This window comes from Myripristis murdjan, chromosome 12 (assembly GCF_902150065.1).
Source record: "Myripristis murdjan chromosome 12, fMyrMur1.1, whole genome shotgun sequence".
Lineage (NCBI taxonomy): Eukaryota > Metazoa > Chordata > Actinopteri > Holocentriformes > Holocentridae > Myripristis > Myripristis murdjan.
The window spans coordinates 23463927-23586741 of record NC_043991.1 but is presented as its reverse complement, the minus strand read 5'-3'; the positions used below and the strand labels follow the sequence as shown (position 1 = coordinate 23586741).

The 122815-nt window shown below is 40.9% G+C and overlaps 3 protein-coding genes across 5 annotated transcripts in view; 2 read left to right on the top strand and 1 right to left on the bottom strand.

Moving 5' to 3' along the window:
• Positions 1–4951: 4951 nt before the first annotated feature.
• On the bottom strand, positions 4952–69776 carry LOC115368605 (probable E3 ubiquitin-protein ligase HERC1). 3 transcript variants are annotated; one of them, XM_030064795.1, is made up of 80 exons: positions 69669–69776; positions 60718–61723; positions 59389–59484; positions 59076–59258; positions 58434–58646; positions 57518–57616; positions 57196–57292; positions 56168–56311; positions 55675–55802; positions 53537–53681; positions 53158–53329; positions 52656–52790; positions 52176–52341; positions 51649–51774; positions 50144–50368; positions 49734–49886; positions 49380–49512; positions 48263–48466; positions 47858–48082; positions 46023–46199; positions 45124–45238; positions 44794–44911; positions 44420–44603; positions 43942–44236; positions 43770–43818; positions 42714–42759; positions 40567–40817; positions 40176–40373; positions 39828–39948; positions 39456–39696; positions 39134–39294; positions 38740–38892; positions 38545–38642; positions 37643–37738; positions 37149–37316; positions 36672–36911; positions 36474–36557; positions 36057–36282; positions 34856–35150; positions 33665–34482; positions 33276–33489; positions 32053–32222; positions 31090–31173; positions 29649–29835; positions 29423–29550; positions 28659–28867; positions 28153–28412; positions 27700–27752; positions 27389–27586; positions 26889–27054; positions 26523–26775; positions 25055–25280; positions 24641–24915; positions 22465–22592; positions 21383–21510; positions 21001–21228; positions 20620–20747; positions 20231–20430; positions 19866–19980; positions 19509–19640; positions 19256–19354; positions 17939–18112; positions 17213–17497; positions 17040–17105; positions 16593–16718; positions 16158–16296; positions 15768–15949; positions 14845–15000; positions 14246–14368; positions 13614–13716; positions 13113–13282; positions 12115–12253; positions 11864–12033; positions 10751–10920; positions 9299–9464; positions 9131–9207; positions 8694–8946; positions 7865–8017; positions 5913–6218; positions 4952–5503 (listed from the first exon to the last, which is right to left on the bottom strand). In XM_030064795.1, exons 2-80 carry the CDS (start codon positions 61690–61692, stop codon positions 5318–5320), a joined length of 14478 nt encoding a protein of 4825 aa, XP_029920655.1. In that variant the 5' UTR covers positions 61693–61723; positions 69669–69776; the 3' UTR covers positions 4952–5317. The 3 variants fall into 3 exon arrangements, with proteins under 3 accessions (XP_029920655.1, XP_029920656.1, XP_029920658.1); XM_030064796.1 differs by having other exon boundaries at positions 24641–24909; XM_030064798.1 differs by having other exon boundaries at positions 33665–34458.
• A 4066-nt stretch (positions 69777–73842) lies between these two features.
• esm1 (endothelial cell-specific molecule 1) lies at positions 73843–76157 on the top strand. The gene is made up of 3 exons (XM_030065515.1): positions 73843–74501; positions 75100–75243; positions 75485–76157. Exons 1-3 carry the CDS (start codon positions 74042–74044, stop codon positions 75577–75579), a joined length of 699 nt encoding a protein of 232 aa, XP_029921375.1. The 5' UTR covers positions 73843–74041; the 3' UTR covers positions 75580–76157.
• A 20823-nt stretch (positions 76158–96980) lies between these two features.
• The window catches only part of arhgap24 (Rho GTPase activating protein 24), an 80874-nt gene continuing 55039 nt past the window's right edge, over positions 96981–122815 (top strand). The window contains exons 1-2 of the mRNA XM_030064912.1: positions 96981–97472; positions 110799–111022. Of these exons, the coding sequence (XP_029920772.1) occupies positions 110825–111022 (198 nt within the window). The 5' untranslated portion in view covers positions 96981–97472; positions 110799–110824. The remainder of the gene's footprint in view (positions 97473–110798; positions 111023–122815) is intronic.

Genomic DNA, 122815 nt, shown 5'->3' with positions numbered 1-122815 from the left:
ACGATCTCATTTGTCAAGATCAAATTAGCCAACTGGGGGAAACAGGGGCAACAGAGGTTACAGTAGCTGTCAGTCATCCACACTGCAGTGGAGAGCTCAGGGACTTGATGTGATGTGCTGCTGGTGGTGATCTCCGCTCACTCTCAGTGCTCTCCTCTGTCATGGCTCTGTGCCATAACAGTGGTGTGTTAAACGCCAACAACAATGCTGCCCCCCTGTGTGTATTGGAAGCCTTACGTAACAATAACCAAGTATATTCATATTGTGATCATTTAAGTCTACGTGGCCTTTACGTGACTTTAAAATTAAAGCTGGTGTCACCTTAAGTCAACAGTATAGAATAGGTCACTCCTATTCACTCCTATTACAAATTGAGCAAAGCTTGTGCACCTTAAAGAAATGTATACCTCTTTTCACAAATATTGATTTTAAAACGTTAGAGGGTACAAAAATACTTAAACACTCCACAATCATTTTGTACAAAAATAGTTTAAATCTAAACATGATTCCATGTGTGGAGTTCTATGTCATATTTATTTATTTATTTATTTATTTAAATTCATTTTGTTTCATGTCAGTGATTCTGAGTCGGGGAAAACATCCCTGAAAGTCATGGCAGAGAACAGGCAAACTGAGATGCAGAGCAGGCTGATTTCAAAATGGTGTCATTTCAAATTAATGGGCAGCTGGAAATGACTCCCACTTTTACCTCAGTTTTCCCCATGACGTGCTCCTAATCCAGGCCACAGTATGCTGCTGCAGTCCAGACCCTGGCTTAGGTGACCATATTTGATGTTTGAACTCCCTCCCCCCCACTCTCATTCTATGAGCAGAAGAGATGCTTAGTGTTAGTAATCCTGTAATATTAATTCTGTGGTGTTATTGCACTGTTAAAAACAAAATAAGTGCAAGTGAGGGCATGGCATCCGGAGAGATCAAAGATCCTTCAAGGTCCATGTTAAAAAAAAAAAAAAATTGTCAAAGAGATCCAAACAAAATAATAATAAAATATCCCATTGTATAAATAATGTGTGTAAATTTCACCTCTTTTTTCTGTCTATGCACTTGCAGGCATGTTGTTGACTCTTATATTTATGGTTTTGCATGTGTGTGTGCAGACAAACAAAACAGTCACATGGAATAGCAACATGTAGATAACATGTATGATTACCTGTAGGTGCTTAGGCCATTGTTGTCATGGTTTTGTGTTTTCTGTGTTTTTGTACTTTTGTTAGTCTCTTGTTTTTCTGTTTTCCTGTGGTCTCTTGTCCTGTTCCCATTAGTATTTTCACCTATGTCTGGTTAGTCTTGTTTGCCCCTCCCAGTGCCACACCTGTCCTGTGTCTGTCAATTATCCCTGATCGTTCTGATCCCTCCCAGTGTTGCCCTCAGCCTATCCTCTGTGTTCCCCTGTCTTGTGCTCCAGCCCCTTCCCCAGGTGTGTCTTGTTAGCTATTTAGTTCTTGTGTATTTAAGTCCTGTTTTGAGTTCTGTTCCTTGTCCAGTTATTGTCTTAGCTGTCTTGTGTTCCCTGAGTTTCCTGAGAGTTAATTAAACATTTTTGCTGTTTGCTGAACTCCGTGCACCCTGGCTCCTGAATTTGGGTCCTCCACCAACCTCCCATTGTGACAATTGTTCTCTATTCTTTGCCTTTTTTTGTCACCTGGGCTGCACACACAACAGGATGAGCAAATATAGACAACTTAATGAAGATGAAAGCATTTGTTTGACACAGCTCACTCTATGAACCACGCTTATGAAATTACCTCATCCCACAGAATAACCGTTGGCAATAGGTATTAGATTTACACTTGATACACCTGCACCTTCACCTGCATCACAGTGGAATTGACCGGAGATTGCAGGTAATCTAATGCAGCAGTAATATTTGAAACACACAATCCCCACATTTTTATTTGTTTTTTTAAACCTTGGCCTTTCTAGATCGGTGCACCTATTTACTTGATAGATGGATGTTGCTATTTATACCTGGTGAGGGCTTTCGTGGAGAACCCTCCCTCTCTCTCAGCTGCAAGGCTGCTGACTCCACGTTGAATTCTGCCTTACTGCCCAGGCCGCATACAGGGAAACAGATGGGTAATAAGGTCACCGTAGATGTATTTCTCACTTGCACAGACAAATCGCAGACTCACCAGCTGTGCTGACTCAGGACAACATCAGACTCATGTGAATTAAGACGGATTAAGATGTCTTTTCGTAAAAAAAAAAAAAAAAAAAAAAAAAATTAAAATAGCTGATGCAACGGTTATTGGCAACTTGTGTGGAGGCTAAATATTTAATATTGATGTGGGAAAGTGTGATTAAAAAATGTGTTGGTAGGTGTTATTTTTTTGCCTAGATGACCAGGAAAAGGTAAGGCTTTGATCACCTGTGAAAATCCTTTAACCTAGAGTAGAAAACAGGCAACTAATATAGAAAGACAGTGTACACCTATTTGGAAATATATTCCTAAGAACGTCAAATCAAATGAAGAGAGATTTGGATGGTAACCAAAGGTACAGTAAAAAACTGAAACATGGGACAAAGGGATTCAAATCATCCGACTTCATACTTGATTCATAACAACAAGACTACCACTATTAAATGGTTTGTATTACCATGAATATAACTGATGAATCTGATTGTTAACTTGGACTGCTGGTATCAGTGGATTTTTTGTGATTGCCATCTGTGAGGCTGGGATGGTGGATGTGGGGGCGGGGCCTATGCCGTAGGTGTCTGTTGTGCCTGTGTGGCCTGCAGAGGCTTGTTTTTTTCTGCACACACGGGGATGCAAGATCATCAGAACTGTGATTGATCCACTTTGCCGCTTTGTTATTCTTTCACCAAAGAAAGATGAGCAGAGGAGGTTCACAAATATTCCTCTGATGACTTTTTATCCTCGTGGCCCAACGACGCTTCACGTGATGCTTCATCAAAATCAGATGACCAGCCTATGACCTTAACATTCTGCCTAGCTTTTCATCAATCACAAATAGCAGCAAAAAAATCAAACTGGTCAACTCTATTGGTCCGAGGCAAAAGTGACCATCTCAGTGTGGTGCATCCTGCATCAAGCATCCTGAGCTTTCCTTTCCAAATTCTTCATCTTCATTCCTCATCCATTTTCTAGTTTATAGACCATTGTAACTGATTGCTGCCAAATTTTGCTGCCAAATTTCCCTCAGGGCCTCAGTGAGACAAGGCAGGCGTGTGTAGCCTACCAAGTCTGGTGTCAGTCAGACTTGGGCGCTGTTGTGATACACCAGGAGTCCCTGGAAAACTGCACGCCAGACCAATTTTCTTATTTATAATTTCTAAACTGACATGTAGAACATCAGCTTCTGCATCGTATGACATCAATCTCGAGTCTCTAGGGCTACTATAGGTGATGTTAAAAGTATTTGAAAATTATGGACTATGAACACAAAATTTGCTGTGTGTGTGTGTGTGTGTCTGGAACAGGCCTCTTTCAGCATGCAAAGTTAAGAAATAAGAATAAAAATTACATATGAGAGATGGGTGAATGCTGAAAATGTGGCAGGAGGAAGAACACGTACAAAAACAAAACAAAAGCATTACAGCACCTTCAGTGCTTAGCCCACTGTTGATGACTATAACATGATAATCATAGGGATGGTGAATAAAGTCACAAGCAGCATTATTGAGGTTCAAGCCTCTGAGACAAATGAATAGACAGTCAGAAAATAAACTTGACTGATCATTATAGAAAACTTCTACATATCCCTGAAAGAATATTTCAGTGATGGTTTTGTAACATCAAGTGAAATGTTGCCTAGCATTTGAAAAATTGCCAGAGTTTGGCCTAGCAGGCCTGTCAGTGGAGCTGGGCCAGGAGGGCCAAGCGTGATCTGGTGTTCTGGATTAGGTTCAACCAGATGTTTTAGAAACTGTGCTGGATTAATTATTGTTGCTGGGCAGTATTAGAAGGGAAAAAAGATGGCATCTTTAACATCTCAAACCACATTTAAGTATTCGAATTTGGAGATTGAATACCCGAGACTGCAATGAGATAAAATTGTTAAGATCTTTTATCAGAATAGTAGGGATCTCTCATTGTTTTTCTTTCTTTCTTGCTGTATGTCTGTCTTTCTTTCCAGCAGTGTAATGTCAGTGTGCTGTTGCCCTCTGCTGGATGGAATACCATAAATCACTCCTTAAGAGGGCTGCATCAAAGTGTCAATCAGTGCAATAAATTCAACCTCATGCAAATGTAGCATGTAAGTAAATATGAGAGCATCGACGATAACTTATATTTTATTGTAAACTTACTGTTTGTATCTGTTTATAATGCATTTAATCACTGTGAGGTTCCCAGTCAGGCCTCAATATTTTTTTTATTCTTGTAATTGTTCTTTTTCACTAAGTAGCAACTACCTATCCAGTGAGACCATGTACAGTGCCTTATAGTATATATGGGCCATGATTTTCAAGAAATGTTGGGGTCACATGGTCACATCATAACATGACTCTGAATTAAAGTACCACAACTTAGCAACTTCTGTGCCACTTTAATTATCTGCTCATTACCCCTGCCTAATCCCTGCTTTTCTTCGTCTTCTGTATTCTTCCCATTATTATTCTGCATTCTTCTGTACACTCCTGGTATTCTTGCCTTAAACATAAAGCTCTCTTGTCTGTACCCACTGTAGCTCCTAAAGCCACAGCTCTGGCTTTTACAACATAATGTATAATTAGTATTTTAACTACTCATGCTAAGATTGTGATTCTGCCATTTGGGAAGCTGTTATATACACAGTGTTTCCATACCATTGCCCAAGTTTGAGAAATCATGCCTAATTTGTATTCACTTCACTTCTCAATACTCTTTGTGAATTTCATCATGCCTTCATGATTTTCTCTTTCGACAAGAAATGAAGTCTAAATGTGCTGAGATTTCAAGTACAATCCAGAGCAATCCACAGAGACGTCCTTATTTAACCAAGCTTTATTTTACAATAATACTGCCTTTCTGGGACAGCTCAATAAACCAATATCCAATTTAAATATATTTTCAAACCAACAGGCACATAAACTGCTTTATTGTGGCTTTTAGGCCGGTATGATTATAAATTAGATTCTATATCCCTGTAGTTTTGTTATGGAGCAAACATTGCACTAAGTACAACACTTTTCACAGTTGAATAAAACAAAACATAGCACAAATCTATTGATCAAGCAACACAGAAACAGTACAATACCGTACAAGTTTGGCAAATAAAAATCTGTTCAGTGCATAATGTGCATGGCATCAGAGGAGATACATTCATCATCCTTTATACCATGGCTGGCTGCTTCAGGATTCAGTGTCTGAGCTATCTGCTGGATCAGTGTTGTGGGACAGCATGTAATTGTCCATATCAATGGACGGGCAGTTGTGAATGGAGTAGCGCAGACGCTCGGCTAGGATGGCCTGACTCGTGTAGGGGGGCAGGCGCAGCAGGAAGAAGCAGGTCTGAGCAGTAGGGAGACCATTAACAGGCTGGAAAATAGTAAAGAAAAAAACAGAGTGTAGACTTTGCACTAATATGCACACTAGAATATTCAAAGATCCCCTCCAGTAATTTATTAAGCCTCTAAAAAGCCCCTAAAAATAATCTTTGTTCATCAATTTTACATATTTAGAGCTATTTTCATGAAAAAAAATCCCTTATTGCCTTAAATGTAACTCTAGACCTTAGTTCAGGCATTTTAGGGGACATAAACATTAAGAAAAACACATTTTAGGTGGAGGGGCACATTAAACAGCATGATCCCAAGAGCATAAATATCAGAAATATCTAATGTGTGAGAAAGAAAACTGTCCTGGTGCTAGGTGACTATATCCTAATTAAATATTTTTAACCTTCATCATTTGTTCAGCAAAGATGAATGAGGACCTCCATCCTTACCCTGTCAACCTTAATGATTTGGAACTTCTGTGTGATATCAGCTGGGTTGGAGGGCAACCTGGACCTGCCAGAGACAAAACGTAGGAAAAGCACCCGCTCCTCATTGGTGAACTCCTCCAAGCTCTGCCACAACCAGACAATAAGCTGGTGGCTGTCAGTGATGTCACGGTAGCGCACCACCTTCTTCAGCATCTCAACAGAAACCTCCGGCAGGCCACAGACCAGCTGCTCCAGCTGCCGGGCTGTCAACAGGGACAGGAGGGGCACAGGGATGATGGTGGACATGCCCTCTCTGACCGCTGCCACCTGGACATAACACAACATTGTAAGCATTGTAAGACAAGTAAAAAGAGGAGTGAGGCCCTCTAGCAATCAGTTATTAAAAGTGGGAGCTGTTTAGCAGAGTAGTTATTCATATGAGTTCATATAAGTTCAATGACATGAGTGACTTTCTCATCCTTAAATCTGATCTGCATAGAGCTTATCCATTATCATTCACTAGAATAGGCATGTCTATGAATAATCTATGAAACTGCATCAAGAGTAATATTGGTAGCCTTTGCTCTTTAGTGTAAGTGTGTAAAATATATTTGTATCAGACAAGGTGAATAGATCACAGACAACTGAACTGACAGGATGTGACATATGGCAAACATAAACATGATGGACCTAAGGCACCAACCACTGCTGTGCACCAAGGGCAAAACAATGAATAAGTAATCATTACAACAGCAGCAATCAGCTACTGCAATAAACAAGATGCAAGCAGAGGGAGAGCCATAATGCAAAATGTTTGAGTCTTGTGAGTACAGAGATGCTACAGACCAAATCTAACATTGTATGAACAATCCAGGTGGAGTTTGCAACATAGATTTTTCAAAAAACTCAACATGATGAACAGACAAAAACTGCGGATTGCAAAAAGTCAGCATGACCCAGTCAATTGTGGGGAAAAAAAAGATGTCTGGCATCTACACTGAAACACCTGAGAACGGTTAAAATTCCCTGTCGAGTGTGCAAAGGCCATAGCCTTGATTAGGGCTGGGCGATATGTCAAACCTTTCCTACCGCCGACCATCAGCCCAGCAGCTAGCGACTGCTGATATATTCAGGGGGCATAACTTAGGGCAGACTCAGCAGCCACACAATTCTCTGTTCTCTGCTTAGAAGCGGCTGAGACTGTCACTAAAATGGAGATAGCTGTTCAGGTTAGGCTGTTTCACTAAAAGAAAGACACACAGGAACTTGGCTTGGGTCTTGAAGAGATGTAGCATTTCTTCCCTGACAAATAGCCTAAATTGTACACACATTGCTCTGCTACTTTCACAGTTACACTGCTACACTGCTTCCTACTCTCTGTTCCAGCCGCCAGCCTCACCGCCTCTGTCTGTCTCTTGACCTTGTTATGAACCTTCCACTTACTACACACACAACCTGTGCACTGAGCTATGCCTTAAAGGAGCTATGCTACTTCTATTGCACAAAAAAAAAAAAAAAAAAAAAAAAAAATCACCAAAAAAACAATGACCAGTGATACACAGCTAATCCCTGATAGCTGATATATTCGTCCAACCACACAAGCCTAGCCTAGGCTATATGATAATCTGACCTCAGCATTTTGTTTTGAAATTTACCCAGCTTACTGAGTTGTCATTTAAGAAACAAAGCATACTGACAGGAAAAAAAAAATACTTATTGGTAACTCCTTCAAAAACCTGACTCACTAAGGATCTGGTCATGATTGGTGTAACAGTGTAGAGACCAAGCTTGTGAGGACTACAAAACAGGGATTCTGGCACATGCAAGAGACCTGCACCACAGGTTTCTTTTGCATATCTTAACAACACTATTATACTATGATGCCAAAATGTAAAGTGGTTAATGATCACAGGTTGGGAAGCCTGACAAACACATGAATTATGCCATGCTCCTTAGCAGCTTATGTTCTCAACCTGTGAGTCCATCTCATGCAGTCTGTGCTCGAGAGCCCTCTCCACGTATTCACTCCTGTTGGCAAAGGTCAGGGAGATGTTTTGACCTCCGGGAACCACAGGTACCAGCTTTCCATCAGCACTGTGGGCCATGAATGAGTCCAGTGGGATCATCTTAAGAATGTGGAAAGGGAAAGAGAAAAAATGGAGGGAAAATGAGAGGTTCGAAATAAAAAAAATACAGATATTACTAAAGAAACACTAATACTAACTAAACTAACTAAAGAAAGCAAATCCCAATTCCCTGCCTTGGCCCTACCACTTGACCCTATACCCTTTCTTTTGAAGATCGAAGGGTAGTGGTCATCTAGCCCTCCAAAAGCAGATTACAAACAGAGGGGTAGAAGAAATGTTCTGGGAAAAAGTCCATAAATACAGCATATATATGCAAAAATGATCAAATTTGTCAGGATATGTTAGTTTACTGTAGATACAGTGAAAAAGGTAATTGGTTCTTTATGACAAGCATTTTACAAAAATCACTATTCATGTCAATAGAGCGTCAGTTAAAGGATGATTCATGCACGAGTCCAGCATTTTCACTAATTTCCATGTCCTGTGAATGAGGGTTGAAAATTTAAACCCAGCAGCAAATTTTTTCGTGCACTTCCCTGCTCATCTGATGTCAGTGCAGGACAGTGTGGATTGCTATGGTTACAGGGCTGCTGTTCTATCCTGTTTTGTGCCTAATCCAAAAGTCTAAAGAAGGGCTAAAGGGCCACTACTTAGCCGAGGGAACTCCGAAACCTGTGGGTAGTGCAAAGGGAAGGGATTTGGCTCTATATCTCACCACAGGGAAATTGTCCTCCGTGATCCCGCTGTTGTCTAGATGAAGGATGCCGTGAAGGGACCGGTAGGTGAGCAAGTCTACCTCCTCGAGGTCAGGTGCTCCCAGTGGGATGGAGCAAAGCTGCTTCCACACCCAGGGTGCCAGATGTAGGTCCAGAGGCTTTTTGGTGCGAATGGCCACAGCCATAAGAATGCCCAGGAAGCGGAACTGGACCATGTGATCCTCTGACACCGCAGCTGGGTTCAGGAGGAATCTGGGAGAGTATGTAACCAATATGGCAAAAACATTATAGCCAAAAATTATCCTGGCAAATCAGATATTCTGACATATTTTAAGTACGCTGATTTGACTGATGACTAATGATGTGGCTTACACAATATTAAAACATCAAAATTTTCTGTAAGTAAACAGATGATAGCGTAGAGTGACCGGCATACCTGTCTGTGTTACTGCCAACATCAGTGAAGCTGTTGGGGGTGTGAATGAGAAGATCCACCACACCAGACTGCAACTCCTGGGGAAACACATTGTACCATGTAGGATACCAAAAAATGCTTTGTGGCTCAGGGTGCATTATACTGGTCAGTTACCTCCGTTGCTCCTACCTGGCACATTTCAGTGATGGTGTCATCAAATACTCCCCCAGCATCGTCAGCCCCTTCTCCGACAAGTTTGACCTTCCAGGCTCGTGAAGGCAGCCTTAGCTCGAGGGGATTCAGACTCACCACCTGCTTGGCGATCTGCACAAAGATGGGCTTGCTGCAGCGCCCCCTGCATGAGTTTACCAGAGAATAATACTGATATCAAGCCAAAAGTGGATGGAGACATACATACACATTGTAATTTTAAATATGGCAACAAGTGGCAATTGTAAGGCTTCAAACACACCTTGAAAAACAGAAAAAAACCCTGACAAATACATTATGACCCAAAGAACAACTGAACCTCGGGGTTTATAACTATGTATGTGTGAGTAAGCTTGATTTGTTGTGTTTTTTTCTGGTAATGACAACTAAGGGGCCCCTTTACGTCCAGAACAATGAAGAAAGTGTCCACATTATTTTTTCTTCTGAATTATATGTATGGGTCACAAAGCAAGGCTGGAAAAAATGTCAATTACTAGTTAGTTAGTACAGAACATAGGTGAATAGTTCCAAACAATTTTATCAAGGCAATTAGATAGTAATTATATTTAAATAGCTATATTAGAATAACACATCTACGTTTAAATAGCTATGTTGAACATTAGCTCACAAAGATAACAGCTGTTGTATATTTGCATTAATGTTAGTTAACTTCATTTTTCCCTCTCCTTACCTGAGCACTGCTTACATGTACTCAACTAGTGTCATCAATTAAGACGTGCTGAGGCTGTTCTACTATCTTGACCGGGCTGATGTCTTAATGCTTGGCATAAGCAGTTTAGTAACCTGCTACCTTGGATAGCATTATGTAATACTAACATTTGTAAGCCAGCCAAGTTTAGACGCTCGTGGCGAGTCAAGCAGAACATCACCTCTTGCTCGCTGTGACATCCCAACCACCTTTCAAAGATGGGAAATTTCTTTCCCCACAGCTCATTATCATGAGTAATGTAGTAATGTAACTCGCATGTGTCCAGCCAGACTGAGGAACAACAATAATATGAAACAGGGAGTTTGAGCTTGTTGTGCCATGGCATGCAACTCTGGATCAATGGTAGAAACTGGCAGCGCATTCAATAAACATTAAAACTTTTGTTTAGCTTGTATATATCAAATTGTATGATTGGGCAGGTAAATTTACTATTAAAAAAAAAAAATCAACTTGTCCCAGGAAAGCAGGCAAGTGTTAACATGAAAGTAAACATACAAAACAGATGGTCGCAGTCAAAAAGTGGTTGAAAGAAAATATCAAACCAAACATCCCTCTACTCTCTGCCAGTTTCCCAATGAACCCTGCTGGCCAGTTAGAGGAATTTGGCAAACAGTCACACTCACTGTGGCCTCAGTCACTATTGTGCACCAGCTGACCACTGAAGACCCTGCCAACTCACTGGATATCACCGTCATCCTTACCTGGAGGAAATCCGCTTTACCGTGATCTGTGGTCCATATGTTTTGCCCTGAGTCATCGTTCTGCCAATACAGCGCACTAGAGGCAGAGTGTTGACTTTAGGTGATAGTAGACCTCTGAGCGGACCCCGGATGATGGCTGTTGTCCCTGAATTATAGCGTGATGTGCACACCTGTGGGGAGAAAGGGATGAGGAGAGATGAAGCGAAACTGAGAGAGAGCAGGGAAAGGCTGACAGAGACAAGAGGAACCAGAACACAGCATGAGCATATTTACCAGCTACCAGTTGAAATCCACAAGATTACACAAAAAGGGTTCCCACTCACCTTTATATATATATATATATATATATATATTTTTTTTTTTTTTTTTTACAAAAATTTTAACACAGATCTCAGATTCAGACATCTTTTTAAAGTGAACTATTCTTCATAGGAAGTGAACATTACTCAAAAACAATGAGGGATAAAGTCACATTTAGTGAATAAATAGCTACTTATTTTTAAAACTGAGGTTGACAAAATTCCATGATATTGCCTGCCTTGTCCTGAGAATTTATTACATTCCCTGAAATGTCTGGAATTCCCTGTCTGGAATACACTTTTCAAAATGGGAATCCTGTGCAAAGAATCCACTCACTGCTTCACAATAGGCAAGACAGAAAAAAATCACTAATGGGAAGCCTCCTTCAGAGCTAAGCCTCCCCAACAAAAGGCAGATCACACGGCTGCTCCCCTGCTGCTAAAGATAGAATTGGGACCCTCACCAAAAACAGTTATTGTAAAGAATGCAAAGAATGATAGTCACTATGTCCACCAGAAAATCAGCTGGTGTAGAAAGACCTTCTTATCCCCAAAATAAAAAGTGGAGACCAGTGGCATATAATGAGACCACATCCAAAGTAAAATCCTGTAACATCCCCTCTGTAAAATATAGGAGGGCAGCCCTGCTACAACAGGCCTCAAATTTGTATATCTACCTACAAATTTAGAAAATGCATCTGTCAGACAATCTTTAGAGGCTGCTATAGTTCTATCTAGTATCCTTTTAAAATTCAACTATCTTTTCAAAAGTTCCCTCATTTTTAGATAATGAACCCTATGAGGTTGAGATTACCTGATTCTTGGGGTCCAGGTTGAGCAGTCTCCAGGACTTATACATGAGATCAGAGAAGTGGTAGAGTACCCTGAGGCGCATGCTGAGGATGTCAGGGGTGCAGTCTTTCAGGGTGTTGTACTGAGGAGGGATTGACTGAGGCAGGCCTAGTTGGAAATTCCCTGTGCCACCTGGAAAATGGAGACAAATGGAGTCTCAAGGGTGGTCTTCACAATGGATCAAATGCACGGGTTGTATGTGTGTGTGTGTACCTGAGGCTTTAGTTGAGGTAGAGGGTGCGGTCCACGCTGAGCTGTGGCAGCGACCAGCAGAGATCTGCCTGATGGTCTTCCCCTGGAGGGCCGTTATCAGTGTCGGCTCTTTCACCAGGTTGGAGTGGCCCAAGCCAAGCTGGAGCGGACACACAGTGTAACAGCATAATCTCTGGGGTTATTCCATATTTCCTTTTAATAGTCCTAGTGCAGATTACACTGAATTTCTCTCGACAAAATACAATACAATACAATAATGATTTGTAGTTCGTCAGCTGAAAAAATATGGCTCAAAGATTACTTTCTGAGTCAGAAAAAGATATTGGGGTAGCCTGGTTCCAGACTCACGAATCACATATTAGATTTAAAAAGATTCAAGTGATTCTGCAGGTCTGTTGCTGCTCAATTCTATTGTGATTTCTCAGTTGTAAAACCAACCGAGCCAAACATTATTGTAGGCTGGGACAAACATTGTTGATGCAATCAGGCTGTGCCAAGGACTGAGAGCCAGGGAGCACAGTAGCTGATACAAGAAAATGGATGATAAAATACCCTCTTGATTAACAAATTTATTTTACATAGACGGCAAGTCTTCTCAATATTGCTCAACATTGTTGTGTTTACTTCCAGTCCACTCTTAAAACCCCAACAAAATCAGTATGTTGGCATGGCTATGCATCAGTGTCAACTTGACATTAGATCCAGGCAGATAAGTCAATCTCTAGTGACTGACTGCGGAAAATTGAAATCTCCACAACAGAAATCATAGCGGAGGAAATGTCAGACCGAAGATGGAAACGGAGTGTAACAAGTTGACAGTTCAGTCTTGATGAGTAGCACAGCAAATCACCCTTGATGCCTGACTATACTGTCAGGCATCTCAACCATCTCTCTATATGCAACACAAGCTAAATGATGCACCTAGATTCCAAAGAGAACTCAAACTGTATTTTCCCCTCAGCCTTTTGTGAAATTTGGTACAGCAGCATGATAGTCACCTGTCCCTCACTGTTGCAGCCCCAGGCATAGACGTCTCCTGTAGAGGACAGGGCCAGGGCATGTTCACAGCCCACAGCAATGTCCTCAATGAACAACCCCTCCAGGGCTGGCACGACCTGGGGACGGCATTTGTTCTTCAGCATGGAGTCTGGCAGGCCAATCAGACGTTCTGAAGGATGAAGCAGAGGGAACAGGTTGGTTACTGAAGCAGGCAGTGGGAACTAAGTTTGCAGCAGCACTGAACAAGCAATAGGGAAGGGTAAAAAAGTTAAAACAAATTCTAAACAAAGAAAAGAGTGACAAAATAGATAATAGATGAATGAATTCTTTTGATTTTCTGCATTATGTCCCACAAACAGCGGACATGGCAAACTCTTCCATGGCATTTTCTTTAGTTTGTAGAGGCATTATCATAAAGCTGATTCAGATAGGATTTTCTCAAATTCTATGCTTCCTCGACCTCCACTTCCAGCATCCTCCAGTGACACATGAAAATTTACCTTGTCCAAAAGTGTAAACACGTCCATCGCTCGCCAAGACCACAGAGAACTGAGTTCCACAACAGACCTTCTTGATTCTCTTGTTGCACAGCTGCTCAACTTTCTGAAAACAGGAACACAGGTGTTTGTAAATGCCTCAGGAAAATGCACTGGATAATTTTAAAAGCAAGAACTAATGTAAAAATATTAGAGGAAAGGTTTAGTGTGCACAGCATCATTAGTAACAAAAAAGTGTGATAGATAGGCTGATAGATCAGCCTCATCTGAAAAAAATAGAAACAAACATATGTTGTGCAAGCTTTTTGTTTGCACTTTTGAATTTTTATTGTCCATGTTCAGCTGTAAGTGCAGTAATTTTATGTGTAAATGTTTAATTTGGCAGCAGAGGAGACCTGAACAGCCAACATCATCATTATCGTCGTCATCATCATAACTTAGTTTTTAATTACAAAGTGCTTCACAATCAAAAGCACTATAATTCACATGATATGTCGGTTAAACCAAAGACAAACCAACACAATTCAAATTGAAATGGAGCTAAACAGAAACAAAAATAAGATGAAAGATGAATAAAACAAATAACAGGAATAAAACTAAAAGTTTAACATGGCATTATCACCTCTCTGACTTACCTGAGGGTAGCATTTGGCTGTGCAGGAGCCTGTTCCAAGTTTGCCATAGTCTCCATCTCCAAATGCCCACACAGTCATGCCATCGGAGGACAGCACCAGGGTGTGGTTGAGACCACATGACACCTGAGATCAGGGACACAAGTTTACTTTGAGTACTTGAGTCCATTTACAGGGTTCCTGCACCTTTTCTGCAATTAAATTCATGCACTTTTCAAGCATTTTCAAGGTGCAATTTCAAGCCTGTTATTGTGCTATAAACAACTGAAATTATGTTAAATGAGAGCATTCTACAGAGGGAAGACAAATCAACCGGAAAACACAGCAGTTTCAAGTTTCAAAATGTGTCACTGACCCAGCCATGTACTATGACAGTAATGCAAGTACAATTTCAAGCAGTTTCAAGCACTATTCAAAATCTAAGCACTTTTCAAAACTTGAAAATACCACATTAAAATTGATTTCAGGCATCCGTATGAACTCTGCATTTGTTTCTCAACAGGCACCAACATCATCTGAGTTTGGTAAAAAATAAATAAATAAATAAATGAATAAATAAAGACAAGTCTGATCAGTTAATAAAAGTAACGTTGATTTCTGACCTGTCCTACATGATACCCCTCGAGTGCTGCCACTCTTTCAGGCAGCATCTTGTTTGACGTTGACCTTTGACCCAGACGGCCCGAGTCGCCGCTGCCAAAGGTGAACAGCTTTCCGTCTGCTGTTACTACAGCAGAGTGCCTGAAGCCACAAGCAAGCTGGGAAGAGAAAGACAAACACTGTGAGGGTCTAACAAAATATGGAGTTATACCCGTGTGTCTGACAGTTGAATTCTAGCTTTTTCTTGCCTCTTTCCTTTTAACACCAGCTGTCCAAGATCAGATTATGGTGTTTAAAACAGACAGGACTGTCACAGAATCTTTATATAGGACACAGATACACTGTGAGATAAAAGACCAAACAAGCCATGATGCATTTGAAGAAATGAAGCCAGTGTGTGAGCACATATGTGTATGTGGATGTGGTTTAAATTCCACAAAAAAAAAAAAACCTCAAAGCTCCAGTTCTACTCACCTACCTCAAGCATCTGTACTACACCCACCAATGATATTGACAAAGGAAAACTATCATGGAGCTATAATCAGATTAATACAATTAAATATTTTTGCTCATAAACACTTGAAAACAAATTTTGTAGTTTTACCATCATTTTTGTTTAAAATACAAATTTGCAAGATAACGTTTTTAGACAAAGGCAGCTCTGCTTAAACAGGCTGTCTTGGGTCTTTCCAATTTTTGTCATTTGTGATGTGATCTCAACTTAGCCTAGGTGCTCTGAATTATTAGAAGTTTTGAATTTAAAAAATGATGCCTAACTTTGATATTTATTTTATATTGGCCAACGTCATAGACAAAACAGGTTTTGAGCTTAAAACTAGCACTATACTATAGCTAGTTTTCCCTTGTTTCCTTAATTCTTATGGTAAAAAAATGTATTGCACCAAGAATTGAGAGTTATCTTTACCTGAATCACTTCCTCTCCTTGTAGTGCCTCGATCTGTTTGGGTCTCCGCTGCCTTTCACTGTTGCCATGGCCTAGTTTGCCAAAATCTCCATCTCCCCAGCTGAATACCTCTCCAGTCTCAGTCAGTGCTATTGAGTGGCCATCTGACCCACAAGACGTCACCAGCTGGGTCACCACATAACCTGCTCAAAGATAGAAGTGTTAATGGGGTAATTTCCAATCATTACAAACAAAATGCTGGAAAAAGTATTTTTTCCTGACAGAAAATATGTAATAAAATCAAAATCAAAACCACAAGTACTGGAGGCAACAGTAAAATTCAATCATGATATCTGAAAGCATAACAGTTCATGCTTTATCTCGGTGTAATAGCTGCCCTTGGATGACAACCTTGTAGGGTGGAGATGACAGTGGGGGTGTAGAGATCATCAGAGTTCCCTTGGCCCAGTCGGCCATATTGGCCCTCTCCTACAGCCAGTACTGTCCCGTTGGCCTGTACCAGGAATGTACAGTTTTGACCACACACAACCTGGGTTACAACAGAAAAAAAAATCACATGGAAAGAATAAATAAATAAACAAATACTGGGACACGACAGCAGTCAGAAACAAAGGAGGTTGCTTTGGACAAAAAGCAGCAAATGTGTATGGGATAGGCTAAACCTGGACACTGAATATTAGCAGTGGAGTAAAAATACTGGCATCAGTATGTTAAAATGTGATATTTTAAGTGAAATTAGTGGGATGGTTTAAGTAAAAGTTGTCACCAATTTTCTCTCAAATGGGAATCAGGAAGTCACTGTCCTTGACTGGGTAAATACTGTACCTGTTGTGTCTGGGATAGAGAGGGGGCAAGAGTGGGCATCATTTGGTTGGTTCCTGTGTCCGCCAATTGTCCATGACGTCCGTTCCCCCATAGGTACACCTCATTCTTCCCCCCCTGCTGCCAGTCCTATCAAACATAGCAAAGAAGACCTAAATGAAAATCTGCAACATCTTGTAGTATAAGATGTAAAATAAAAGTGTTCCTGGAGAGGACACCCCCCCGTAAGTGAGGTCAGTCCAATTCTCAAAAAAAAAACAAAAAAAAAACAAACAAACAAAAACAAAAACAAAACAAAACAAACAAAAAAAAAATACAATGGCGACATTATGTGGTGGAGCTGTGCTATTAGACCAATAACTTAAATTTGCAGCAAATGAGTGAATAATTATAAAATTGCAACACTGCATTCAGGCAGGGTGTAGTACATTGTGTCTACACAACTGTTACCTCAGGTGTGGTGGTGGCCCATGACATCAGCTGTTCATCCATCCTGAAGCTCCACATACTGTTGTCCTAAAAAACATGTTTCAGTAAATGCCCAAACAGGGAAGCTTCTATTTATTTTAGTTGTTTCAACTTCATGAAATGTTTTCAGTGATTACAGCAAATTCACTACTCACCAGGGCCTTACTCATCTTGATGGCACCTGCTTCTTGAAACTCTGGAACAATAAAGGACTCTGGGAAGGCAGTGCCCCTGGCGATAGCCTCAGCACTGTGGACAGCAGTGGCATAAGTAGCTAGCCAGCTCCACTCAGATGGACACATGGGGGTATCGGGGCTGGTGTGGTGTGGGGGGCATGGGTAACAGCACAGCTGTTGCTCCAGGGACAAACCTACAGCCAAGGAGGCCAGACTCTGCAAGAAGGCACTGTGGACCAGCTGGTCACCAGCAGTCACATGACTCTGTGTTATGGAAAGACATGCAGTTAGGAGACAGATGTTAACATAGGTAAATCTGTTGGTCTGTCAGTATTTCCATACAGCATATCTGCTGTGGGTGGCACGCAGAAATGAACAGGAACTTAACAGAGTGGGTGTAGAAGTCAGCACACAAACACCAGCATGAGATGGAATGAAACTGCAAACAACTATTACAGCCTCTGAGCAGTGTCATTACACTGATGTTGTACAGTGCAACATAGATATCTTTCATATGTCATGGCTTTGTCTCATCATCTTCCCATTTCAATCAAATAATGTTTCTTTTTCTCAGAGTTCACTAGTGCTTTCAGAAACATGATGTAAGGTTTCTGGAAAAGAAGACAGACAGGTCTATTTCACAGCTGATTAAAAACCAACACTATACAAACACAAACACCTTAAAAACATTATATAAGTAATAACCCGTTCATAGGTGTACTGCTCCTGCAGCATCAAGGGCAGTCTCTCGAGGAAGACAGCCATGCAAGGTGCCCGGTTCAGACCCAGAATGTTCTGGCCTCTAAGGACCATACGACAGGACGCCAACACGTGATTCTGACTGATCCAGTCTGGGGTGCAGCAGATCAACAGAACATCCTGGGAGAAAACACACACAACACAGCATGCTATGAAATAGCACAGCCAAAAAACATAAAGGGCCCTATCTTGCGCCAGACTCCCTAAACCCGCTATTTGCGGATTTAGGATTTAGGAAGAGGCGTTCCCCCGTAAAAGTTGCTATCTTGTGCACCTCCCGCTATCCGCAAAACACCTCCGCTACCCGCTATATTATGAATAGGCGTGTTTTGGGCGTTATGCCAGTTAAACCAATCAGTGTGCCAGGTGCCATTGCCTTTAAGGGCAGGATGCGCTATCCTAAATCCTAAATCCTAAACCCGCGATGGAGAGAGGGAGGTAGATTTTCTCAGGGCTTCTACTGAGGCTAAAGCAAGTTGGCTTTATATACATATTATATATTATATTATAGGCGAGTTAATTCGGGAGGTGGAGCCACATGTGTCCAAGTGGACATGTCACCAGGTTGTACTGATTGAGTAAAATCCCCGGCCACACCACACACACACAAGAGGCAGAGGTGGAACTATGTGTAAACTAATTTATTGACAAGGTAGATTGGGCAAATAAAATATTAAAAATAAAAATATAGCACAGCTGCTGGCTTATGATAAAACAATAAAACGTGCTGGCGTAAGTGTCCAATTAAAACAGTCTTTCCTCTAAACAGTCTATATGAGTAATATACTCAGTCCATTCCGGCGGCGTCCCGGTATCAGTCCGACCGTGTGCGTGGCGAGGCTCCGTCGGGGCGCACACTGAAGCCGCCTGGGCGCGCTCTCCTAACAGCCCAAACTTTAGGGATAGCGGATAGCGGGTGGTCCTGACCACCCGCTATCCGCTATCCCTAAAGTGTGTGCGCAAGATAGCAACTTTAGGGATAGCGCATGAAACACGCCCACGAACACACCTCCAGGCGCAAATGACGGAGTCGGCATAAGGATAGCGGGTAGCGGGTGGCGCAAGATACCGTTTAGGGATAGCGGAAGCTCCTAAATCCGCAATTTGCGGGTAGCGGGTAGTGGCAGCGGATAGCGGGTGGCACAAGATAGGGCCCAAAATGTGAATTTTCATATATGCATATTTGGGTCAAAACAGCAGGAAAAAAAATACTGTGATATCACAGATAATTGATTGCAGTGACAAAGTGAAGTTCAAAATTACCTTTGATCTCCCAAAGCAGGCTGCCACACCTACATTTGGAATCCAGACAGCACTGACCACTGAACCAAATCCTGTCACAGTCTGTAAAACTGAACCATCCTATAAGAAGCAAAGGGAAGTAGGACTGGTCAAAGTCTTATATGAGAAATACTTGTTTAATAGTATCCAAAAGTAATATCTATCACTAAATAAGTAATATTTGTACTGATTCCACATTGGATAAGAGAAGTGGCTATGGATGGTGGTTTCTAACCTGTAAAGACCAGATGTTCAGCAGGCCACCTATCCCTCCAGACACCAGAGCAAGTCCACTGGGACAAAATGAAATGGATTTCACTGCCGTGATATGTCCATTGAGTGTGAACAAACACTTTGCACTGTCAAACTGGGGAAGGCAACAGAAACAGATTATTTCAAAATGGGGTTAAAATGAGATACAACTGCAAAATGACATCTACTCACATCTCTAGTCAGAGGCAAAATGTGTGAGTAAAGTAAAAGCAGACTAAATTTGACCATTATACTATTAATTCAATTCAAATTTTGAGATATAAGTTGGCCTAATTTGCAAAAAGAGAACAGGGAGCTTCAACAGCAGATCCAAACTGACCTGGACACCATTGCTCTTTTCCTGGCTGGAGGAGCTGCTCAATTTGTTGGGCAAAGACACAACGGTACCTCCCTGTGGCAGCGTCCACACATACACAGCACCACTTTGACAACCACTGTGGAGACAATAACAGGATATAATAAGCTGTTGTTGGCAAATCAATACAACTGATTAGGAAAGGCTTGAAAGAAAAAAAAACACTTGAAAGGAACTTAGGTTAAGTGCCTTTTGAATTAGCAGTCATAAAAAGGGAAGGATGTAGGGAAGAGAAAAGAAACAATGTGAATGTAAGATATATGGTAGGTATGATAGAGACACAGTAGAAAGAATGCTCGACAGAGACAGAAATCATTTTTCACACTTACACAGCAATCATGAGCCTGGGATGGGGTGCTCTGCCAGGGAGTGGGCACCATTCAGCGACAGTGATGGGGCTGATGTGGAAGAGGGAGTGGAGGGTGACCCATGTGCCCCGCGAGAAACCCAGTATCTTCACAATCTCTGACTGACCCAAGGCCAGTAGCAGGTGTCCTGTGGGGTCCCACTTAAGTGAACTCACCCTTTCCTATGAGATGGAAGGAAAGAGAGTGAGTGTGGGCAGTAAAGCTTGAGAAAGAAGCAAAATCAGATCATCTGGTAGAGTGGATTATTATAGCACATGGTATTATGCAGTTTCTTAAAAAACACTGTCACAATTGTATGGATGTTTTCATCTCTGTTTGCCATGGGTGTGGAGTGCATTTTGTCGACTAACATGGAAGACTGACAGCACTAGTGGTTGCTCATTCTCATACAATCCAGCTGTGGCCAGAAGGATTTTTCCATTGGGATAGCCCACAGCAAAAGGCTTGTCCACACTGTGCCAGGCCACACACTGGGGGGCTAGGAGAAAGCATGGAAGGAGAAACAGACCAGTAAGTATAAGCAGCGTACCAAACTTGAAAAATAGCATGACTTAAGGTATTGTTGACAATCTATGACCACAGAAACACCCACAGCCATCATTTACAGTGGTAACTTTTAAGTTGTTGAATTCACTGTGACCAAATTATATATTGTAAAGGTGAATGATAAACAGCCCATTTATAAATAATTAACTGTACAATCTTTTTTTACATATCAAATGTCTCCTTACTTTCTTTCCTGTAGCAGCGGGTGAGTTCAGTGCTCTTAACGTGAAGGTCTGACTCCTGCATTGTAACCTGCAGCCAGCAGAGGGAGCCATCCAGCCTTCCTACCAACAGGCTCTCCACAGGGTTGTCTTGACAGGCCCCAGTGTGGTTAAGGACTATGGGACTGAGGGTCTGGGCCCAGCAGATTGCTGTGACGAGTGTTTCCTGGGCCTCAAAATGACAGTGAGATCCTGAGAGGAAGCAACAGAAAGATAAAAATGTTATTGTAACTGCTGACATGATGGCTGTTTGGCACCAGAGAATCTATAGTAAATTTAATGTTTCATTATTGAAATGAAATTTGAGTTGTGCCAAATCAGTGAAAAGCCAGGTGGCCAGACTAACCTCTGATAGTGAAGATGCTGATGCATTTGTTCTCAGAAGCAGCCAAAAATGTTCCCCCTGCACTCCAGCATACAGGGGACACCAGATGAGTTCTACCAGCCCTCTCGGTGTTCGCTTCATCTGCATTACTGAAAGGAGTCATACAGCAGGGGGATCTTTAGGTTACAGCCTTTGTAGTATTGATAGTATTAATCTAAAGTTATCTTGAGTGTGAAATCTCACCAAATGGATTTCAGTTTTTAGGAACTGCCGATTCATTACTATGACAATACAGCAATGGCTGGCAGTCATGCTGCCTGTATCTAAGGTACTGTATATCCTATCCCTACATACAGGGCCGACTGCTGCTTGGACACCAGAAATAGCTGTCAAAAACTGGGAATAGTGGAGTATGCTTTCTCTTTGTCCTGTAGTTCCAGAAAAATGCATCACAGAAATGATGCACATCATGAAATCGTCATGCAATCCTGCACAACATTCCCTGAGCACACACTGCTGTGTGGATGAGGTCCAGATGGATTTGTACAGAGCAGGAGAGGCCATGGGTGACTGCAAAAATGTTGAACCTGTAGCTGCTACCTACCACTGTTGAATTTCAACTGGATCAATGTTTTCCTGGCCAATGAGAAGCTCTCTCGCTCTCATCTGGTCATAGTGAGAGGGATCACTGCTGTGGGAGGACAAATAAACAGCAGAAACTGTGGTTGTCCCCCACCCAAACTAGTGCATCCTGATCTCTCAGAGAACAGGATATGGGGCACTGTGTTTTCACTTGCCACATAAACACCTATTCTGGGCTAGCTAAACCACATCAATATCTGATTGGCTGATTGGCCAGTTATTGCTGTTCAGCAAAGGGAACTGTCACAGATACAAAATTAACGATGACTGACCATCAACACTATCCCCCAAAAGGTCTAACAAACCAATATAAAGAAGCTCTACAACTATTGGTAAAGTAAGGCTAAAAAAACAAAACAAAACAATCAAACAAACAAAAAAACAGAATTATACTTAAAAAATTAAATACTTAATGAAGTCCTCTCTCGACACAACGATCTACTGAATGAAGGAGAAGTAACCTTGTGATACAGGAGAGCGTGGTCTGCAACTCAGCAGTGTTTTGGCTGATGCTCCACAACTGCACCATCCTGTCCTGAGACCATGTAGCCAGTAAACTCTGCTCGTTATTCCAGGAACAGTACGTCACCTAAACAGAACAGAGTAACACATAACTTTATTGTTGTTAGTGATGACATATTTATACCAATCATATACTTAAAACAGAATTCATGGGCAATTAAAACTCAGGGATACTGATCAGTACCAATGACTCAACAATCACTTTGCCAGGTGTTTAGACTTTTAGGCCCTTATTATCAACACTGTGCAGAAAGGTTTCAAAACGCTGTCTTACCAATAAAATTGAGAGACGTTTTTATAAACAAGACAATTTATACAGGGGCATCCCAGTGGTAGAAGATATACCATTAAGGTTATGTGATTGTTACAAAGGCCCGGATCCAGTTCTACTGTAACTATCCAAAATAAATAGAAGATTTATATTTACTAAATGTGTGCAAGTACACCAATAAATCAGCTACCTTGCCATACTTTCTAAATGAATTAACATAAAAACATTATTAAAGTTTAACAATGGACATTACTTAAACTCAGAAGCAAAAACTACTTGGTCTGTGAAAAATTAAAAATGAACAATCAACAATTACCAAACCAAAATAGAGAAATATAGCCTGAGAATAGGTGAAAATGCCCGGTATCTCTGCTAGTGATTACAGAGTGAGAGCAGCTTAACTGATCAGGACCAGTCACTTTAGACTTTCACCTGTCTGATTAAGGCATTGATGAGCTTAAGGAGCAATTACACTACATTAAAATTTAGAAAACCCTGCAGTTACCAACAGGCCACTGATAGCAGCTCCCAGGAGGCGAAAGCACAGTGAGTAGCTGTTTTGTAAAATGAATGTGTCACGTGTCTAAACAACATTCAGCAAAGCCAAACATGCATCACAAATGTCTGTTATGAGAGATGAATTTGTTGAATGATGGTAATATTTTTGCGTTATATGTGCAGTTCAATGGGCAATGATGTAAGGAAATCCAGCAGGAGGAGGAGCTGTTTCATGACAACCTGTCACACAGCAGTACAGAACTGTTTTGTGCCAGTGGCTACCATTTTAAGTTATCATGCCTGCATGGTGCATAATACAGCTGGACGAAATGAACTGTCTAAACAATTTATTGGTATAACATGATGACACGCCTGTCAACCCTCCAGCTGAGAGCCACTTCGCACCTTGCAGTTTGCCAAATGCTCAAAAAACAATCATGACAATGAGTCATATGATGCAGGCACAGTGTGCCACATGCAAACACTGTTGTCATGGAAATGGCAAGGTAAGCTGGTAAGCAGTGTTATGTATCTTGGCAGATGGTAATATTTACCAATTGTACGTGGCCGAATCAGTAGGAAGAAGAGTGAAAACATTTTCTCCAACAAAAGCCTTTAGCACAGTTATTTGTTAGTCTTTCATTCCCTAAAATTCTGAAATGGCAGAGGCTTCCAGTACGCAACCAAAGTTGCCACAATGCCATCAGTTTTGTTGAATCAATGTCTCGTTTAGAATAGGCCTACCACCTCTTGGATCAGTCACCAAAACTATGATTGGACTGTTCACTTTGTGGATGAACCTTAATGTTAGCTGTCTACTGAGGAGGCAGGTCAAACATGTCTTATGCAATGTTCAGCTTGCAAAATTCGTCTGGTTTGCAAGGTAAACAGTATGTACTTGAAATCTAAACTACTGTAGCCTAAGCACATCTATATTTATTATGAAAAAGCCTATTTGATTGTATCAGTCCCCCTGTTCCTGTCACTTTTGGTTGTTTGGTTGTCTTTCTTTGCTTAGATGCCGCTGATTCTCCTTTTCAACTACATGGTGCTGTATATACACATTGTTATAGCTGTGTTAAGTTTTCAAGCCTAAGTACAAACTGACAAATCCAACTCTGTGCTTAAACAAGATCACACACATGGTTTACACATATATTTGTATGTACAAAACATTAATAAATGAGGGCCCTGGCATCAAAAGTCACTTTCTTTTCCCAAGATTACAAGGTGATAGGACAAGCGTCAACAGAAGTAATGTATGGTGGAAGATATCTTCAACATTCTGTCCCAAATGACACTGTTCATATGAATCTCACTTCAGAATTAAACTCCAGGTCCCTCACCTTGCTGTAATGTCCTTCCAGCTTCTTGAGTGGACATTTGCGCAAGTCCCCAGCTAGGTCACTGTAGGTTTGGGGCCGATTAGGACTGTCCCTTTCTGTGGCAGCTAATGCCTGCACCAGCTGCTGGGCTGCCCACTGACGATGCTTACTGGTCAGCCTAGCAGACAGGACACATGCTGCCAATGCATTGGCCAGCTCCAGAGGGCCCACTCTAGCTCCGAGCTGGGGTACATGTGTAAGGGGCAAGGAGGAAGACACCCCTGGGTTTCCTGCATCTGGGTCAAACAGAGACATATGCAGCAGGTCACTTGGTTCTATTGTGAAATAAATGCCATAAAATTTAATTCTTAGATATCAACCCCAAACACCTGACATGACCCCTGGCATACTTGAATGCCTTCCACATAGCCTCACCTTTGGCCTCATTTTCCGCTCTATCTGGAGTGTAACGGTAGCGGATGCCCTTTTCAGTGAGCAGAGACACCAGGCTTTGAGTGACAAGGAATGTAGGTGGGGTCTGCTCCTTGTAATCCTGGTGGGCTCCGTGGAACCCAGCTATTAGACTGGAGTTCAGATGGCCTCTCTGCTGTGGGTCACTGATTGCCCCAATGTTCATCCCTGTGGCTGCTGCCATGAGGTCCTGCAGCAAGAAGAGAATTACAATTTCAGAATTACAGCTCAATATCTATTTACCTGTCAACAATCAAATAATCCTCTTAATCCAGGATAATCCTGGATCCTGGATCATGAACTATCAAGAATTATTAGTATATATTTTTCAAAACACAGGATTTGACGCAACTTTGCCTTGTGTTAAATAATTCGATCAAGTGGACATGTTCGACCTTACATGCTTTGTTGAATAAGGCACCTGACACCCCCTAAAAAGTTGTTTGATCTGACATCCCAAAATAAATCATCTTCCGCTGCTCTGATCAGACCCACACTGTGTTACACTGAACCTATGCTCTTCTGCCAGAGGAAACTATTTTTAACATTTCACTGATCAAAACATTTCCAAATTCAAGATTATTAACACCAACAAGAGGCCAGCAGGACAACTAAAATTGCTCACTCAGCATAAGAAGCCAAATTCTGACACCAAACATGAAATGCAACTATCTAAGACAATTAAAGTAAGTGCTGAGGACAATGGATTCTATATACTTCTGCTACCAAAGCTATCACACCTGAAACTGACTATCTTAGGCAAAAAATGGATTTATATGCTCTATGTTCAACCGGGCATCTGGTTGTTGCTTCTGGCTGTTTCTGAACCACAACTGTTTATGGTCTACCTTAATCTGTGACCAAAAATGTGTACACAAGGAGTGGGAGCCCTGAGTAAATGAGAGGCTATGGCTGTACACCAATTGTGTCTAATTTTTTCCGATGTACTATTCAGCCTAAGTTGCTAGTTCAGAGATTCAAGCTTCTTTTCATATGTGCCTCATTTATTGCGTCGTCCCATAGTGCAATGAACTGTTGATTGCTGGATAACAGTACCGAGTAATTTTTTCTGGTGAGGATTACTTCTAAATTGCTGACCTAGATAGTCTGCTCGGTTTCTCAATTTCTAGCTGAACACTACTCCAGGTGACATCATTAACTAGCAAACCTTTAACAAAAGAAGAACTAAATCAGGGAAATCCCCTGGAGCAGTCTTTGGTTATAATGAAAACCTGTAGAGTATCAGTCCCCTGTGGCACACATCTGACCATCCCTTGAACATACAGAGGTAACTATGAGATACCATTCTACAGTAATACACAGGTGAGGCAGCGCAGTGCTATTTGCGAAAATAAATATAATTACAACATCCCAATAAAGATAAAAAAAACCTGTATTATAGGCTCACAGTATGAGGGTGAAGAAGCCTGACCTGAGTGCAGATGTCCACCAGTTCTCTATAGGCAGTCGGGCTGTGGGACACCAGACCGCCGATGGCTGAGCAAAGGAAGCTGAGGGAAGTCGAGCTGCTGCGTTCTGTGGCCAGGCCCCGGACGCCTAACCCCTGCTTGTCCACATGGGTATGGGCCCTGCCCGCTGCTGCCAGAGACATTAACCGCACCAAGATGCGGATATCTGCCAGACCCAAGGACTCCAGGGCGCTTGACTGGCTATACACGGATGCGCTGGGAGAGAAGCATAAGTAGAAACTGGAGAAATCATTTAAAACATCAAAACAATAATACACAACAATGAATGAGTAAAAATGTAAATGAGGAGTAATTCTGGACAAATATACCTAGAGGCTGTCTGAGACAGTGCTCTCATCACCATGCTGTAAGCTAGCAAAATCTGGGCTGTGGAGGTGACTCTCCTTAAAGCTTTCAGTCTATCCTGGGAGTTCTTCAAAGACAGCGCCTGCTCCCCCAGGCTCAGAGAGGGTTTCTGGTCAGCAAGGACGATCCCTGGTGAAGAAATACATATAAGTGTCAGTTTAGAGTAGCTTTTCCTACGCTATGTTTTGCAGCTGTCTAAAGGGTGCTTATCACACATGCAAGAACATTTTGCAAATCTGACAGTTCTGATTGTATAATCGATACTACATATACACAATTGTTGGTGCCTGTACCACTAAGCGATTTGAGAAACTGCATAGTAGCTCTAGGAGTTTTTCTCGAGTTAGCCTTTTACTTTGCAGTGTTTCGGTCATTCTTGCCTTGGTCAGCTTGTAGAAAATTTACATTTGCAAATTTTGATTGGAAAATATGACAAACAACAGTTAATATAACAGTGCTGTACCTTTGGGAGCCAGTGCTCTCATATGATCTGCAGAGCTATGACCCAGGGCTCCCAGAGGATCTGCCTCACTGAAGGTGATGGGGTCTGGCACCTGCCTCTTTTCAGTCAGTCCCAGTGGTCTCAGCAAGAGCCCAAAGTCCTCGAGCCCCGTCAGTTTGTCTGTGTCACCGTCATCTTGGTGGCCTATTTCCCAGTCATCTGCATGGGACACAGAAGAACCATTTATCTTCTAAAATCCGACATAACCTACTGTGGTGTGGCACTGACATGCCAAAATGCAAAGGTACAAAGTGAATAGATCCATTCAGTACCATCAGAAGTGCTGTCCAGTTGGCCAATCAAATCATATGTTTGCCCTTTCATCCTAGGAAAAACAATGACACAGCAAATAATTACTCTAGATTTTTGCCTCACTCTCTCTTAAAACCATAAATACAAAAATACATGCATACACAGACAGTGCCTTCAAGAAAGTATTCAACTAGACTTTTAAGCATTTTGTGGTCAACACAAAATACCCCCTTTTGACAAAGTGAAACATGTTTTTAGAAGTACTTGCTGATTTATTAAAAATGAGATACAGAAGCTTTTCAATACCTTGAGTAACTTGAGTAATACGGTAGGACCTCGATTATACATATGTCTTACTATTCATGTTACTATATGTGTATATGTACCATTTACATATGAATCATTCTGTATATTGGTCTTCATGTGAAGTCACTGTCTGTCTGGCCATACTGTATGTTCCACCTCTATCGTACCTGTCATGACTTGAACCCGGGTCCCCAAGGTTTGCAGCCAAATACTTCTCCCTGCAGGAGCTGCAGAGGAGGTAAAAGGGAAAGTTGGAGCCACATTCCCCCCTGAACCAGACATCCACATAGGCTCCTGTGCTGTCGTAACCCCTGCGTGCATCACTCTGCCCACAGCCCGGGTGTTGCTGCTTTATGTGATTGTTGAACTGCAAGGTAAAGGTGTTGCACAGCTCGCACTTCACCATCTGATTGTGCTCTTCTCCAGCCTAAAGAAAGAGAGAAAATAAAGATTTGGTAGATCATAGTAAGTATAATACTAGGGGCAATGGTCCTTATTCACAAACTGTAGGTATAAAGCTATAACTGCAACTAAAAATATGAGTTATTAACTCCATTATTTGTCATATTATGATTGAAATCATCATTGGAATATCTATCAAATAACAGCAAGTAGATTTGATTTATTTATTTAGTCCACATCAAACAGCCTTTGCTATGGTACTGTGTGTCACCTCAACCATCTGAAGTGCATCTCTCTCCAAACTGCAGAATGCAGGGGTGAGCAGATCCTCATAAGTTTCTTCATGGTAGGGGTCATCCATGTAGCCAAGTTCTGACTCCTCCTCAACAGAATATGGGTGAAACTCCACCTGCTCTGGCCAATCAGAGACCCCGGGGTCTTGGCGGTACAGCTGAGACAGGGGGTTGGGTGATGGCAAGTCTTCAAGAGAATGAAGACAAAAGTTACATTTGCCACAAAGTACAGTAAGTGCACAATGAGAGGTCAATATATCCGTTTTGTTTTCAAGCTGCAACAAAACAAAACAAAACAAAACAAAACAAAACAAAACAAAACAAAACAAAACAAAACAAAACAAAACAAAACAAAACAAAACAAAACAAAACAAAACAAAACAAAACAAAACAAACTGCATGTCAGGCTGTTATCCTGTCAAAACAAAATAAAGATGAAGACCGCACACTTATCTCTCTAAAAAATACTTACTGGGATTGCATTAGCATCAAATCAACATGTTTTGGCCTTGCATCTTTTATAAAACGCAGACAAACTTGCTCCTCATTATCCAATCTATGAGACAATCTAAGTAGGCCTGAGCTATACTTGTTTTTAGAATTTAACATTATCTTTATTACTATATAGGCTAGAACTAGCCAACTTGCTTGACAAAGAACATGTTGGTAAAAACATCACTATTAAGTAATGAAAGTCTGAATGTAGTAGCACATCTATGTGACCATAGACAGGGATTCTGACCTGCCCTTCGGGACGACGTCCTCTGACCCAGGCCAGAGCGTCGTCGTCGGGCTGGAGGAGGTCTGTTCCTGGTCAAGTGGACATCCAAGAAGTTTTCCCTTTCCACCCAGTCAAGCCCAGGCAACAGGCTGCAAACAAAATAAAATGTAGTCCATCACATTTAGTTATATAAATCTCCACAGTGCTAATCTCAGCTGCAAAATGTCAAGTTTCTCAAATTGCTGACCTCTCACTGGGCTCACTCGTGGGCGCCTCAGGACACTGCACTGTCTCTGGCCCGTCTGGGGACAGGGTGTCAGAAGTACTGTCCAGTCTATGAGACCCAGCTGCTTGCTGCTCCTCAGCCAAAGGATGCTCTAGCATCCAGCTGGCCAACACCTCAATAGTCCGGGAGTCAGCCTCACCTACTACATCTAGAAGGGACCACAAAGTGGGGGAGTGTCAGAGTTCAGGATCTTATGGGTCATAGAAGTGTTAACCTAATCACTTTAAGGTCAGCCTGGCACAGTGAGACTGAGGATCAAGAATGCATGATGATGGTTTAATTTGTGATATGTGTAATAGGTGGTGGCTGGAAATTATGAAATTATATGGAATTAAAAATATATGGAGTTGAGAGGAAGGAAGCCAGCTGGCAAAAAAATAAGGTGGTGCCCAAAAATTACCATGCATACTTGACAATGTGAAGAAACAACCATGCCCTCTCTACTTATTTTGAAAGCCGACACTTCCAGTGTCTTGTTTAATCCACCCAGTAATTAGGGCTGGAGGCAAAACATGAAATAAAAATGAGTTGAGGTGAAACATGTTTACTGCACTATATAATACTAAATCCAACTTTGTTTGTTTTTTTTTTTTTTTGTTTTTTTTTGTTTCAAAGAAGGGTATGAATGGAAAACAAAATGCAAGTCAATCAAAGTATATTTCTAAATAAGACTTAAAAGATAGCTAAACAAACTTTATAACAAAATTTCAAGTAGTTTTTATAGAAAAATAATGAATAATGAATATTTGCCAATTTTAACTTAAGTTAGTGTACTATTGCAGCAGAAACTCAGAATCACAGTATTAGCATATCCACTGTCTAGATACTAAAATTAAGAGCATAACTCCTTTGCACTATCATTTTGCATAAATTTCCCCTTAAGTAGCTTCAATGTTAGTTAATACTTTTTTCCATTTTGGATGATAATGCCACATATATATTCTGTATTTGCTGGTCGCAACACTTCACTGAAGCTACATCACACGTATACTGAGAGAAAAATTCAAACCTAAGACGCCACTGTGCCATGGCTGCAGCATTACATCAAACAAAAATATCTAGAAGTCATCTGCATCATTCTATAAACATTTCCATGTAATTCAGCAGGACATACTTGGGATTTTTGGAAACCTTTGGATCATCTCTCAAATTAAAAATAAGGTTCTGTGGGTTTGAAAAAAGCTTTGTTGCACAGCATGCATTTGTAATGGCGAATCCACCAATGGGATCAAAGGATTTTCTATATGAGAAAAAAAAGTTTTCTTTTTGATAAATAATAATTTTCTACATTCAACTAACATGAGAAAGCCACAGCACACAGTTGGCAGAGAGATATTAAACCCCACAAAAAGCAGATGAAGCATTATTTCTATGACTGCAGACACACTCCACACAGCAGTACCTGCTGCCTCCATGGCCTGGTAGATATGTCTCATAGAGAAGCCCATTTCTAGCAAACGACCGGCGACAAACATTTGTGTCCATTCTAGTGTTTGAGGAGAAAAGGAAAAGAATAGAAAAAAGAGAAAACAAAAACAAGCCCATATCTGCATGCTATTTTTTTTTCTTTTTCAGACTATAATGAAATCCATCAGATCAATAAGATTTTTTTTTAAATTGTTAAATATTTCATTTCTTAGCTTAATAGGCCTGCAGTGCAAGAGGAGACACTCCATCTCAAGCACACTCAGCCAAGCACAAAATCCATCATGAATGATTAATAGCACATCTATAACCAATCAACTTAGCTTATTGCGTCAGAGCAAATCAATGTAAGAACAAAACCTTTTAGTCTGCTGCTCTTCCCAAAATTGTTAGGTAAAACATTTGCACTAATAACGGTGCCATACAAGCACAAACTGTGAGTGCACGAACTGTGTCCACATGCATGTTTTGTTGTCACACCTGTTCAACAGCAGAGCAAAACACATGCCGTTTTTAGCAACAAGTAACACTTGTGACTAAGTTGAACATTTAAGACAAATAGTCTTAAATGCAATCTGCATTTGCCTGTTGAGTATTCCATATGTCTACGTTCCTACTGAAACGCAGGTGTGATGTTTAACTCACCTTTCCATTTGAAAGTTTGAAATATAAAGCCAATATATAGTGTGTGAAAAAGAGGCTAGCAACTAGAAATCTAGCCAAACCAGTGTCTATTCACCACGGTATGATGCTGTACTTTTGGTTACCAGTAAACTGCTTTCAAAGGTTTTGAACTACAAGATTCATATAAGTATATTTTTGGTTTTCATGTACTGCTTTCCATCCATCACTTTCTGTTGGGTATGTGTATATAATTCCTTAATATTTGTCATGATCTCCACAGCTTTTCTCCTATTAAAGTCTATTTTCTTGTTCTTACCCAGGCTACTCCTGGCCTGTGTGCTGTAGGGACTAGGTTCCATGAAGCTGGTCTGCTGTTCTGTGAAGGCATCACAAGAAGCAGAGCTGGCCAGGCTGAAGCAAGGGTGCAGCATGGGGGGAGTGCTAACCAGGCCTGTGACTGAAGGGAACCGAGCTAGCACCATCTGCCTAGAGGGAATGAAGATATATACAATAACAACAACACACGGTGCGAGTAGCTCTACACTGATACCTGTCAGACCTGGCCAAACATATTTGAAAAGGTATCTGAAGGCATGAGGTGATCGATGTAGCTTGCCAGACACTTGATGAGGCCCAGAAGTGAAAATAATAAAGCCTGTATCTGCTTGGTAAAATATCTGAAATATTATCAATAATCTGCTCAAGTCTGACTGTGATATGAACTCCAACTCAGTCGATAAGATCTGAGGTACAAGAAGAGGCTTAATGTGCCATGTGTGCTGAGACAGGACTGAGAGATGTGTGTGCTATCCTTGCAGAAAATGTTTTGGAGAAAACTTCCCTGGGGAGTTCTGGTTTGTTTTCAACTGAAGGGCAATGACACTGTTCTGTCATGTTAATGTTGCAATCGCTGTGCGTATTAAAACACTGGAAAACATGACAGATTCCTGCTTCTTGGCAAATTATTTTGTCTTTTCCAGGGTATTTTTCTCTTTTTCAGTTACAGATATTGTGATGTATCACAGCTGATAATCTTAATATCCCAACATATATTGCAGAATCACCTGTATTGCGATACCATCATAGTCGTGGGTAACATATTGTGATAGTATCAGATTGCCAGTTACCCAGTGATTCGCATTCCTACTGTAGCCTGCCTCTCTTGAGAGCAAGAAAGTCATTGCCAATGTGGTCAGTCGGTGAGGTTAGGACAGGCACAGGCAGGTAGAGCTGACAGTCTGGGTTAAACATAATGCAGTCAGAATCTCTCTCTTTATCTCCCACACATACATTCACACTCATCCTAACTCACCCAGCCCCTGGACCTCAGACAAGCTGCTGCTACCGACAGATAGAGATCTGTAGCAACCAGTGAGAGCATGAGAATTGCCAAAACCTGTGCTTGTGTGTGCATGTGTCTGAGAATAATATTTGTTGACTAAACACTGAATTTGAATACCTTTAAACCAATGTTTCATTCCGTTTCATCCACTCTTAAATCATATAATCTCTTTGTAATAAGCCAGCTTCTGTACTCACTGGAGAAAGTTGATTGGGAGGAAAGGGTTGAAATTCTCAAGCCCATCTGCCTGCAGGGCTGTCAGGAGAGAGGCGGCCAAGTCATTATTAGAGGAGGAGGCAGAAGCGCCATCTGACTGGCCAAAGACAGCAGTGCCTTCTGAACCTGTGCTGTAGAGGGAGACCGAGCTGGAGGACTTAGAAATGGGCTGAGAGGACAAGTGGTGGCCCGACTCTGGAAGAACAAGGTAGGGAATGTCAACATCAGATCACACACAATATGATTCAAAAGCTCCTGGTATATGCATACTAAAAACTTTATTTTATTTATTTATTTATTTTACTGCACATAAAAACCTACCAAAATCAGCTACCAATGAATTCTTAATCAAAGGAAAAAAGCTAGCTACCTTTGTGTTCTTTAGCTCCTTTGTCTTCTTGCAGTTTGCTGAGGACTCCTTTGTAGATCATGACCTGAGCCCTTTCCAGGTCAGCAAGAGACACACTCTGTTTGATAGGACAGGGCCTGACCGCCCACTTCACCATGCTCCGCACCACATACTGTAACACTGGCCTCAGCTCAGCACTCTCATCCGCTGGTCTTCTGCCTGCCTTGGGCTGGTCAGGGTTGGGGCTGGAGGATGGACTCAAGAGGGAAGTGGTAGGGTCATGTTTTGGTACCAGGAGCAAGTCTGAGAACTTTCCACAGCTAAGAATGGCAGCCAAGGATTTCAAAGCCCCAAGGAGGAGATATGAGACTCTGACTGCCCTCAGCTCAAGTGCAAAGACATCTGGTTTAAGGATCTGTGGGATTTGTGCAGTCGGGGGTAGATAGGTTAATGGACTGGAGGTCAACTCCCGATGTTCTAACATCTTCACGGCATCTTTGGGTGATGATGGGTCTCGCTCAACACTCTCCTCCTTAAACTCTGTCCTCTCATCCTTTGTCAGTCCTCTATCATCTGATACCTCACAAGCAACGTGTTCATCCAGGCAGCACTCAAACTCACTACAGGGCAAGTTCTCTTCTGAGTACTTCTTTTTAAGGGGCAAGTGCTGGCCCTGAGCCCCATGCCATTCCTGCTCCTCCAAAAGCCTCATCAAATAAATCAGATCTAACAACACTGTTGGTTTCAGTCCTCTAAGTCGCATGACGTCACAGCAAGGCATGTCACAGGGCTCCAATGACATGATCGGTGTGTCGCTGGGTGACCAAGAATTCAGGAAGCTTGGTTAGAGGAGAGGATAGGAAGATCCCACATATACAGCATGGAAAGACGGCAGGACAAATTCAAGGGGGATTAACAGATCGGGGTATGAAAAAGAGAAAAAAAGGAAAGAAGGTAAGACCTAGAAAGAACGAAGCACGAAAACATGGACGATCAGTAGGATAAATGATAGAGAAATCAAAATGACAAGACCAAAGAGGAGAAATCAATGTTAACAGAAAAGGGTGACAGAATAAGTAAAATAGAAAGGGGTGAGACTAGAAAAACTGCAAGCAATGTACGACAGAAATCCACAAGAGAGATTATTTAAACAACCCATGCAAAGATATTTTAACATAAGTGGATGTATCTCTAAATATATATCCGTAATACCTGACAGACAGGTCAGCATCCTCCCATTGAAGCTTGGCCAGGGAGCTGCCCTCCTTCAGCACCCCAAGCAGAATGCCCCTGCGCCCACTGGGCTTGTGCAGGCACAGACCCCCAGCCCGCAGTCCGCTGTCCACGCCCCCGATCAGGGCCAGCACTGGCCACACCTCAGTACACAGGACAGACAGCTGAGCCTCTGACAGGCCGAAATGATGTGCCAGCATTTCTCCTGTGTTATCACCAGCTGAATCTTTCTCTCTGTTCCTCTCTTTCTCCTCAAAGAATCTGGAGCTGAAGCCTGCGTAAGCAGAAAAGATGGTGAGTACAAAACAAAAATTAATAATTGCAGCATCAGGGAATACGCTTTCTAAGCATGATGCATGTAATGCGCCTTCATCATGACAGCAGTAACCCTGTAACTAGATAGCACTCAGGCCAGTGCTATGCAACTCTCAAGATATGCCAGCGTCACCCTTCAGATTTTAAATATACAAATTAATAATTAGTTTCATACCACATTACTAGCTTGTTTCATATCAAGAGATGCGCACATTTTTATGACTGTACCTGAAATGGAACATGGGATATGCCTGTTAAAATTGATTTGATCAGCGAAATATTTGTTCAGTGACCATTAGAGCTGCTTTTGTACCGCGGTATCAGTGTTCTGAAAAAATTGGAAGGGCCTTTATGTCTTAACAGGAAATTGGCTCTACAGCCCCATTATTTCTTCACAGCCCCATAACCAACCTTTCTACAAAGTGATATGTAAGTACATTCAGATTTTTTAGAGATATCCTTCAAAGAAACAGATGGAATAAGGTGAAAACACAGTCTCGTCCAATTTTGGTGGTGGAGCTATCATAATTGTCTGTGATAGATGCTCAAGCCAAAGATGCACTACATTTACACCTGTGGCTATGGATGAAACAGTCTACGTCTGAGGACATTCACAGGAATAAAGCTTTTTCTGGTTCCACTGATTGGTTCCTTGCTTTTATTCTCTTGTGATTTGGTGATGAAATGCAAAGTGCTGATTTTCTTCTGCCTTTAACTCCAATTGACAATAATTCTCTAGCGTTCTCTTGCACTAGTTCAGCGCTACAGTGATTTTAATGGAAGTGAGAAGAGAGGACAGGTACACAAAGATACAGTAGGTTCAACCTGCTCATAGTGGAGCAATCTGCACACTCGTGTGCCTGACCTGGCTTGAAACTCCCTAAGTCAGCCTCTTTCATCAGCGGACCGATGAGCTCCAGGTGCATCTGGATGTGCTGGTTGATGTGTGGGGTCCAGTGGTCACACTGATGGAGCCTGCGGAGGAGCTGCACACAAGCCTCCAACACTACAGTGGTCCGGGGGCTGCACAGGGGCTCCCCAGGAAGTAGGTCACTAGGCATGCCTCGCATCTGCAGGTCACACAGCGCCACCTGTGGAAAAAACAGAAGAGCCAGAAAAAGCTTTACACACATTCCACGCCTCGCCTTTCTTGCATGCCTGCCTACTTTTGATAATGTGAAGAAACAAGTTATACATGAGATTAATGACATCAGAATATATGTTTTTAACTATACTCTCAAGTGTAACCAGCAGGATATAAATAAATAAAATTATGAAGTACCTTCTCCCCAGGATTACTGCTATAGAACAACACACAAGGGTACAGCTCAGTGGCAACCACACCTTCAAATGCCAACTTCGGCTCCTAGGAGAACAACACAATCAGACAAAAATCAGTCAGAATACAGCAGTGCACAGGCTGTTGGAGTTTATCACAAAAAGGTCACTGGGCCTATAATTAAAGCCTGCTCAGACAGACCTTGTCATTCTTAGCAAAGGAGATGGTGTGAGCCTCCATATCGAGGATGCAGGTGATTACATCACCCTGGGTGAAGGAGGGAAGCATGCGGACCAGCTCCCCTCCATGATACAGATTGCCACTGTAAGCACGATATAACCACATATCAGTGGTGGTGTGGTGGTTGTAGTCCCGGATAGGCCAGCGTGAAACACCAATGCATGTGCCCTCATTGCCTTTGTTCTCCTTGGTAATGCAGAACTGAAGAGGGAGAAAGGTTTATAATATCAAGTTATCAAGTAAGTGTATTAGGCACAGTATAAAGTAAAATCTGGATAACTGTTAGAATTAAATATTAGGAATAACTCATAAATCTGTTTTAAATAACTAATAAAGGCTAAGATTTGAAGAATTTTGCCTAGAATATGATTAGTTTACTTCAGGGTAAAGCATTTCAATGATTATTTCAGTGGGTCAAATCTCGCCATCCTTTCATACCTTCCAAATGAAGCAACCGGAGGTGATGGCAGTGGTCGCCAGGCCATAACCTTTCCCTCCAGAGCCATGAGAGAGAACATTCCCATTCTCCAAAGAACAGCAAATTAGCTTGTATGGGTCAAAGGAAAAATCTCCAATAGGGATGCATTCTTCATCACTGCTGGGATCCTAGAAAACACAAGTCAGGTAATTAACACTTATTCATTAAATACAACCAATGTCCATCCCCAGTTCAATAAGCAATGTAATGATACTGGATGAATATAGTGCAAAAGTGACCAAAAAAAAACAAAAAAAAAAAACATTTCAACAGGGTGTGCATGAAGATGTGTGGGCCTTAATTGGCTCAGCTGTGCAAGAGTAAAACTGGAACAAAAATCTACAGGACAGGGGTTCTTTGAGAACTGGGTTGGGAACCACTGGTCTGGGGAATCTAAGTTAAGAGTGCAATAAGAAATGCATAAGCAGTATTAACCATGTATTGGCAATATTACCCCTGTGTCTTTTTCAGCTGTGTCCACATGGTTCTTCTCAACTAGTGGCTCTTCCCACATGTAAACAGACAGGAGTCGAAAAAGTTGTTTAACAATCTACAAAGAAACAGAAAAAAGAGGAGAAATTATGTATGAGGCCTCCTTTTGTCCAATTCAAATGAATAGCATATCAAAGTTATGGTTAAACAGAGTATAATGATTACACAGGTGTGGACTTGTGTCTAATGTAATTTTATCAACTACAACACAACAGCTCTCTGATGTCCTCAATTGACAAGGTGGATGTAGGAATTTACCAGGGCTGTTGCCAGGGAACGAAACGGTTACTTCTCTGCCATAGGCCATCTCTGATATTGCTTCAAAGAATTTGGAATATGTCCAGCTGGCCCTACACCTAGTTCCAGATGTAACCAAGCCAAGTACCTCCACATCTGGCTTCTGCATTGTTGGATCATCTGAGACCGCCTATACATATTACTGTTGAAACTGCTGGTTTGCAAAACTATAGCATTTCTGCAGAAATTGACAAAAAAGGCTCAAGGAAGCTCATCTGCATGTTTACTGAGTTGTTCACCTTAATGATGCATCATAATCAACCTGAGTGGTCAAACACTAGTTTTTGATAGTTGCTGAGCACTTTTGTAATATCTTACTAATGCACTCTGAATGCACACAGAAATGATAAGAACCTAAGGCCAAATATTGTGCATGTATCACATGTATCACCACTCCATAGTTACAAGATATCCACAGATAATCTGTGCCTCATAAATTTATTTTAATTGAATGACTTTCTTGTATGACGATAACTCAGTAAAATGTTAGACATTGCTGTATGTTGCATTATGTTTTTGCTAACTGTAACCATTTTCTGTCATCTGACCAGCAGTAGTGTATCTTACCTGTTGAATTTGAACAGTCTCAGAACAAGCAGGTAACAGTCTTTCTAAAATGTGGAAGGCCAAAAGTTTTGTTCGGAGGTTCCGGAAACGTGGGGATCCTGTGATGGTGGTGGGAGGAGGATAGAGTGGAAAAGATTTAATTATATTGCTCTACACTGTACACAGCATTCACTTTTTCTAAATATTATATCTTACCTAAAGAGCACTTGTGGGAGATGATGGCCATGAGTGGATCAATCCATTTTGCAAAAGTAGAGAGATTTTTGGTAACTCTTAGTGACAGCACACGCCTTAGAAAAACCAGGAAGTCTGCAAGCTGAGCTTCTACCACTTTGCTGTTCTCCATTCCTACAAGGAGGAAAATGTTCTCATTTTACTCAAGCCATATTGTACCCTAATCAACTAGGGCCATATCCTGCACTGGCTGAGCAAATACCACATCTGCCATTAAGAAGAATATATTTTGATCTGCTATTTGATTATACACATAGATATACATGGATATCGAATTTAAATACATTAGTATACATTGTGTCAGTTTGGTTTTAACTGGATATCATATATTGTAGTGACTTTAAATCTGCCTCACCAACTTGTTTTGTGCCGCTGGAATCTAGTTCTGTTTCCTGAGCTGTTGCTTTTTCTGCTGCCTGCTGTTGATGGAAAGTGTGCAGGACACTTTGGAGCTGCTCACACATCACTTCCATTAGAGATTGTGATACATCCACAGGCAGCGCGTCCTCATAGGAGCTGGGAATACAGGACAATTTGCTAAATGCCAACAGCACAAGCTAGTCTACTGTTAAATTTTCATCATTCAAACAACTAAACAACAGCAGTCCAGATTAATGCAAACTGGTATGCACTCTATTGCAGCTGTTTAGAGTCTCAGTAGGCTCTGTAACCCTCACCTTGCAGCTATAGTCAATATCTGGAGCAGGCGAGCACAAGCTACTTTGACAGCCCCACTCAGTAGCATGGAGCCAGAGATGGAGGCTGCACACCAGCCCTGGTTCAACAGTACACAGGTGTTGTCGGTCAGCATAGATAGAATTTCCAAAATGCCACATTTGATGACCAACACCAGGTCAACTGGCTGGTACCAGAAGTTCAGTGCAAACATCGTGGCAAGGAGAAGGTGCTGGCAGGACCCTGGATGTGATGGAGACAAGATCTTATAGGATAACAACTACAGGCAATGTGGAAAATAACAGTTAAAAAAGAACATCAACTGATTAGAGTAAAAGTTTTTGAAATATTAGCACAGTGAGTAAAGTGCAAACCTGGATATTCTCTTTCCAGCAGCACTTTTTGTCTGAGGACACACACCACCTGCTGGTAGAAAGTGTGGGCTGCAGACTGGAGCTCTTTCTGAGTATCCATGGATGCTGACTGGGTACCAGACTGGATTGAGATAAGAGGGATTAGGAAAAAATAATCCGCAAGACTAACTGTACAAAACAATGGACTCTATCATCAACACTGTTAATGGGGAGAAATACATAAAAGAGATACAGTATATAACAACTCTCCACCAGACCTTAATTAATTTTAATCCACTTTTTCTTTCTACACGTGACAATACATATGTGGAAAAAATGCTATTTTGATAACACACTGATAAGCTATACCATGTAATGCTGCATCTCATAGTTAGCTGCCGAGATAGTGCAAATAATGGGTGCTCCCAGCCCAAAGCATCCAGAGACAAACTGCAGCTGGACTGACTGCAACAGTCCAGAAAATTGTGGTGCTGCTGTGGGGCCACTGCTCTTCTCCTCCATCTCTGACAGGAAAGACGACATCTGACACAAAGCCTCCAGGCGCACCTGACAAGAAAATGAAATGGATTCAAAATACTTCAGAAAACAGTCAGTTCTGGTCGTCTGTCTGACTTATGTTAAAAGCTGCTGTACAATGGCCAGGAGAGGCAAAAGGCTACATAATTCATCGATTAATTTAGTGATAGCCTATCAATTATTTGGTTGTTTGAAACTATTTAAACAAGGAAAATGTCATTACCTCAGCTCTCTGCTGCTGCTGCAATATAGCTAAGGTAATGGCTTTTGGGTCTGCCTGACTACATGTCTGTCCACCCGGCAGGGATGGAGAGGAGACAGGCAAGTGGATGAAGCTTCCACAGAGGAAGTGGAACACCTGGTTTGCGATGGGCAAGTTATGGTTGCTACTGCAGGACATGGTGGTAGGGCTGATACACTGGCGCAGACGTTCCCAGGCATCCTTCATAATGCCCAGTGAACACAGAGGCAAGCCTAGAGAGAGCAAAGAGTATGGCATGTAAAAATATACTCCTTTTATTTCTATGATATTTGGTGAATCTTCTTTTACAGCACTTGTTGTTTATACATCAAATTTTGTGCACCCACCCCAACCAGTGCAAACAACATGATTTTGACCTTAAATATGTTTTGATATGTTTTGACCCCAAGCCTAAATATGTAAGTCTATGAAGCAATTCTTCAAAGTTTGCTGGTTTAGTAAACACTTAAACATGGTACATATCCAAACACAATGATACGATCTATTACAGCTTTTGGCATTTTGGCAAAAATTGTGGGCCAAGTCTCCCTTTTCTTGTTGGTATCTAAGACAGTTGGGAGGTGCAATATGATTAAGCTGACGTGATATGTAGGGTGTGTAATAACTTATTAAGCAATCTTGACATTCATATAAGGTTCCTGTTGGATAACTTTTCCCCATTTGCTCTTGTTTTAGATCATTCTTCAATTATTCATTCCTGCATGTATCATTGCATAAATATTAGATATATACCTTTAAATGAACAAGTGGTTAGCATTAGTTTTTCCAAAGGTGATTCAGTAAATGGGGGAGTTAATACTCTTCTATTTTGCATCATAAAAGACATTTTAGTTGCACATGCGTATGTCTCATTTGAATCCCCTTGGTTCTCCTTTTTGCAATAAGCTCATCTCCAATATCTTAAGGCATTAATTGCGTTTTCCCATATGGATTTTCCCTTCAATATTATATTTATAGACCCATTATAGAACCTTTAGCTTAAAACATTCTTTACAACACTTAAACGTGCAACATAAATTCAGAATTTTTTATAGAGGTTTGGAGATTTTTCTGAAAGCACACAGAAGGGATCACATACAATGGGGTGGGATATACCAAGTTCTTCACCAAATGTATCTGTGAATGATTTGTTTTCTCACTGTTGAACCAGCTCCAAATAAAGTGAGATTGACAAGCTAAATTATGTTGTTGGCTAGTTGAACCCTCCTTCATCTAACAACAGCTCCTTCAGTTGTTAGCGGATCTTCACACATTTTTGATATCACAAAAAATTAATGAAGTGTTAGGAAGTTTATTGAGACTGACTGAAATAACTAAATTAGTTTGGGGAAGATGTTCGCTGACTCTTTCAGTTGGAGTATTTTGTCCTTCCATTTCTAGAAATCCAATTTAATCTTCTCTAAAATGGGAAAGTCTTTTGTTTGATATTTATTATTTAAGCCATTAATATAAACAGCTAGATATTAAAGCCTATTCAAATTCCACTTAAACTGAGACAACACTGAATTAATATTTCATTGGAGCCCTTTCCTAAGTCATGCAGTTTCACAGATATCTTTCTGTCATTTATAAAAGGCCACTCCCCCAAATTTTGGAAATGAAAAAGGTCAGCTAATGTCTGTTTTCATCTTTAGTCATGTTTTTTTCTGCAGGAAAGCTATACCATAAATGTGTTTTTTACATTTTGCAGGGTTAGTGATGTCTTTAACATTAAATTTTTAATAATTTAGTAGCCAACTGCTCCATTAAATTAAAAAAATGTACCTGAGTACTTAAATGATTGAAATAAACAGTCTGGGTTACTGCATTTTAGCTTTAGCAAATACTTATACCCTGTAGGGCAGGGGTGTCAAACTCATGCCATGGAGGGCCGAGAGGCTGCAGGTTTTCATTCCAACCAACAACTCCACCAGGTGATTTCACTGATTAGTCCCGCCTCTCTGTTTGGAGGTAGGGTGATCAGTGAAATCACCTGGTGGAGTTTTTGGTTGGAATGAAAACCTGCAGCCTCTCGGCCCTCCATGGCACGAGTTTGACACCCCTGCTGTAGGGTATGAACTATAAAAATATTAGCATGACTAATTCAGTAGAAAACCTGCTTTACTTACCCATTTTATTTTTGAATGATCCTGAGGAGCTTTTGGACTGGTCTGACTAAATGAGACAGAGAAGGTATATTAGCACTTACTAGTGGTACACTGTTACATTGTTGTTACTATGTGGTTTTATTGGAATTGCTTATAAATGTTTTTTTTATAATTCAATTCATAATCAACAACAGTATACAAACATCAATGGATGGACATCAGATAACACAGTAACATGTAGTGTCCCACAGGGATCTCTTCTAGGACCGCTCCTATTCCTAATTTATATAAACAACTTGACTGCTGCATCATCCTTCATGTTCCCAGTGCCGCCAGCTTTGCTTTTGTTGCTTTGTAAAGTGTTTTTCCAGCTTAACTGTGATGTACATAACTATAATATCAGCCATGAAAAACAGTTGCACCTTCCATGTCTCGTAATGGGCACTGTCAATGTATTAGATATAAGGGGGCTAGTTATTTAGTTTAGTTTGTTGAATGTATTTTATGAGGAAGCATGTACCAAATACATTAATCTCAAAAAATGAGAAATAAATGCTCGGTACAAAATTTAGCTACAAGCTAATTTCCATCTGTAGTCCCTGGGCAAGAGACACAGTAAAATGCAGAGCCAAACCTATCATCTCCACTACAAACAACTGCAGTCAAATTGCATTTCAGTGGACAGAAATTTTCCGAAATTTTAAATATAGGCTTAGGTCCTGCCTGATGAACCTAACTATCCTGAACTGATCATATTTGACAAAAACTGACCCTTTCCTCCCTCCCTCTCTCTCTTACTTACCCTATGTCTACTTTCTATTTTATTTGCTTGATGGTTTACTTTTGTTGATTATTTGATGTTTGCACTTCTGTAATTTAAGTACAGTTAGTACTAATAGTACTTTTGTACTATTAGTCTCTTGGGGTTTTTAAATCATGGGGTTTTAAAACTTGCTTTTTTCATTTGTTCTTTTCTTCCATTCTACTGTTTGATTGTGCAAACCAATACAACCTAAAAAAAAAGAATTGGAGAGTTGGAGAAATAGGGGCTATATTGTTATAATACACAGGACTTACCCGTTTTCTACCATCAACATTAAGCTTCAGGGATTCAGCTGATAATTTCCTGAAGGAGGATGATATTGACAGTTGGTGCAAAAAGCAAACAGCTGACAAAAGCAAAAACACTATCAAAGAAAAAACGCATACATGACAAAACTTGCACACAATCCCTTCACATACACTTTACCTGGGATTCACAGCCTGTTTGTTCTCCCATACGTTGGGCTCCACCCAAGCAGGCCTAACCCCCAGTAGGAGGAACAAACAGCGGGACACCACCAGATGGCAGGCAGCAGGGAAAGACAGGCCATCCTCCGACTCCCTCCGCTTCTCCCACTGCTGCGTGGGATCAGGCTCCTTCTCTGGGCTGCCAGGGCTCTCCATGCTACTGGGGAGGGTGGAAGTGCCAAAGGACTCATACACCGTCACATTCTGCGGTAGCTGCATGGCCTCCCGGGTGGCCATGAATGACTCCAGTACTTCTGCAAAAGAGGAGAAACCCTTGGGAATCTAAGATTTATCTGATAAAGATAGCGTGTGTCTATCTGGGCGTGTTGTGTTGTTCTGTCTGCCTATCACTGTCCCCAATGATATAAAAATAGCTTTATCCATGTGTCTGGAATGAGAATAAGGGAGAGAGCAGAAAAAAGACATTCCACACTAACCTGAAAGGTACATACGACTGTTTCCAAAGGAATCCTCCTCTACAACCTCTTCCTGGTTGTGTTTTGCTGTGGCAGCCGGTGGGACTTGACCTCCCGCTTGCTGGTCAGGCTCCTTTCCTGCCTGCTCAACTGAGGTGCCCGCCTCCTGCCTGTCTTCACCAGGGCTTTGGGAAGCCTGAGAGGACTAAAGTGCACAAGAGAAGAGACACACACTATAAATTCAATAGCAGCATTCCACCCCCTAAATGGACTAAACAGTTAATATAATAGAACAATAAACAAAGTATACACGTAAAGATGTAGTCTGCTGACCTGTGACAAATATAAGCCAATTCAACACAGTTCATTATAAGAATGAGTGGAGTAATTCTGACCTGTTTGGTGGCAGTCAACCCCTGGGTGGTCCCTGAAAGGTCTTTGTGGGCCAACAGAGTGCTTCTGACTTTATGGACCATTTCATAGATCTCTACCAGCATCTCACAGGGCTCATATCTGTCTCAAAGCAGAGTGGATAAATAACTTAGTCATGTACAGTTATCCCCTTGATGCCACAGACTCAATAATGCAGTACTGATCTAATGCAATACTGTTCTTCCATGTCACTGCATAATGCAAAGCAAATCATTTAGTGGCCTAAATGTTTTAGGGTCTGAACATAAAATGAACAACAGTAAGCATTTCATGAAATATTATGTTGTACTGACTTGCCCCGCCAACAGGCTTCATCTTGCAGCCCGGTGTGTTTCAGAAGAACAGCCAGACTACAGCGGCAAACCGTCTCCAACAAAGAATCACAGGAGGGGCCTCCATTCTCCCAGTCTGCTCTCACAACAAAATAACACACCTTAATTATTGATACAATCACACAAGAGTAAAACCAACAGAATGACCACCAGAATGAGAAATAGGAATTGGCAGTGTCTTTCTTACAAGAGGTGTATAATATTAAATTTAAAACTATACTATACTAGGGATATACCATTCCAGTATCCAGTACTGGTATTACAGCTGATACCGGGGTAATTTGGGGTTACTGGTATCTACTACTGGTTGTCTGATCCAATAATGCAAACTTATGTAAAACGGATTTGAAATAAACAAGGCACTTTGTCAGACAGCGAGTAAAAAAAAGAGATAATTTACAACACACTGGCAAAAAAGGTAAAAACATGAGCATTCTTCCTTTCCTCTTGGTGACAAAAGCACTTAATAGCAAGAAAAATGTAACAGACATTTAGCTTCACAATAGTGATTTAGAGTTCAGACGTCTGGCCCACCGCTGATTTTAACTGTGTACTGGACTATTTTGAGCTTTAGTCAACTTTACAAGGACAGGTACTGAAAAATAAATGCATTTTAAAAATAAACACTTAATTACAATACTACGAAAATGAGTCCTCATACCAGCAGATTCTGAGAATGCAATGACCAAGATTGGTCTAGAAACAAAAATGGACAGTGACTTCAGTGATAAATACATTATCTTAGTCCTGAAACATTTTAAAAAATAGTCATTGAATCCATTATCACCTGGATGCTAACATGACAGAGTTTCAAACTGAGGCATGTATGCACATACACACACAGAAAAATGCAAAAATACCTCTACTGCAAGCATACTCCTTCATCCTCTGCCACAAGCCATTGGCAGGTTCACTGGACGAGCCCAGGGCCAGTTCCAGTAAAGTATTGGTTTCATCACTCAGACTCAGTTCTGCCAGTCTGGCATCACTACTGCTGCCCAGCAGCACCACCTCTGTCAGCCATGCCATGCCAGAGTCTACAGGACAAAGAAACACAGATTATAGGCATATCAACTTACAAATTATTAACAAGAGACCATATTTAGATGTAAGTGATGTAATGTATCTCTGGAAATCTGGCAAAAATCTGCTGGCTTACTTTGCATTAGCAGCTAATGGTTGCTGCCTGCAACAAACAGGTATTACAGAGGCAAAACATAACAGTAGGAAGTAAGAATACATTATTAGTAGAAATAAGAAATCTTGAAATCCAGCATATGTCACAGCCAGCAATGGCTCCTGGGAGAGAAACAGATAGTTATATGAACATGATAACTATTACTCCGTATAAACTCTCCAGAACGTGTAGAAATGTGGAAATGAAGCAGGAAAGATGTTTATTTCTTAAATTAAAAAAAATAAATAAATAAATAAACAGTAACCAATTACAGTCAAAAAAGACTTTAATAACTAATGAAATGGTTAAAAAAAAAAAAAAAATGGAGACAGGGACACAATGAAACAATTTCTGCCTTCAAGGATTTGAATGCCAAGCTGTGTCAGGCTGAAGATGCAAGACACACTTGAGACAAAGCTTGTTTTTGTTTTGTTTTTTAAACATTTCTCTCCCTGTGTTAGAAAAGACTGAAGAACAATTTAGAGTTATTTATTCATGAAATATATTTTGTATGATGATATAACAGAAAAACAGTCAATGCCAGTGGCACTGCATTGTGTTATGTCACTCCCTCCAAAACCAGATCATCAGAACATGAGTAAGTCCCCTCAGAAATGACTGTGCGGTGCTTGCAAAGGACCTCGCCCTGTGCATAGAGAGGTGCATTCCATCATTAGTGCACATAGATCAGGCAGAATTTATACCACAACACTTACTGTCCAACAAGATGAGAAGGCTGCTACAGCTGAAGTTAAGAGCTTGTTGTCTCCTATGCCCAACACTAGCAGCATCATTATACACAGAAAAGCATTTGACAGAATAGTGTCCCTATTTGTTGTACACAAACAGGGCTAGTGGTGCTGGCTCACTGTTAAAAGTGGTTCCAGGTCCTGTGCCACTCTCCTCTGTCAGAACTAGCAACTGAATTTCAAATCCCTTTCAGCTCCATCACTGCATTAAACAACACTGTCCCCTTTTGATTTATTTTCAAGTCAGAAACATTGGCATGTGGCTTTTGGTCAGACCAGGATATAAAACGCATCAGAATAGGCCATGGTGCGTTTGAGCCAAACGTGTACTCTTGATATCTGTTTCCAAGGTATTAAAGGTAGCAGAATTACTCAGTAGCTTTTCAGAGTACAGAATAAATAATGACACAATTTCTTCAAACCAGTATGCATTTCAGATGCACCTATGTAGTCTAACCCTGACCCGATTTGTATGAAAAACAAAAGGGATAAAATATACGGTAATATTAGGTAAATATTATACAGTTAGGTACTTAACGATCTATCAACAATAGACCAAAAATCTGATTTATACTGATTCTCATTATTACACTTGTTAGTCAAGAGATGATTCAAGCAATTATCTTGTTTATGTCTTCAAAGCAGAAAATGTATATTTCTATAAAATGAGCACAGGGATGGAAATAAATTTGCCAATTTGCCATTGTAAGGTGCTGCTTAGTGTTAACTCTGTGTGAAAGCCCCAACAGTGAGTAGAATGTCGACCTACCCAGCTGGTCAAAGTCCATCTCAAGGCCATTTCTGAGGAGGATGTTGGACAGCCAGAACTCTGACGTCCTCTCTTCCAGCGAGGGCGGTGGGCCCTGCAGCATGCCCCCAAGACAACGGCCAATTGCCAGGGCCACAGATCGCTCGAGGTCTAGAAGCCACACCCATTTGCTCTTCTCCCACTCCTGCTGGCGTCCAAGGAACGTAGTTGTTTCTTCACTTTTATCTATAAGGACGAGAACTCTCCCTGCATCAGTTTGGAAGTCACTGCAAAACTCTAAGGCTAATCTACATTTCCTCCTTTGAGAAAAACCTAACGTGTAAATACGTGGCCTTCTACCTTCACAACTTTAATGAATGATAATAATAATAATGATAATAATAATCAGCAATAAATGTAAGTGACCTGGGCAGATTTCCACTGTCTCCATTTCTAGTTCATGCTCCTCCAGCAGGCCTGTGTCTGGCAGCAAGCTGCTACAGTCATTGAGGTGCTCCAGCAGTGCCAGCAGGTGGCTGAGAAGAGGTCGCACGACACCCAGGGGCAGCAGCAGCAAGGAGTACACCACCTGGCACAGCAGGCTGCCAGCCACTGAGCTATACAACACCACTGGGGTGAGGTGTGGGGGGAAAGAGGTGTAGAGAAAAGAGCATATGAGAGGGAGCAATTAAAAGAGTGGAAGAATATAAGAGGGAGGCAACAGAAAGGGAACAAAATACTGGAGGATTCACTGATGGATTCTGTGGAAAGAGTTTCAACATAGAAACGATATTTTTACATCATGCCCCTGTCCGTGTTAGTGTATGTGTGTGTGTGTATGTGTTAGTATGTGATTATATCTATTGGACTTGGTAGGGTCCAATAGATTCAGCTTTAAAAACTGCTGAGCAGACTAACATGAGTCATCATAATAAATTAAAGAGAGAAAACACTCCAAGACCACCTTCACACCTGACATCACCATGCATCGCGGGCATCTAGATTTTATCTACACAGAACTTAATTGTGCATGGGTCTATATTTGTCCTCTACTAGGCAATTAAAAAAAAAATGTTTGGATAAGACACAGTTTGAAGTCAAGTGCATGCAGTGTTCCTCGTGGGTTTGTCGTGGGCCAGTAAAGCCCTTAGAGACTCTAAGCAGTGATTAACAGCTATACAGAGAGCTGAACTTGAGCTTAAGATCCTGGATAATTAAGCATGGTCAAAAAATAATGATTTTGTATATACTGCAAGAAAAAAATAACAGGACTCATATTTGTATATTGTGAGGGAAAGCGCTTTGTGAGTAGTTTAGGTACATTTTCATGCAGGTGTAAAGGAAACGCACATAAATTTGAATTGGATAATCTCTCTCTCAAAAAAAAAAGACATGATTCTGAAACATGTAAAGTGGGACATAATGACAAAATTTTGGCCAGAAGAATAATTGTGTGTATATCCACATGCCAGGTCAGAAGGCCAACATTTAAGTGTTCAACAAAAATCAGCTACAAATAAACAATAAATGACATTATTCTTACTGTGAAGTTTGTTGATAATGTGCTTATCCAGGGCACTCTCCTTCAACAACACTGCGGATCTCCTAAATGTCTCAGCAGCACAGGGGAGCAGCAGGTACAGGTGCTTATGAAGCAGCGTTACACTGCTGTCATCCTGAAATTAGCGTGAGAACAGAGGAAAAACTAAACTCAAACAGAGCTTTTGTTAAAATCTGAGGTATAAAAATATGACATGAGGTATAGGCAAATGACTACTATGTACCCTTTCAAAGAAAAACTGCAAGGAGTGTGTAGTGCCAGTGAGTTACAATGATATAACTGCTTAAACTTTTGAACCCTAATTGTTTATTTTGTCAAGTGATTTCTATAGTTTACCTCAGGACTGGAACAGACAAAGCAATGGGCAAGCAGGTGTTTGTGAAGTGCAGACAGCAGCTGATGGAAGTGAGAGGGAGGATCAGTCTGCCTCTGGCTCTCACTAGACAGCTGCTTGTCACTGTTTTTCTCCAACTCCCCAAATGCCCGCTCCTGCATGAACACACATAAACAGAATGAGTCTTTAAGAGAATGGAAATTGTTTTAATTGCACAATAAGGATGTGCACCAAAACTGGGACAAACTGCAGAAAACGTCATCCAACACACGCTATAGCAGGAAACAGCATGAGACAAAGTGCAAATAATGCATAACGTTCACACCCAAGTTAACTGCATGATAGCCTCCACCCAAACTTCACCTACACACACACACACACACACACACACACGGTCCTCTTTATGCCATACCGTGTAGAATCCTATGCTGAGGACGAGAGTTCTGAGCAGCACCTCTGCCAGGTGGAGATGGTCATAGGCCTCAGCGGGGCTGGTTGAAGAGGGAGGACGGATTGACATGGCAGGTGCCAGGGGGAGTCCCAGGGCTGTAATCTCTCCAAAAGAGCTGTAGCCTAGCAGAGAGGCTACATGGCTCTGTTCTTGGAGGCTATTCAGGACCATGTCTAACTGCAGACGCTTGATAAGAGAACAAGGTGACAATTGTTATAATGATGATGCTATGAGAACTGGTAAAAAACAATACTGTCTAAATGGGCATGTCCTATGCATTACTGGTCCTATGCATTACTGTCTAAGAACTAGGGTTGGACAATCAAACCAATACATTGGGCAGCATCTAATCTGGGTTTAAATTACCATTGCTGATTTTTTATTGATTTAAATTTGTTTATTCGCAGAATGAATATGATTTTTTTTAAAAACAATTTATACTCATACACATATAATCCCTCACAATCATCACTTATGAGCCACTAGAAGTGTGTGTTGGTGTGTTTATCCACAGAGACCCTGCCCTCTGCCTAGATTTTCTCATTTTACCGAGCTCAAGACATTTCTAGGCGTTGATCTGTATGCCATGGGTGTGTGGCTCCCAGCCAATAACAGCTCAAGGTGTCAGATTGCACAGCATCCAATGGGAAGCTACGAAAATCGCGGGTATGGACCGCAGAAAAAGGAAAGTGAGGTAAAATGCCAAGCGGACAAAGCTCGTCCCACAATGAGAGTTAATCTGGTGCTGGATTTCACCTGCTGGCAAGCACTGAAGGAGAGGATGAGGATGAAGAGTGACAGGGTGTTGGCCTGTTTTCTGTCGGACAGGTAGGTGTTGGCGGGCAGTGGCAGCAGTAGAATATTTTACATTTTGGGCAATCATTTCATTTCGTCACCATGCTGGGAAATGTTGCTGGCAGTTAGTTTAGCCAGGGCAGAGGGGCCAATTTTGAATGTTATGTTTACAAACCACAACTGACAAATCCCACTCATTCTGCCTTTAATGTTTGGTTATTTAAAGGGTGACAATACAGAAAAAAATCTGCCTCTCTCTGCCCTCTGGGAAAATCTGAAAATACAAAAATGAGTAGGGGGGTGAATCAGCACTGGGCATGGATGTTGAGTAGTGCGTCTGTGTTACAGATTCCCCATCTCTATGCTAGTCATGCCTAAATCAACCCACAGTGTGAGGATGTTTTTGCTTTACTAAATGTCTTTTCAGAGCAGCAATGTTGTTTTTACAGTTCATCTAGTCAGTCTCACTGCTCATTATATTTTTGTTTAATTGGCTGCCAAACACCACTCTGATCTGCACTGTCACTACAACAAACACGCCGCTTGCTAGCTGTCCCCTAAAGTATTACAGTGTTGACATACCTTTTAAAGTACATCAGGGAACACATCAAATTGGCCAGATTGGAAAAGGAAAAGCTCCAATGTATTTTGTCCACAAGCAAACGACTTACCTGTCCTTTGGAGAGGTTCTCCCAGCTCTCCGGGCCCTGAGGTAAGAGAGAGTGAAGCAATTCTGTTCTCTCCCTCAGAGGAGGCAGCAGCAGAGATGCCCCGATGGACAGAGTGCTCATCACTGCCTGAAAACACACACAGCCAAATATCAGCTCTGTGCTGAAATCATGGGCGAGGCTTTACTGCAAGCAAAACATAAATTTAAAAAATATCTATTACTATACTATGTGAGCCCCATTCTGACATTGTCTTCAGTCCTGTGTAGTGGTACTCTACCACTGTGCATATGTCAACTCTGGAGTTTCACACAGATGTGTGTGCTGTCACCAAGAAAATCTCCTACCTCAGCGAGTTGTGACTTGTCTGTCATTGGTTCATACAGAAAGTAGCCCGGCACCATGGCAACAACATACATAAAAATGGCCACCGCTCCGACCATCCTGGTATGTTGATTTGAACACGAAAAAACATTCTACTCCAGTTCAAGTTCTGTGGGATAACCCAACACACTGACTGCTCGGTTTACCTGTTGTATGGAGTCTGGTACATTGGAGTCTATGAGCCTAAAGAGCAGGTTTCTCAGGGGCCTTCCCTGACCCCCCAAGACTGTGGCACCAGTGCCACCAGCATGAGCCAAGGACAAGTGGATGGACAGTAGCTTCATACACAGCAGAATAAACTGATGGTGCTCCCTGGGGAAAAGACACACAGAAAATGGGCTGGTGTGAGGCTAGGAAAGAGCGTGTGTGAGAGTTTCTTTCAGTTGAGGCCACATGTCCTGATTGCCCTGCCTGGCAGTAGAGCGGCCCAAGTAATGGCATTCATAAGGATGGGTCAATTCTTCTCCAATGAATAGATGAGGATTGAGCTCAATATGTTGTCTAGATTTTTTGCATATCATTATACACTCAATAAATAAGGTTACAAATATAGCTTCGTGTTGACTCTGGGTGTGATATCATTATGGATGGAGTGGTGTGCAGGTGTAATTGTATGGTAACAGTACCTTTTAGATACGAATGGGGGAGGGGGCATGTCATTTCCTATGTCATCACAGTAGCGTTCCAGGAAGTTGCGCAAATAGGTGAAGGTGCTCTCTTCCAAGTCGACACAAAAAGGTCTATGCCATGCCACTAGTTGCCTGACAGAAAAGGATCAATCACTCAGAAATATTTAATTGATGTTGATTGATGAAATATGATATTAATGATACAATATAAAAATGACACTCAGATATGTTAGGTCAGATAACAAGTGATATATCCTATGTATGCCATGAATATATACGTGATGCCTAACCTATAAGCTTCAAAGAAAAAATTCAAAAGAAAACACAAAAATTCAGCTGAAGTTTTGTGGTAATTGTCTCCCACACTACAAAGCTGACACCACCAACACAAAGAAACCATCAGAGGAAGCATCTCACAGCAGGCTGCTCAGTTTTGGTGAGCTAAATATTTCTCACAGAAAAGGAGCTTATGCTTAAATATGTTTTATTGAGGGTTTACCTGTCTGTTGGAACTGCAGTCCAAGCCAGGCTGTGGGAAGTGCCAGCAGTGATTTGCTGGATTGACACCCCCTCTAGACCAATCACCTTCTTGGGTTTGGTGACAGGTGTAGAAGTGTGGCCCTGCCCACATTGGCCCATGGTGTTGTTCCCCCAGGCATATACTTCGTTCTCTGAAGAGTAGGGTGCAGAGGAAAATGTCTAAGAACATTTTAAATTTGATTTACAAACGCTCGAAAATGACAGTCATTTTATTCAATTAAAAAAAAAAATTTGGAATTCAAATATTTGGTCAGGTCATTGTAAATGTTGGCAAGTTTATTTATCTGATTATATAACTGTGAAAAATATTCTGTGGTAGGCTGTTGATGGTCTCTTACCATGGGACAGAGCCAGACAGTGGCTGTCTCCACACGATATGTCAATGATCTTGGTGACACTGAGGTCCTCTATGAACCTGGGCCTCAGAGAGGTGGTTTCAGAGGAGCCACACCCAAGGCATGAGCCGCAGCCCCATGCAAACACCTAAGGAGAGAGCCAAATCCAAGTACTGTTGCTACACACTATACCAATGGTGTAAGAGACAAGAAGCTACGTCAAAGTGAACCACATATCAGTAAGTTTCTTTATCTATGTGGTGTCAGAAGGGAGATGACAAAAATTTGGCTGTACCGAGTCTGACAGCAGAGTGAATAGATGGAGACTCTGGCAACGTGACTCCTTGAGCAGAAGTTATGAAGGACCTGACAGTCCAACCTCAGTACTCTGCCTTCTAACAATGTGTGTCACCAAAAAGAGTACTAAGTGATACTCTGTAAGCATCCATGTCTGGGTAGGGTTACTCTGACAGCCGGAGTTAATGTTAGAAATAGGGGTAACATAAGGGTGGGTTTTGGTTTAAAAAGGGGTCAAGAGGTGGGTTGGAGTTTAGTTTAGACTAAAGTCAGAGTTAGGCTGTGGAGATCAGACTCAAAAGACAACTAACACTCTGTTCAACATGCCCTTTTTGTCATCTGATAGTGTCAGTACTGGACTGTCCAAATAAAGTGTTACCATTATGATGTAATTACGTTGTAAATATTAGTCTACAAAGTATCACAATGTAACACATTTTTAAGGACAGGGGCTATAAATATGTAAACTGGTATAAGAAATAGTCAAATAAGTGATGGCAGGAGGTGTATAAAACAAAGGCTTATTATCTCTGCCATCATAGTTGAATGGGGGTTGTGTTTTTGCTCCATTCCATTTGTCTGTTTGTCTGAATATTTGTTGGTAGGACATAAAATACCAGGTTTGGAAAAAAATCCGGTTGCTCACATTGGTTCACATAGTGTTGAACACTGCATACAAGTTAAGGCCAGCTCGGCTTTCTCCCTCTCTTACACCCACACCCACACAGGTAGTGCAGTGTGATATGGAAAATATCATCACACTGCATACAAATTATAGACTAATAATTCAGACCAAAGCCTACCCACAGTTAGTGGCTTTTAGTTTTTTTTCATTCTGTCTCGCTCTCTCACACCAACACACAGCACTGTGTGATATGGCTGAAAATGTTATCACGATTAAAATCATACAATATTAATTTCATTACTTCTGCTGTTGCTCCAGAATAAAAGATGAATTAAAAAGGCAGTAAACTTTCGTGCAGAGTATCTATTTATTACCAGGCTAAATCGTAAAAAATAAATAAATAAATAAAACAGAAATCACCTGGGAGTGAAACTGTTTTGTAGAATGATTTTTGAACACTATGAAAATCTGAAGATCTGAATGCAGCAGAATATCAGCAGTCAGCTGAGTAAATATGGATATTGATGATATGTTTAACTGCAGGGTGAGTGTTATTCTGTTAAAAGTGGGTGCTGTAATCATTTTTTGACTTCAAATGTTGGAAGATGTGTTCGCTGTGTGTGTATTGGACAGTAGCACTGCTGGAAAACTGAAGCTATATTTAGCTCTACAATTTAAGTGATTACATCTGAAGACAGTCGCCTGTCTTCAAACATGAAAAAAGGCCCAAGTTGAAAATAACTTTCAGGTCCTCAGAGGAACTCAGCTGTGATCATTATCAAAAGTTAGTGAGTTGGTTTCACTTCAAAATCAAGGCAAATCTGATTAGGAAATATATTTTTAGCATCCCACACTCTACAGAAGATCTGTGTAGGTATTCACCAAGAAGATATGGCTTGCCTACCAATTAGCTGATATCTAAGTATTTCTTGAAGTAAGGACACTGGTTGGCATATGGAGTCCGCTAATTAACTTTCTCCCAAAGACTCTTTTAGATACAGTAGTTTGACTAATTGGCAGAGTTCATCACTGCTGCCTTGTTAGTAAGCTTACCATGCAGCAATTAAAAGCAGAACATTAGAAAATGATATTCAAATGGATTTTAATCATATTTTACTTCAATTTTACCAAATTGCAGATCTTTTTTTCTGTTCTGGCAGATTTGGCTGACTATGTTTTGGCGGGGGAAAAAAAATAGGATAACAGAACAACATCTCACCTGTCCAGCAGAGGTGAGAGCCAGAGATGACTGGCTGCCAGCACACACTTTCCTGATGATGAATCCATGCAGGGCTTCTATGACCTTGGGCCGATATACACGATTGGTGTCACCATGTCCTAGTTTCCCTGCAATCCCACATCACATATGAAATGCCAGCATAGTCAAAACTTTTGTCAGACAAATGTGTTGAGACAAACCAAAAGGGATACTGTTCTGTTGTGTTGTCTATTGCCTGTTAAAATCTCCGAATCCAAGCTCTACAAGTATTTTCTTGGTATGAACAATAAAAGGCTGTTTTTTTCATTAATGACAGAAAAAAATGACAGAAATATTAACATACTATACAAAGTAAATAACCATTAATCACACAGTGCCATTTCCACTACACCAAAACAACAGCCACAAGTCACAAACCACAAGTTGCACTTTGCAATATGCAATTTGTGCATACTGCACTTAAATCAAACTGGACCACCATCCATGCACATACCATTGTCCCCTCCCCCAAAGGACCACACAATCCGTCCATCTTGTGCCACAGCGATGGTGTGAGAGCTGCCGCAGGCCACCTGGCCCACACCACTGATGTCCTTCACCAGCGTAGGCACATTTCGACTGTGGCTGTCACTGTGGCCTTGTCAGAGAGAAACACAGGATTGCTAAGGTTGTTGCTGAACATGACACATTGGAAATTTTAGATTGAAATTTTTGAAACAAGCACAGCAAACTTGAGAATTATGAATGTTTCCACACTTGTAGTTGGTTTGGCTTGGTCTGAAACAAGGACCAGTTTGTTACGATGTTGTATCATTGACTTGATCGGCTTGTGTTTACATGGCAGCATTTACAAGCGGACCAAAACTTGTGATAAAATCCCTGCTTGAGGAAAGTGCGCTCTAATTGGTCAGAATTTCCATGTGAGAAAACTCCAGGAAATAAACAAAGAGTCAGAAATTGAGTCAGTAAGTAAGGCATTGAATGTGGACACATCAGTCGCAACAGCAAATTTCTGGTTGTTGTAAGAGTTGATTTTTTTTTTTTTTTTTTTTAATCAGCAAAACATATTTAGTATGAATATGAATCAGTTTTAGATGTCTGCTACAACTCATGCGTCTTGTGAAGACGAAATGCCTCAAGATACCTCAGAAAAAGGTAATGAGCTCTTCCCTAACATATCCTCTCAAAAAAACTCCTTCTCAGAAGACAAATCAGGTAAGTTTGATTGGGTGGTATGACAGACCCAGATATAATCATCATCTCAACACTCTTCTTTCATAGCTAGACTGAGTCCATTGGGTTGAATTGCGTTCTCCCTCAAACAAACCACTCCACGGTGCAAGTGGAAGCGAGCCAAACCACCCTTTCTTGGTGATCTCAGCCCGCTTGTTTTGTCCCGCATCTGAGTGCAAGTGCTGTGTTCACACATGCCCAAAGGAACCAGTCTTTGGAGGGAACTGCTCCCAGTTTGAAACAAGTGCCCCAAAGGAGCTAGATGTGAAAGCACCCTAAAACATGTACCAAGTCTTCCAAAGTCCCCTTCTCCCCAGGTGTAGAGCTCTCCATCATTAGTAACAGCAGCACTGTGTCTGTAGCCAGCAGACACACACACAACAACCTGACAGAGACAGAATCAGACAGGGAAAAGTTTAGAAAAAGTAACTCAAACAGGAAAAGGGAGCAGCTAGGAGCAATCACAAAATGATGTCAAATCACATAATGACTTTCCATAAAAAGTTTACATATAAATAAATGACAAATGTGAGCTCCATCTAAAAACTTCTATCCATGTTTCCCAAACAAGATGACGTCCCGATGCTTTGAGGATGTCCTGTAGGCTTACTTTGCCTTGCAGCGGTCCTTGTATAATTTTGGGGTACTTCTGAGTAGCACTGTTTCCATGGCCCAGCTTGCCATATTCTCCATCTCCCCAGCTGAATACCTGAAAGATGCATGACAAAACTTTAGGAAAAGAGATTGCATAAACTTATCATTTGTAGCAGCATTCTGACTAAAATATGTATTAATCATATCAATAATATGTTGCTCTTCTCATGTCAACATAAAGAGAACTTGAAATTGTGAAGGCAATGACAATTATCTCTCAAGGAGTTAAAGTAAGATGTCCCATATACTTATAAATACTACAGAGATCCCTACCCACATCATATGAAATGATGACTAAACTGACAAACTTTGTCTGTTTTGTCCCCTTGGTCATATGAATAAAACTGGACTAAAATAGTTTAAGAATGCCTCAACTAGACACTGTTCTCTTAATCTACGCCAAAATCTGGTGTCTACAACAGAATAAAATTGGAAAAGAAGGGATACACACTGACCACACCTGGGTTTAATGTATTTTAGGACACTCAACACTAATACTATGTCACACCATGTTCCATCTTAAATTCATGGTGATGTGTGCAGCACGTGAGCGCATTCTGACATCCTCTAATATCTTCTGTCACAGACAGTATGTCACCTGTGTGTTTGAGCAAGATTTCCACTCAGGCACTTCCGGTCACTGGCTAACTAACTCTGACTGATTGATTTCTCCATCTTTTTTTGGAAGTGCTTCCACAACATCAACAAACAACATCAAATAAGCAAGTCAGACTACTTAGCAGTGAATCATGGCAAGCTGCTACACACTGTCAAGATGCTTTGACATCCTTTGACAACTGGTACCCAACTCATGCAACAACTACAGGACAGGCAAAATTGATAGTATGCCACCACATGGTAATTGTTCTTACCTCTCCCTCTACTGTGACAGCCAGAGTGTGTCCATCCGAGCCCTTAGAGGAGGACACCTTCCTCATGTTCCTGTGTGGCTCCAGCACAAGTTTCTTGGGCACCGACTGATTGTTAGAGTCTCCCAGGCCCAGACGCCCATAGCTGCCTTTTCCACATGCTTTCACTGAGCCATCTGCAGACACCGAGAATGTACAGTACTGGCCCGCCTCAATCTAAAAAGACGAAAAAAATGGACACAAGTTGGGAACATCAACAAGTTAGGAACTAGATATGTGCATAATTACCATAACTGCAGACATGAGGGGTTGATGCATCTGATCATGTCAATGCTGAGTTTGACTAGGATCTGGATTGACTGAACCAGTAATCCATATAGGCCAATGATCAAAATGTATTAACAGAAAAAATTGGCAGACAAAAAAAATCAGATCATAACATTTCCAATTCAGTCAAATCCAGGTGGAAAAGTTCCAGATATCCTAATATCTACATGGTGGAAATTTAGAGACTAAATTTTTTCTTTAAGTACTTTCATGTAACTATGCATGAAAAAATGGCAAAACGTTTTCTTTAAGCTCTAATTTCTCTAGCACTGGGACGTTGCTACCATTTTGATCCACCAAGACAATTGCAAACCATACCATTTGGGCATCACTGAAGCCCTGTGTCAGTTTTGGCTGCAGGATTTTCTCCAGAGTCCCCTCTGCCAGTTGATGGCTGCTGTTGCTGCCCCACACGTACACCATGACTGCGTCATGCTCTGCTCCAGGTGTAGATGCACCAGTGTTGCAGGAGCAGAGGCAATAGGATGCAAGGTTACAAATCTATCACAAGAAGAAGAATGAGGTTAAAATAAAGTCAGCTACAAAGTGAGAGTATAAGAAGCCTTAGTGCAATATATCAAATGACAGTGACTATATATCATATGGCTGAACTAAGCGTTAAGTTACTCACCTCCTCAAACAGACAAAGTGCTGCCTGGGTGAGTCCACAAAGTCCATCTGCATCCTTTTTGAGCACCTGAGTATTGACCAAGCCCCCTCGGAAACCCTGAAAGGAATGGAAATAAAGTGACTAATTTTTGTTCAATTCAGCAATCGTGAGAACAATTACTAAGAAATATTTTAACAGAACCAAAAAAGCCAGCCTGTCTGCTTTGTTAGACAATCAGTGACTTAGCCTGGACAGGCTCCATTCATTTGGCAATAGGCACAATAATTTGAGCACTAGTTTTGATTATTTCTCATGTTTGAATTTGCAACGTCTGTCAGCTACCAATCAAATGAACAACCATTGGCCAACCTGTCACACAATCAGCTATGACTGTAATTCATTAGTTACAAATCAACCAGACACCAGATACATTATTAAAAAACTGAACATAAGAACTAAGAGTAAAGGGCATAGCTGGCAAATGGATTCTTACTCCTCACTATAGATGTAAATAAAGGGTAAGTTAGAAGCTGACTATCCGGTTACTGTTTTTTTCCAATGTAGTTTTTGTGAAATAAATGCATGATTGGATACTCTGCATCCTGTGCATGGTTAGCACTAGTATACAAACTAAATTTTAAACATAGATTTCTGTCCACTGTGTTGGTGTGTTAACATGGTCAGTGTAGCTAAGTACAGCAAGAAAAGCATTTAAACAACGCTTTGCTCCCAACGATGCCACTCATTTCATCTTTTGTAATCCTTTGATAGTGAGTCATACAACAACACGTTGGTGTCCACTGTGTTGTTCCTGTGTTTGCTGTGTTTTGTTTTGGGTTTTTTTTCCACTGAGCAGGTGCACATCACTGTCATCATTATTCATTTATTACAAGCAATGGTGAGCAACAGAAAAGGAGGATAGCAGCAACAACCACAGGGAGACAGTGATGTTGTAAACTTAATAATGTGAAGATGGTTCAATCCATGGCTTTTTCCACTTTCGTGCCCCCAGCCTCAACAGCTGACCAGCCATCACCATGCAACAAACAAGAAATGAATGCTTGGACTGCTACTTCATTCATTGTGATGGTGTACTGGCATGCAAATGACATTTTCTATTGTTGTGTATCTGTTGTTGCTAATATAAATGTGTGCTTGAGGGGTCAGAACTGGGTAACTTTCTAATATTTTCATATAATTGAAAAAATAATGCATTAAGAAATGTAAGAAATTTCAAATGGATAACTGAATTGCCCATTAACTGTTTATACCCTTATACCTAACAATGCAGAAGAGACTGGTGTCAGCAACTACTGAAAAAGTCGCAGGTATGAAAAACATGTGACATACCGAATATTGCCTCATTTGGAGAAGGGTTTGATTGATTAGGTCACAGTCCACACCACTTTCCGATTGCTGGGAATTTAGTGGAGACAAGGAAGACAGTGTAGAGGTGGAGGAGGACATGGAGGCAGCCAGGGCCACCTCCACCCACTCCAGCAGAAACTTTAGGGAGCCTCTCTGCATGGCCAGTCCAAGCAGTAGCTCCAGTGCCAGCCTTCGACCAGCTGGGTCTGCCCCACCAGTCCCACTGCTCACTGACGTCTTCTTCAGGAAGTCAGCTACTTGTGCCAAGCAGTCCAGACCAACTGATGGGATCTTATTTTCATTGGCCAGAGACAGCGGCGGTAGTGAAGCCAGCACAGAGGACGCTGTGGCAAGTACATCATTGCAAAGCGCTGACCCAGGGTCCACAGAGGCAGCGTATCGCCAGTTCTGCTGCAGTAAGGAGAACAGCAAACTCAGACCAGTTCTCACTCCCATCTCTATCAGAACATCGGTGCCCGACTTGGCTCTGGATCCTCCCCCAATCAGCCAAGGCTCAGACGTCAGCTCAAGTGCCCCACACTCGGTCCCACTGGCCATGGACTGGGGAGGCAGCTGTATCCGGAATTTGTCATGATACTTGTTGTGGAGTGCATAATAGATCCTCTGGAGTACCACCAGCCTGTGGTGGAGGCTAAGGGCATAGGACGTCTGTGCCAGCATCCGGTGAGCCAAGCATCGCTGGCTGTGGAGCAGGGCTGACAGATACTCTTCCTTCTCTTCGGAGGCGCAGGACTCATACTGGAAGTCTGGGAGGCGTGGGCCAATGAGCTCTTGAACGGGTTGGGCCAGACCAACCACTTCCTTGTTGTGAACGAGCTTGTCATAGAGAACAGCTGCACCGTACCTTGTGGCTGTCTGTGCGCTGTCTTCTGCTGCCCAGGAGCTATTCAGGTGCTCCTGCCACTTCAGCATCACATGGGACTGGCAAGGCACCATGTCTGAGCATTATCTAGACTCTTAGGTACACCTGAGCAACAGAGGAGGGAAAAAGAGATTAGGAAAGGGAACAGAACCTAGCCTATATATATTCAGGTAACACCACTAACCTGCATGATCATCTGCAAAGATTGCACTCTGCATCATCAAATAACGTTAACTGTGCTCAACCCACACAGCAACAACTGACATGTTACTTTGTGCAGTGAGAGCCTTTAAGACCAAGGAAGTTCTTCTGTGTTTGAGGTCGATGCTAAAAAATAAAAAACTGTTGAAGTTGAGCACAACTTTGAAGTTAATTGATCTTTTGACAATTCGACGATACTGTAAAAATAATAAAAGTATTGATAATTTTGTCCCAATATATTAATATTTCAAAACTTTTGTCATCCAACCCCAACATCTACATCTTTTTTACTAGATGGTATTGCGCCTTGACTGAAACCTTGATTGCATTAATTGAAAGTGACAATGAAAATCCACCCAGCATGCCTTGTTGTTCTTAGCCACAATTTTGCACTGGGCTAGCTTTTCCGCACTCAAGAGAACAATCTAGCTCTTTTGACAAAGTTTACAACAACTAGAAAACATTATTCAGCGACTGTCTTCATAGAAGACCGTATTAATTTAATCAATATCTAATATTAGCTGTTAAAACATCAAAATAATTCACATTTACAAGTGAGTAAAAAGATAAGTTTGTTTTTTGACAAATGAAGAAAATAAACATGTTGTGGATTTGATTTTTTTTTTTTTTTTTTTTTTTACCCTAATGTAGGCCTAGTGTAGGTAACATTCAAATAGTTGGCCTTATTATTACAACTACCCAACATGTCAACCCCAGAGAGGGGTTTTGTCTCACTGTACTATACATTACACAATGACTATGACTATGAAATCAGCAATGATGATGGACATTCCTTTCAAAATGCAATGACAGCAAAGGGCAGCCCTGTCTTCATCGGGCTATTTAAGCTTCATGGTATGGCCAGTCAAAGAGAGAGGACTGCCTTGACAGCATGATAGTCCAGGCCCCCTGTCAGTCTGATTTGATGTTTTCATATTTTTGTTTCAGTGAGAATGCAGTTGTCTTAGTCATCATCTCTCAGCAGGGAACATGACATTATAATTCATATCTCATGCAAAACACTGGCCTCAAGCTCTGCCCAGTCTGTCTGCTCCAGGTTCTCAACCTGCTTTCATAACAATCAACGAGCAAGCTTGGGGGCTTACATACAACACATAAGACAACATATGATACATGTGGTTAGTGGCAGCCAGTTAATTTTACACTGTTTCAGTTTCATCATGATATTGAAGACACACAGATTAACTCATTTGGAGCTAAACACACAAACCCACCTTGGATGACAAGTGTCAGCCACACAGCATATTTTAAATAAAATCAATCAAAAATGTATTTCTGGGCTGTTGCTGAGTGTTTTGATATTGTTTTTTGGTGACAAATACAAAAACAAGGTGATTAAATATTTTTTCATCACCTTATTTGAAAGCTAAACACTATATAGAATATATTAGCAGGAAACGTTTATGGAGTTTGCCAGTGAGGACCAGAGATTTCAAGTTCTTTCAGTGTTGATTTTCTATCAATATTGATTTTCTTTCAGTAATTTACAATTTGTGTCTGTCAAAAGAACTATAATAATGTACAAAATAAAATGCATTACTTAACCCTATAAAGCCATTTGTGTCATATATGATACACGTTATCAAATAACACATTCCGTTTTTAGTTTAATCAATACTTGACCAAAATACTGTTGTATACCTTTGGACACTTCCCCTGTTCACCCTGGACCATACCGTTGGCACTTCAAGTACTGTCATATATGATACAACAGAAAAATCGTATGTAATAACACATTTCTTTTTTACATTTTGTTATAGGACTAAATAAAGGGTTCACTTAAAAAATTTGAATTTTCTGCCAATTCTTTCATAGTTCAGGCTTTATAGGGTTAAGTGTTGTACAGGCAAAGCTTTGATATCATTTCACTTCTTGTAAGTCACAATCATTTCTTTTACCACATGTAGCAACTTTATGATCTGGGGAAAAATACTATATTAAGATAATCATATCTATCTATCTATCTAGATAGATAGATAGATAGATAGATAGATAGATAGATAGATAGAGAGCACATTCACATTCACAAGACTGCATCCCAGCTGTGTTTATCAAAGAGGCTCTTTATTGAAGAACAACAGACTACTATCAACCATCCCTACGGTGTTCATTCACTTTAACAAGCAGCACTTCAGTAAACACTAGTGAATTTTAATAACATCACATGCTCATGCTTGTAAGTGTATCTTATCCCAAAATACAACTCTTGCATTCTGTCAAACACTGAACATTTTGGTTTACATTAATAAACATATAAAATCAAATCACAGATTCCATCTCCTTTCTTTCCTGACATCCATTAACCCAAATGTCCATCCATCTGTCAGTCCGTCTATATCACCAATTACTTCATTAATATGCCACTCAAAAAGCAGGAAGCTGTGGACCTATTACATATCATTATACTGATTTTCATATTTTTTCATTCATTTATCCAATACTTGGACACTGATTGCAATGATGTTAAATTCCTGACGTTGTACCATGAGGCATTCTAATCACAAAAACTTCAGCGTGACATAGTGAACAATGTAAGATCTGCAACTAATCAAAAAAAAAAGCTGATTAATGGAAAAAAATGAGATTACTTGCAGCCCTAAAGGCAATAAGATGAGGCAGCACTTTGCTTTTGTGGTTAAAAACTACATTTTCCACCAAGTGTTGTCCTTCAGGAAGAGTGATGAATCAGTGATGATGACATGATCATCTCTTGCAGCTTGGCTGAAATAAGGGCTATCTGTACGCATTTGGATTAAGGTGGACAAGTGCAGTTAATCAGTTAACTTCCACTAATGCGTGACAAACATCTCACTGCAATCCTGTGTCCTAAGAAGGCCAAGTCAAGGTATTATGTGTTGTTAAGGTAATGTGTGGTGTCTTTGTTGATTATGAGGTCTAAAAAACGTACATGTAAATTCATTTGATTTGGTTGAAGTTTCCCATTCAGTGATTCATCAAATGCAAAACACAGCCACTGCTGTTCTCAAAGTGTCCACAGAATTTCAGCACAGCAGGAGTCACTGTTCCACGCCCAAGAACCCAACTCTCCAGATGTGACATGTGGCTTAGGATTCTGCAAATAGAAATAGAGATTATCCGTCTCTTCAGTCACATTCACCCACAATGAAAAACTGATAATATAATTTTTTTTTTGTTTGTTTGTTTGTTTTGTTTGTTTGTTTGTTTGTTTTATCATGGTCATAACAATCAAATCTAGGTATTCAGATGTATGCAATAATGTTGTATGAAGTCCAATATGGATAAGACTGTATTCTGTTGAAGCATTTTTTCACAACCCTCCCACTCACTGTTTTAATATAATTCAATACCATTTTAGCTGTACGGGCTACCTGTATCTGTATCTATAACCCCCCCACCACTGTGATAGAAATTTATAACCAAGTGCTGTCTCAAACACACACAAGGCAATAACACAGAGTGCAAAGTAAACAGCAATGAAAATATAAGCTGAATGCTCAAGAAAATTTAATAATTATTCAGCCTGTGGCCATTCACCTTCCAACTCAAATGCTCCAGCTCCCACTCCGACAATGTTTTTTCACAGCTTGTAACATTACCAATTTCTATCTTCCACTAGCTTCCATCACGCACAGTCTCATCTGTAGAGTACTACAGATGAGCAAGGCCACCACAAAATAAGAAGCTTGTCAATTTACAGAAACAGTACCTAGTGTGTGTATTATCTGATGTTTGACCGGGAGACAGCATCCCACCTCACAGATCATCCCACTGTGGAAATCAACATTTTTTTTTCAAACTTGCATATATTAGTAAATGTGGTTTTGGTGGTGCGTAAAACTGCTCAGCATCCAGATAAAGAGTTAGCATGAGTTCTGTGCAAAGAAAGTCCCTGACAAAGTCCCTTGACAAAATGGATTCTACTGACAGGACAGTTTTCTCACTGCATTTAAAGACAGCAAATTAATACTGCTGAACTTATGGCCCTTGGCTCGTCACAAGTAAATTGTCAAACCGTGTGAAACACTGAAGCCACTGTATCGATTTTGCCATAGCCTTCCTCAGTTATTTACAACAACCAGGCACTCTTTCTTTCCTGCTTTCTCACACACACATATAAACATGGTGGGGCCGTCACTTTAAAAACCTGAAAGCTGAATTTACATTTGAATTTGTCTATTGACACAAGTTTCAAAAAGAGAACAGTATAATTTTTTTTAAAAGAAATAATTCTACAATAAAAAACAATGAAAAGAAAAAACAAATAAATAAAAAATGGGCTAAGTGTGGCAAGCACTAACCTACAAAACCTCTACACACTCCACAGTGTGAACTTGATCATGCCGGTAAAGGTGCATACAGAACACATGTGGAAACTGATTCTTTATCCTTATCCTGATCATTATCTGGCTCTGGGAGCATTTTGAGCCAGATATGTTGGGTAAAGACAGCTTAAGAGATTCCACTACCATGTAGTCTCTGTTTAGAGCCAAACAGAATTCTACTTTAGTTTGAGTCTAGTCTCACACAAAGTAAACTGCCTGCCATGAGGAAATTATTTCAGCTGGCATTATCTTCTCCCTCCACTAACCCCTGAAACTATTTTGCAAGGGTACCATCACTGCATCCTGGGCGCGGTGTCACCCAAGACAACTGTGATTGGTTTAAGAAATACAAAAAAGCCAGAGCGTTTGTTCCCTTGTAGCAGAATGATAACAGGTGCAGCCAGACCTTTCACCGGCACTAAAACAAATTGTGGAGGTAGATCTGTTCAAGTGAAACTACTTGGAGTTTATCTGTTTGTGCCCTCATGCATTCTTGTAAGAACCTTAAAACTTGAGATATTTTTGGCATGCAACTTGGTAGGTTATTGTGAATTATCTATATTTCTGCTCCAAATACCAAATTTGACTTTCTGCTGAAGTGACAGCCCTAATGCATGCACATATTAAGTGTGTCATGTGATACACAATTGGTGTTGCATAGTTATAGCATTAAAAGTATCAATGTGTGCCTTGTATAGCCTGTAGCTACTTGTCCGAACATAATTATATTGCTTCCTGTCTTCCCCACTCAATATACAACGCTGAAATTAACTTCACATTTAAGCATTGGCCAAATGAGCAGATGAGCTGAAATAACACACCAACTAAGACCTACAAACTAGCTAGCTAAACCCTGTCCAGGCAACTTAACCATTTAACTAGCCATTTAACAACATATTAATAAGGAGCTTGCTGACTTGAAGTTGTGTGCTTACCTGTTACTTGTGCAATGACTGAGGACCAAAAAAGTAACAAACAGATGATGACATTCCAACATGGGCGATTGCTGCCAAGTGCTCGGTTGCTCGCACGGCTCCTCACTGCCAACTCGCTCATACTGGGTAGGTCAAAATATTTCTTATATTATAGCTTAGTTTACATTTGAGTGTGTGGTGCAGTGTTACCATCTGGAATAACAGGTTAAAGGGCATATCACTTTCAAGCAAAGCCGGATTGTATTGACACTTATCAGGCATTACAGCAGCTCCCACATTTTGAAACATGTGGTGAGCGGGGACCACCCAACACAACTATGAGGTGAGGCTTTTCTGAGTCGACAAACACACACTGTAACTGGCCACACACACACACACACACACACAAAACATGCAATAATAGCAACAGAAAGGAGAGCTGCGTACTTCCAAAACCTGATAAATAAAATGAGGGGGTCAGCGGGATGATTATTATTTTTCATTTCAACGTCTTTCGCCGTTGCACTTTAAGAACCCTGTAAGAACCCTATAGGCTGCCAAATATGCGAGCATGTCACTTGACCATAACTCATCTCCCCTACCTCGTGGGGCCAAAGGGGCTATATGGTTTCCAGTCTGGACAAAAATAACAGGAAGTATTGATATAGTAATGGCCTCATCAGTCACATCCACTCTCTGGTTGAGTTACCAGCCACGACTACACTACTAACTACTAACTACACTATTGTTACTAACACTACAAACTGGAGTGGCAGGACTAAGAGTCGAGGGCACCTCATGTTCAGCCTGGCTGGCTAAAACTTTTATCTATCAGGTGTGTAATTTAGGGATGTCAATCCAGTTTGATTATTTACAATATGCTCACACAAAAACAAAGGTTGTATTAGGCCTACATATAATTAACAACAGCCATCAAATGGGTAACTATGGTGTTAACAGCATACACAGCTCACCAAAAGATCAGTAAAATAGAAATGTCACACAGAGACTGAAATTCATTCACCAGTGCATCAGGGCTTCATGCTTCACCATTCTGTCCTATCAACGAGCCTTTCAACAAGCTGGCAATAATACAACAGGATACACTTTACATACCCAAAGATAATGAAAACCTAAAAAAGCTCCTCCATCATATAGCAATATTACAGATTAAATCTGAAGCTTTGCAGCACTTACACATCAGAGAAAATAATACAGGTCACTCGTGTCAACTAGGAAACAGGGTTAGATAGGCCTGGGCAATATGGATGAATTCAAATATCACAAAATGAAAATATTTTTTGACCAAATGCCTCGATATAAATATTGTGACGATATTGTGGGGATGACCATTGGTGCTTTCACAGAATATTTATACAATGAGGCCTTTGATAAATAGGCATTTTGAAAAATGTCTATATAACAACAAAGTGGGTACAGTCAAGTAATAGAAGAGCTAGAACAGTCTGAGCTCAGAAAATGACATTCCTTTACTGTAAACAGCTTTTAAAGACAACGCTTATGCCATATCACAACATCTTAATATCCAAAATCCAAGATCATATCTAGTCTTATATCACAATATCAACATTATATTGATATAGTGCCAAGTTTGAACAAAATCAAATAGCATGATACCTTGGACCAAATACCTCAATACTGAAGGGATGACTACTGGTGCTTCCATGAGGTATTTAAAGAAAAGTAATCTTAATGTAAATGTAAATATGATGGTATAACAGCTACAACAATCTGATTAACTAAAAAAAAAAAAAAAAATGCACCGCCTACAACCAGGTTAAGACAACATTTATGTCAGATCATCCTTTAACAATATCCAAAATCCAATATCACAGTATCGATACAGTAACGATGCATCGCCCAGCTCTTGGAGACAGCTATGAAGAAAACTGACCACAAAGTTGACTGCTGCAATATGAAAATTTTAAAAAATCACAGTAACACGGCTGATATCCATAATTTGCTCGTGAGCTGCAGCATGTGTGACAGCCTGCATGAGACAACAGAGACAGACCAGGAGCCACAACATCCCAGCAGCCACAGCAATGCTACATCCTCCTAATCCAGTATGCAGACATCAGTCAGTCACTACCAGGGGCTGAGGCGAGAGAGGCAGCCTATTGAGCCAACAGGGCAAATTACGTTAATTAACACTAGCTTGCGGATTAGCTACCTACTTATTTTGGTGCTATTTTGCAGCATTTGGAGATAGCGTTAACATCACGGTTTAGACCCTGACCATCAAAGGCAGCGCTCACTGTCAACTTGGGTGTTTTTTCTTGTTTCTTTTTCTTTTTTTTAACACCAGCATGAATTGCGACATATGTCCCTTTGGCAAGAAGTGTCCCCGGTGTCTTTGACAAACACCGGGTCACGCTGAGACATTCAGCATATCTGAGCTGACAGGGCTGAGCTAATGTTAGCTGCAGTGCGCTGTTATTCCGCCTGCTAATGCTAACCACCGCAGCCTGGCAACTATCAACAGCGCCCGAGCCGCTCCGCTTAATCCGGCTGACAGCTCGCGGCGGACATTCCGCGTGAAGCATTAGCGTCAGTATCTGCAAACGAAAAGACACCAAAGCCGTCTACCTTATTAAATGACTGTCATTCTCACAAGGTGTAGACCACGCCGACTATTGGTTGAAGTTACCCGTCCAGTTACAGTAAGCTCTCCCTTTTTTCTATTTCTTTTTCTTTTTCTTTCTCTTCTAGTGGTTTAGCGGCGGCTGCCATACAGCGTCAAGGGGCATTACTGCCACCTCCTGTTCCGGAGTGGGCTTCACACTGACAGCTAACAGGCTACATTTTTTTCCAAGGATGGTGAGGTCTGTTCTTCTAACATTTTCAGTGGTCATTTAGGGTTACTGGTTAAGGTTAGGGTTGGGCATAAATTGGATTAGGGGGGGACTAAGATTAGGGAGAGGCTGTGGAGAATGAATGTAAGTCAGTTAGGTCACTCCCTCACAATCATAGAAAAAAAAAATATATCACAAACTGGAGTGATGCTGCAAAAGACATGCATGGAATAAACTTTATGAAACTCAACTTTGTGCAAGCTGTTTCACAAAATTAACCAACCACTGAGAATGGCATGCATGTTGCCACGTCAAAGACCTATCTGTGGATTAACCATATTATAGGCAAGCAGCCAGCAGTCCTAATAGGTGTGACTTCTGTTAAAAAGAAAGAAAGAAAGAAAGAAAGAAAGAAAGAAAGAAAGAAAGAAAGAAAGAAAAAGAAAAAGAAAAAAGAAGGAAAAGGAAAACTAATTGTGTGTATTTAAGATTTAATTGTAATTTTTCTCCCACTCAGAAATACGTATTTGTTGCCTTTATAAAGCAGAGAAACATTTAGTTATGAAAAATGTCTGTGATGTCACATTCCATATGATACATTTGTTGAGATTATTAATGCTTAGACATGTCCATTCATGTAATGTTATGATTAAGTCATTTAGGCACTCACAAAAACTCTTTTACCAAACATATTGCTTCTTTTTGAAATGTGCATTATTAATTTATTCATTTTCTCCTTTTGTCTGTATCCTTTGCAGCAGTGCCCAGCCAGTCACACTGTTGCATGTTCACCTTCATACACTGGGAGCTTCCCAGTGCAACCAGTCTTCTGCTGATGATCACCAAGGAGGCCCGGGACACAGGGAGCAGATCTCAGACAACTTGCACCAGCTGAGGCCAGTGGTCAGATGGCTTTGAGATAAAGAGGTTAAGAGCCACTGCTTTATTACAGTGTGCACTGTCCTCCCTCAGAAACTGTCCGTCCTGAACTACACGACACCAAACATGCTTAATCCTGTGACCATAAAACAAAATTTCTTCAAAAGTGAACACATCCTGACCTCACCCATGCTTAACAATCAAATCCTTAAAAAAAAGTCTCCATTAAAAAAGTGAACAATACCCTGATCTGTGCTACTTCGCCCTTGTTCAACAACCTTAATAATGAAATTTCCTGCATCCCTGATTCCCTCAACTCGGCCCTTATCACCTCCCTGTATGCCTTATATTTCCTGCAAACCATAATCACATGCTCAAGTAACTCCCGCACTTGACATTCCTCACATAAATCTGTCTGAGGTTTTCCACCTATTTTAGTGTTTTGTTTAGCCTGCAGTGCCACAGTCTAGACTTTGCTATCTGATCTCACCTATTTCAGCTTACAATTGTGTTTACTTTAACACTTTTTTTTTTTTTATTTGATATGAATGTCTCCCCTTCACCTCGGCATCTCACTTTTCCTCCCACGTCTTATTTGCCTTTTCCCAATTAATGCACTTGGTTTCTCACGTACTAATCATGCCCGCGGTATTGTTTCTTTCCTCAGAGCTTGCCTTACCAGAGCATCAAGCCTCTCTTTCCCTTTCAGCCCAGCATGCACAGAGCCACCACTGGAACCACATTAACTGAACACCTCCTCCCTATTCAATGACTGACAACTGCTGGAATGGAAAAATCTTCAATTTGCAATGACTGAGTGTGAATCTGTTGTCATGGGAGTTTTGCTTTACTTATTTATCCTGTGGGTCTCAGGTTGGCGGTGCAGTGTAGGCTGAGTTCAGCCTTGTGCCTTCTTTTGTTTCCTTGTGTTTTATTTTGTTGCATACTGTACTGCATACTGTATTGTTGCTCTGCAAATGATATAGAATAATGTAATTGTTTTCACTTTGAGACATTCATGTTGTGAAGGTCCAAAAATATAAAAAACCCAAATAGAAATAAAATTGAACTGACTTTTTAAAGACTGTCAGCAGCTACATGAGTGTAACATGTAGTCTTTTTGAGACTGAAAAGCTTTTCAAAATTTGTTTTTTTCCACAAAAGTTCAAATGACACTAATATTTTCCAACTCTACTCCAAGTCTTTCAAGATTCCTGAACACACAATTACTGATTTATATGTGATGAAAACATGTTTTATACTTGTTTTAACTACACACTGTTGATTTATGCCTCCTCTGCACTCCAAGGACTACCTGTTGTACTGCCCGTACTTTTAAACTACGCACTGTTTATTTATGCCTTTTATTTTTCTTACTTTGTTTCTTATCCTGACTGTTTTATTTAGGTTCATTGTTAAATCAGCAGCAAATGTCAGAGATTCCAGGGCTGAGGACTGAGTCCGGGCTGAAATCTCTAATAGGAGAGGTTTCAGAGTCTAAGGAATTAAGAGGTTGGGCTGTCGGCATCCCTGCGGGGGGTGACCGGGAAGTCTGAGTCAGCTACTGCTGTGACTCGACACTGGGGAGCAGGCTGTGAATTCAGATCTAGAAGGGAGACGTCCTGTGATGGATCTTTAGAGTTCATTACGATCTGAATAAGACCAGAGTGTGGAACCTGTGTCCGGCGGGACTGTAAGACTCTGAGTGAAGGACTCAAGAGCAAATAGTGTGATGTATTATTAAGGGCGACGTCCCTTACAAAAAAAAAAAAAAAAAAAACAGACCCGACCAACCAAATTCCTGATGGTTCAGAGCCAGGGACAAGAGATACTAGCTGAAATCTCTGACAGAGCTAGTTTTGAATTTAAACTCAAATTTTGTCTAGTCTGGTGGCAAGGAGTCGCGGGCATGATATAGGCTATCACGGCCTGGACCCTTGGCCTATTGCCTTTTGGTGGCAAGGAGCCGCAGGGGTGATAAGGCCTATCACGCCCTGGGCCCTTGGCCGTCTAGCTCAGGCAGTGTACTGAGCCTGTTGTTATTTTATGTTATTTTATATTTTATGTTACTGTATTTTATTATTGCTATCATTCTACATTTTTATTTCCCTTTTTATTGACTGTTTTTATTGTTTTAATTTGTGTCTTGTTGCTTTTAATGTTTCTGTAAAGCACTTTGAATTACCTTGTGTTAAATTGTGCTATATAAATAAACTTGCCTTGCCTTGCCTTATACTTGTTGCTGAAATAAAGTTATTAGCCTATTTCTTACTGTCTTACACTCTGCTGCTGGGATGGTCAAATGTGTGGAAAAACTATCATCGTGAACCTTAGGCCAGTGAAATTAAAAAATAAATATATGTACTACCCATACTGATAAATACTATACTGATACCTATACAAAATATAGGTATCAGTAGTTATTCTAGGGTTTTCCAAGATTGTGAAAATAAATGGCTGGGCTTTGAAGTGCCTACTTGACCTACCTACCTACGTTTTTGTTTGTTTGTTTGTTTGTTTGTTGTTCCCCAGCATGAGCACTTCATCACAGGAAAACCCTGTAATGGTGTTGCAGATATAGTTTTAAAGTGAATCATTCTCCAAAATTTCTTGACTGGCAAAATAATGAGAAGGCCCAAACCTGTGATGTATTTTTTTTTTTTTTTTTTTTTTTTTTTTTTTTTATCTATTGTGTATCATGCCAAATCCGAGTCCCAGATTTTCCCAGAACTGGACCTTAAAAGTCCCTGAAAAATCCTTGAGTGAGTGGGAAGCCTGTTCTTCTCAGTTATGTTGTTTAAGGCTAAAAATAGGGTGAACTATCATCTCTAGTTTGTATCATGAAGCAAACAACACCAGTCTATATAGGCAATTTACCATAAAACCTTATCATATAGTTCAATTTGCATCACTTAAATGAACTAGTTTTAGTCTCCTCTGTAGTGCCAGGTGGGCTGCTCCACTATAATATGCCTGTTGGGCCATATTATTTCATGTCCTATTAATTATAAAGATTTTGTGTGTCAGCTACTATGTTACTGTCCATTTACAGACTAGTCTAGAGAGTGACTTGGAGGTATGGGGGGCTCCCTATAGCACTCACACAAAAACAAACCAAACATAACTTATGACATCAGGTCACGCGAATTTCAATTCCTGGATGGCGGTTCAGAGTTAATCCCACTTCCACGCCGGATTTCTAAAAAAGGGGGCTGGCTGGCAAAAGGACGACAACACCGGATTGAGGAAATTGACGAGGGCAAACCATGTGCAAAACAAAGTTGTTCAATGCTGATAACCATACAACCTGATGAACCACAGGTCACTCCGCTCAAGCCGCCCAGAGGGGGTCCATCTCTGTCCCGGAGAAAATCCCTTCCCGAGACTGACCGAAAGGCAGCAGCCCTGTGGACAGACGCTCTCCGGCTCCCCGCATCCGCGATGTCTTTCCTTCTGCTCACAGTCTTGTCCTCATTTATAGTGGGAGATGTTGAAGCGTGGGGCGCCAATGTGAAGTACGCAGTAAACTGCCCCGAGAGATGTAACGTGGATCTGTGTGGCGGGACACAACGCTGCAGACGGACCGTCCTGGATGACTGCGGCTGTTGCCAGGTCTGTGCAGCCGGCAGAGGGGAGCACTGCTACCGCACGGTATCCGGGATGCACGGGGTGAAGTGCGGACCAGGATTATTCTGTGAGTTCTACAAGGATGAGGACGATTATGGAGACGAATACGGCATTTGCAAAGGTACTGTACAGGCTACCCACTGACGCACCTGCTGTAGGCTACATGAAATAAATCACACAACTGTCGCCTGTTATGCTCTGTCTGCATGCTCAGTAGGCTTTTTGCAACGATTTGACCACAGTGAAGGTCTGCTGCATCAAAAGCAAAATTAATTTATGTTAATTTTCTGTTTTATAGCCCATATGTGTAGCAGTCCATTGAATTGGCACTGTGACATTATGACACTATCCAGTGGTTACAGGCCTGCGCCATGTGCAGATTTGGGAAATTCTTTAAAATATGACCTGGTCTGTTTGTTAAAATTACATTGTGTGGTGCTTAGAGTAGCCCACAAGCCTATGAGACATCAATCCTGCTGCTGCAGCTGGCCAAGTGCTGCTCCTTTTTTTCTTCTTTTTTTTCTTTTTACATTGGCCTATTTCACTTTGTCAGTGATAATGTGAACTGTGGACAGAATTTTTCACTCCAAAATAGGAGCCTATATCAGCTCCAGTCTGGTACACCAAACCCTGACATCTTATTTTATCTACCCCGCTTGTTCTGTGAAACAGCGTAGCCTATAGTCCCATAGTAATGGTAGCCTATTGTCTCCTCACAGACTGTATGTATGGGACCTATGGGATTGAGTGCCGAAAGACCTGCAACTGCAAAGGAGGCATCTGTGACAGGGAGACCGGGGCTTGTCTTACCCTCAAATTCTTTGCCAAAATTGCCAGCAAGCTCAAGACTCAGCCACAAGCAGGTAATTAACTTGAGACTTTTTATATATATATATATATATATATAATAAGCTTTGCTCATACAGCTTTCAAGATGTTCTCACTTGACTTGAATGTCTTAAAGTGAATTTCTCAGTAACTGCTCTTCTGTAGCCATAAAAAGGCAGATATATCACCCTAGTTAATCTGGACATGAGATCAAACACCTGTATGAAATGACTGATGACTATTCTGTCTCCTTAACTTTTTCATTTGGATTTTCAGGGGGCGAGGTGGGCTCAGGAGAAGTCAGCAACAACCAGCACACAGACCAGCACACAGACAGATCCACTGCTCCTAAGTGGCTCAATCCTCGCTGACAAGTGCCAACAAGACTGAATCTATTTAGTGTAAATACAGCATAATATTAACTTATAAATGATTGAAGGATATATTTTATTATGTTAAAAAAACAAAAACTTTTTTACAACATTTTGAAGTCATTTTTTTCCTCCCTCATTTGGTCTTTATTTTATACCCACCACTTTGTTCTGATGAAATATTCAGACTGCAGTTCATCAAATCAAAGGCGAATGCGCTTCAGATTCACATTTTATAGAGTAAGATAATTAAATTTATTGTTTCATCTTCAGGTGTTTCCCATGTTTGCTAGCAATGAAGACTTGATTCTCTCATTTTATGTGCCTTTATACGATATTGTTGAGGAAATAACCTACCAGTTTGAAAGACATGTCACAAGAAAACACAGTGTTGTATGGTTTGCAAACAGGACAAAACAGTATTTTTTCACATGTTAAAATTATTTCATTGCACTAAGTCGTCATACTGTTTGTTCTCTTTAATGGTCTTTTATTTATATATCTGAAATGCTGACAAGGAAAATGTCTTGTATATTACACCAGCCAATGTAAAGGATGCTGTCATAATTAAACCAAAGTTATACATGAAAGAACAACTCTGACTGTTGTGGTTTGAGCCATTGCATTTTTTTGTCTACCTGCTTGTTTGAAACATATTATCTAAACAGCAAGAAAAAAAACTGACTGGTTTTATTACCTGCAGGCACTTGCCAGTAATTACAAACTAGGTAGCTGGGGATTTATTTTCACAATGAGGAAAAATGTGGAGTGGCAAGGCATTCCACTTTCAAACAGATGAGTGTTGTAGCCAAAGTAACCAAAATGAGTAACCAAAATACTCTGCAAACGATCAGCATCGGTGTAATCCCATCCCAAGTGCTTTAAAGTCAACTGTTTTTTTGCTGGGATTATACCCATTAAAGGTTTGTTATTTGCAAAGTGCTTTGGCTGCTCACTTGCACCTGTTTGATTTAATTTTTCATGCACAAGTTAATCATACCTAAAGCATCAGAATATACTTTAAGATAGAGTTTAGGAAAGCCAGGTGAGCCTTGCTTCTAAGAAGAAAATGAGGAGAGGATGCTGACAGACTCAGCAGCAGATTGGAGGCAAATGAGGCATTTTGTTGCAGGAGGTGGAAAAAGACCCTCATTTCTTTGTGAGGGATGTAAAATATTTGCTGTTGTCTCTTGCAGACGTTTGGTCCTGGTATGCAGGACCTGACATCTGTACATTTGAAGTGGAGAAACCCTCTGTTCTCTGTCAGGAGACACTAAGATGCATCTTCTTTACCCTCACTAGGCTCTCCACTAATGTTGTTTGATAGCATTACTTTCAAGCCCTGAGCCTCTGAGTGCCTTGGAAAGGATATAGTGCCCATTTCGTTTAGGCACATTAGGGATAGTTGCACATGTTTTGTATAAGTCAGAGAGACATCATTACATGGAAGCAAAGTGGAGTTAGTGATTCAAAGCACAGGGATAGAAATGTTGATACAATGGGTTGCATTGCTGCGGTCACAAGCCCTTTCCAGGGTTATAAATAATAAGCTGATAATTAGATGAGTGTTACAGAAAGCACTGATTTTTTACATTGTCAGACATCACGTTTTTTTGGTTTGCATACCTGGCAAATATATTCACGGAGGAAATATGTCTTTGGGAAAAATCATTTTACCAGTAATAGCCAGACAGCTGAAAGAACTCCTGTTTTAAAATATGAGTGAAAAATCTGTCAAAGCCTGATCTGTCAAAAGGCAGATTAGGCTTTTCAGTCACAAGACCAGTCTGTTGCACTTTCTTTTAACATGCCACCAAAGTTCTTGCAGCATCAAGTGTTCTCATCATATCCTTTCAAGTAATAAAGCACCATTCATATTATGGCATGATCTCATCTCTTCTATCAATTTCCCTGCCGAGAAATTAAGTTTAAGAACAAGATATGAATCCTATCCGCTGCACGGCGGACCGGAAGCCCATCTCTGGCAAGTGAGTGGTGTCCCATGATGCTTTGTGAGTGATTAGCTGACTGTGGGAGAGGATGGAGCTGCTTCCTGGGTTCTGTCTTCATTTTTACATAACAACAGTGGGAATGGAAGGAAGAAGCCTTTCAGACGTTTTAACTCATGCATTATTTTTTACAACAGAAGCTGTAGATCTGAGGCATTACCTGGAGCCACTGATTACTGAAATACAGAGCAAATTATGCAAAAACACTTGCTCTTTTGAACGGAAATTTGTGCAGATTACATTTTTTTCCTAAACACAGCAACAAAACAGTAGATTCGACACCTTGGTACTTGGCACTCATTGTTTAATCTGCAATGTCTTTATTTGGGTTTATGGGATATTCCAGGAATGTATTGCTCAAAAACACCTCCATGTACAGTGAGTGCACCACCAAGAACTGTTTACCCATTTATAAACAACTAAAACCTGAATATGTCTGACTATTTGCATACCGTTTGGTAAGGTTTTCCCAAAACGTCAAAACATAAATTCCATTAAAATATTACTGTAACATTTGTGCTCCTAATGCACACTGTGAATTGTTTTTGTCTTTTAACAACAAATACAAGACATTGCTTAACTTAATATAGTTGTCTTTGTGCTGCTACAACTGATTGTACTTTGACTTTGAAAAAGACTTCCACAGAAAGTACTTTATTTTACTTTAAGTACTTTTTTAAATATCTGTACAGCTTAGACTTCTTAAATGTTGTATGTAAAGTGATCCTTATTTTAGAAGAAGATGTTCTTTCCTCTCTCTCACAACCGCCACAGGAAAAAAAAAAAAAAAAAAAAAAAAAAACTGCAATACCACAAGCCGAGCCATAGTAAAGTACAAAACATCCACCACAGGAAAGCCAAATTATATCAAAAATTCCTGGTCACAGCTACAAAATATGTCAGCGGTGGCTAAAAATAGCTCTTATTAGCCTCACCTCTGACTCTTACTGGTACACAAATGTTTTCCAGTATTCAGCTTGTTTATTTCCTGTGCTTCCTGACACCTGTGAAAATGGCCCTAGTTCCTGTTGTTGTTGTGTCTGCCCAGAACAGGAATTTAAAAGGCAGGATTTTTTTTTTTTTTTTTTTTTTTTTTTAAGTGACAAGCAAGTGGAAGACCTGTCTCCTGGTCAGAAGATACACAAAGAAAGCTCATTTCCTTCACACTTTATCTAAATTCTTTCCTTGAAATACAACTCCAACACCACAACATAAACAAAAAAAGTTTGCACACAACCAACAAACAACATGTCACAGATAACTCTAAATATTAATGTACAGCCAAATATGCCAGACCAAATATTGTCCCATGAAGATGAGTCACCCATTTTTTAACTTAATCTCACTGATTTCATTGACTAGTACTTATGGCAGTAAAGGAGGCCAAATAAAATCTGTTAGCAGTTTCATACATTACATGAATGCATGACGTTAAGAATGTAAGATCATTCTGTTGGAGGCAAGGATCCCAAATCCAAACTGAAATGTGAGCATTTTGGTGCAACACTATATACACAGCAAAGTTCAAGGCTGTCTTGATCTTTGCATCTTAGCGTGATCGGAAAATGTGCAGGTCAAACTTGGATCTGATATAAAGACACCTGACACACAGTGAGACAGACAGGTAGGAAAAATAGGACAGCTCTCTGCACACGAGGACAGGGGTGTTGATAAGTGCCGCGGCTTGAATGTCCCTCTCGTTCCCCTGAGAACCGACAGGCCGAGGCCTCGCAACCAAACAAAGGCCCCTGGAAAATAACAGGAAAGAGTTGGTGAGAAATACCCTTTATCTGACTCCCCGAGCACGTCACTGCCTGCCGCTGCAGAAACAAAGGTGCGTGAACAAAGTAGTAAATAACACTGATTTACTGCAAATAGACATTCTGGTATTTACAGTTGGGCTGAGCTGCAGCGGCTTGTTTATTAGCTCTGGAATGACTGTTGGATTATTGCAGGCAACACACACACAGTGAGGTAAATGTCTGGGCCTTGAGCAGGATAACAATGGTATCGGATATCTATATTGAGACCTGAAGAAAATTAAAAATTAATACTGATTAGACTTTTGTGTGCCCTGTGTGTCGTGTGTGTGGGAACCTTTCTATGACAGCGCTTATGTGATAAGTAGCCCTTTGTCAGGCAGCCCGTCAGAGTACTTGGTTTAATTCAACCGCTAATGAGACCCGGAGTGATTAATTATTTCTTTGGCTCCCTCAGCCATGGGTTTTCACCTATTTTTGTTTTTCAAAAATATCTTACAGCAAACCAGCAGGAGTGAAACTTGAGGCTGGAGCCTTGACCTCATTGACCTGACAGGGTGGTGACCCCTTGACGGATCTATGTGAGGGGGAGAAAAGGGGATGTGTGTGTGGAGTCATGGAGGACACCGCAGAAATTACTAGCCAGTCAATAAATGTGTCTAAATTATGCATAATAATGGAGGATTGCTATTTTTGGAATTATATTACTTATTATTAGTGTGTTTTCTTATAATTTGAATGGTGCCGTTTAGTTTGGGCTTATTTGAGCATCTATCTCTGGGCTCACTGTGAGTTTCTCCTTTTTACCCTTCCTGTGCCAGAAAATAGTGAGCATAAATGTTATCCTTTTAGAACCACACCCCACTACCCAGACATATTATATCCATAATATTATCAGAGAAAATACAGAGCCAACAACAGAACAAATCTGTGGGACAATGATAACCAGACAGTGCACCATGTTGTTCTCCTTGAGTTAAATTATGATTAATCTGACTCTAATATTCGATTAAGGAGATATCCATCTTCCGTCCGTCTTTGACAAGGATAGAGATACTGTGCAAGGAGCTGGAAAATGACACAGAGGGTAATTACTGAACTTTTCTGACTTAATCATTGCTTTAGTGCTTTAGCCAAAATCAAGACACTAAGTGAATAGTAAAATGGAAATGAATTTGCATGAATTAATGTAAGTGAAGGATTAAGTTGTCATCTTGATTTTAGTTACCGTAAAAATTAATATTCATCAGATGACCTAAACTGAAGTAAAATGTTCAATAAATAAGGATAAACTGACAATCCCGGAATAACAAATCTACAGAAATGTGCCTTGGTATAGAGTAGCAATAAAAACAATTTAGAAAGACATGAATTACACAAAAACAACACACACAAGCAATTAATAATAAATTATACATATTACTCTGCATAGTGCTTATGTGTCCATCATTCAGTTTATTAGTGGAACTCATGGGTGTATGAAAGCCACGGGGGCAAATGCAGTTCATTGTTACACTGATTAAGTATACCATGAGGAAGATCTACAGAGTACATCTGAAATATAATCACCATCAAGAAACTACATCATGGCTGCTACAGAGCTTTCACTGCTGTTGTTAACAAAGTTGCAGTGTGTAAAACCTGGTGGTCCAGATATCCTTGAAAAAACAAATAAACCAATACTACTACTACGGCTACTACTAGTAGTAGTACTACTGCTACTCTACTAATACTAATAATAATCATAAATTAAAAAATCATAGTCTATTCATTGAACTTCAGAGGTCAAGTTAGGGTGACAACATCTGGGAAGAAGCTGTTGAGGCAACAGTTTGGTCTTTACCATGATGGTCCATAAGCTGTGTTGATAGCTTGATATTGATATTGATATTTGTAACTACATTTTATCATCAATAGTGGAGCCGAGTATGTTTGCTTCACCATTACAACTGTTTAAAGACTAGTTTTAATCTCTTACAGATAAAATGCGTTACGCTTGAAAGGTTTTCACATTAAAATGATAAAAAAAAAAACCTATATGTAGATGATGTAGTCATAAGTCCTCTAGTAGTTTTTTCCATCATTAAAGATTACTGAAGTGCATCCACAGTTTTTTTCAAGCTGTCTTCTGTGATTTCTTTTGCTTCTTTGACGTGACTTAAGGACCTCTGGTGGCTAGTCAGTGGTACTGTAGTGTATATACTATTCATATAAGGAGTTTATTTCCATTTATTTAAGATTTCATTTGTGTAGATCTTCTGAAAAAAAGGCAATATGAGGCATATTACTAATTTTCTGATTTGGGCTATATGTCTGTCTATTTGTGCTAAGTATAATAAAAATTTGTCTAATATCCAAGGTATCATAATCATAAGCAACTGCATGTCATACATTTTTAACAGCAAACCCTTGGAATTAAAGAACGTATTGCATCAGCTGGTGTGTTTAGTGTGTTTTCAACTCTACAAAAAGGTAGAGGTAATATTTCTCAAGTCTGTTCTACAAGTTCACAGGTTTTAAATGCCACCACCAGAGAGCAATAATGCACCAAGAAAAATGATTCAATAGGACTCCAGCATAGAAAAGAGCACAAAGATAATGTTGACTACCTATCTACAAATCAAAATGGACTTTATAGATCCCTGAGGGGAATTTGGATCATTGGATCCAATAGAATATGAAAAAAAAACACAGTTAATTCCAGCACTGTCATCATGTTAATACGGACCTGTGCAGGAGGAATTAGTTGTCTACTTTCTTCCACAGAGAAACAAATGAATAGATAGACAAGACAAGATACAGGAAAAAAAGGAAATGGTAAGTTTGGAGACAACACTTGTACAGAAATATTTGGTTTGTATGTCAGATGTTTGATCTACTATTTTTCTGAGACAACATCTTTTATAGCATTCGTTATAATTTCTGAGCTTTGTTTGGGGGAAAACACCACCTCATGAATGTCAAAGGAACTACAGTGCTTGAATTATTTTGAGGCCCTTGGTAATAATAAAAAGTAATAAAGCTCTCAGTAACACAGGGCAATTTTCCAGCCATGATATTTGGACAGAAGTCAGCTGGTACATGGAGACTGTTCTCATGTCTATAAAAAAAAAACAGCTTATTAATTTGAACATTTTAAATAATATGACATAATTCTATACAGCCTGGTTAAGGGGAAACCTTGAGTTTCATCCATCATCATAAATGTAATGACACCCCAATGGACAGTCATATTATGAGAAGGGAGTCTGAATAATAATAAAGTTTAACAGCATTTAGCAGTACATGGGATTTGATATTACTACATGCTGTAATCAAAAGTGAGCATTGACATGAAGGCCTTAACTGAAGTTTAACAGGATGATACACTACCATTCAATGAGTCTCACAGAAAACCACTAACAACTAATTTGCATATGTGAATTTTTTTCCTAAATGAAGATAAAACAGAAGAACAACAAGGAGCTATCTCCAACTTTTGTGACTTACCTGGTCCAAATGCATTCTGAAAGGTAAAGTTAAGTTGGACTGCTTTTGCAAACGGAAAAGTAATAACTTAGTTTAACATTACAGTTGTAGATAGCCAGAGGCTGACATTATGGTAGCTGCTGTTGGCAGTCCCTGAGGCGTCTCATGCGCAGCATGTTGCCTGAAAACTAGCATGAAGTTAACATGACCCCACTTAATTCCAACAAATTTTCTGACCAATCGCTCTTCACTGCATCCTGCTTCAGTTTGCTGCCTAGAACCTAGTGCATACCCAGGTCTGCTGTAAAACACAGTGCTTAGCATATACTAGGACCCGTATATGGTTAGACTCAATCATGCTGTTGATTTAATTGTGACAGGTGTCAGAAAGGTGTCACCAGTTCAAGTATGTGATACCAGAATGGTTAAAGGCCACTGAAGATATTTCTTTTAAACCCTTGCTTGAGATTTTAGAGATGATGGTTATGATGATGATTATATTCATCAGCTGACAGTCCTGATTGTCTCAGAAAAGTTTGAAAACTTCGTGGTAAAGGCTTAGACATCGCAGGACTATCAAGAGAACGACCAAACAACAAGGAAAATTCTGAAAACATTTATAATACTGGAACTGTGTGAAAATTGGAAACTTAGTTCATGAAATCTGCATGCATGCACATGTGTATGTCTGTTTCTGTATGTCTGTATCTGTCTGTTTGTATTAACCTTGGAAAACATCTGTGAGCAGGAGGGGTTGATGTGTCCTCTCTGTTTCTTTGCTGCAATGTTATGTCAGGATCCAAGATGAGACAGACAGTGACATGTTTACAGCAATGAAGGGAAGGGCCATGGCCAGGCACCAAATCAGATAAAAGATGGGGCAAGCATAAGGAACAGGTTCAAGAACTGCATTACTAATTCACAGTGTGCAACCCTTTTGTTCTACCACCTACCTTCCATGCATTTCCTAATTGTTTTACATCATTGTGAATTACACATTCTCCCGGTGTTTTAAGTACATTATATTTTTGAAAATTTTCCTTGCCATATTTGTTTTTCAAATTAAATATTTTGAAAAAAAAAAAAAAAAAAGAAATATGAAATGCTCACAGGAAAAAAATAGGGTGAGGCTGCAATTGTGTAAAATCAAGCTTTAATTGCTTTAAAAGCTTTAATTTTCATACAGTAGGTAGTTGGGCCAAGGCTATTGGTTTCTCCTCGCATCCTCAAAGTCTTCAGTTGAAAAAAAAATACATTTCAACATCTGAACACATGCATATGCAGTACATACAGCTTAATCCACTTTTTTTTTTTTTTTTTTTTTTTAACTTGGCGTATAAATAGTCCTGGTCCAGCAGCTGGCAGACTGGAGCAGAGATGTTGCCTGCCAGTGTGTTTCTCATTGCTGCACCATTTACTGAAACAGCAAGAGGGGCTTGGTCCACATCGTCCCTCCCTTCCTCCTGCACATGCTCCTTAATGTCCCCAGCTCCCAAGCAGATGTTGCAGAGTGCAGCACAGCAGATAATGGCAGGGACAAATGTAGGGTCAGCCTCCAGGTCCTTGAAGAAAACGCTACGCCACCTTCTATGGATGGAGCGAATGTTGGAATGATACAAATTGTAGCACTGCTGGACGCTGCTGGATGCAGATGAGCTGCAAAATGCAGGTGTGGTTGCGATCTCCTACAATGCAGTAATCTACAGAAGGGTGCATGTAATACATGTGGTGCATGTGATCTGTGAATAGACGGCTGATTTTGAGCACTCTGGCATCGTGCACCAATCTTGAGCAGTAGGTTAAAGTGTTAAAAACTTGACACTATTATCACAGATAGCTTGGAGCTGCACTGAATGAAACAGCTTGCTATCAAAGTAGCCATCGCAAGCAGGGCCTGCAGGTGGCTTTATTCTGATTAGACCATCATTAGTAAGTGCCTTATTCTGTGCTGGTGTAGCAAAGCCTTTGCCTGCTGCAACCAAATCACAAGGCTTAGGGAAATAAAAGTTGTGCTTCCTCATTATCACTAAATCCAGTGCCAATTCTGGACAACATGGAAAATGCTTGCCTTTGGGACAACAAATGTCTAGGATGCTACGCTATCAGATGTGCTGTGAACGAACCATAGAGTGGACAGTGTAGAACAGGCTTTCCCATTACAATTCTTTTCTCTAAATCTCTGCCATTGCAAAGAACAGTGGCTGTTGCACCAGGCTAACTTCCTCATTCCCGTTGGTGGTCACTGCTGACTTTTATTCAATACTTCAGCAAGCAGACAGAACACATCTTCCTAGTTCTCAAGAAAGTGTGACACATTTTACTGTCACTGTAGCAACTAACCACAAATAACGTTTTATTTTGAAGTGGCCAATGGACCAAGCAAAAACTTCCATGACTGTTTTTCACATTCTGTGAAACCAGCAGATACTACAAAAAAACAAAAAACAAAAAAAAAAAAAAAAAGAGATTCTCCAGGTCAGGTTCCCAGCCATAGGTCTTCTCTATGTTCCATCAAGCTTTTGATTAGGATGGAAAGGATCAAGGTCAACTCTCAGAGTGAAGGAGATCTCAGGATGTCTTCAACAAAGAGGGCTTTACTGATGCTCAGTTGATTAGAGGACAGTATGAGCTGTACAAGTACAAACACTGTGTAGTACCACACCAATTCTGAGGGCCGCTCACTGACATGCCTTATTTAATGGAAATATCCTTACCTAATTATGCTTCCAGTCAATAGCTCTGTGTCCGTGAAAGGCGTCAATCTGTCTGGTCTTCTCCGGCATGTCGCAGATTTATGGCCTTAGTAGCCTGGAGATGGTATGCCTTATCAGGGCAGCTAAAAGAGGCCTAAATGTGACCAACAGCTACAGAAAATATTCCTTCACATTGATGACATCATGAGACAGTCTGAAATTTGTCAGTTGCCATCTGACACGCTTTTGAATAATCAACCTTTCTGACAAATATATTTGTGGGTCTGTATATGTATGTACAGTATCTGTAGTATGTATGCATATAAGCCTGTGTGGGTTCACTACAATGACAGCTAATAGTGTCATATGAAAATCTCATTGATAAGGTATACCTGATGGATGACGCTGAACAATGTTACATAAACTGGTCATTCAGACATTGGTCTGAAGTTACCAAATTCTTTAGCTGTAAATGCATGGAAAATGCAATGTTTCGTCAACATAAATGAAAACAAACCTGCAACAAAAATAGTACTAAGAATCATATTGATGAAATGGAAAAACTTTAAAATAAAATAAAAAATCTAGGCCAAATTATCAAATGCTAGCATATGGTAATCTGGAGAACACACCCCTGCCTCACTGAGATATACTGAGAATATTTCTGATTACAACAAAGTGCTAAGTCTACAACTGTCCAACAGTCCATGACAGTGTGGACTTGAAGTGTACAAGGGTGGGTGGTTTCCATTTAAATCCTCCGCTCCTCCTACATCCATTTGCCCTCCACTTCCTCTTCCAAGGGCAAAGAGGAAGTTAATGTGGAGAAATGAAGCAACTAATGAAACACAGCATGGGGAATTGGCAAAACCAAGACATGAGGCTGGCAGCCACAAGCCCTCCCTATTCCAGGACTGTGTGCTTATGTGTGTATTCGTGTGGTATGTGTACAGCTGTCACAGCAAAAAATAATTTTATGATAAAAGTGGCAGTGCTATGGTGTAGTTCTGAAGGTGAAATCAAAACAAACATGTGCTGTTGTGCATCATTCAAAACAATTTTGCAGCTTTGTGTCACCGCATAAAATCACATTAATTCATTTTTGAGCAGTACGCAGGATTTAATGGATCAAAGTTGGTGGATGTATTACACTAGCATGGAGCAGCAAATACCACTATATGGGTAAAAATGACTTAAAACATGCCTATAGCTAATAGTGATCCTGTGAGTGAGTGAGTGACTTTCATTAGAGCTCATAGAGGTGCTTTGCGAAAATATCAAGGTATTCAGGTATTTCTTTTGTCCATATTGCCCAAACATATGAAAAACCATCTAGTAACAAAGCAATGATGGAAACAACCACACAGCAGTCAGTTCTTAGAGAGTGCTACTGTCAAACCAGCCCAGCAGCAAAGTCAGTCAGACGATCCAGAGATTTTCCTAATGTGTTCCAGAGACACAAACTCTCTTCAACCTCTGGCTTGAAGGCCATGAGAACTGCAGAACCACGGAGAACATCTCAACTCCCTGGGGCCTCCCCCCTGAACATTCAGCTGTCCTATTCTTCTGATGAGTTATCTGCCATCAGACGAGGTCCCTGAGACTTCCTGGTGGGAGTAGCTCAAGTCCCAGTTTGTTTACAGATGGCCACTTCTTACGACACAAGGTCACAGTGTTTTCATGTTTATCATTCCACGTCCTACAAATATAATAAAGCATGTTGAAGGATGGCTTTGGACAGATGGCCCAGAGTGTACTGTTGTTTGTTCTCAACATTTCTTTTAATATAATGTTATATTTCATAAAACCAGTAAACTCACCTGCTATTATTGGGAGGAATTATTGGGTCATGTTGGATATGCATATCCACACAGTACCTGGTTGCAAATATAAAATAAGACTTACGAGTCAAGAGCAAATTTGCTTATTTGTAAGTGCACACTTCTTCATTTGATAATGACATCCATGCAATAGGGGGATAACAAACAAAAAGGGAGCTGGAGCTATAACACATGGACATATATCATCACACAGCAATGACACTGCACTACATGTGCAACACTGAAAATCTGAGCAGTGGTTTTGTATGTGCTGTAGCTGTAGACAAGTAGTGTTAGCAATGTCTATAATGTTTTTACTGATTAGTTATTGCAGTCATATTCAAAATATCCTGTGCTGTATATTAATTTACATGTACAATTCTTATTTGCATGTGCAATTTTCATTCATATTAATATTATGATTCTTACTTATTCTTACTTAATGTGCAAGTCTTATACTGACCACTGTGGAACACATTATCCTGGAATGGTGGCAGGATTATAGAAGCAGAATAAGGTTTTGTGGCATACCCTCACCTTCCACCAAGATGCACAGAGATCAACGCCCCAGCAACACTTGCAGCATAAACAACAACTTTATTGATAGACCAACAAGTTTCAGCTTGCAGCCTTGGTGGCAGGACTGCCTAGATGGTTTGACTTCAAAGATATCATCCCTGCAATGTCCCTCAACAGCTATGTGCTGCCTCATTGTAGGTTATTGTGGATGAGAGTGTCAGTTTCATTGCTAAAAACTCCGAACTGAATATCTGGCCATAAAGTCTGCATAGAGGAAACACAGCAGTGAGTTAGTTTTGAGCACATGACTGTATTGTTGGCTGTATCTTTGATTGCTCATTCGATCGTGTTGTAATATGTGGTATCACCGACCCCCTGTGTCGCCCTTGCATTTGCTTCCAGGTTTCATATTCAACACCATCATATTAAGACTCCACCACCACCGACTCAACCACCCCTTCTTCGTACTTCTATGCAGTAACACAGTCTCTGCCTTACTCCCATTCTGTGGTTATTGGGTTATTGTTAACTATGCTTATAAACAAATAAACCAATTCTGATCGTGTTTACTGGATTCTGAGAAACTAATTCATTTTATTATTTCAGCCCCCACATAGACTGGAAATTTCCTCCCCTGTCAGCAGCTCATAGTTATTCCAGGACCTGGTCTCAGGACATGCAGCTGGTATGTGACAGGGATTGGAAGATGGTGTAAGATGTCTGTATTTTTATTAGATGCAAAGCCCACTCATGGACCTGGAAAGGCCCCCACCACACACCCCATCCCCCCTCCCTTGCACGTTCACATACTCGTGGTTAGCCTATGTGACCCCCTGTGGCCATTTGAAGGCATGACAGTGTCTGACAAACACAACAGAAAGAGACTTAGGGATCTAAAAATAAACGTATGGAGGAAAATGACATTCTGTTAATTCTTTAAAACTGGCATTTTTAAACTCTCACATCAAAAACAACCAGTTTTTCACTTTTATTCTGCATTTTACAAAGTTTCAGTGTTTGCAAGGAAGTCAGGTGGTTAGCAACGAGCCCCATATTCACACTGTAATACACAGGGCTGTTTTTACAGATAACAGCTATGATCACAAAACATTAGCAGTCATCTGCTTACCACTGCAGTCTCTGTTTTGTGTAGTTTTAGATTTTGTAATAAAGTTGTGACCAAAGGTGATCCAATTTTTGGAAGTTAACCTGGGGACATGGTTCATGGTGCTTTTCATATTTCACAAGAACCAAATTTCCCCATCAGTATAGCTTATTCTGATCAGTTTAAAGTGGTGCTGCGCTACAAAAAGGGGACTATAAATTGTATTCTGTATTTTACAGTATTTCAGTTTTTGCCATCAATACAGTAAAATTTCACCTCAAAGTCTTTCTGAGTTTGGATGCAATTCTTTACTGTAAATTCACATTTGAATGTGTAGCACACAGGTGAACCTTGCTCAAACTGATAGCTGTATTTTGTATTCTGTTGTCAACTGTGTTACAGCACAGTATAGCTGATTGAAGGAATCTGCTTATTTGGGCATAAGTTGAGTTGTTTGAGGGAAATATTGGCTTTTGCTACTTGCTTTACAATATGTAACTATGTAAACTGTCAAAAAAAAAAATATGACTGCAATACACACAGGAAAAAGTAAGGTTGAACCTGCTCAGACTGAAAAGGGTATGTTGCATTTTGGTGTATGGAGTATGAAGTGAGTGAGTGGCTGGATTAACTTGCTTGCCTGCAAGTTGTATTTGGCGGTGACAAAATGTGCTTTTGCTGTATGTTTGAAATGTTTTGTCATGGTAAGAGCCTTTTGCAAATAAAATGTGTTATTTTGGGAAGAGCGCCTCTCATTAGGCCTATGTATTAACTGTTTTGATACCATGGTTTCTGAGTTGACAGAGGAGGTAAAGCGATTGAAAAAAACTGTAATACATGTAGAGAAACAGTTGTATAAGGTGTGTTTTGGTGAAAGACGTTTGTGGGAACAGGGGGAACCACGTATCAACATTAATGCAAGAGACATTTTTTACTGAAATAAGCACTGGAGTTAACTGAGAATTCATTGGTAATAGTACATGTCAACAGGCTGTCCTGAGTGCTTGAGTCTGAAACTTTGTTCTGTTGTTGCCCATATATTTAAATCCACAACAAACAAAATATAGTGAATATTGAATGAGTGAATGAGGATGCCATTTGTAAATCAGGCAAAGACAGAACCAAACATGCACAGTAACAGGTTTCATGGAATTGTCACAACAGAATGTGTTTGTGATGCCACAAAGACTCTCTATTTACCTAAAATTCTGCAGTTTAGCAGTGGTCTCATTTCATCTGAGCATTTGAGCAGTGAACAGCAACTTTGAGCTTTCTGCAAGAATTGTACACGACTTTACAAAACTACTTGATACAACTTGCACTTTATACAACTCACATAGAGTCATAGAATATAATCTCCTCAGCCAGGATGCAGGCTCTGCTCCAGGCCAAAGAACAGGAGATTTACTCCCTGAGATACAGACTCAGAGATGCAGAGGAGAAGAGGAGGAAAGATGCAGCCTGGTGGTCCTCGCAGCTCACTGAAAAGGACAAGAAGCTGCAGGTCCTCCGCAAAGCTCTGAGCGAGACAGACAGCAGAGAAAAGGCCTCCAGAAAGGACAAGGAGAGATGGGGGAGAGAGCAGGAAGACCCGGAGGAGAAGATGAAGATAGCGGTGGACTATAGATTCACCGACCTCAACAAGAAGGCTACTGAGATCAACCTGCTTCGCCAGAGCATTGAGGAGGAGAAACAACATATTAAAGAGGCCCTGAAGGAAAAGGAGGAGCTTGACAAACAAGTCAAAGAGCAGAACAGCACTATTTACTCTTTGACCAAGGAGATTGAGAAATTGTCATCCACCATCATGGCTCTGCAGGCCCAGTCTGCCTCTAAGCAGGAGGAGTTCGAGAAGACTCTGAGGCAGGCAGAGGACAGGGCAATAAAGACCTGCCAGGAGAACAACAAGGTCCTCAACTGCCTCACTGAGTCAATTGAACATCTGAGAGAACAACAGAAGAACTGGGCCGAGCAGAAGCTGCAGCTGGAGGCCCAGATATTGGAGGAGCGTGAGTCCTGGAGGGAAGAGAGAGAGAAACTGCAGGTCAAACTCAAGCAGGCAGAAGAAACCTGTGCAGCCAAACTGGCAGAGAAGGAGGAAGAAACCTGCTCCCTCTGTCAGAACACAGAGTCTGCTGCAAAAGAGAGGGCAGAGATAGCCGCCACCATTGCCACTCTGTCCACTCAGACCCTTGGAGCAGCTACCAGCACGGCAGAGGCAGAGCAGCACCAGACAGAAGCTGAGGGCCCAGAGATAAGTAGCCAGATTGAAGACCACGCTGCAGCCAGCAAGGTACCAAATGCAGATTTATTTCTGCTGTATTTATTTCTCTAGCCAGCAAAACAAATTGCAGCAGAGTTTCTCACTAAATGAATTCTTCTTTTTCTTTTTCAGAGGCGCAAAGGATGGAAAGGATGGTTCAGACTCAACATATTTAGGAAGAAGAAGAAGAACACTGGAAAGGAGCTGAGCGAGGATAATTAAGTGTGCAGGGCCCGGGCTGCTTTGTATGGAGAGACATCACTGCCAGCAGCAAAAAATCTGCTGGCACTGATGTCTCTCCATACATCTGAAAACAAATGCATGAGCCAGCAGCCAGCAAACTTCCTCCATTCGACAAACTTCCTCCAGCTAATAAACTTTCTCCAAACTGCAAACTTCCTCCAGCCAGCAAGCCTTCTTCCACCGGCAAACCTCCACCAGCCGGCAAACCTTCACCAGCCGGCAAACATCCTTCAACTGGCAAACCTCCTCCAGCCACTAAGCCTGTTTCAACCAGCACACCTCCTGCAGCCAGCAAATCTCCTCCAGCCAGCAAGCCTCCTTCATCCAGCACACCTCCTACAGCCAGCAAGCCTCCTTCGACTAGCAAACCTCCGCCAGCCGGCAAACCTCCTCCAGCCTGCACACGTCCTCCAAACTGCAAACTTCCTCCAGCCGGCAAACCTTCACCAGCCAGCAAACCTCCTCCAACTGGCAAACCTCTGCCAGCCGGCAAAACTTCACCAGCCGGCAAACCTCAACTGGCAAACCTCCTTCAGCCATCAAGCCTCTTTCAACCAGCACACCTCCTGCAGCCAGCAAATCTCCAGCCAGCAAGCCTCCTTCATCCAGCACACCTCCTACAGCCAGCAAGCCTCCTTCGACTGGCAAACCTCCGCCAGCTGGCAAACCTCCTCCAGCCAGCAAGCCTCCTTCATCCGGCACACCTCCTACAGCCAGCAAGCCTCCTTCAACTGGCAAACCTCCTCCAGCCTGCACACGTCCTCCAAACTGCAAACTTCCTCCAGCCGGCAAATCTCCTCCAACCGGCAAACCTTCACCAGCCGGCAAACCTCCTCCTACCGGCAAACCTCTGCCAGCCGGCAAACCTTCACCAGCCGGCAAACATCCTTCAACTGGCAAACCTCCTCCAGCCACCAAGCCTATTTCAACCAGCACACCTCTTGCAGCCAGCAAATCTCCTCCAGCCAGCAAGCCTCCTTCATCCGGCACACGTCCTACAGCCAGCAAGCCTCCATCGACTGGCAAACCTCCGCCAGCTGGCAAACCTCCTCCAGCCAGCAAGCCTCCTTCGACTGGCAAACCTCCGCCAGCTGGCAAACCTCCTCCAGCCAGCAAGCCTCCTTCATCCGGCACACCTCCTACAGCCAGCAAGCCTCCTTCAACTGGCAAACCTCCTCCAGCCTGCACACGTCCTCCAAACTGCAAACTTCCTCCAGCCGGCAAATCTCCTCCAACCGGCAAACCTTCACCAGCCGGCAAACCTCCTCCAACCGGCAAACCTCTGCCAGCTGGTGAACCTCCTCCAGCCAGCAAACCTTCACCAGCCGGCAAACATCCTTCAACTGGCAAACTTCCTCCAGCTGCAAACCTCCTCAAGCCAGCAAAACTTCACCAGCTGGCAAGTGTCCTTCAACTGGCAAACCTCCTCCAGCCAGCAAACCACCTCTAACCGGCAAACCTCCTCCAGCCAGCAAACCTCCCTCAACCGGCAAACCTACTCCAACCGGCACACGTCCTCCAACCAGCAAACATTCACCAGCCGGCAAACATCTTTCAACTGGCAAACCTCCTCCACCCGGCAAACTTTCACCAGCCAGCAAACATCTTTCAACCGGCAAATCTCCTCCAGCCGGCAAACCTCCTCCAGCCAGCAAGCCTCCTTCATCCGGCACACCTCCTACAGCCAGCAAGCCTCCTTCAACTGGCAAACCTCCTCCAGCCTGCACACGTCCTCCAAACTGCAAACTTCCTCCAGCTGGCAAATCTCCTCCAACCGGCAGACCTTCAACAGCTGGCAAACTTCCTCCAGCCGGCAAACCTCCTCCAGCCGGCAAACATCCTCCAGCTGCAAACCTCCTCCAGCCAGCAAAACTTCACCAGCTGTCCTTAAACTGGCAAACCACCTCCAGCCAGCAAACCTCCTCTAACCGGCAAACCTCCTCCAGCCAGCAAACCTCCCTCAACCGGCAAACCTACTCCAACCAGCAAACCTCCTCCAGCCAGCAAACATCCTCCAACTGGCAAACCTTCGCCAGCCGGCAAACATCTTTCAACCGGCAAACCTACTCCAACCGGCACACGTCCTCCAACCAGCAAACATTCACCAGCCGGCAAACATCTTTCAACTGGCAAATCTCCTCCAGCCGGCAAACCTCCTCCAGCCAGCAAGCCTCCTTCATCTGGCACACCTCCTACAGCCAGCAAGCCTCCTTCAACTGGCAAACCTCCTCCAGCCTGCACACGTCCTCCAAACTGCAAACTTCCTCCTGGCAAATCTCCTCCAACCGGCAAACCTCTCCCCAAGCCGGCAAACCTCCTCCAACCGGTAAACCTCCTCCAGCCGGCAAACATCCTTCAACCGGCAAACCTCCTCCAGCCCGCAAAACTTCACCAGCTGTCCTTCAACTGACAAACCACCTCCAGCCAGCAAACCTCCTCTAACTGGCAAACCTCCTCCAGCCAGCAAACCTCCCTCAACCGGCAAACTTACTCTAACCGGCAAACTTCCTCCAGCCAGCAAACGTCCTCCAACCGGCAAACCTTCACCAGCCGGCATACATCTTTCAACTGGCAAACCCCCTCCAGCCGCGAACCTCCTCCAGCCGGCAAACCTCCTCCAGCAGCAAACCTCCCTCAACCGGTAAACCTCCCTCAACCAGTAAACCTCCTCCAACTGGTAAACCCTCTCCAACCAGCAAATCTTATCCAGCCAGCAAACCTACTCCAACCAGCTAACAGGAGCAGGTGCACCGACTGCACATGCTCCACCAGCATGACACTGCAGAGTGTGTTAATGTGTCTTGTTTCTTGCTTCATTATTTTTTTCTTGTGATGTATTTAATGTAAAATAAATAACTGAAATAATTCCACTTGTTTTGTTTTTTTTTTGTTGTTTTGTTTTGTTTTGTTTTGTTTTTTTGTTGTTGTTGTTTTTTTTTTTTTACTGCGGATGAAAAGGATTAAACTGCTCAGACTGGAGCAGCCAGTAAACAGCCACTAGAGTTGACTGTGTAAAATTATCAATAATTGATACAGTCGATGGTGACTACAGTCAAAAAGTCTCAAAATGTAACAATGGAGGCAGAGACAACACTCTGATAAACACCCTTACTAAATCAGAACAGCTTTGACAACAAGCACAGCTTATAATTGCATTCATTTACTCTTAGTTTTAACACAACATGAATGTCTTGTATTTTGAGTTTGCATCTTAAGTTAAATTTCTGAACCAGAGTGAGACTATTTTTTATTTTATACATTTATATTTTGTATTTGCACAGCTTATTCACGCACAGGCTATACCTCTCATGTTGTTAAGATTACTATTATTTTTACTGTACATTAAACCATCTATACATATTTTGTCTTTACTGTGCATTCAACCTGATATAGACACACTCCTTCCAACTCTGTGCACTTCACCACTGAGGTTAACATAATTCATAAATTATACATATATAGTAATCTGTACATAATTTGCTCTCCACTGTCGATACCATTGTATTTGCTGTAAGATGTAGCTTCACTTATGCTGCAGTACCTACTTATAACTGCATTTATCTGTAAATAATACTATTCTTATACCCTTCTAGTTAGATACCAACAGCATTTCATTGTCTTTGTACCTGAACTCTGCACTATGTCAATAAAGCTGAATCTAATCTAATCTCATCTAATGAAGAGTTTTCAAGGGAACACAGACCAGCTGTGAACAGAGCTGCAAGCTCTTCTGATAGATTCATTATGATAAACAGTCGCATTTCAGGGACAAAATAACACAGTGGATTAAGCAGATGATTGTTTGAACCAATTTCTGTCTGTTATCTTTATTTGTATTGCAGATGACCATCTAATTGATATTTATATATTTATTGCATGAATATAAAGCAATTAAAAGGACAGTTTCACTCTTTACTGAATTGTATTGACTTTCAAAATACAGTACAGATGTTTCAACTGGTTTTCAAATGATAAAATTGCTGTATTAGATTTCTGTAGAGTTCACATATAATACAGTACAGTATATAAAATATTCTGTAAAACTCCCAAAGCCTCTTGAGGTCAGTTTTTTCTTGTTTTCCTCCATATCTTTGTCACTTTATTACACATCAAAACCAACCCCTCCAGTGGCACTGCAGATTGTGCTTGCACTGGACAGCTCCAAGGTGTGAGTGTGGAGCAGGGGGTTGCTGAAAAAGAGTGCACATTCTCAGTGTAGCACCCTGTGTAAATAAAAGATTTAAAAAATCTATATGTACATCTATCTATATTTATGTGCATCAGTGTCAGCAAAGAATCAATCAGTGATACATTGCTACCCATTCACAAATACAGTGAAATATTTAAACCAAGTATGAATGTTGTCCTTGTTTTTGAAATAGAAATAAAAACTGCATTTCAGTATGAATGCAATATCATTCAATTGAATCTATTGTAATTACATCTCTAGTAACACAAACATGTTTTGTAGTGCAAAAAAAGCTTCTGCTCATAAACACTTGTCCATTGAAGTCCTTATGAGCATTGTGTTTCTCAAGGTGTTGTATCTTGCGTGACAGCCATGCACTAGATTATGATACAGAATCACAGTATTTCTATAACTTGGCTTGTCCTCTTGGTGTCACACATCAGTATCTGTTGTCAGAGGGAGATTGTGAGGAGCAGATAAAGAGCTTAATCGCTGCGTGACTGAGCTCAGGAATTCACTGATCAGAATTCCAGTTTGTAATGGAACAGCACCCACAATAATTCACTGTATCCATGGAAGCTGCATATCTATGTTTACAACTGTATCTGTGTATGCCACCACACTATTAATCATACAAATTCTGCATATTCTTATTTTTATGTCATGACAGAGTACAAATACTCTTTTTTTCAGACAGGCGTGCTCTTTATAAGGACTGCCATGAGGTTATAGAACAAGAAGCAGTTTAGACCACTCCCAAACAAACAGCATGCACTCTCCACGGCTGTGTATACAGCTGGGCTTGCACCATGGTGAGGATAGAGTTGCTGAGAAGAAAATGTTTGTCCTTGAAGGTGCAATGCATGCAGTCATTTGTCTATGTCATCTTGAGGACTCTGAAACTGGGGCAACTTTCTGTGTTTGTGAGCTGACTTGTTCACAGACAAAGTGAATCATAATTATGCATTTCCCATTGTGAATTAAAAACATGCCATTTGATTAATGTTGTAAAGTCTGGTGACATCTTACTGCACATAAATTTCTGGCTCTGTTTTGAGGTGAACTGGCAAAGAGGAAGACGACTGTGTACGAATGAGGTTAACTTTGTGTGAGTGGATGAAAGCTTCCAGTTGCCTGTGAGTAATCTGAACGCCAAGAAAAAGTCGGCTCCGCTGCTCAGTCAGTCAGAGTGCTCATTCTCAGACTTCCTCAAACACGCTCGCACAAACACACTTGCCCCCTCCTTCCCTCTCCCCTCCTCCTTCTCTCCCTCTACAAAACCTGCTCCCAGTTACCAACAAACACACACAGCAGCCTTCTCAGCGCAAGTGGCAGTATCTCTCTCACAGCCTGTGTGTGTGAAGAGTTAGGGACTACACAGGCTGTACAGAGTGTTGAGAGTGACTGTGTGTGTGCGTGTGGGTGTGTGTGTGTGCGTGTGTGTGTGTATGTATGTGTGTGCAGACTCCCGTGTTGGTGCGCCATGTGTCTTTGACTGTGCTGACCGCGGCAGCCATCCCGTCTACAGCAGAGACTTTCTCTGTATGCAGATGGTGTGAGCAGTCAGAGGAAAAGTTTATAACAGCAGCGAGCTGAAGCCTCTCTCCACACACACTGAGTCAGCTGGCCACAGTCTATGGAAGTGGCAACAGGAGGGGAGCAGCGGCACAGCTGAAGTACAGCTTCAGCCCCTCTCAGCCAGGGATTTTTTCTTGATGTTGGTTGTCTCTCCGTGTCTGAATACCTGTCACTGGACTGGATATAACACTTGTGAATCACCGCACGTCCGACCTGACAGCTTCTGCAGGGCTGCTCATCTGAATGGTGAGTGTGCTTTTGTTTTTGTTGTTGATGTTGTTTTTGCTGTATGGCTGTAGGGTGTCAGTTTTGCCTGTGATGTTGTTACCCTATGTTGCGAGTGCTGAGGTGCTATTTGTTACACCTGAATGTTGGTGATTCTGTGGTAACTTTCACACAGTAGGTTATGTCAACATCTTTGGTCAAGCCAGGTTCCTGAAGTAGATATACAGCAAACCACACACACACATCTATATCTATATCTATATCAGTGTCTATATCTGTCTATATATCAAAGTCTACATTTAGCTATCTAGCTATACACATACATATATAGATAGATAGATAAGGTATGATTTGGTGGTAATTACCAGTGCTTACATTTTTAATGCTGCATGTGAGTCACTTCCTTTTGACACATTGGCTATATATACAGAACACAAGCAGAAAAGGCCAGCAAGTGCTTTCCATTTACTGCGCAGATCAGAGGCACTGATGATGCACATCCCTCTTTCATATGAGAAACATTGAATTTTAAAACCCTAATCCATCCTCCCATCCCCATTTGTACTGTCTATGCTTTTGTAGTGTTGATAGAAGCTTACCTTATGTTTATAACTTTCACTGAGGAGCAATGATGACAAAATATGTTTAATTAACACTTTCAAATCCTTGAAATATCACTTTACATAATAGTGCTCCCATTGCATCAACATCTGCAGTGCAAAAATTAATGATCAGCTTTTAGCTGCTAAGTTTTAACTTTGTCTGCTATAAATGATTTAGTCTAGTGAGTGTTGAGAAAGCTGAATGGACTTTGTGCTGTATTTAACTGCTGGGATATGAATACAGTGTCTTCAGAGATTTGTTTATTATAATCAACACTCAGCCAGACTGACTGACTGGTATTCAACCTTTAGTATCTGCTGAGCTCAATGAGTTTCATAGTGATTGGCCAATCACAGATTTTGATACGCGAACATGTCAGAAGCCTTGCCCAAACTGCAACTATAGCCATTATTTTGACTAATAGACCTGACTAATACTAGTCAGGTCTAAAGCATGCTAGAAAATTGTGAAATTTTGGCCAACACATTGCAGTAAAAGATACACATTCTTGGCATAGTCACCACAGTGACTAGTGTAATTTAAACTGCATTGTGTGATGCAGCTATCAGTTATTGTTAATTGTGTCATAGGCTACACTTGATGTATGAATTCATTGCTTCAAGCCAGCAATGTCATTCATCGGATCTGGTCCAATGGAATATACAGGGGCCTTTAGGCTTTATACCAATTTCAGTGTTGATAGGCAAAAACTGTGGAGGAAAATCCTTATGGAAAGTAACTTAAAAATGCAAATCATACAAAGACTGATAATGGTGAACTTTATTAAGGCAAATCTGTAACAACATGAGCAAATTATACAGGGACATGCACCTTGTGACATGCCCCAGGTGCATGTCCCTATAGTTCCATATAACGCATACAGATACATCATATAAGATAATTAAACAAGATCATTAAATATACTCTATCTAACTAAGCAATAACAAATCCATTGGAAGGAATAGGAAGGATAAGATAGTGTGTTATTGGAAAATGGATTTGGAATAAACCTTTCAAATGAAATCCCAACTTCACACGTTTAATTCCAGTGCTTTGTTACGAATTTTATCATTATCACTATGGGTTATGTGCCACATTTCTAATCTACCTAATCAATTGCTGACTCATCTCAGGTAACTTTGTCACCAGCAGTAAGCTGCACACCAAGAGAGGAAGAGAGACATGCACTCTGGGAAATTAACAAACAGCTATCAGTAACTATAGATATCTGCCACCTGGACAGGCCTGCTGGGAATCTGTGGAAAACAGTTCAGTTTTGTTGAGGTGGAAATGGGTAAAAGCTGTAATCTCAGTGTTACTCAGATTAATCCTGTTACTAGCCCAGAACATACAGTACCTGCAACAATTGTGGCATTTTAATAACGATATCATAGCTCTTGGACAGTGACAAAGCATGAAATACTGTTTGTAAGGCAAGTTTAGCAAAGTCATTTTTACGTAAAATCAAAATTCAGCACATTTACAGTACCGCGGCTGCATACGACAACTATTTTGTAAGGGCACACTGATCCTGGTGCGGGACATACAGATGGCGAGGCAGTTACAAATGCCATCCAAACACAGACCTCCTGTCTGGCTGTCCACTGGCCAAACAGGGAGGGAAACTTAATCATGGCTGGATTAATGTGCTGTCTGATCAAGTGTCCCTAAGTGGAACTGCATGTGCAAAGATGTTGCTGTAATTACCAACAACATAGTCCCACAACTAAAACAAGAGGAAGAGAGGAAAAAAGACTGAAGGACAGAGAAAGAAAGCGCAGGGGGAGAAAAAGTTAGAGAAAAAGATTTTTTGAAAAAAGGCAAGCAGGAAAAGGGAGTATAGGGAGCCATCTTCCTAAATTTTCTCCCCCACTATATGTGTGAATGGAAAAAGAGGATGAAGAGATGAGAAAGGAAGGAAGGCAGGAGCTGATGTAGAAAGAGGGAAGATACGATGATCCCCCCTCCATGCCAGGAATGCTGCAGTGCACAAGCCGTGCTGTTGGAAAGCCCAGGGATCAGGTTCCCCATGTCAGCTGCTGCTCTGTACTGTTCCCAGGTTTAACTGTGTGATATCTGTTTATCAAGCGGGGAGGGCATGGTGAGGAGTATAGAGCTGAACACGAGCCAAACCTGGAGTGGATAACTAAACTAACTGACTTACTATTTCCAAATTCAAGTTAAATTCAACTCAAGCCAAACGGCAAAGAAATTCACTCAAATAAAAATGCCATTGCTCTGATGTACAGGTGGGATTTTCAGTCTTCTGTTTTGTTCCAGGACAATTGTGTCGGTGCATGACTTTGATCCTCCAGTATTCACATCACTGCCTTACAGAGCATAGCTACGCGTCATTTTCATCATGACGTCTGTGATGTTCGTCTGTGGAAAACATTTTGAGTGAATCAGTGGTCAATCTGAAGTCAGTCATCATCGTCAACCTGTTTTCTCCGCAAGACGGCTCAGTTCCCAGACATACTGTGACACATGGCATGGAGGAAAATGGAGAGGGGGAGGGGGGTGGCAGAGAGCGAGGAGAATGAGGAGGGGGGAGTATGTTCGCTTACAGTGTACCATACCAAAGGGCCACATTGTACACTATAAAGGGGTCCCATATGTTGCCTAAATTGGTGAGTAGACAAAATAGACATTGACTCATCACACTGATTCCAACAGGAAAGCATGAGAGTGCACTGAACAGTTCAGCGGCTGGGGCACTGGAAAAGAGAAAATGAACAGTCAGTTGTCCTTATATTTGTATGTACATACTTATGTATGTATGTACGTATGTATCTATCTATCCATCTAAATCCAACAGCTTTAAATCATGTTTATATAATAGAGTCATAATGGACACAATAAAACATCCAGTGGTGTTCACCTATGTTTTATTCTTAGTGCCAGAATAAAGAGAATTTTACACCAAAAACCAAAAGCAGTTCAACAAATGTACTTATATCTAGAGGTAATACTTGATTGTCCTCTACCCAAACAACACATACCAGGTAACATCTCAATAAATATGTTTAAATGTTTCTGATATCTTTTAAAAACCTGGCTGCTCTGAGGCCCTCCCTCCTTGACATCCCTCCCCTAACCAATGATTAGCAAAAAGCACAGCAAGAAATGTGCCCCCCCGCCTCACACCTCTGTGAGTTTTCAGCAGAGGCGCAACAGACACAGACAGCTCTGAGGCTGGCAGCTTTTGTAGTGGAGGGTTATATTTGTCTTTAACACATGTGAGCTGAGGAGGCCCCACTGTGCAGGGACTTCCACTGGGGCCCCGTGTGGGCCAAAGGAAGGGGGCGTAAAGATATTTGAAGGGTTTACAGCATTGTCACTGAATATTAATCACAAATGACAGTGTGGTAAAACTTAGCTGTGCACTTCACTGTGCAGAGCAAGTAAAAATACAGTATATGTGTTGGAGTTGAAAATATGTGGTGGGTGGGGCTGGCAGGAGAGCAATTCCTCCTTCTGTCAATATTGAAGGAGACATCTGAGGGGGAACAGGAGTCTATGCCTCAAAATCTATGCCTATGTTTCTGCTTGTGTTTCCTCTGTAGACACTGAACATACTAGCCAGCTACTTTTTGCACCAATGAAAATCACTTAACAGTTGTAAAACAGGTAAAAACAAGTTGCGTATGTAACCCAGTTTCCATGGAGGAATGGGACAAGTTGAACACTGAGCCTATGGAAAGGCTGTCTCCACTGACACCAGAGTCCCAGTGAACAAATTACCAACAGTTAGTACAGTATAATGAGAGCAAAAACAAGTTGATATAGTACCAAAGGAATAAAAATTTGGAACCCCCTGATGTAACCCATCAAAATGTTTCAGAGCTAGAAAGTCAGAGTTAAGTAATTTACTGCATTTGGAGTGCACAACCAAGTATCCATTGGATTTTGCTCTGAGATATCAGCCCCTGCCAGTGAAGGAGATGTCTGTTATCACCACCTCCTAATGCATAAAACAGCCTCAAGGGAAAGACTGCTATAAATTTTGTCTAGAGAACTTGCATTTGCCACCCACAACAGTCACTACCACTCATAGCCTGTGGAAATATGGGAAATGGTAGCAGACATGAGGAGGGACAGGTATATGATAGCACATGGGATATGATACTATTGTCCTGCTGTATAAAGATATAGAGGTTAAAGTGTCAGCAAGTAACTTAAGCTGCTTATAAAGTATCTGCTGTATTTGTGAACTCATTATCTGGACCAGTGGTTCTCAAATGCGAGTACACGTGGGGTAGCACACCCCTAGAGGTACGTTGGAGTACTGCAGGGGGTATGTGAGAATTTTTAAAAATACTAATTTAAAAAAAAAAAAAAAAAAAAAAATCAGCCATGCGTAATTAGCCTAATAAGTTCAATAAAAATGTAAATACAATTTTGATGAACCACATTTTATATTCAGCTTTCCCTCTGGGTTTCCCATTGGCGTCAGATGTGTTTCTGGTTTCAGTCTGAAGACAGACATCGGAAGACAGACAAAAATCAAGAACATGGATTTGTGGTTGAAACGTGGCAATGATACAGCTGAAAACGAGGAGAAAAAGTGAAAGTGAATCAAAAACAGAGTCAAGAAAATGTCATCAGTATCAGGTTGTAAATTCAGACACTGGTGGGTTGGACTGGACCTCTTTATATGGGATTTTTTTCCCCATTTTTTTCACTGGTCAGGTGGAACTTGGCTGAACAAACATTTCATAGAGGGTACATTATTGATAAAATTTGGAGAACCACTGATCTAGAGGATAGCTGGTGTATGGTGTGCATTTTAGGACGTCCTCAGACATCAGACAAAACAGTATCGTTCCTTGGAGTACGAGGCTTCAGCTCTCACTAAAATTTCCACAAACTGCAATAAAGTTAGATATTGTAGCCTATATTCAGATATATATTCTTCACTACGTATGATTCATGACATTGGCTTGTTTAATGAAACATTTGAGAGGACAAAAACAATATTTTAGAAAAAACATGTTCTGGTTGGCATATTGAAGAAGACAAGAGTCTGAGAGAGGTAGGGAGTTTATCCAAATACAGTATTGCATGACATGAGCCTGATCTGTTCTTAGATTTGACTTCATCCCCTATACTGTTTCACACACCTTGAATATAGCCCAGGCATTAGGACACATTCACTCAACTGTCAGGTGATTTGCGCACCAACTTTCAAGCCAAACCTTTCAAACACCTCTATTAACATGTTATAAGTGATATAATAAATGCATAACATTTTATAAGATGTTATGCATTTATTGAGTGCGAGCTGAACAACTTGAACTTGACTACATAAAAGGGAAATGACTGCAGGCCTTGCACAAGAATTATACCTATATTTAATTGCCTTTAAAATTAATTGTTGAATTGCTTTGACTGCCGTGTCTATGGTCTGGTGCATTTCTCTTGCATTGTACCTGCAAAAGCAGATTTCATCGATCTTGCTCAGACTAAGCGGTGATGCTCTTCCAACCCGCCACAGTGACTTTTCCGTTTCATGGCCCATTGGCTTCTGCATCATCCTAGGAAAATTGGTATGGGCATTAGCCGGCAAGCACTGGGGCCAACGTGGAGTACAGCAGCTGTGAAACTGCAATGCTGGGGACTACAGACAGACAGGCAGATGGCCATGGTAATGGCTCTGTCTGCCACATGGTAAAGGAGACGAATAAAGAATTCATGTCTGCTATTCATCAGAGAATCATCAAAGCATCAGACAGTAGATAAAGGAGATCGTTTTCAGTTTTGACCATTTTTAAAAAACAAAATCATGTTTGTAAGAAAACCCCATATATTGTTTAGGGATGCAAGTCATATTCACCACCAGCAAAAAAAAGTGTTTCCTAAACATTTAACTTATCACTAATCGAAAAGAGGAATTCATTTTTGTCACGCCAAGTATTTGATTTATGTGCTATAATTTCCCCCGTTTAAAGCTGCACTAGGCAACTTTGCATGTTAGTGAAATCCAAAAAGAAGTGAGAGTTTAATACTTGCACATCAGTTCCCTGAGATCATATCAGTAAACTGCTCAAACTCAGGTTTTATCAAGTGCTGATCTGTGATGGTTTATATCAAAGGACACCAAAGGAATGAAAAAGGCAAAAAATGTTTTTGAATCCAGCTTTCCCGAAATTAGGTGCTCCTTCACTGCTGCTGACGGCTATGTATTTCACTCCTAAGTGTTGATTTATCATATCTTATAAGGCTGTTTAAGATTTCTCAAAAAAATGTAGAGTCTGCACACAGAGGGAAATCTTGAGCCCAATATTTAATGACAGATCTCATCAGGATTTTATCTTCATCAGGATTTTATTTATTTATGCTTTAAGTTGTTGCCTTGTCCTGCACGTGAGCATGTAAGTAGATGTGCATGTTCTGCTTTTTTGTCACAGATTTCCTCTATGTCCAAACCCAACAACAAAAGTTAATTTGTGCAAATGGGATGCATCTATGCACTCTCCATTAGAGGTAAGAGGTTGGATGGAAGCTCTTCTCTTTGCAGCTGCAATTTGTGATTTACACTAATAATGTGGGTGCTTCTTTTAGTGTAAAAAGCAAACCTTAAATCTCAAACGATGAACACGACGGTGAAATGAGGCCACTTTCTCCTTTCTTCCAGACTAGAAAAGACAAATCAAACAAAGACATGTCAAACGCCGGTCTGGGCTTTTTGTGTGCTGTTAGCTTCAATATATGCCCATAAGGAGAACAAACAGCCTGCGTCAGCACTGAAAGCCAAAAACCTGATGCTGTGAGACCATCCCTGCGCACTCAGTGTGCTACTCAGTATCACATTTCAGAGATTTTACAATCTCATCAAACTCTCATTATTGTAAAGACCTCTAGCTCTCCTTGTCCCAACATTGCATGGGAATAATGTGGCTTTTAATGTGGCTTTTAAGAGTCAGCCTAGACATACTGCAGGGATCATGAACACACTTTGTCCTCTAAAAACATGGATAATTACATGAACAAGACATTTGGTTAAGCGCTGTGTCAAGGTTCGTTACAACTTCATCCAAAGTTATATGTGCTAAATCATCCTCTGTCCCACACTGTGTTATCATCCCACTGTGTTGCACCAAACTCTTGCAGCCATTTCTTAAATCATGCATAGGTTTATCATCATAAGTGCATACATCAAAGAGTTGCATCTGAGAAACAAGGGACATTATCTCTTTTCCAACTGCCTTATTGACTGAGAAGAGTTTTTTATGATTAACAACATATTCAGCAGGGCAGGGTTTTCCACAAAATTTTATATTCCGGTCCCTCGAGTTGACTTTGATGGAGGCATGAAGTCATTTTGAAGTCATTTGAAGTCGTTTTGCACTAGGCTCCCTGATGATGTACAAACATATTTTGGTTTGGGTAAAGTATTAAATTGTTAGATGTCACATTTGCACTTGAATTCTTCACATTACAAATCACAAATGGGTTCAAAGTGGTGAGATTAAAACACGAAGTTAAATCATCAGTCGTAATTATTCCTCATTTTGCTGAAGGCACCCTGGACGCCACCCAAGCAGCCCTGGAGGTTCCTAGACACTAATGTGAAAGCCACTGCACCAGGAATATGCTATAGACAATGACTTGACTGAAAGAGGCACATTTCTACCTCTGCCTGAGCCAGAAATAGCATGACACTGTATCCTTCTTGCTAATGGACACAGTCAGAGAATACTAATACCTCTGCGCCCAAACGGAGACAAACTGCTAATCCCAGTTTGGCAGATGTGTTTCACTCAGAGAAATGCCCCACAGAAGGATACCCGAGGCACTCGCTCCTTTCCTCTCTATCCTATGCAGTTTCAAATCATTCATTTTTCCTGCGCTGTCACGGAGCTGGTTGCTGTGACCAAAAGCACTGGGGAATAGTTGCATCCTGTTTACAGAAATCACAAGGCATGCCAGAAAACCTTAGGGGGCTGATTCATGACTGCATCTTTGTGGCATCCCTTCGTGCACGTGTGTATGTGTGCGTGTGTGTGGCTGTGTGTGCTGTATGCTGAACTATCATTGTTTACAGTCAAGGTCAGGGTATCTCTTCCCACTGACTCTTGGGTATGGTCAGAGTTCCCCGACACAGTGTGAGAAAATCCTATTAAGAGATTCTCAAAGCCAAAATGTCTCAAGTGCTTCTTGACAGCTCAGACCAAATGCACTGATCAAATACAGCCTAAATATGAGCGGATGGAAGTGGGTATGATTATTAAAACATATCAAATAAATTCTAGGCTTTATCTCATTCTCTTTATCTAACTTTATTTGTTTTCTTGTACGCATAGCATCTTGAAACTGTCAATTAATAATCACATCCCTTTGTTTTTGGGCGTTCTTGTTCTTATGTCCTTGTTATGATGAAAAAAAAATCATTAATATTACATAACTGGCCCAACTGCTCATTTTAGAGACTGTAGTTTATTTATGAGCCTTCATCAATGCAGCCTTTCACTTGACATGGCATGAGACTCAGGGGACAAAGTGGCAGTCTTTCTGGAGGTTACATTTTGGGCCTTTGTCACACAAGTGAAACTCAAGTGAACACACACACACACACATACACACACACACACACACACACACACACACGGGGCAGAGGGTGCAGTTTTGGAAAGCAAAGCTGTTTTGGAAGTTTTTGGACAAACTAGTCAGACGTTTGGTATTCATTTCCTACAGAGGCTTCACAAGCTGCATTTCCATAAAACATGAAATAATTGCAAATGAATGATTAAATGCCACAAATAACCAAGTGAATTAAGGTGCATTTCCACCATCTGTTTAAACGAATGAGGGAATGATAATGTAACGTTGCTACTGGCAACCAGTGTATTTACAAGCTACATGGCTGTGCCTGGTTTTGCAAAGATGCCTTTTTGCGTGTATACTTACCAATCTTCATAAATTGCCACATCTGCGCTGCTGTTTCCCATGTGATATTGCTATTCCATTCATTGCATATGAGAAAAAGCAATGTATTTATTTCTTCATCTGTCCACCTCAACCTGTTGATATTACATCTGCAATGACAGCCAGCTCTGTCTGTATAGTCAGAGTCAAAGAGCAATCGGTCATGGAATTAAATCTACAGTATGTGCATGTCCCATTTTTATGCATTTCCATCACAATTTTATTCGACATTTGCTGTTTCCATTGAGCATGATGCAATAAAATATGCAGAAGAAAAGGTTGATGGGAACCCGGCTACAGTTGTCATAAATGTCTTAGCAGCCACATGCATCACCATTTCTACAGTGGACAATAATTTGCCAGCAAAAACAACATATAGCTGTTGGTCGTTGAAAACATCACCGATATTGCCAGATGATTTTGGATTAAAAGAATGCAATAGTATCAACCCTTAACAGTCTTACTCAAAGCAAGAATCTGCTCTCCACTGTAATTATTTACAGTTTCGTTTGAGGGAAAATGCTAGTGTGTTCTTGTGGCACAGGCCTGTCCCAGCAGTGCCGTTAGGCCCAGGATCAATTCATCATGTAGCAGGAGGCCTGTGACGGTGAAGGGGCCGTGGCACAAGATCGGCAACGCACAGCAGGTGACTGTCAGCAGATGGGTGTGTCAACTCTGCTCGGTGATTTATGCTGTACAGTATGTGTGTCTGCGGGTGGGTGGGTGCACTTGTCTCATGCGCCACATTTGACATAACAGAAGTTTTAGTGAACAGTGTTATAATGCAATGTGTCCTTACAAGCGTATAGTCCTTTAAGTAATGCCGATATTCAAAGAATCAGGGGACATTTAGTGTGATATAAATTTACAGTGAAATACAGGTCCTCCACACACTTCACATACGTAAAGTTAGTGGTGCTGTTGTACTGGACTGCATTTTATTCAGGGGTGTTTCCAGTATTCTGTCCCCCTCATGCATAAAATATAGGGAAGACAAAAAAATAGAAACATCTCTCAATATAATGTAGTCCAGTACAAGACCTCTGCAAACTACAAGCTCAATAATACATATAGAATTAAATTTATACATTCTCCACAGAGTCAACAAAAACTGAACATTATAAACTGTCTTAAAGGGTAATATTTATGGCAGAGCTTTTGCATTTAATTGCATTAGGTTGCGCAGGTGGACCTAACAAAGTAACCACTGAATGTATATTGTGGCAGCCTAATGTAGTAGGATCAGTTTTTCAAATTTTATGTTATCAAATGTAGACAATTTCTGTACATTCACTGACTATTTTTACACCATCATGACGAAAGAGAAAGCAATGTGTGGTAAGGGAAATAATGAGAGTTACAGACAGACTCACAGCTGCCTACAGTATTTCTGTAGGATCGCTGCTTACGAATATATGCTGCCCAGATGATGCCATAACACTGTTTAGTCAGTAGTATAACACACCAAGTATATGTCATCTATTTTAGTTGCTATTTTTATACAGTAGATAGTGGCTAAATCATTCTACGGCACCAAAAACACATAGGCTACTGACTGTAGGCTGTACTATGCAGTTTGGAAGCGAGGGGGGCTATGCTTACACAGGTGTTTGTGCATCCACATGCATGTGGGACATGCCTGCCTTGGCTGTGCACGAAACCAAAGAAAGTACCTGCAGCACCACAGTAGCCCTGCTGCATTGCTCCACTGCTGACTGGAACAAACTGCTGGGCTGCATCTGTTCCTCATCTGGACCTGTGGGCTGTTTGGACAGTCACCAGGCCAAACACAACCAGGACATCTGATAACGTGGCAACGCTTAAATCTGACAGCACTGGTCTCAGAATAGTAGCATACATCAATGAATTATATGGGTTTCTTAACAGTCTCTTATGCATTTGAAAACAATATGTTTGGCGGTGGCGGGGGGTGTATTGTAGGTGTGTATGTGCGTGTGTGTGTGTGTGTGTGTGTGTGTTAATGCATAAGTTCAGCCTAGGAGATTTATTGCACGTGTGATGTGCATTTGTGTGTAAAAGTAGCTGCAGACACACAACTGATCACCTGTTAGATGAAATGCCGTGAAACTAATGTTCAGCAGCCTATGTTGTTTGAAGGTGGTGTTGTGTTCTGAAATGTTTCAGAAAAAGGAGGGTCACTGGAGGGACACTGGTTAAAAGAGGTCTTTGAAGCCTGTATGTCTCAGTAAAGGTCATATGGATATTATGCAGCATGGGGGGAAAAGGAGAAACAAATTCCACGTTACATAATTCAGGTCATACGCTCCAGGGATGAATATTTCCACAACTGGGAAAAGGAACACTTAACTTCCCCAAAATATGAATGTTGTCTACTAAGAAAGGAAAGGGCAACTGAGCACAAGACAGTATTCATGCTAAACTGGCTTAATGGTAAGAAATATACACTTTAACCAGAGGACCCTGCAAGATGCAATGTTGGCAATTATTCACTCTGCTGAGGTGCCTATGAGCAAGGCAGTGAGTACCCAAAGGACAATTTACTGTTCTATTACTGGCCATGCTCTCTGACAACTTGATGGAGAGGGGGAAGAAAATTTACCTATGAAGATTATAAGGTAAACCATTATTGAAGGGACATTAATCCATTTATGACTTTTATCGACCTCTATTGACAACCATTGATACACATTTTTTAATAACAGAGATGAGCAGGCTGGCTTATGGCAGCAGAGATTATATAACTGCGAGCAAGATGTTTCTGTTGATCTCAGCTGCTTTTTGGGCTTGAGAGCTACATCTGTAGCAGCGCTGACACGGAGGAAGCTTGGGTTCCACTACACAGTGCAGTCTGGAAAATCGATTTCAAAAGCCAGAAATCAACACCTGGAAAAGTAATACTCGAATACATGATACTTGGTGCTGATCAACAACTCCATCCGTCCTTGCATATATACTGTGGCTGTTTTGTGCTCTGAAGCAGTAAATATCTTACCTCTTGGGCCTTTATTTTGATCATCTTTGCCCTGTTTGCTGTGGCAGACAGGGGATCTATGTCACTTATTACTGCAGTGTTGTTGTAATTACTTTTATGTTCATTTTTATGGAGTAGATGATCAAACACAAACACCAACAGTGACTAAAGAATGAGGCTTTGTGATTGCCTTGAATATTGTGATTGTGATATTGTGTCGTTTGTGCTTGAGTTGACTCATATTTTTATCATCATCAGCTAAAACTTAATGTTGGATTTAAAAGTGGAGTAAAAGATAAAGAGGGAGAGGCACATACCTGTAAGCAGGTACGTGAAGGACAGATAGAAGGATGTAGAAGCAGGGAGGGAGGAAAGCGAGGAGGGTGAGTGGCAGAAAGATAGAACAGATTAGAGGTTTGGTCTCTGGTTTTGTTTCTTGGCTGGTGAATTCCACCTCCCACATTTCCTGTCATTATTTAAGTTCACAGTCCAGAAAGTTAAACGTCTCGTTGCCTCATTTATCTCCATCTGCCTCACACTCTATGACATATTTGCTTTTGTGGAAAAGCACAACACAACGCACTGATGGGATAAAGCAAACATAAAAAAAAGAAAAGAATATTGTTTTAATGTGAAAGGGGCACATTTTCCCAAAAAGTGAAGTTTCCTGTTATGACTATGATTTTTTTTTATTTTGCAGGGACATGGCTATTACTGTAAATTTACCCCAGATGAAACGCAGACAGTGCTATCTCTGTAACTCTGAACAGCTCACATTCACTTTTTTAAAGACTGCTCGCAAAGTGATGCTTGCAAAAGTGAGGGGCAAATCTAAAACAAAGCTTTTAAACCTTTTTTTGCAGATTAGAGTTGCTGTCCAGAGCCGGTAATGGAAGACCAGTCCGTGTCTCACAACAGTCCGCAGCACAGCGGAGGCCAAGCCCACAGCCAGGGAAGGTCAAACGTCATCAGGTGTGGGTGGCTGAGGAAGCAAGGGGGCTTTGTCAAGACTTGGCACACTCGCTGGTTTGTGCTGAGGGGGGACCAGCTCTTTTATTACAAAGACGAGGAGGAGACCAAAGCCCTGGTAAGTCACCCCTTTTTTTTCTGCCGCCACTCTCTATGCCTGGGGGGGTGACATATTCTTTGAGGGCATGACTACAAAGGACAAAGGGATATATAGCCATTACACCACAGCTATACTTATAGCTCAAGGTTATTACTGTAAACTTTGTGAAAAGCCAAGTTTCGAAAAAGACTTAAAAAAATAAAATAAAGCTTGACTTTGTGAAAAAAACATAACTAACTTGTAAAATCAACTGAAATAGAATAAAAAATATCCATGAAATATCATTTGTTTATGAGAATCTTTGGCTGTTTTTTTTTTTTTTTTCACAACTACTTAATAGTAATTATTTTTAGGAATTTTTTTTAGTATAATAACTATGTTACGGCTACATAGCATTAACTTTTATTGCAATTGGGATTATATGCTTTTGGAATAATAATAATAAGTAGTACAGGGCTAACATTTAGACTAAGACTTTCTAAATGTATTGAGCTATTCTTATCCACACAGTATGTCTTATGAGTGGTACACTAAGAGATGCCATTTGAGGGATACACAAAAACATGCAAATGTATAACAAGTCAGCATACACCCTCTTATGACACATGGAAAAATCTAGGTCAGTGTGTTGATAAGTTTTACCATCATAAATAGAAACTTCATAGCCAGAGAAGTACATCCCTTCCATTTGTTGTGTTATTCCTTTGAGGTCTTGTATTGGATAGGATTTTCAGGTTTCATACATTCTGGCATCTCAGTATAGCATGACACCTGTCACTTTCAATTCACTACTGCCTTGATTTTTTTTTTTATTTTATGGATTGAAGATATTTTTTCACTCTAAAATAATTTTACAAAGCTCTTCATACATGAACTGTCAAAACGTGGCAGGTAAAAACAAGCATTAAGTGTAATTTGTCATTCTTTATTTGTAAACACTGGATCAATAGAGACCTGCGTTATGAGTTATGGCATCAAAGTGCAAAACAAATTATTTTCACAGGCCATCCAAACCTTCAAAAATCTATGTGTGCATCACCATAACTGTTTAATTTTTAAAAAATCTAGGCTATAAAACCTGTGGGGTCTCAAAGGAGAAATATCTCATTTTACAAAGTATCCTGATACTTCTTTAGCTCATGCGGACACTTGAAATTGAGGACATACTTAATTAACAAAGGATTTAGGAATATATGCCTCTAAATTAACAGTGCAAAACTTATCATCCTGTGTTAAATACTTGATAATGCCCAGTAGAAATTGCAAAATGTTAACTGTCTCCTCTAACCATCATTTAACAAAGACTCTTCTATGGCTTGGAAACCTTCTACCCCACTTTTTATCTGGATTTCTTCACTTAAACACAAACGTACAATTGATTTACAGTGGAGTTTCATTTCCACCCACTGGGTTTTTAATGTGTATTAAATTTGAGGAGCATTTGTCTCCGTTTGAAGCCTCTGTTTCTGTGTCACTTGTATTATTTTGTGCAAGTTAGTCTGCCCTGCTTATAAAAACAAATGAGCAAATGCGAGAGGGCTTGTGTGTTTGTGCGTGCGTGTGTATTCATACTCCAAAATGTCACGATTTTAATCACAAAACAGATTCATGAAGTCTCAGACACAGATAATGCCACATCCCCGAGACGATAACAAGACCCGACTCTGATTCAAATTATTCAGGTTGTTTTGACTGTGTTTGCCTGTGCCGGTCTCACAGAGTAAACTGTTGTGTGCTTGCTTACGCTGAAGCAACACAGCATGAGTGTAATGAATAGCACGCAATGAGTAATTCAGACAATAAGGCCGTCTCTAAAGTTACTGTAACCAGGCAGCCTGTCTCACTGGGCATGTGTAGACAGAGAGAAGAAACAGCCCGACAGATCCTTGTTTGGATCCTCGTTGCTAAACAAAACCTCAGAAATGTGGAGATCTGGAAGACAAGGGATAAATAACACTGTAAAGTAATTCCAGCAAGTCACTTCAAAGATAAGGCACTGTATATTTTGGATGATGAAGACAAATTTGCATCTTTTGCCGCTGATGAATCTTGCATCCCTCCTTTGCTGCACCCAGGGATTAGTTTAGCAAGGCTTCAACTAACTGGACATTACAAGTCATAGAACAAGGAGCACATGAATATAATAGCTGCAAAGAAAACTGAACACCATACTAAATCAGTGCAACCGAACTGGCAAACACAGCGGCTATTTTACTAATTGGGATGACCAAGCCGAGTCGCTGTGTTTTAGAGAAAAAGTTCTTACTTATCTAACTGTGAGAACAACAAAAAAAAAAAAAAATCCTATTAAAAAGTGGTGGGAGAAGTGCAATATGAGGAGGGTGTATTATAGTGTGTGGAGTTGAGACAGATATTTTGAGAGGCTTTAACAAGGTGTCTGTTGTTCCCACTCTCGACTTGTGAATTTTGTAAATGATGTGTCATAGCTTGCAGTGCTACAAAGAGCCTCCAACCGGGAAGACAATCTTAAATATATACTTGAATTAAGTTCTAAAAAAAAAAAAAAAAAAAAAAAAACAGTATTCATATAGCTGTAGTGTTAGTCAAAGCCACATAATTTATCTGTCAGTGAGAGTGCTCGATCCCCTGTTGATGCTAATTAGCGTTTGGAGCACGCTTAATGTAAACATAAGTTGGGGGAAAAAAAATCGGGATTACATTTGATGTGTGCCGCTGCCGTCTGATGAAGGCATAAGTCTCAGCTTTGATCAAGGTCCTTTCAAGGTAATGCAGCTAGAAAGTCAAGGCTCAGGGTTTTTTTTTTTTTTTTTTTCATTTTTTCCAGGGGTTATCATCGCAGCAGATATTTGATTAGTCAAGTTATCTTGTCACGCACTTTTCTGCTTCATTTGCCTCCGCCTCGGCATCAACCTCAGAAGCTGATTTGACAGTTTTTGCCTTGTAGTCTCTTCATGGCAGGGGTTGATCTCAGGGTTTTTGATGTTTTATGGATGCAGCGGCTCTCTGCATGTCAATGGGACAGAAACAACTCATAATCTATGTTTGCTAAATTGCTGTAGTTTTATACTCTTATACTATTTTGCATTTGCAGCATTTTACATTACAATGAAATGGCGAGCATAAACTAATGTTGACTGGTGCTATTGTAACTGAGCTTCAGGTCATATATCCATTCCACACCAACAACATCCTATTTTCCAGGGAAAACTGCACAGCTGAAATTTCCTCAAACACGATCCTAATGCTGCTCATCCACCCACAGTTTGTTGTCTGGCTGATTTCCCAGTAACCTCAGCTCAGCCAAACCCAGACCACCTCTGCAATGGAAGCCTCTGAAGGTTGAAACTCCAGACCTGAAGATGGGCCACTGGCCAGACACAGGGAGAGGAGTTATTTTTCATAGCTATTTCTGTGTAGCCATTGTTCTTACGCAAAACAAACGTGGTCTTATAATAGGAGCACCGACTTTTGGTTTACTCCAGTTCCTCCGTGCTATGAATATGTATGGAAAATCCTGAGGGAAAGTTCTAGGTAACAGGTCATTGCAATAATTTACAGAAAATGACAGGAAGAAATTTGTTTCTCTCATGTCTTTTTTACCCCCTCTCTCTATGTTTATCCACCCAGAAATGTTATTCATTAGGAGCTCTTCAACTTCAGCTACCTGACGACCGCTCCACTTGGTTGCTTTGCCATTTTCCATCCTTTTTGGCCTAGTTTTGAAACGAAGCCAACATAAATTTCAGATACTTACTCCTAAAACTGCAACTTTTCTTTTTTTTTTTCTTTTTTTTTTTTTTTGTCTGCAACGGAAACCTTTCATAAAACTAGGCCAGGCACAGAGCAGGGTGTTCAAAGTCCTTAAATCTCTATGACCTGCAAAGCAGAACAGTATGGAACAGCACCAAAAAAAAAAAAAAAAAAAAAGGCACCCAAACAGAGCACATCACCCAACAGAGTGCAAGACAACTTAATGAACGGTTCCCAACTCAAGAAAGAACACAAGCGGGGCAAAAACTGAGAGCCTTGACTGAAATGGTTCCTAAACACCGGCTCCAAATGACTGTACCCTCTAGCACTGATATTAATGACTGTGACAGACAGACACACACAGATGGATAGACAGACAGACAGACAGACAGAATCAAAAAATGAGTGCATAAATGTGTCGGCACTTCCAGTATGTGTGCGGTGGCGTTATAACACCCTGTCCCCAGGCATGAACCACAAAATGTGATGATGTGCCGCTATATTTAGATTGGCTATTAATTACCCCTCTCATGTGATATGATGTCTCCATTTATTGGCTTACAGTAATTGCTGTCTGTGCTTTGGGTGCAGGAAAATCTTACCTGCTCTCTTGTCTGTCGAAATGACACAAGAGAAAGCCAAGATTGTTGAGACGTGGATATCCGCACATTTCAACACAGAGAAGTACTAAATTAGGTGATAATGAGGAGCGATTTTAATACCCGTCAGGCATGAGCTTTCTCACATATGCAATCTATTACACTGAAGCACACATGCACGCAAAATCACACTCATACATTACCCGCACAAACACAGACACACAGAAAAACACACTACATAAAGGCATAAAGACATACATACATGCAAACATCACAAGATACAAGCAAGTAATACTACAGTGGCGCTTTACAGTCTGTTTTGATGATGGTAATTGTGATGTTTTTGAGACGCACATAGTAAAAAAAAAAGATGAGTAGGTGGGATCTCGGCACCGTTGTTTTGTTATTGTCCCAGTAACAGTTCATGTTCATGTCTCATGCCGTCAAGCCAAGCCTCTCTGAGCCACGGGTGGAATGTCAAGAATGGGAGTCGGATGGAGGTGAAGGGTCAGTGAAGCGTGTGTGTGGGGCATGGCACATGTGGGCTTGGCATCGACATGCCGTCAGCCTGCCCTTACTTGCTCAGGCCCTTGTGAAGATACGCATATGCATGCACAAGCACGCATACACACACACACACACACACACACACACACACACACACATAAACATACTGAGATACACACAGACAAACGTCATTTGGCTGAGCCATGAACAAAGACTGCACTCATTCAGTGGATGAAAGGGTATGATTATTGTGATCCAAACCACTTACCATCTCATCTGTATGGTAATGAAGTAAGCAAGGTATTATGAATGAATGAGAGAATTGTGAATGACTACATTAAGCTCATTCATTTCATCATATTAATTGCAGACTAATGAAAATTTAATGTGGATGTCACTATTTAAGCCACAACAAGGCTCACAAGTTGGTTAATATTCATAAAAAGGGAGGGACAGTAAACTCAGGGACAGTGAGCTCAGTAAAAATGAGGTAAGGAAAGTAGCCGGCTTTAATTAAAAATTATATTAAAACAATCAAAAAAATGCTGAAAGTCCCCTGTTTCTGCATGAGCTTGCAACCCTCCGCCTTTGGCATTTAACAACACCCTATAAATGCCATTGCTGTTCCTTAATTATTCATGCTGCAATACTCTTTTATGTGCTGTTTACATTTTAACAGCACAACCACTGATATGACCTTTACTGCTACAGTAATTGTTAGAAGTTTAAAATGGGCTTGCTCATCAATATTTTAAAAGTCTAAAATGAATTGAAGGTGACTTTGACATACTTAGACAATCAATTATCTACAAAAAACCCAGTTCTGCATATTCTCTCACTCTTGAATTTTATATACGGGTTATATCTTGATATTATATTTTGTCTTTTCTTACATAGGCTTGATACATCAGGGCAGGAAATTAGTATTAATTTCCGAAGCTGTACTGCCAGTCAACTCACCAAAAGACATGCAACAGATATACTGTAGTTCTGCTTTTTAAATATGTATTATTCTATTTATTTATTCATTTTTAAGTTACAGTCTCCAGTGCCTGAGGTAGAGAGGATACTATGCACTGCAGTTCAGTTCAGTTCACTGGCCACATGCACAACAGGGGTCCAAGTTGGTATTCCAGGGCCAGGACCTTTTCTGCATGAGTGTGCAAAACTTGACTTTCCAGTGAACTTATAAAAGTGTAACCTGCACGCCAACCCACGGAATACTATTATGAATGTGCGATAATACTGTGATAGTATCTTACGCTGTTGTAATGCATAATGTTCAACACACACAACAAAGAGCCATAACAAAGTGAACAATCTTAACTTCACATTGGTGGACAGTCGCCAGCTGGTTGTGGCTACACTGGCAGATGTCTATCTTTGAAACTTCAGATCTTGCATTTCATCAGTGAAAGCTTGCATTGTGCATGTGTCCTTACGAGACTGATAATCAAAGTCAAACCTGTGAACTCATTTAAACCCTACAGCACATCTCAAAAAAAGTATTTCCAGAAATCCAGTTCAGTGTGAGGCAACCAGAGGTCTTATACCAGGGGTGTCCAATCATGTGCCATGGAGGGCCAAGAGGCTGCAGGTTTTCATTTCAACCAAGACCTCCACCAGGTGATATCTCTGATTAGTTCCTCCTTTCTGATACAAGGTGAGGTGATCAGTGAAGTCACCTGTTGGAGGTCTTGGTTAGAATGAAAACCTGCAGCCTCTTGGCCCTCCATGGCACATGATTGGACACCCCTGCCTTATACACTGCCACCAAGGGTACAGTGGAGCGCATACATGCACAAGGATGTAATTATATGCACTCGCAAACACACACACACACACACTCACAGGCTGTCACACACACTGTAAACACAAACACACATAAGCATAAACACATTCGCAGCATCTGAGCATTACAACACTTATCCATCAGCTCAGTCAGAAGACGTTTTCTGGGGTAACGACAGCCGCTAATGCACAGAACACACTTATTACACCAATATTATCAGTCCTGACCCTTACTCAATATGGGGCCACCACAACCAAATTTGAATTTTTTTTAAAATAATCTTTTGTACATTTTAAAGCAAAGACACATTGAAACAGTCTCATCTTTAGACCTACATTGATTTATTCCTGGCAAAATGCATGAGAACCCAAATCAATGTTTTGTCTAGGACCCTCGAATGTCTAGGGATGGCACTGAATATTATCTTACACCAGTGTGCTACAAAAGAACTGGCCACTGATGATTAGAACTACTAATCAAAATGAGTATTGTTACTTTGTAGAGAGCTGAAAAAGCCCCTCTTTTTTTATCACTAGCCCACACGCTGAACCTAAATTATCCAACACAGCTATACAGGAACATGACAGATTTGTAAGATATCTCTGTTTCAGATACATTATCAGCTCAGTGATTGGCCAGATCATGTTTTCAGGGGAAGTGGGCTAGAACAGGAGTCGTACATCATCTGCCACTTTGGCTGGCCATTAGTATACAGCAGTGCTGCAAGTGTTGTACTGACCTGAGTGTGTGGTAGTGACAGTACTGTTGGGTATTGGTGGCTCTGAATGATGGTGCAATATGCAGGTCACACAGTTGATGTATTCATGAGTGTTCACACAATATTCATATTTTCTTCATTTAGTCTGACTGAGCCTCTACATGACAGTGCTCTGTGCCTGTGTGTCAGTCTATCAGATACTGTATGTTTACCTATCTGAACCAAATAGCCTCAGTAATGTATCTTTCTTATTCAAGGACATTATCAAGGTAGTTTGTGATGGCTGGTAACAGAATGGATGAAAGGAAAGGAGAAAATGAAATGCAGCTCAGGTGGACATGAAAAGAAAAAAGTAAATTGAGTGCAACCAGCATCCTTGACCAGCAAGAATCAGCCTACCTGTAAATCTCTGACACACTCTAACACACAAAGCAAACCTGTATCCTTCCACCAGAAGAAAACACTCATTCCAAATGGAAGAGTCTGCTCCAGCTGCGTTATTGTTTTGTGTTTGTAGTGGCGAACTCGCACTGTGTTGCACCTCTAATGTTGTACATGTTGGATTTACCCAACTTCTGCATCATCAGTGTAATTAAACTACACAAAATGTTGTGTGAATGGCAGTAAAAGTAGTAGCCTAATAAATTTAAACAAATAGTCTGTATAAATTAACATTAGTCATTATTTTTGATATCTTTGGTATAGCAGAATTAAATGTCTAATTTGTAGGCTACATCTTCTGGTATCCAGTTAGCAGTCTTTTTCCCTAGGATTGTTGTCTATGACATTTTGCCCATTTATCCCTCTCTCCCTGGATTAGTGAAACAATGATGTGACAGTTAAGTTTGCTTCATTTACCTTTATGGTCTGTGAACCATTTAAAATCTCTGTGGACTGATTTTTAATTTGTAATCATTAAGGCATCTGGGCAGTTGTCTTAGTATTATTTACCGAATCATAGTTTTAATTTTTTTCTTTTCCTAAATATTTGCAACCATGGCACCATGTCTAACTACACAGCAAGAGCAGATGAGTAGGAATAAGCCTTCTCCATGTTATGAACTTGCGATGCCTTTTCCTTATGTTACATTATGCAAGGCGCAACAAAGGCTTGTGGAGTCATGTTCTAGTTTTGAAAGCTACAATATACCCTTGATTTCCAGCAGAACTCGCTGAGAGCCACAAGCTAATTTTACAAATAACATGCCAAACTCATATTTATGCCTAAGTGCATGCGCATAATTGGCTAGGACATCAGGTTTAGTATATAGTGCATTTCAATGATGTATTTCAATAATCTAGATGTAATAATCTACATCTACACTTGGGCTCCCATTTTGCTGTCCATAATTCTGTTCTCATTAATTGTCAAAAGACTCGATGTTTTCCATAAACACCTCTCATCATGTTGGTGTGACTGCACAGGTGAAGCCCAAAGTCCAGAGTGAGGGCAACCTTGAAATTAAAAGCCATCAGTGTGCAGTATGACCATCAGTATGTGTACACCATGTACACCGTGTAAAACCTTTACAATGTCACAATGCTTTGTATGTGATCCTCTTATATATAACTCCTATAAAATGTCAAATCTAATGAGTCCAAAATGGCATGGGGGCACTCACCTTTGAGAAGGTTATGAAAAAAAAAAATTACAGTTTGATCAGATGGTCTATTAGCATGTTTGCCACATAGTGATGACACTCCTCATCAAAGCTGTTGCACAAACTGTTGTGCACTGCAGAGGAGAAACAACACTAATGAGATACGCAGTGTATCTTGATAATACACAGCAGAAGTCTAAGTTGTTGGATTTACACAGTGAACTTGGACAACAAACTTATCCATACAGCTACCAAAGAGTAGAAGCATTGGAGTTTGGGAGAGATAAAGTTATATTTGGCCTAAGGCCTGAAAAAATATAACATTCAGGGCCCTATCTTACACCAAGTGCAAAGAAACACCAAGCGCAACACAAGCATCTTTGCTGATTTCCAACCGTCGCAATTTTGTTCCCACATTGTCTAAATAGCAAATGCACATCTGAGCACCCATTGGTGTGTGGGTCTTAAAATGAGGTGTGGTCAGGCGCATGTTGGCACATTGCTATCCTGGGGCAGGTTAAGGTGATTGTGCAACTGACCAACAAAACCCATGTCTGAAGTCAGTGCTGCAGTTTTCACTGTTATTTTAAGGGAGCATTATCAAGGTAGTGATGTGCGCCTTGATTTAAGTACCGACTTCTGTGAGTGCGCAAAGGCTGTAACATTTTGGTGACGTGGAAACACACATCACCTGTTCATGTGGTATAATTGTGCATATGAATCAGGCTTGGCGCTAAAGTAGCTGGAGTGGCACACTGAAATGGGAGGTGTGTTTAAAGGAGGAGGCCCAAGGCGAGATTTGCTATTTTGGTAAAATATAAATAAATAAATACACACATAAATAATTGTGATAAGAGCCCTGAGGACCATGTCTACTCTCAGTGCATCTCAGTTCTGCCATTCTTGCAGTCTTCCAGGTTGATGCCACCATGACTTTTCAGAGGAGACATTAAACAGTGTGAAGCAGAGGGAGTGATGGTAGAGCAGGACGACAGCACAGGGACCGGCTGGCAGAGGACTTGTAGTCATGGATTGCATTTTGTTTATTGTTACATTTATTACTTTTTAAGAAAAATAATCAATTATGAATTGCATGTCCACTTGATTTATTTAGATATTCAGTTATTATTTCTGACATAATGAATCATCATTGTGAATGTGAAATTACAACAGGGTCCTTAATCTTACACTTAAAAATTAATTAGGTAAAATATTAGTAATGGAAATTGTTATTAACATTCTTACATTCTTATTTATTTCCAAATGCCAAGATGACCTTGTCTCCTCCAATTCATGTCTCGTTACTTTTTAAAAGATTGCTGGAAAATTGGATTTTTCTGTTGCACTGATGAAATTGAATGGCATTCTTGCATGATCCTTTGCGCACTATTCAAGCTCACATTGCACTAAAGTTGCAATAACTCTACTATTGCATTCCTTTCATGATTTAAGAAACATCAGTTTGTATTATTCCTGGAAATTGGCAGTGCTTCTCAAATCATCAGGTCCATTTTTCTCAAGAAGTTCCAGTTCTATTTTTTTACTGATATTAGAAGTCTTGTGAAAAGCAAAGTGACAACTTTAGGATCCATGACGACACTTCTGCTGGAGGCATCAAGCCAGAACAATGTTTACGACGTCCTTGCCAGGTTAACAGACAGGTCTTAAAGGTAACACCTCATGCTGGCACAGACAGACAGACAAAGAAACAGGAGAAAGACAAACACACTTATAGGGCTGCACACCCACATGCACACATACGCGCTCATAAATATAATATTAATGCGGTCCACAGAGGGAAAACATTTACTTCACATGTTCAGGTCTCCTGCTGAGTTTTCCTTCCTGTGGCTGAGTCACAGAGAGGCCACCGAACCAACAGTAATTACTACATGAAAGGACTGCTCTTCATCCAGTCAAGGCTATTGATCACTTCAATGGGCTTTGTTACATCAGTGACTTCTGGCTAACTGACCCCAGTATGAGCAGAGGCCCTTCACTTTAATATGAAATCAATTACTCCAACACACGACACAGCTCTGTACTTCATTGTTCACTCACTCATTTATTCATTCAAGATTAACAAACACAGGCTATCTGCTGACTTGAGCTTCAGGCTTTACGTTTTTTTTTTTTTTTTTTTCATTCCCCTTGAGAAAATGTATTTTTTCATGCTAGAGGAGCCATCTCGGGAGGAAATGCCAGTGCCATAATGATGCCTTTCTATTCTTAAACCCGTCTATCTTTCATGGCAAAGGGACACGCCATGACACTGTGGTAAACTCAGCCACTAAAACAACATGCAGACAATTTATGCCGTAGATAGCGCATTTTTTTTTCCCTCTCACAAGCAAGTCCTGCCGCGTTTTCCCGTTACCTTCCCGTGCCTGAGGTCTAATGAGCACAATTAAACAACCAAGGCTGCAGGGGGCAGCGAGGTGCACCGTCACACTGAGATCTGACCCTCTTGAAAACCCTCAGCCGCAGCCTGAGATCCGGCCCCCTGATTACAAAGCCGGGCAGCTGCTCTTTAAAGGACTCCTTCAGTGGCTTTTCTCAAGACTGTTGTCTGTGTGCCTTTTGGGTACGAGTGCACCGTTTTCACTGGAAACAAAAGATAATTAGGTTTGTGTCATTTACACTCTATCCAAAAATGACATCACCCAAGTTAACAACGGTATAAAAATATTGTAAACACCCCAGGATAACTTTGTTCACCCCATTGGGCTGGGCCAGGCCAGCCTACATTGGGCTGGGTAAATATTGCTCTGTGTCTGGGTTTGTCTGCTGCAAACAACAGGCCACCACGGAGGATGTCATTATGGAAAGTGTGGCTGCGGCTAAGAGTTTGAGAAGAGGAAC

Excerpts from the sequence above, each read along its gene's own strand:
- esm1 (XM_030065515.1), top strand. The coding sequence starts at position 74,042 with ATGCTGATAACCATACAACCTGATGAACCACAGGTCACTCCGCTCAAG. Across the intron at positions 74,502-75,099 it reads CGAATACGGCATTTGCAAAG|ACTGTATGTATGGGACCTAT; the intron begins GTACTGTACAGG and ends GTCTCCTCACAG. Across the intron at positions 75,244-75,484 it reads CAAGACTCAGCCACAAGCAG|GGGGCGAGGTGGGCTCAGGA; the intron begins GTAATTAACTTG and ends TTGGATTTTCAG.
- LOC115368605 (XM_030064795.1), bottom strand. The coding sequence starts at position 61,692 with ATGGTGCCTTGCCAGTCCCATGTGATGCTGAAGTGGCAGGAGCACCTG. Across the intron at positions 39,295-39,455 it reads ATATTGACTATAGCTGCAAG|CTCCTATGAGGACGCGCTGC; the intron begins GTGAGGGTTACA and ends CTGTATTCCCAG. Across the intron at positions 37,317-37,642 it reads CAGCTGAAAAAGACACAGGG|GATCCCAGCAGTGATGAAGA; the intron begins GTAATATTGCCA and ends TGTGTTTTCTAG.